This window comes from Culex pipiens, chromosome 3, assembly GCF_016801865.2.
Source record: "Culex pipiens pallens isolate TS chromosome 3, TS_CPP_V2, whole genome shotgun sequence".
Taxonomy (NCBI): Eukaryota; Metazoa; Arthropoda; class Insecta; order Diptera; family Culicidae; genus Culex; species Culex pipiens.
The window spans coordinates 59034951-59179129 of NC_068939.1; the positions used below are offsets into that span (position 1 = coordinate 59034951).

Genomic DNA, 144179 nt, shown 5'->3' on the forward strand with positions numbered 1-144179 from the left:
CACGGTACTTTTTGCCCCCCCTAAAATTTGGCTGGGGGGGCAGCCCATACATTGTGCCCCCCCTGAAATTTTGGAAGAAAAATATTCTTATATCAAATATATAAAAAAGGTAATAATTGAAAATAATATCTAAAACTTAAATGGAACATTGTTTGTACACACGGATAGAATTCTTGTAAGTTTTGAAAGAAATCGTTTACAATTTTCTGGATTTAGATGCTTTTTTCTAAATCGACAACGTTTTATCTATACCAATGTGCTCTCTAGGAAAATCAGTAAGCTTAGAACAAGAGCACAGAGGCATCGGTGAATGATTTGAGAGATGTCGTCAACATAGATTTTACGGATTTGCTCATAAGATTTCTATCTGTGCATGTTGTTCCAAAAACAAAACCAATGTACTTTTCCCATAGCACTTCATCTACAATCAAACTTACGCAAACTCTTGCGAAAACAATCATCAAGTTTTCAAACGCAACATTCTAAAATTCTTAAATTCTAAGGTTCTATAATTCTAAAATTTTAAAATTCTAAAATTCTAAAATTCTAAAATTCTAAAATTCTAAAATTCTAAAATTCTAAAATTCTAAAATTCTAAAATTCTAAAATTCTAAAATTCTAAAATTCTAAAATTCTAAAATTCTAAAATTCTAAAATTCTAAAATTCTAAAATTCTAAAATTCTAAAATTCTAAAATTCTAAAATTCTAAAATTCTAAAATTCTAAAATTCTAAAATTCTAAAATTCTAAAATTCTAAAATTCTAAAATTCTAAAATTCTAAAATTCTAAAATTCTAAAATTCTAAAATTCTAAAATTCTAAAATTCTAAAATTCTAAAATTCTAAAATTCTAAAATTCTAAAATTCTAAAATTCTAAAATTCTAAAATTCTAAAATTCTAAAATTCTAAAATTCTAAAATTCTAAAATTCTAAAATTCTAAAATTCTAAAATTCTAAAATTCTAAAATTCTGAAAGTATTTGCTTTGCACAGCGTAGAGCATGACTCGGACCGGGTAGTCCCAGGGTCGGCAAGCTACTGGGTGATTCAAGGGAGACGGTGAACAAACAGAAAAACACTACGATTTTCGTCTTCAACAACAGCACTTTATTGCGGGATGGTGTGAATGTGGGTGTGGGGGTGTTTGGTGTGGGTAGTTCAGGGGCAACCTTACCATGCAGCTCAGCTGGATCTCGCCAGATGTTCGCCGGCAGAGGAGCTTCGGCGCTACCACTCTGCGGCTTCGTTCCGTCCCACGGTTGGGGGGGGGGGGTCCTGGGCTTGCTGGCTTCGGCGATGGCGGTTGTTCCCCAGCTGCGATCTCCGGTCTTCGTCGCCGGACGCAGCTTCGTACTGTGGCCTTCGGGCCGTTTTCGGCTTCGGCTTCCGTGCCGGATGTGGATGGACGACCAGCAGGCGTTGCTGGCTTCGTAACGGGCAGGTGTCTTCTCTCCTTGTCGAATCGGCAAGCCCCGGAGTCCACCGATTTGGGCTCGCCGAGAGAGGCCCTCCTTAGCGTTTAAGGCCAGCGGCCTGAGGGTAGTCGTCCTTGGCGTTGATGGCGCGGGGAGGCGCCAGACGACGGGGGTGGTCCTATTACGGTTAGACGTGGGCAAATGCCATACTGGACTTACGATGCCCAGGCCGACCAAACCGAGATGGACGCGCGCTCGCGGAACCTCCGGGTCCCGCCTTGTGTGCGGCAATTGACGACCAACACACTGAGGAGCACGTCTTGTCCACTCGGACACCTGATTGGAAGAGGCCGATTTTTCCCCAAAATCGGCTCCTTGTTGGTTTTCCCGAGTCCATTTTCCCACCAATTTCCTTATGTCATCTGGACGTTTACATAATCCCCACCCTGGGAAATTGGTGGGCTTCAGCCTCGCTAACACTAGTAAAATTAGCCCCCTCACTACTGTAAAGTGTAGTGAAATGTGAAGGGACTACTGAAGTTGAAGAGGTAATTCGTCAAGGGTTGTGACCAACGGTTACAATTCTAAAATTCTAAAATTCTAAAATTCTAAAATTCTAAAATTCTAAAATTCTAAAATTCTAAAATTCTAAAATTCTAAAATTCTAAAATTCTAAAATTCTAAAATTCTAAAATTCTTAAATTCTTAAATTCTTAAATTCTTAAATTCTTAAATTCTTAAATTCTTAAATTCTTAAATTCTTAAATTCTTAAATTCTTAAATTCTTAAATTCTTAAATTCTTAAATTCTTAAATTCTTAAATTCTTAAATTCTTAAATTCTTAAATTCTTAAATTCTTAAATTCTTAAATTCTTAAATTCTTAAATTCTTAAATTCTTAAATTCTTAAATTCTTAAATTCTTAAATTCTTAAATTCTTAAATTCTTAAATTCTTAAATTCTTAAATTCTTAAATTCTTAAATTCTTAAATTCTTAAATTCTTAAATTCTTAAATTCTTAAATTCTTAAATTCTTAAATTCTTAAATTCTTAAATTCTTAAATTCTTAAATTCTTAAATTCTTAAATTCTTAAATTCTTAAATTCTTAAATTCTTAAATTCTTAAATTCTTAAATTCTTAAATTCTTAAATTCTTAAATTCTTAAATTCTTAAATTCTTAAATTCTTAAATTCTTAAATTCTTAAATTCTTAAATTCTTAAATTCTTAAATTCTTAAATTCTTAAATTCTTAAATTCTTAAATTCTTAAATTCTTAAATTCTTAAATTCTTAAATTCTTAAATTCTTAAATTCTTAAATTCTTAAATTCTTAAATTCTTAAATTCTTAAATTCTTAAATTCTTAAATTCTTAAATTCTTAAATTCTTAAATTCTTAAATTCTTAAATTCTTAAATTCTTAAATTCTTAAATTCTTAAATTCTTAAATTCTTAAATTCTTAAATTCTTAAATTCTTAAATTCTTAAATTCTTAAATTCTTAAATTCTTAAATTCTTAAATTCTTAAATTCTTAAATTCTTAAATTCTTAAATTCTTAAATTCTTAAATTCTTAAATTCTTAAATTCTTAAATTCTTAAATTCTTAAATTCTTAAATTCTTAAATTCTTAAATTCTTAAATTCTTAAATTCTTAAATTCTTAAATTCTTAAATTCTTAAATTCTTAAATTCTTAAATTCTTAAATTCTTAAATTCTTAAATTCTTAAATTCTTAAATTCTTAAATTCTTAAATTCTTAAATTCTTAAATTCTTAAATTCTTAAATTCTTAAATTCATAAATTCTTAAATTCTTAAATTCTTAAATTCTTAAATTATTAAAAAAATATTTGTTGTCAAAAGCATTATTTTTAAATTTTCGATTTATTTAAACATTGAATTTTATTGTTATTTCTAAATTACTGATTGTTTGAATTTCTGATTTCCTGCTTTTGATTTCCTAACATTTTCAAGCCATGAGCTTATTTAACCCTACATTTTTTATACTATTATTTTTTTATGTTGGAATATTGAATTTTGTGTGTTTTTTTTTTTTTCTAAATTGCAGATTTGAAAAATGGATGTTTTTTTAAATGTGTATTTTTTTTTTATTTCTGAAGATCTAAATTTTGGCTTTTTACTTTTATTTTTATTTTTAGAGTATTTGTATTGTTGAATTTCTAAATATATGATTATTTTTTTTATTGACTGTTACTTCTAGAAAATAAGTGACAATATGCCTATGAGAAGGAATTCGCCTTTCACACATATAAAAAAATCCCCCTAATTAACATTCTCAATCACGTTTTAATAAATTATTATTTTCAAAAAAAACAAAAAAATTCCGGCTGAAAAAAAATCGTATCACATCGTAATAAAATTATCAAAATTCGTGATATACAAGAAACATTAACATCTAAACGCCACTCTTACCTATCGATTTCGGAAAACAACCGTGCCCCCCCAACATTTTGGACTAGTCGGCGCCCCTGGTCGTTAAGATTTATGAAAGAAAATTTTGAAAATTGTTCTTCTTTTACATTTTACATAGGGTCTTAAAGCCCCATGTAAATTTTTATGTAAAACGGTAAGAAATTGACAAGACAACATTTTTTCGATGGACCAACTATGGTCCCTTAAGAACAGGCTGTCAAGTAGGACCTTTTCTGTCAAGAAGGGCCGCGAAGTTATTTAAAAAAAAAATGATTTAATAATCCATTTTTAATCCTTTGCGGTCGTACAAAGGGTCATTGTACTCAGACAAAATAAGCTTTATCATTGTGAACAATAATATCACCAATTCTGGCCTAATTTTAGGACCCAATTGCACCATTTTTTTTACCGCATTAAATGAAAAACACCATTTTGTTAGTGTCTTGTTTTGAGTTGCCGATCTCAAATTTGGCTTCAAAATGCTTCAAATTACAAATATTTTGATATTTGTAATCTAAAATGGCGGTGGTGGAATATTGACTTATTAAGGCACGCTGAGCTCAAGTTGAACGCCCAAGAATAAGATTTTTATTAATGATTTCAATATACGAAGTTCTATGATGACCTTTCAGATAACCGAATTTTGGATATTTAAAAACACAAATTGGCACCTTTAAAAAAAATTCTAGAAATTTTACGGTACACTCATCCGTGTTCAGATCATCTTCAGGTTAATGTCTCAAGTAACGCTATACACCTGAGAGCAAGTTGTTCCTGTGTAGCAGCACAATATCCCACAATATTTCCTGCCCTGATAATCTCAACCAGCACGTCTGCCGGAAAGGGGGCGAAATGTGTTACTTCATTTCCGACTCCATTCTCCGAGCCCAACCTGCAGCAGCCAACGAGATTGAAAGTTGCAGATTGGCCGATTTTCGTGGCTTGGCTGCGGAAACTGGAACGCTCGCGTCGTTTTCTTGGGTGGTGCGTTCGTTTGAGGAGCATGACCTTTATTGGGTTGACTGAAACATAAGTTTAAAGTTCTTAAATTTGAATGGAATTTAGAAACTGATTCAAATTAATAATTACACTTAATTCGGAACTAGTCTTCAAACGAATGCACCAAGAGTGTGTAAACTCCATTGTTGTTGCCTTCTTTCCCAGGGATAAGCTCCCGCCAACCGAAAATGGAAGGAAAATGAAGCGAAAAAGTTGCACAAAAAAATCGCGCGAAAGGAGAGAACTGAATAATGCATTACCCTTAGCTACTTGCTCCTTGTGACGTCGTCGTCGTCGTCGTGGCAGCGGGAAAGGGTGTGTTTGTGATAAGGGAGGTCAGGCCAACCGTCGCGAGTCCGGGATGTTATGCTGGCAGCAGACTTGGTAGGAGTGAGCGTGGTGTTGCACGTGTAACACCTGCGCTGAATTGGCAAAAGTTTCGTTATTCTGGAGCTTTCCTCGGCGAACCCGCGCGCTAACAGGTAAACCCTTAGTGTTACCAGGTTAACTCTACTGCTTAAATTAATTTGATTTTTATTTTCATTTGGAGAAAATTTAGTTTTACGATGAACTTGACAAAAACTTATCATATCTTTTTTTCTTTTCTCCTTCATTTATTGTAAGAACTTCTAAATGAGTTTTTTTTAATTTTTATTCTCGGTTGAACTCAACATCTGGTCACCTGTTTTATAGTTAATGCATCCCATATCTTGTTCGCAACATTTTTTGCCTTCATCTTTACTCACTGATAGCAAACCGCGATTACCCAATCTAAAGTGGGGTGGGGAGGATGGTTTCTCTCTTTCGAAAAGCGTGATAAAGTCATTGCGGGGACGTGAATAATGCACGTCCGTTCACGGGACCCGCAGACAGTAACACGACCTGCTAGAGCTGGGCCATCAACCAACGCGTCTCACCCTGACCCGGAGCAACACCCTTGTCGTCGTTCCGTTCCGTGAACTCTGTCCATATTGCCTTAAAGACGGTCGACGCGGGTTGGTGGTTGCAAGATCTTAGATATTGTTTCAACGCTTTCTGGTGAGCTGAACAGCACATCGGGATGCATAAAATAGCCACCCCTCTCCGACTAGACCTTCTGCCCCTCCTTTAAATAGCCCCGTGTGTTTACAGTTGCAGGAATAATTATGCCAGGTGAAATTGGTGTGGTCCAACGGCCATTGGTTTATGGTAAAACACAATCTTCAACCTGCCCCCCTTTGTATGTATGGCGGGAAATGTAAAAAGGTAAAGTGTAAAGTTGTGGCTGATTTTAATCGCACCTCTCCACGTTACCGTGAAGCCTGACCGTGTTTTTTTTTCGCGAAGCGATATCAATATATCACATTGGTATCTTTTATGCATTTAATTAAATTTCTAAGTTGCTTTTGTGTGGTATATTACTTTAAAAAACAACAACGAATAAATCTAATATTTTTACCTGATTTTCAAACATCTCATATCGCATACAAACATAAATGGAAGAAGTAATTTTTATACTTAAGTTAATTTTTGTCGTATATACACTATTTTTTCAATTCGACTTTGTTTAAACAATTCTCGATTTGCGCAACATTTTTTAAGTCATGATTTAAAATGAGAATAGCCATGACTAAAGTTGAGAGTGTGACTTAAATTATGAATCTGGCTGATTTTCCGGTGACACAAGATAGTGCTGCAAATGTCGCTTCAGTTCTTTGAACCTCTAGAGAGGAACGACTCAAATTGGTAGAGCAGGATCATCAAGGAACTTCCAATAACATTTTATTTTATTATATATTATATTTGTATTATGTATAAATATATAACAGCGGACATTACACAACCTACACAACACAATCATAAATCGGAGCGTTTGGTACGGTATGTCCACGCATCCTTCCTCCCTTGTAGATTCTGTGAAATGTGATCCGTTCACACAATCTTCTCTGTGGTAAACGCAACGCAGTGGGCTGGCCGCTTTAATTTTTGTAATACAGTTTTGGGTGTTTTCGGATGAATGGAACATATTAATAATGACAAGAAAAGTGCTTGGGACGTAATTCAATCACAACACTTTCCAGCATGCTTTCATCGGACTGGCTGCATTTGTGTTAGGTTGGATTAGATTAGAATTTGACGTAAATTATGAATCCATAGTTTCTAATGTTTTTTTGAAAGATTTAAAAATGTATCAATTGTTTTTGTGTAGTAATGTTAGCATGGTTGTGGAACATAAGGGATTTTCAAGGTCATACGAAACTTCCGAGAAATTTGAATAAAAGGCTTACAAACATGTTGAAATTTATTTTTTTTTACAACGGATCCTTTCCAGTCGGCTTTAGTAAGTATGAAAGGTGCATGTACAGTGCATGGTTACAACAACTTTTTGGGATGCTTTGGGTCTTCGAAGAACCTTGGTTTTTGACTTCGGATCATATTCGCATAGTTACAGTGGGTATGGAAATCTACTTTGATCTTATGTTGGGATGTTCTGGAACTCAAAGGACTCCCTAGAGTTAATATCAGTATAATGTGTGATTATTAGAGCGCCTGTATAAAGATGCAAAATGTTACTCTGTAATCCAGTTAATAAAACAGATCTTCAACTTTCGTTTTCTTATAAAAAAAAGAAATTTTAGTTGTAAACAATCTAGTGACCTTCACGGCCTATACAATGTTCATAAAAGTTCAATTTTATGTTTTTTAATCTAACAAAAAAAAGAGATAGAAAGACGGTAGACGCGGGCGTCTTTCTTAGATAGTTTTCTCCCTTATAATAAACATTTTTGATATTCATGCCCACATAAAATTGAAATAATTTTTCATTTTCAAAATTTTCCAAAGTTACAGTTGTATAAAATTTAAAATTTCAAATGACGAAATAACAACAAATACAATCAAAATAGTTACGATTAACTTCATCGGATGCTTGCAGAAAATGAATTAGAAAGGATAATTTAGCATTTTAAAAATTAAGTATATTAAAAACAATACATGAATAAAATAATGGTAACATTTTTACCTGAGTTTTTTTTAATGCATGAGCAGTTTTTTAAAGAAAGTATTTGAATTCTTAAACAAAATTTTGTTTAGTTTCTGCATGAACATGAACATGAATCTGAATCTTTATGTTCATCAAAATGTCAAATTTGCAATTACAAATATTATCGTTCTGAGTGTTTTCACGAAAACATTTGTTAATTCAGATTTTCACAGGATTTCAAAGGCCTTAGGATCATTTATTGAATAAATACACAGTAAAAAAATTCTGTGTAAAATCGCATGCAAAAGCATGCACATCACCTTTGTGAGCAAAAGCATGTAATATTGTATGAGAATACGTGTACACAAAAAGCATGTATGAAAAAGAAAAAAAAAATGCGCGCCTCAATAATAACAACAATCTGCTGAGAGTCACAACGAGATTACCAAGTCCACGACCCAACCCTCTCGGCTATCTCGCAGTGAGCAGTTCTCTAGGATTTCGGTCATTCGATTTTTTCTGTATTTTTTAATCCGACTGAAACTTTTTTGGTGCCTTCGGTATGCCCAAAGAAGCCATTTTGCATCATTAGTTTGTCCATATAATTTTCCATACAAATTTGGCAGCTGTCCATACAAAAATGATGTATGAAAATTCAAAAATCTGTATCTTTCGAAGAAATTTTTTGATCGATTTGGTGTCTTCGGCAAAGTTGTAGGTATGGATACGGACTACACTGGAAAAAATTATACATGGTAAAAAAAATTGGTGATTTTTTTTTTAACTTTTTATCACTTAAACTCAATTTGCGAAAAAAACACTATTTTTATTTTTTTTTATTTTTTGATATGTTTTAGAGGACATAAAATGCCAAATTTTCAGAAATTTCCAGGTTGTGCAAAAAATCATTGACCGAGTTATGAATTTTTTAATCAAAACTGATTTTTTTCAAAAAATCGAAATATTGGTCGCAAAAAAATTTCAACTTCATTTTTAGATGTAAAATCAAATTTGCAATCAAAAAGTACTTTAGTGAAATTTTGATAAAGTGCACCGTTTTCAAGTTAAATCTATATTTAGGTGACTTTTTTGAAAATAGTCGAAGTTTTTCATTTTTTAAATTAGTGCACATGTTTGCCCACTTTGAAAAAAATATTTTTGAAAGGCTGAGAAAATTCTCTATATTTTGCTTCTTCGGAATTTGTTAATACGCCCTTAAGTTGCTGAGATATTTCAATGCAAAGGTTTAAAAACAGGAAAATTGATGTTTTCTAAGTCTCACCCAAACAGCCCACCATTTTTCAATGTCGATATCTCAGCAACTCATGGTCCGATTTTCAATGTTAAAATATGAAACATTTGTGAAATTTTCCGATCTTTTCGAAAACAATATTTTCAACCAAGACTAACATTTTAAAAGGGCGTTATATTGAATGTTTGGCCCTTTTGAAATGTTAGTCTTGCTTTGAAAATTTTGAAAATATTGTTTTCGAAAAGATTGGAAAATTTCACAAATGTTTCATATTTTAACATTGTAAATCGGACCATTAGTTGCTGAGATATCGACATTGAAAAATGGTGGGCTGTTTGGGTGAGACTTAGAAAACATCAATTCTTGACTTTTTTTTGATAAGGTCCTATAAACAAATGTAAACATTGAGTGTATCCCTTTCACACCTTATGTCAAAGTCCATCGGAGTAAGCGGGATACACTCAATGTTTACATTTGTTTATAGGACCTTATCAAAAAAAAGTCAAGAATTTTCCTGTTTTTAAATCTTTGCATTGCAATATCTCAGCAACTAAAGGTCGTATCAGCAAAATCCGGAGAAGCAAAATATAGAGAATTTTCTCAGCTTTTCAAAAATATTTTTTTCAAAGGTGGGCAAACATGTGCACTAATTTAAAAAAATGAAAAACTGCGACTATTTTCAAAAAAGTCACCTAAATATGGATTTAACTTAAAAACGGTGCACTTTATCAAAATTTCACTAAAGTACTTTTTGATTGCAAATTTGATTTTACATCGAAAAATAAAGTTGAAAATTTTTTGCGACCAAAATTTCGATTTTTTGAAAAAATCAGTATTGATTAAAAAATTTATAACTCGGTCAAAGATTTTTTGCACAACCTGGAAATTTCTGAAAAGTTGGCATTTTATGTCTTCTAAAACATATCAAAAAATAAAAAAAATTAAAAATAGTGTTTTTTTGCATATCAAGTTTTAGTGATAAAAAGTTAAATAAAAAATCACCAAATTTTGTTTAACAAAATGTGTATGTTTTGTAAGGAATTTGAACACAGACAAACCCGGAAATCTATCCAAATTATTCTTTCAAAATCAAATTGACAGTTTAATACAAATATCTACAGATTTGGAAAAAATCAAAAAGGAATAAAATAAATATTTTTTTTTATCACTTAAACCCGTACAAATCGTCAAGAAGGTCGAAAATCCGTAGGGTATGGAAACAGTCCGTACAGTTGGTAACCTTAACTAATTTTGTTTTAATGTTATGAAACAATTTTTGAATTATTTTCAGCAATTGACCGAATTACATCCTTTTTAAAGCCAGAATAATGTATTTTTTTCATTGCTTAGGCTGGCAAAAAATTAAATTAAAGTTTTTGTCTCCCCCCACCCTCCCCCTCCCGAAACATCAAGGGGCAAAAAAAATATTTTTTTTTCAAAACACTTCAAAATTTCAATGGAAATTTAAGTGCAATCAGCTGAAATCAATTTAAAATTCATTCCCCTGCGTTTAGAATCATTTTTAAGAATGTTTGGGTTGATTTAAAAATCTTTTGAATTTTTGAAAATTGTCGATGTTTATTATCGCAAAAATTTTTTTCGCTATTTTTTTTTGTTTGCGTCACATCTATCATTTTTTTTAAACTAATGATTGCACGAATGACACAACTGAACTAGAGTAAAATGCATTTTAAAACACTTTTTCCATGTAACTGGTAAAACTATGGCTTGTTATTTCAATATAATTATTTTTTTTATTTTTTTCCAAGGCCTTCGGATAATCGAGTCTGGACTATACTGCAAAATGGAAACGAGATCTTCGTTGATCAATAAGTATTAATCCGTGTCCAGGTAATAACGTTCAGGATACCACGCTGCGCCGAACATGTGTAGATCTCAACACATCGCACCGGCAACATATCAATCGTGCATCCATCACAGCAGTAAGCACGCAGCATAAAACCAAAACAACATGACTCATTCAGAATCTCTCTCGCGCTCTCTCGCTCTCCCAATCTCAGATGTTATTCTCATTCTCAATTTAATACCTGCAAGAGAACGAGAGCGCCGGCACCATGTGCCCTTTACAGTAAAATCATCGCACACCACAACGTTTCCCTATGCTATGTTTCGCTTTTCCTCTTTACGACAATTTTCCTCTCATCAAACTTCGAGCAACATAGAGAGAGAGCGCGCTTTTCCGCGAGAGCGCGCGAGCAAAACATCGCACCCGTATAAAAAGCTATCGGCAAGGACTCGCCAACGGTTAGTTCAGATTGGGACGTCGTGGAGCAAGGATCGGCAAGCTAGTAGTTGGGTTGTCCCACCACCGTGAGGAGTTTTATTTTGGACCAAACTTTTCCAGTGAGTGCGTGCGTGAAACGACGCGAAACGCGGACGGAAAGGTGGCAGTGCGTGAAATTCACGGATTTAACGGAAGGGGGTGGCGTTTAGACACGGTCAAGCAATTGGGACACGAACTGTCCAACGGGAGTGATGTGTTGTCGTCCCGCTGTAGGTGGTGCCGACGTGTATTTTTTGTAGAGTGGTGCGCTATTGATTTTTCGTTGAGCAGTGGGAGCCAAAGCAGCAGCAGCACCAGAGTGTGAATTAAATATTTATGAATGGAGTAACGTTATCTAACGGCACACCGCTAGAGTGAATTGAGGCCGTTGAAAAAAAAGGACTCTTTGAAGAGGAGCAAAGTGAATGAGTGTGTGCGGGATTCCGCGAAAGCACAAATAAAGTTTCGGTTTGGTGTGAGTTTTGTGTGTGGGAGTGCACGGTGGAAAGGATTCGAATAATCAACTTGTGGATTTGTGCAGCACGTGTGATTCTGGGGAATGAATAGTGCACTCGCTGGCCATTTGCGCTAATCACTTATTCAAAGCGTGCCGGGAACATCCCGACTCTATCCACCCAACAGGAATATTGGATTAGAGAGCTGGTGTGATTCGACCCTTTTTTGCGACAATTACGAAAGCAAATTTATTGGATTGCTTGTCAGTTCGGAAAACGCACATTTTCCGGCATTCCACGTGTGTGTGTATCCTCCTTGTTGGGTTCCCACTCCCCCGGGGGGAGATTCGGAATTCCGGTGCGGTAGAATCGATTATTTACTTATTTATCCCGGTCGGAAGCCACGGCAGAGCAGCAGCAGCACCGGATGCGGATATTTATTGGAATAATTGCGGCAACTTGACGTGAATTGTTATTGGTGAAAACGAAACACAGAGAGGAGGAGGAGGAAAAAAATCGCGCGCGCAAAAATAACACAGAGCTTAAGGGGGAAAACGTGACACGCCAAGGGTACGCGTGTGTTGAAAGCACAAATCAGCGTAGGACCGGGCAGTATTTATGAACCAGAGGCGAATTTTTGGTTATAATTGAAAATTTATTGGGCTCCAGGACCCCCCTCAAACCATAAGTTACCGTTCTGCGGCCGACACGAAATCCGGAAGAGTTACGCGCGAGTTTGCTGGTTTCCCAACCAGAAAATTTCGGTTTTTCAAGAAAACAGCAAATCGATAAATCACCCAAAATGGTGTACTTATTGCCGGGGGTCGCGATTATCCTCGGATTAACATCGCTGGTGAGCTGTAGCGCCCTCGGGGTGCCACCTTCCACGGTGAACCAGCCAGTCAACGGTGAGCTGGAGGAAGCCCCGACCCCGGTCCTTTCGCTCGAGGATCAGGTGCGGCTGTTGACGAAGCAGTTGAACGCCCTCACCAACCAGCGCCGCGAGGATTACAAGAGCCTCGAGAACAACCTGAAAAAGTACGTGCGCAAGAACTCGGCCCAGCTGACGGGCGCGGAGATACGCGAGGAGCTGGACGCGCTGAGGTGAGTTTTGGGTTTGGTGGAGTGGAATGGGGTAGAGAGATTAACATTTGGACTAGGGGGACTAATCTGGGCCTAATTTGATTGAATCGGATCAACGGATTCGTGAAATTTGTTGGTACTGATATCATACACTAATCATTTACAACCTAACCCCGCCTTTAGACGGGCTTCGATCTAAAAATTTTTAATCAATTTTCCAACCGATTTTTGATCTTTAAAAAGCATTAGAAAGAAGAACTCATAAAACTTTAGAAAATTTCAGGGTTGGAAGTTTAACTTGTTTTATGTGACTTTGCCAATGATTTTAAAAATGTAATTTTTAGGGGTCAACTTTGGCTGTGTTTTTTTACTAATATTTCCTATATTTTCAGTAAAAAGAAGTATGCAGTAATTTTTGTAGTGTCCCAGACTATGCCTCTACGCATTTTTTTGCAATTCAAATGATGATGGTGCCATTCTATAGCAGAAAATGTAAAAACCATGCAAAAAATTTAAAAAGTGACTGTAAAAACGTGAAAAAAATAGATAGGCAAAATGTAATAATATTAGGTGGTAGAATTGGCCAAATACTACCAAAAACAAACAAAAACTAAACAAGATAAATGCAAATTAAAATACTAAAAATAAAACAAGAAAACATAAAGCAAGAGAAGTAATGTTTTTCGTAGAACAAAAGTTGCTCAAAACGACCTCCTGAACAAGGGAAAAATAAATATTTTCGAAAAAAAAATTTGAGCAGTATAGGGTTTAAATACGTGAATACAACATCTATGTTCGATATTTTCTGATTTTAACATGTACCGTAAACTGGGGTGACATTGATAGCCGGGATGACATTGATGGATAAGATTAAGGATTATTTTTTTGCAAATCGATAAATTGAACAGTATTGGTATTGAAACATACTGAGCTTGGTTGAGAAGTGATGAAATAAGCTATCAATATTTTTTTTAATTTGATTTATAATAAAGGAAATATTTATATTTTAGTCGTAGTTTAGTTTAGTTTAGTCGAGTCGTAAAATGGATTGAATTATTATATGTTTTGGACAATTTTACATGAAAAACAGACTGAATTAGTTCCAAAGCTTCAAGTTCCAAATGTTTTTTAAACGATAGTTTCGTAATCTCCAAATTTATACACATTTTCTTTAAAACAAGTTTCTGAGTAAATGTGGATTTTTATTTTGTTTGCTTCAACATTGCTATCAATTAAAAAAAATATATATATTTATTTATTCATCTTTTTAAATGAGTTTTGAGCAAATTTATTTTTCTTTATTGTTAGTTTCAAAATTCTATACATTTCATTTAAACGTTAAAACTTAGTTGTGTAAACATTTTATTTTAGATGCTTGCTAATGGTCCATTTGACATAACCAATTCAATTAACAACCTTTTAAGCTGAAATTTGTTAGACACTTTAAATTTGAAAACGCCAATTTTTAACGAAAATATATTTTTTTTAAGGCCATTGCAAATATATTTCAAAGTTTATAAGTTTATGTCCCCCCCCCCTTCAAAAATATGAATTTTGCAGAATAACTTGCAATCCTATCAAGTTCACCAGGATTGAGTTACTTTTGAATCATTTAAAAATGTTTAAAGCTGAAGCAAATTATTTGAAAATATTATCGTTAATTACCGATGTTTCATATTTCATATCTGCTGAAAAAAAAAATCGTGAGGAATTAACTCATCCAACAGCGTAAACTTGACTTTTCAATATTTATAAAACTGTTTTTAACTAAATTTCGTAAAGTTTATTTTTTTCCTTGTCAAAATTTTTTGAAGCATTTTTGAACAAGTTTATAATTCCACATTATTGGTCAATTTTAGAATCAATTATTAATAGTTTTTTTTAGCAAAACTATGAAAAATTAACCGTTTTCCGACAGATATTTTCCCAATCTGTATTTTGTTTAAAAAAAAAACAGTATTTTGTCTTGTTTTGAATAGTTTTTAACGTTTCAATGTCTTTGCCCTTTTTTAATAGTTCAGGAAAAACCAACGCTAATTTGAGCCGAGCATAATGCTTGCAAGTATGTATTAGGTTGGCAGATGTAGTGAAGTTAAGTTCAGTTTTCTTATTATCACAACTAAATGTTTAAAAAAGTTTGAAAAATGATTTGAACTAGTTCACAGCTGTGCAACTGAATAATAGTGGCAATTAATATTTTGTTATTATTTACCATTACCGTACAAGCTAACGGATAGGATTAAAAAATAATGGAAAAGGTAAAAAAAAAGAATTTTCGGTTTAAACATAATTTGCTTCAAATAATAGCCAAATTCTTGTTGCTTTTTTTGTAAAAAAATACTATTACCGTTATCTGGGGCGAATCGGACACATGGGGTTAATTGGGACACCTGTTTTAACCTTGTTGCTGCCCAATATTTGGATATTTTTGATTGGATTCGAATAGATAAACAAAAGTAGTGCATCGATTTCCAAATTTCAAGTTTTTAAGTGCTCTAAAACCTGCTGTCCCCTGTTTGCAAATAAAATATGAAACTGACATTTATAACATTGATTGAAATTAAAATTCTGTGAAACTTATTTTAAATTAAATTTGGTTTGATCGTAAGAAATTTTTATGTAAATAAGCAATTTTGGTACACAAATTGGAGACTTTTACTAAAATTTTGGGCTACATTGATTTTTTTTTCCTTAAGGTAAAACGAGACACCGGTTTTGGTCAACTTCTGTTCAACATTAAATAATTTCTGAACTTGACAGATTGCCTGCTATTGCCTTATTAAGTGACTGCAAAAAACGGAACATCGTAAGTTATGGCATTCGCCTTAAAGGTGCTTTAAAAAACTCGTGTCGTGGTGTCAATATGACACTGTCTTCCCGTTTCACATTAAAAAAAAAGAATGATTGTTTTGCTAGCAAAAAAACCCGATTTAATCCCACCTGGGGTGAGAAAGAGCCTTTCTTACTAAAGAAAATAACAATGGTAGAACTTCTTTCAATTAATAACATCGACTTTGTTTATTTATAACGTCAGCACAAAAGAAAGTCTTATGATGAAAGCAATGAATTATGATGATATTATGAGTATTATGAATGATATGATTTCCAAAAGAAATAAAAAACGCAATTTTCACCAAAAGAATATTTTTAATCGAACAATATGTTTGTACGTTTCTAATCAAACAAGCGTTTATGACAAACGCGATCATAGCAAGCTTCCAAACAACGCACACCGCGTTTTTCTAGTTTCGGTACGAGCCCTTTTGTGTGACTGTGTTGGTGTTTTGGTTCATCGTACCAGCGCACCAAGCCAAGCAAAACCGAGGTACAAGTGAACCGCGTGTTCCGCACGGTGCAAGGAAGCTAGCCATTCAGCTTCTACGAAAGTGACAGAGTCAGATATAGTTATTTTTAACAACCGCACCACTACACACTCAATCGCGAGAACCTTAGGAAGAAAGCCATTGGAGTCGCCAGCATTGAACACTTTGAAAACGATATAAACGATGAAAAGCTTAGAAAGCTCCTATTATCCTATCCAATAAACCCTGTTAAATAAACTTACGAAATCACGAAAAAATGAAGTCTACATTTAGGCGATTTTAGGAGCGCACGGGAAACAAAATGATTGTAGCCGGATGAATGTCCTATGTCACAAAGGTTTTTGCATAAACATTGGACAGTTATGCAAAAACGGACAGGGCAAAAGAAACCGAAAAGCTACGATATCTTACATATTGAAAGAAACATCGGTAGACAAGCTACTACAAAATGAGTATAAGTCGAGCCACAAAATATATGCGCCAGCATTCTCGCGCCAGTATTCGAAGCTCAACTTGACAACTTGATGCAGTGTGATTTTTTGACGATTTTTCCGATGAAAATTCATGCTGAATCGACATATTTACGAAGATGGAAATGACGTCCTGCCTTAAAGTAAAACCTATACCTTTCTTTAGTAAGAAAGGCAAAAAGTAAATCGTTCTAAAAATTGATCGGGATGGCCAATCGATGTCGAATTTGTTCCAGATGCTCACTCATGGTCTGTACTATGAATGTAGCAAGAAATTTCGAATAAAATCGGAAATGAAAAATGTTGGCGAAGGTCACCAGGTGGGCTTTTATTTTTTTTATGGATTTTTTTTCTTATGGTAGGTCAATCAAACGGCTCTAACTCCAGAACCATATTATGAATCTGGATGAAAATTTGGGAGGTTGTAGGGCTCAAAAAATGCAATTTTTGAGATAAATAAAAGATATGAAAATGAAAAAATTTGACCATATTTTCATTTGAAAACTGTGTATTTTATTGAAAAGTCTGGCCGCATCCGAAAACAGATGGATATTTCGAAATTTGCGCGGCAACTCGCCCAGGTTCAGCACACTAGCTTTCGTCTGCATTTGGAAGAATCGAAATCGGATATATGGGAGCTGAGAAAGGCGCGACACAAAATTTTGCAAAATTTTACCACATACGAACATCACTCGAACTCCACGGAATTTATTTTCTCAAAATTCGAGGGTTGGAGATAGACGAGTTCTGTCAAGGTGAATCGATAGAGCGTCAAAAATCGATGCAGTGTGATTTTTTGACGATTTTTCCGATGAAAATTCATGCTGAATCGACATATTTACGAAGATGGAAATGACGTCCTGCCTTAAATTAAAACCTTTTCCTTTCTTTAGTAAGAAAGGCAAAAACAGTAACGATTTTTTCAAATACCGTCATCAGGGGTGACATTGGGTCTGGGGGTTGAGATTGGGTCATACAAAAATGCTGAAATTTGTATGACTCAATCTCACCCCCCCCCCCCCCCCAAGAAATGACCTGAAAAAATAAGATATTTAACCGTTTTCTGTATTTGGACATCCTTTCATTCGCAACTGAGCAAATTTTACCCTCTCTTATGTGTTACGTTGAGCCAATTTTCTTTAGATTCAACTTTTATGTAGATAATTAAAAAAACAAATCTTTAATCATTTCCTCGTTCAACTCTAAAAATAGCTTCGTTGTTCATATTTCAATACTAATTTCCACTTGAGCTTCTTATCAAATCACTTTCCGAAACTGCGAGCAAAGTTGTCACAGTCATCAGCGAAAAAAAAATCCTCAAAAGCACTCCACTGACGTGGAATCAATTAGTGGGTTCTGCTGTCACCCTGGCCAAACAAACCCCACCACACAGGGCTGTCCACTTTCTGGTGAGGCAAAAGTCGAGCAATTTGTTCATTTGCCAAAAACAACCCTCGAAACTGTGTATGTTGGCCTAGGGGCACTATTATTGGCCAACCCACCACCCCACTTTCGCAGAGTTTCACCCCCCTAAAAAACACAATTCAAAAGCACGCTCAATTTGCAATTGTCACACACACACATATACGGTGGAGCTTTTCCATTAATTGGCGAACAGAGAGGATCCCTGGCCTTCCTCAACCTCTTCCGGAACATGGACCCACTTTTTTCTGAACTTTGCTTTGGTGGCGTCCTTTGTGTCCCCTCCGACTCCGACTCAATGTTCCGATCGATAATCACCGAGACCGCAGAAAAGCGATCCCAAAATGAGCAGCAGAAGCAGCAGTTTATTTTGTTTCGGATTGTGTCCGAGCTTTTTTCCTGTACCCCAACGTTTGCTTCATTTGTTTGCCAAGGACCACCGCCGACCGCGCTGGGCTCGTTGTTGGCATTGTGTCCCTTTTTTCGGGAAGCTGTTTTTGTTCCTAGTGGGGGAGGGGTGGTGCGGGAAATTGGTAAAAATTAACAATGAAATGGCCCAGTATCGAAAAACGAACAAAAACCGATTTTTAAACTGTTTTTCCGTCGAACAATGAGCGGACACAAACGTACAAACACCAACCGCACCGCAACACAAATACACAAACACAACCGGGGTACGACAACTGTTGATTTAATTTTTTGGTTCACAAGAATCGAAAGGCTGGGTGATGTGCTGATGAAAAGCGGATTTGCGGAGGCGGGCCGGAAATGGGGGGAAAACATTTGTCCGGAACATGCACTACATCCTGCTCCGACAGCAGCTGTTGACGCAGTCATTTATTTTTATCGCCCGACCGGGAATAGTGCATGCACTCCTGGAGCTGATCAGTGGATTTAATTTAATAAATCGAAGCATTCCGCATTCTGTGTCTGTATATCACTGGGGCGCGCGAAAGCTTAATTGAACTCAATAAATTCATAATTTAATTTCGCTATTTGGCAGATGATTATTGTTGCATGGCAGTTGCGAAATTAATGTGTACAGTTGCTAGAGAAAAAATAAATAAATTCAAATGTTGAACATTCAAAGTCATCAAAAAATCTCGAGGTAGATTCTGTTATGCCCTATCAGTCCTATCAGAACCTCCTTTAATTATTTCTGTTAACCGAAGTGAAATAGATACACAGCAAAAAAAGGAGTTATACAACAGCGTGTAAATGCCAGACATTAAATGTTATATCTAAAGTGATATTTGAAATGTGCGGTACGACATTGCTCTAAAGGCTGTCTGTCGTTGAAATTTTATGTGATATTACACGCCGAATCGAGTCAGTGTGGGAAACCAACTTGACAGAAATGCTAAGCTCATTGGTTTTAACTTGGGTGAAGATGGATGGTTAGTATGAAATCATACTGCGATTGGTAGAGAAATGTTGAAAGTATCTTAAGAAGTATTCTTAAAACAAAAATGAAAAGTTTTAATAATTTGTTAACTTTAAAAACGAAAAAAAAAAATATGTAGCCAACTCAAGAAAATGCATGTTTTGATCTTTTCCATATTTTTGATTACACTGACCAACAAAATTTCAGCGCAGGCGCAACTCGAGGGGAAGCATGAAGTTTGGAGTCCCCAGAAACTCGTGCTTTAAGAATTTTTCAAAAATATTTAGACAGGGCCAAATGGTATTTCTCCAAAGTTTGTATAGAGAATGATGGCACCTATTTTTATTAAAATTTTAAAGTTTTGCCTAAAAAATGTGATCGTACAAAATATTAGTTTATGTAACAAATAGCAAAAAATAAAGATTTTTCCAACATGAGTCGACGAGTGCTGACAATATCAAGCAAGCTTCCCATGCGCCAGTGCCAAGGCACACCACGGGTTTGGTTTTCTAGCTTCGGTACGTGCCTGAACCCATTTGTGTATTGGTATCTTGGTACATCGTACCAGCGCACCACGACACTCTCGGCTCGCCCCATCGGTTTTGTGTCTGGCACTCACCCATGGCATGAACCTAGCGTGCCGTGGTACGCGCCGTAAAATTGAACCCGTTTTGTACCGCCAGCGCGCACGTACCTCGGCTCGTACCGAGTGAAGCACCTTGGCTCATACGCTGGGTTCATGCCATGGGTGAGTGCCAGACACATAACCGACGCGGCGACCCGAGAGTGTCGTGGTGCGCTGGTACGATGAACCAAAATACCCTCGGTTCGTGTGAGTCGGGTACGGTTGTAAACCGAACAAAAAGGCGCAAAGCAAACCCGAGGTACAAGTGAACCGCGTGTACCGCACGGTGCAGGGAAGCTTGCTATCAAGTATTGCAACGAGTTGGCTGCAATTTTTTTGCAATTCTAAAAAAATGCTTTTGAATTTATTTTTATAAAAAATCTATTTATTCATTGAATTCACCGTTCAAAACAAAGAAATTGGAAATGTTTAAGCACCCTTTTCAGTGATGAAAAAAAGAACTTTCCTGTCGCTCGAGAATGACAGGAAAAGCATTTTGTTTCACGACGGAGCACCAAAAAATATTTTTGCAATTACGTTTTGAAAATACTAACTATTGTGTTTTTTAATACCCCTGACTCAAGGCGGTTTCAAAAACACCCAAAAAGCAAAAAACTGGAAATTTGGTTTATTGGACCTTTTCAAAAAAAATTCCAGAAATGTTCAACATGTAAGCTCTTTTCTCGAAAAATAATACTTTTCTACACTATTTTGGTTTTTGAGTTGGTCAAATTAACGGCCGCCGAACAAATTTGGAAAAAATTACGTTTTACTGGAATTCCTATTCGGAATTACAAAAAAAATGATTCCAGTGGCAAAGCTCGTCAGCACTATTTGTACATGTATCCATCGAGGTTTAGCGAAACTGATAAATACGACGAGTTGAAAACTGATGGCAAGCAAACATTCAAATAATCAACTACTTTCACATTAGCGTTGTTCACTGATATATGAAAATGACAAAAGTGTTCAATTTCGTTTGCATCATTAGGTTTCGTTGCTCCAGTTTTGATCTGAAGTTAGAATGTAATTTCAATCTATTTAATTGATTTATTTTTCCCTTTCTAACTCTTCTTCTAGAAAGTTTTCCTCAACCCGATAAAATTTTATCATCCAGGAGATTTCTAATAGGTTTTGATCCGACCATAATTTAAAAATTATGATTAGGGGAAATATACTTATTCTAATCAAACACCTATCTTTGTCATATGGAGAGTTTGATGCTCGATTAAAACTCCAAAAATACTATTCAGGCTATAAACTTACCAGCAACAGCACCTCCTCAAGTAAGCACGCAAATTTATGCCATTTACTGGCCAAAAAGATCAAATTTAATGCACTTTTGATCATAATTTCCATTTTGCGAGACCATTTCTCATCATTTTGGTGGCACACACATCCACACGCAAGATCAGAGGTTAACTGCTTAACGAAAGTCGCCATCAATATCTTTTCACTTGCGCTAACGATTGCAAAGCGCTTAAGATATAAAATTGTTTCCAACTACCGGCAACATGTTCTTTTGCACATTAGTTAGTCACTCACTTGAAAAATAATCCCGAAAATGTAAATAATTAGCAAGCTCCATCAAAAAAACAAACGCGCCAAGTCTTTTGACGTTTCAATTTTGACTACCCATTCCAATCGAAGGCTGAAGAAAACCGAGCGAGGAGCGAAGGCAAATAAAGAACAAAGGGTGGCCACCAACACCACCAACATGCTGGTGCAGCGCCAGTTGGAGTGAGCAAGTGCTGCCAAGAAACTTTCGCTATAAATGCTTATTTTCGTGAGTGTTCGCTTAAAATTTCATCAATTTTGGCAGCACTAAGCAGACCCAAAAGAGCGCTGGAAGAAAAAAAAGGAATTAAGCTGAAAATAGAAAAAAAAAGGAAAAGGAATAGTATAACTTTTAATAAAAGTGAAAATAAACAGAAATGTTCACAAAAAGTTGCTCTACACGTTGGTGTACTTGGTTTTAGTGAATTTCAAGGAATTATCCAGATTATCCAGCATCATTCAAACACGACCGCTTATTAGGCTTAAAATGGGCATATTTCCCCTATGTGACAATTTTGAGCCAAATCGGTTAAGGTTTAAGGGCCGCAATAGAAAGTTTAAGCTGGTGATAAATCTTTTCATACAAAAACGTATTTTTAAATCGCTAATAACTCGTCAGGGTTAACTCGTATCGTTTTGTAGTCTTGGACAAAGTTGTTTATCATAAAATTTTACATAAGAATCGCACATTTGACAATGATCCGACACATTGAACGTCACCTTTTGGTGGAATTTTTAAATTTTTGCTTTCTCCATACATTTTTTCGATTTTTCTCATACAGAGTTCTTCTTCATCGTTTACTGATTTGGCTCAAAATTGACACAGTTAATTATTTTTACCTAAAGAATCGAGCCGGGGGGTATTTCTTAAGAGCGAGTCCATAAACAGGGCATACCCTTTTGTATGGGACGTCGTTTAGACCTCACCAATCTGCCTGAAATTTTTAGGGATTGTTTGTCCATACACAGTAAAAAATAATGTAAATTTGGAAGCTATAATTTTGGAAGGTTGAATATTACCTCTTTTATTGTGTAATTTTACCTCAATTTAGACTGAAAAAGTGAAGTTACACCAGAAAAGTGGTAAAGTTACACATTTCCAGAGGTAAAATTTCACCTTTTTTCTGACATAGAAGATGTACCCCTTCCCAGATGTAATATTACCATGATTTTTTTTTTCTGTGTATAAAACTAGCGTCTGGCCAAAATATGAGCACTCTAGGTTAACGGGAAATTATATGGTTCGAAAACGTAAAAATCTTAAAAATGCTGTAACTTGGGCAAACCTCGTTTGGATTTCAATTTTCAAAATGCATCTGAAAGGGCTTAAAAAATCCAACAAAATGCGGGGTAAAGCATCCCAATTGGCAAAATCATATGATGTTATCGGCATTTTAGTGAAAAAATAGCACAATTTTCAAACTCAAATAAAAAACTCGTTTCGACCTGGAGCTTGTAGGGGCTATCTGGGTAAGGCAGTTTAACACAGACAATAGACACTGGGTGCGTGCTTCGTCGCACGCACTTTTCAATTTTACATAAAAATACCTTTGACACCAAATTTATATCTCTTCACCGTTTCAGGCTGCAAATTATTGAAAAGCACCTCTTTTTTCGCATGTTTAAAAATGAAAGGGGTCGCATCGCCCCTCCGTCACGAGATATCAAAAAATGGACCTCGGACAAAAGATACCCCTTAGGACAAAGTTTCACGCAAATCGAAGAGGGGTCGGGGCAACTGATGTGTGAGTTGTTGCGTGTTTTTGAACAACTTCAATTTTTTTTTGGAGATCGATTTCAATGAGAGTTTTATCTCGTTAATTATTGTATTGGATAGTATAGATTCAGACATAATTTTTTCCGAAAACCCGATAAACTTTGTTCGATGGGAAATGTTTGAGTTATTGCGACAAACAATTCTCATCCAGCAAAGTGTATCGGTATGATGAATTGATATGAATATATATAATGTGACAATTCAGACATATATTTCTCTCAACGTTCGGTTCGAAAATTTTCCGCAATCAATCACAACCAGAACAGAAGATGGCTCCGATTCCCACGCCACCACGATAACCGGAATGTCTATGCAAATAAATCAATCCGAAGAACCATGCCGGTGGAGCCCTCCCTTTGTAAACAAACACACAGTAAATCTCATCAATTGCAAATGATTCAATTGGGCTCGGGTTCGGTTGATTTCGAATGTTCGTTTTCCCAAGCCTCGCCCGGAGGTGGAAGGAAAATTGAATCTGCTGTACAATTCCATTTGGCGCATGTTTCATTTATTGAATTTATTCTCCAAACAAACACACACACACACACACACACCGACATTGTGCCCAGCGAGCGCCATTGGACAATTATTCGACCACCCCTCGACTCGCAAAAGTTCACCATTAGAAGCTGGATTAAGATCCTAAAATAACACGTTCCGATACGCGGTCACAACCTACCAGACCGAAAATGTTTCGCAAAAGTTCAGCTCAAGGCGGTCGGTGGCTTTAAATTCCCGGCACGTACCACCCCGAGAGAACGAAACAAGTCTGTGGCCTTTACTTCCAGTGAAACCCAATATCACCGGTTCTGCTTCTGCTGGGTTGAACTCGATACCCAGCCCCGACGGTAATGTTTCGCCGAGAAGGCGGAATTAAAAATTTCGCCAACTTTTGTCGACAAACTCCTCCGCAGTCAGCCCAGCAGGGGCACCTTGGGGCCCCCGGCCGGTGCCAAATTTGCCGCACCGGGCGGGAACACTTAGCTAATACACCTCGGACCGAAAACGGTTCATTTAACATCGATTTCCCGGGACGTTCACGGCGGGGGTCATTGTGGGCGGACCGAAACATGAATGGGATTCGAAAAAAAAAATGCTGCATAGCATAGCATAGCATAGCATAACGGGTCTGCACCACGCTGTAGGGGGTGCCACAATGGTCAATTCAATATTCTTAGACAATTTGATTGCTGCCCGGTACATCCAAAAATATCTAAGAACGTAAATTTCCACACTGTGCTCCAAGGCTACGCCCATACAGTCCCGTGGGGATTTGGGAGGGGATGTTTTTGTTGTTCACTAGTGGCAAAAGTGCAGGGAACCCATGCGACTTTTAAAAGTGAACGGAATATTTTTGGGAGGTTTGGAATGGGGGTTAGGGGCATTTCATCGGGCCGATGAAAATGGTTGAATGCGTAGCATAGCATAGCATAGCATAGCATAACGGGTCTGCACCACGCTGTAGGGGGTGCCACAATGGTCAATTCAATATTCTTAGACAATTTGATTGCTGCCCGGTACATCCAAAAATATCTAAGAACGTAAATTTCCACACTGTGCTCCAAGGCTACGCCCATACAGTCCCGTGGGGATTTGGGAGGGGATGTTTGTGTTGTTCACTAGTGGCAAAAGTGCAGGGAACCCATGCGACTTTTAAAAGTGAACGGAATATTTTTGGGAGGTTTGGAATGGGGGTTAGGGGAATTTCATCGGGCCGATGAAAATGGTTGAATGCGTAATGTATTAAATGATTTGGAAGTTTGTACGTGTAAATGTGAGTCTTTAGTGTATTATATAATAAACATGTAGTTTTGTAAAAATAATAAATGAAACAAATATAATACATATAATAAATATAATAAAATAAATAAAATCAAAATGATTCCAGGAAGCTATAAAAAATTGCAATAATTTAAAATATAAATACTCCAGATGGTTTCCATGCTGTTCTAGAAAGTTTCATTAATTTAAACAATTTGATCATACATGGTATGAGGAGATGGTATGTTACAGGAAAGGAAAAGGATGAGGAATAATACAAACAATTATATTAATCATATAGTGAGTTGATAAATTAACACGCAGGCAGTAAAATTACTATAATCCCTCACCCCATACGAACAGCGACACAAAACCACACACAAAAAAAAAAATAACCTGAATAATCACGACTTCGACAGACACTGAACAATATTCATTAGCACAATGACCCCCCCATTATTTAATTATAATAACCACGCACCCAAGCACACAAACAGCAACACAAAAGAAATGAAAATGAACATGCAAAAACAATACAGCGCGTCCCCGTGGTCAGCGCACTAATCGATGAAAATGGTTGAATGCGTAGTGTATTAAATGATTTGGAAGTTTGTACGTGTAAATGTGAGTCTTTAGTGTATTATATAATAAGCATGTAGTTTTGTAAAAATAATAAACGAAACAAATATAATACAAATAATAAATATAATAAATAAAATCAAGATGATTCCAGGAAGCTGTAAAAAAAATGCAGTAATTTAAAATATAAATGCTCCAGATGGTTCCCATGCTGTTCTAGAAAGTTTCGTTAATATAAACAATTTGATCATATATGGTATGAGGAGATGGTATGTTACAGGAAAGGAAAAGGATGAGGAAAAATATAAACAAGTATATAAATCATATAGTGAGTTGATAAATTTGCATGCAGACAGTAAAATTACCACAATCCCTCACCCCATACGAACAGCGACACAAAAGCACACACAAACAAAATTAACCTGAATAATCACGACTTCGACTGACGCGCAACAATATTCATTAGCACAATGACCCCCCCATTATTTAATTATAATAACCACTCACCCAAGCACACAAACAGCGACACAAAAGAAATAAAAATGAGCATGCAAAAACAAGACAACGCGTCCCCGTGGTCAGCGCACTAATGATGCCATTATTTAATTATAATAACCACGCACCCAAGCACACAAACAGTTACACAAAAGAAATAAAAATGAGCATGCAAAAATAAGACAACGCGTCCCCGTGGTCAGCACACTTATGATGCCATTATTTAATTATAATAACCACGCACCCAAGCACACAAACAGTTACACAAAAGAAATAAAAATGAGCATGCAAAAACAAGACAACGCGTCCCCGTGGTCAGCGCACTTATGATGCCATTATTTAATTATAATAACCACGCACCCAAGCACACAAACAGCGACACAAAAGAAATAAAAATGAGCATGCAAAAACAAGACAACGCGTCCCCGTGGTCAGCGCACTTATGATGCCATTATTTAATTATAATAACCACGCACCCAAGCACACAAACAGCTACACAAAAGAAATAAAAATGAGCATGCAAAAACAAGACAACGCGTCCCCGTGGTCAGCGCACTTATGATGCCATTATTTAATTATAATGACCACGCACCCAAGCACACAAACAGCGACACAAAAGAAATAAAAATGAGCATGCAAAAACAAGACAACGCGTCCCCGTGGTCAGCGCACTTATGATGCCATTATTTAATTATAATAACCACGCACCCAAGCACACAAACAGCTACACAAAAGAAATAAAAATGAGCATGCAAAAACAAGACAACGCGTCCCCGTGGTCAGCGCACTAATGATGCCATTATTTAATTATAATGACCACGCACCCAAGCACACAAACAGCGACACAAAAGAAATAAAAATGAGCATGCAAAAACAAGACAACGCGTCCCCGTGGTCAGCGCACTTATGATGCCATTATTTAATTATAATAACCACGCACCCAAGCACACAAACAGCTACACAAAAGAAATAAAAATGAGCATGCAAAAACAAGACAACGCGTCCCCGTGGTCAGCGCACTTATGATGCCATTATTTAATTATAATAACCACGCACCCAAGCACACAAACAGCGACACAAAAGAAATAAAAATGAGCATGCAAATTCGAAAAAAAAAATGCTGCACTGTTGAAAAATTGCTCGATTTGGTTTTCACTTTTTCGACAGGATCCTGAAACAGTGAAAACTTCTCCCAAAGCAACACAGAAAAAAAAAGTATAATTTTGGAATGTTGAAAATTTGGTAGGTTGAATATTACCTCTTTTGCCTTTCTTACTAAAGAAAGGTATAGGTTTTACTTTAAGCCAGGACGTCATTTCCATCTTCGTAAATATGTCGATTCAGCATGAATTTTAAGCGGAAAAATCGTCAAAAAATCACACTGCATCGATTTTTGACGCTCTATCGATTCACCTTGACAGAACTCGTCTATCTCGAATCCTCGAATTTTAAGAAAATAAATTCCGTGGAGGTCGAGTGATGTTCGTATGTGGTAAAATTTTGCAAAATTTTGTGTCGCGCCGTTCTCAGCTCCCATAAATCCGATTTCGATTCTTCTGAATGCAGATGAAAGCTAGTGTGCTGAACCTGGGCGAGTTGCCGCGCAAATTTCGAAATATCCATCTGTTTTCGGATGCGGCCAGACTTTTCAACAAAATACACAGTTTTCAAATGAAAATATGGTCAAATTTTTTCATTTTCATATCTTTTATTTATCTCAAAAATTGCATTTTTCGAGCCCTACAACCTCCCAAATTTTCATCCAGATTCATAATATGGTTCTGGAGTTAGAGCCGTTTGATTGAACTACCATAAGAAAAAAAATCCCTAAAAAAAGGTAAAAGTCCACCTGGTGACCTTCGCCAACATTTTTCATTTCTGATTTTATTCAAAATTTCTTGCTACATTCATAGTACAGACCATGAGTGAGCATCTGAAACAAATTCGACATCGATCGGCAATCCCGATCAATTTTTAGAACGATTTACTTTTTGCCTTTCTTACTAAAGAAAGGTATAGGTTTTACTTTAAGCCAGGACGTCATTTCCATCTTCGTAAATATGTCGATTCAGCATGAATTTTAAGCGGAAAAATCGTCAAAAAATCACACTGCATCGATTTTTGACGCTCTATCGATTCACCTTGACAGAACTCGTCTATCTCGAATCCTCGAATTTTAAGAAAATAAATTCCGTGGAGGTCGAGTGATGTTCGTATGTGGTAAAATTTTGCAAAATTTTGTGTCGCGCCGTTCTCAGCTCCCATAAATCCGATTTCGATTCTTCTGAATGCAGATGAAAGCTAGTGTGCTGAACCTGGGCGAGTTGCCGCGCAAATTTCGAAATATCCATCTGTTTTCGGATGCGGCCAGACTTTTCAACAAAATACACAGTTTTCAAATGAAAATATGGTCAAATTTTTTCATTTTCATATCTTTTATTTATCTCAAAAATTGCATTTTTCGAGCCCTACAACCTCCCAAATTTTCATCCAGATTCATAATATGGTTCTGGAGTTAGAGCCGTTTGATTGAACTACCATAAGAAAAAAAATCCCTAAAAAAAGGTAAAAGCCCACCTGGTGACCTTCGCCAACATTTTTCATTTCTGATTTTATTCAAAATTTCTTGCTACATTCATAGTACAGACCATGAGTGAGCATCTGAAACAAATTCGACATCGATCGGCAATCCCGATCAATTTTTAGAACGATTTACTTTTTGCCTTTCTTACTAAAGAAAGGTATAGGTTTTACTTTAAGCCAGGACGTCATTTCCATCTTCGTAAATATGTCGATTCAGCATGAATTTTAAGCGGAAAAATCGTCAAAAAATCACACTGCATCGATTTTTGACGCTCTATCGATTCACCTTGACAGAACTCGTCTATCTCGAATCCTCGAATTTTAAGAAAATAAATTCCGTGGAGGTCGAGTGATGTTCGTATGTGGTAAAATTTTGCAAAATTTTGTGTCGCGCCGTTCTCAGCTCCCATAAATCCGATTTCGATTCTTCTGAATGCAGATGAAAGCTAGTGTGCTGAACCTGGGCGAGTTGCCGCGCAAATTTCGAAATATCCATCTGTTTTCGGATGCGGCCAGACTTTTCAACAAAATACACAGTTTTCAAATGAAAATATGGTCAAATTTTTTCATTTTCATATCTTTTATTTATCTCAAAAATTGCATTTTTCGAGCCCTACAACCTCCCAAATTTTCATCCAGATTCATAATATGGTTCTGGAGTTAGAGCCGTTTGATTGAACTACCATAAGAAAAAAAATCCCTAAAAAAAGGTAAAAGCCCACCTGGTGACCTTCGCCAACATTTTTCATTTCTGATTTTATTCAAAATTTCTTGCTACATTCATAGTACAGACCATGAGTGAGCATCTGAAACAAATTCGACATCGATCGGCAATCCCGATCAATTTTTAGAACGATTTACTTTTTGCCTTTCTTACTAAAGAAAGGTATAGGTTTTACTTTAAGCCAGGACGTCATTTCCATCTTCGTAAATATGTCGATTCAGCATGAATTTTAAGCGGAAAAATCGTCAAAAAATCACACTGCATCGATTTTTGACGCTCTATCGATTCACCTTGACAGAACTCGTCTATCTCGAATCCTCGAATTTTAAGAAAATAAATTCCGTGGAGGTCGAGTGATGTTCGTATGTGGTAAAATTTTGCAAAATTTTGTGTCGCGCCGTTCTCAGCTCCCATAAATCCGATTTCGATTCTTCTGAATGCAGATGAAAGCTAGTGTGCTGAACCTGGGCGAGTTGCCGCGCAAATTTCGAAATATCCATCTGTTTTCGGATGCGGCCAGACTTTTCAACAAAATACACAGTTTTCAAATGAAAATATGGTCAAATTTTTTCATTTTCATATCTTTTATTTATCTCAAAAATTGCATTTTTCGAGCCCTACAACCTCCCAAATTTTCATCCAGATTCATAATATGGTTCTGGAGTTAGAGCCGTTTGATTGAACTACCATAAGAAAAAAAATCCCTAAAAAAAGGTAAAAGCCCACCTGGTGACCTTCGCCAACATTTTTCATTTCTGATTTTATTCAAAATTTCTTGCTACATTCATAGTACAGACCATGAGTGAGCATCTGAAACAAATTCGACATCGATCGGCAATCCCGATCAATTTTTAGAACGATTTACTTTTTGCCTTTCTTACTAAAGAAAGGTATAGGTTTTACTTTAAGCCAGGACGTCATTTCCATCTTCGTAAATATGTCGATTCAGCATGAATTTTAAGCGGAAAAATCGTCAAAAAATCACACTGCATCGATTTTTGACGCTCTATCGATTCACCTTGACAGAACTCGTCTATCTCGAATCCTCGAATTTTAAGAAAATAAATTCCGTGGAGGTCGAGTGATGTTCGTATGTGGTAAAATTTTGCAAAATTTTGTGTCGCGCCGTTCTCAGCTCCCATAAATCCGATTTCGATTCTTCTGAATGCAGATGAAAGCTAGTGTGCTGAACCTGGGCGAGTTGCCGCGCAAATTTCGAAATATCCATCTGTTTTCGGATGCGGCCAGACTTTTCAACAAAATACACAGTTTTCAAATGAAAATATGGTCAAATTTTTTCATTTTCATATCTTTTATTTATCTCAAAAATTGCATTTTTCGAGCCCTACAACCTCCCAAATTTTCATCCAGATTCATAATATGGTTCTGGAGTTAGAGCCGTTTGATTGAACTACCATAAGAAAAAAAATCCCTAAAAAAAGGTAAAAGCCCACCTGGTGACCTTCGCCAACATTTTTCATTTCTGATTTTATTCAAAATTTCTTGCTACATTCATAGTACAGACCATGAGTGAGCATCTGAAACAAATTCGACATCGATCGGCAATCCCGATCAATTTTTAGAACGATTTACTTTTTGCCTTTCTTACTAAAGAAAGGTATAGGTTTTACTTTAAGCCAGGACGTCATTTCCATCTTCGTAAATATGTCGATTCAGCATGAATTTTAAGCGGAAAAATCGTCAAAAAATCACACTGCATCGATTTTTGACGCTTCGTCGCCAAGTCGACAAGTTGTCAAGTTGAGCTTCGAATACTGGCGCGAGAATGCTGGCGCATATATTTGCTGGCTCGACTTATACTCGTTTGTAGTAGCTTGTCTACCGATGTTTTCTACAACATGTAAGATATCGTAGCTTTTCGGTTTCTTTTGCCCTGTCTGTCTTTACATATCTGTCCAATGTTTATTGAAAAACTTTTGTGACATAGGACATTCATTTCATTTCATTTCATTTCATTTTATTAGGTTGCTTTAACAATTACATAGGTTCAGTTGTTATCCTGAGCTGAGATATGGACTACCTTTCAACAGCTGATTTGTTCAAAATGGGGAAAGAGTTTACTGGTACTAAGGAGAACGAATTAGACAGAGAAGGAAAAAAATTGCAAAAATAACCTTCTTAATAGGACATTCATCCGGCTACAATCAATTTGTTTCCCGTGCGCTCCTAAAAACGCCTAAATGTAGACTTCATTTGTCGTAAGTTTATCTAACAGGGTTCATTGGATTCCAATAGGAGCTTTCCAAGCTTTCATCGTTTATATCGTTTTCAATGTTTTCAATGCTGGCGACGCCAATGGCTTTCTACCTAAGGTTCTCGCGATTGAGTGTGTAGTGGTGCGGTTGTTGAAAATAGCTATCTCTGACTCTGTCACTTTCTTAGAAGCTTCTTAGGCTAGCTTCCCTGCACCGTGCGGCACACGCGGTTCACCGAAGCTAAAAATCCAAAACCGCGGTGTGCATTGTCACTGGCGCATGGGAAGCTTGCTATGATCGCGTTTGGCATAAACGCTTGTTTGATTACAAACGTACAAGCATATTGTACGATTGAATATTTTCTTTTGGTGAAAATTGCGTTTTTTATTTCTTTTGGAAATCATATCATTTATAATACTTTGCTTTCATCATAAGACTTTCTTTTGTGCTGACGTTATAAATAAACAAAGTCGATGTTATGAATTGAAAAAAAGTTCTACCATTGTTATATTCTTTAGTAAGAAAGGCTCTATCTCACCCCAGGTGGGATTAAATCGGGTTTTTTTGAGTAATATTACATAAAAAATGTGTAAAAATGTAAACCTGATAAATATTCATCAAATACTAATGAAAAATCATCATTTTCTGTGGTAAAATTAATCATTTTTTTCCACAAAATCTGTCACCATTTCCTGATGAATATTACCATCATTTTTTTTCTGTGAACGCAGCACCCTTCCGAGAGTCTCAAAAGTTGATTCTCAAAAAAAAAAAATCAATAAAACAGTGTCAAGGTCAGATTTCGATCCCGATACCTTTGTCTTATCGAATCAGTGCCTTTATCGTATCGCCTACCAAGATGTTAACAGTATAAGATTGTTACTTGCCAAAATAAGCCCCAGTGGGATGTACTGTTTCAATGATCAAACAAATACCTCGACGTTGTCGTGCTATCTTGTCGCACGTCGCTTTTTGACGTTCCGAGAAAAACTCGTTTTGTTAGGTTGACCATTCTGTGCACTGTCCCGAAGTTTGATTGAATTTGATTGCCGGAGTCCCGAGTTATAATTGCAAATGTAATCGGGCATGTACGTGTGTCAAACGCGTTCTGACGTGACATCTCTTTGGCCAGTTGTCGCACTTACAGCGATTTTCAGGGTGTGTCAGGATAGCATGACAAAAATGAAACTCCTTGCATATGAAGAGTGATTTTTATTCGGTCTTTATTGAATATCTCAGGATTGAACTTGAATTTTGGGGATCTGTAAAGGTCAAGGCATTGGAAGCTGTTATTAAGGGGTTACATACATGTAGAAAATCACAAAATTTCATATTACAGTAAATTTATTAAATCAACTTAAAAGATGATTTTCAATCACTCCTGAAAGTTTCATAAATATATTTTATGATTAAAGTAAGTTACAGACGATTTAGAATGAAAATTTTGCCATACGCAAAGCGAACTGTCAAACTTTGCGAGCGTTTTTCTCTGAACACCGAGTTGTTTACGGGTGCCACGATATCTCGAGATGACTTTCGATTTTTTATATGAAAAACATAAAAATATTTTTATCTTTTTTAAGATAAACTTTTTGAAAATCGGCGTTCGTCATGCACACATGACCGGTTTAACGAGTCTTCACCAAAATTTTGAGCCGATTTGGTCAAGGCAGTGTTAAGATATCGTGGCACCCGTTTGTTGAAAAAGCTAACTTCATATAACTGTATCTCGGCAATGATACAACCAAAAGTCTTCTAATTTATTTTGGTAATAGTTCAAAATGTATATTTTAATGTCCTGAAAACAGATTTAAAAAAAGTTTGAGTTAGTGCTCAAACCAACCTCTGACATTTTTGCCGATTTGTATGTAACCCCTTAACATAATTTGTCCCAAAATTGATGTGCGACAACGACAACTTGAGAGAATTATTCTCTTAAAATAAGTATTATTCATTTCTGGGTGACGGTTGATCAGTTCTTATTGAAGCGAAGTGAATCAGGACCCTTGCTTTATTTTTTTTTTGTTATTTGATGTGGAGAAAATCATTTAAAATCTCCGAATTCTTCGAACGGTGTGCCACGCGCCACGAAGAAACAAGCACAGCTCAGGGGTTAACTTGGCAAGAGACTTAAAAACCATGGGGGTGGCGGCAAAGACAACTCTCCTTAATGGTGACGAGAACGGTCGGGACGACAACGACGAGACACGTGAACTTTGCCGTTGTTAGAAAGCACATGGCCCCGGTGGTTCCAGGTTGTGAGTGTGTGTGGTTTTGAATGTGTGAATGTATGTGCGTAGAAAAACGATACCTTTTTCCCCTGTTGGAGAGAACAAAGTCTTCGCAACAAAAAGGGACTCTGGATTAAATTTGATTGAACAGAACCTTCAAAATTAGGAGTACGATGAAAATTGTGAATTATACTATATCCATTAAAAAATGTTAGATTTAGAGATACCAAAGATCAAAAATTGGATATTTTTCATATAATTAAAAACAGTGATTTTCTCTTAACATATCAAACAATGCACAACATTTCTCTTGAAAAGTTGCGGTTTTCAACTGATATTTTTTCTTATTCCACTTAGAACTTCAACTTCCGCAGTGACTCGTTCCCATTATTCCGCAACTTTGTCCCACTATCCATCACCCGCTTTTCCACGCTTTTCCACGTATGTCAAACACGACGACACAATGCTCTCTGCCATTCTGTCTGAAGAAACGGCCGTTGTCTTGGCAGCAAAGCGCCTTAATGTATTTATCGCGTCGAAAAAGTTAGTAACAGTCGAGCAGCAACAGGAACTGAACTAGGGGGGAGGGAGTGCCACACAGGAAAAGATAAATGGAAAACTTATGACTCGTCACCTTTGCTCGTATCTGGCCCCAATAATGTTCTTTTGCCACCACCACACCACCAGCTTGACTGACTAAGTGACTGACTAGCTGACGACAGGGGGCAGGGGTGTGAAAAACTTAAGTTTGGAAATTCTGGCAACCTTGTTTTATGTTGTGACCTTTTAAGTGATATTTATTCACTTTTTTGAGGAAGGATCTCACTTTTCTGCATAGATCCACCATCCAACATATCGTTGAGTAGGTAAGCACAACAACTTCCAAACGAGTGTAAAGTTTGAAAATCTGGCAACCCTGTCTCAAGTTATGACCACTTGAGTGATATTGATATACTTTTTGAGATCAGATCATAGTTAGACTAGCTAAGGTGGTTCCATACCAAAGCTCGAGAATTCTGTGCACTTTTTTCGTAGATGAAATTCAAATGATAATTATTTACTGATCTTTAGTGTTCAGCGATGGAATAATCATCATCAAAAGAAAATCTTTGGATGTTCATCAAGAGAAAAAATCCGAAGGGAGCATGGCTCTCCTCTCTCGCGCACGAAAGATCGGTAAAAAGAATCTAAAAAAATCATCATCTTGATTATTCGGCGGAACATCTTTTTCACTACTACACTTGCAAGTGTAACGTCACACGTCGAAAAATGACCTGTCACATTTTGTAGATGGGCAATGTGTGTAAACAAAGTGAAATAAATATTTTTGAGTGGTGCTGACAAGGAAATTCACAAAAAATCATCAGCAGATTGATTTTCTTGGAGAATTTCGGAAGCGATTTTCTTTTGCGTGATTTGCCTCCTCTGTCTTTCGAGGGGGAAGAAAGTGCGCAAGCGAAATTGATTTTTTCGCGATTATTCCATTCCTGTTAGTGTTATTTAATTTTTGTATGTGACTCGTAACTTTATCGTTGAAAAAAAGTAAAAATAAAGAAAATTATTCATACAATAAAATTGAATTCAAGATTTCATGAAAAAATTTTCCCCAAATCTTCCCATCTCTGCTGACAGGTACGTGGTGGACTATATGTGTGTAAAACCCGGTGTCGGCAGTGGTTGTGCAATGTTGAAACAAGAACGAAAATGAGTTAGACACGGCACGTGAGCCTGGAACTCCGCATGGGCCGCCGATCCCATTTTCGGTAACTAAACCTGATGTCAGCCAAGGACACACACCCACCACATGAAGCGAACCTTATCGGTTCGGTGAATTTATCAAACACACACACACGCACTTTAACAGAGTTTTTCCTTTGTTTTTTCCTCCCTGCGTTTCTATTACGTATAACTTTTCCCGAGGCCTTAGCTTTTCGGATGTATGCTAAACCCCTCGACTAAAAGCTTTCCATTGCGTGCCTGGGAGCTCGGGAAGGTGAAAATTCATATCGATGCCACCCACCAACCCCCGTCAGCCCAACGTCCTCCCACTTTTTTGCGTAATCTATCATCTTACGGCGCTAAATACGCCCCTGTCAGAGAGTGGCACACATTTCTTTTATTTTATTTTTTCGCAATTTTTGCACCTTCCCCGAAGATTGCGTGTGTTTCCGCCCAACACCCCACCGGGAAATGAGGAAAAGTTTGCTGTTTGTTTAGTTCAAATTGCTCAAATTCATGGCTTAAACGTGGCGAGGAAATGTTTTTTTCGCCTTCCTGGTACCGGGAGCGAGCGATTATCACGTTTTTGGGAGTTTTGAGGATGGAAAAATTTTATCGCACTTTTGGGGGACGCACTTTGTGCGTTTTATTTCAATTTGAAACGTGGGACATAAACGCAGTGAAAGTGTATAGTTGGTAGTATTTTTATTTAAAGTAAGCATCAAATATTTTTCAAGTTAATTAATTTCATCAAATCATTAATCTGCTCAAACTCTTTCTATGGAAAACTATGTTTTTTCTTCAAAAGCTGTGAACACATTTAAAGATGTATAGCTTGAATTAAAAATGAAATCGATAGTATCCGTAGTTTTATAGATATTAAAAAAAAAATTAACATAAAATCAAAAACAAAATGGTGCAGTTTTGATGCTTTCGTGTCTTCAGAAGAGATTTTTTTCTCTTCTAGAAAGCTGCTTGACATGTCAATCCTAGCAACTTTGTCCAAGACACTTTAATTTTATCTCGTCAATAGCATCGAGGCAAACTTTAAAAAAAACATTTTTGATCATATGTTTAATGTTGGACTTAAGGGTGCACAGCAACAAAGGAAGTTGTTGTCTTCTTATTCCATAATTGTCAAACTTACGAACCCAATCCTGCAACAAAGCGATTGCCAAATTAGTCAAACTTTGTTGTAAATTACTTTGTGGACAGTACTTTAGGGGATGAATAAAAAAATATGTCGTAAGTATCCGTTATTTTGAAGATACAAAAATGTCTGTTACAAATATCTGGATGTAAAAGCACCGTTAAAGATCAAGAGTTACAGCAATTTTAAGGAAAAACTTACTTAATCCACCTATGTGGTTGGCGGCTTCCTTACTCTTTACCAAAAATGGATGATATCATGGGTTTGGTTTGAATTATTTTAGATCCGGAATAAAAAGTACACAGACATTACTTACGAAGTCATTACCTTAGACAGGGTTGCCAGATCTTCAAATTTTTAGACTCGTTGGAAAGGTCTTTCAAACGGATGATGGACACACTTCAAATACATTTAAGTGGGATCCGGCCTCTAAAAAGAACATAAATATCACTTAAGTGGTCATAAATTGAAACAGGGTTGCCAGACTTTCAATGTTTTAGACTCGTTGGAAAGGTCTTTCAATTACCTATCCAACGATATATAACCTAGAGACATTTGGTACGATTACGTCAGTGAGGAAGCCAAAAAAAAAAATGAATTTTTAAAACGCACAATATTTGGATAGTTTTCTGTAGTTTCGGATAGAACAGACACAGAACAACCAAATAGTGCATCGTTTTCAAAATATCATGCTTTAAAGTGCTATTCCTATTCATATTGCAGTCCCGATTCACCTCACTTAACTCAACGTTCCTAAAACTGATTTTTGAGAGTTTCCTCTGATGATATTGAAAAAATTAGTCGTAGAAGGCATAGATTGCGAAATGAAAGTTAGGTGTCTTGGATAAAGTTGCTTGGATTGACAAACCAAACAACATTGTACACAGCAAAAAATCCGATGGTAAAATCGCATGCAAAACCATGCACATCACCTTCGTCAAAAAAGACACTTAATATTACACGTTGCATGTACAACTTTTGTAAACACAGAAAAAAAATTGCAACCGACGGGATTCAAACCCAGGACCAACAGTAAGGACTGGCGCCTTAGACCGCTCGGTCATCAGACCGATGAAAAGCTGTAGGAGGGGAAAGTGGGGCAAGTGTAACAAGCTAAAGAAATGCTCGTTATAATTCATTAATAACATTACAAAATCTGTCGGATTTTTTTATAACCACCTTATTCCAGGTCTTGACTAAGACTTTGATAGAACAAGTTTTCAAAAAATCCTGTTTTTAATGTAAATAATTGATTTTAAATTTCTTGTTTTTTTGTACGCATTACATAGAAAATTTGAAAAAATGAAAAGAAACAAAATCTTTCTGGTGCAACAAGAATCGAAATTAGTAAAACAACTAACTAATTGTAATTTTTAACAAGGAACAATAAAAGTAACCTTACTCAACTTGGCTGAAATTATCAAGAATATAATTTATTAACCTTTAACCACTAACCTCAACCTGGTCAAGGTCAATTTTAAAATATGGGTAGCATGGCTAGAATATATCACCTCAACTGATGAAATAATCACATCACAATGAATATATTTTGAAGAAGTCAGCTAAATTTTGCTTAGAATAGCAAAACCGAACTGAGGTTATCTTTCAAATCTTAATTAGACAATTTTTAAACTGAACAGCAAGAAGTTTTGGTGGTTTCGTTAATTCCACAAAGAAATTTTGATTTTGAATTTTGAATGTAATGTTTGAAATCATCATGCAACACGTTAAAAATGCGTTTTACATATTTTAAAGGTATCAACTAGGAGAATCTATTGTTAAAAAATATTAATTTATACAATTTCTAGTCATTTTGACTTATTACACTTTTTTCAAACACACTAGTAAAAGGATGAGCCTTAACAATTCTTCCCAAAAATCCAATCAATTCGAATATTAGTAACTAGTTGTGCCAAAAGTGCTATTAGCCAGAATCAGCAACACTCTCGTAGCAAATCGTCCAGCACAGAAGCATATTTCCATCGCGCAGCTCTTCGCCAAATCTCGAATTGATTATCCCGGCCCCAATCACGATTCAGATTAGATCATTTCCAATTTGGCCACCCACTCTCTGCTTGACGTCCAACTATGCACACTTGCCTTGATGGCCGGCCAGAACTTCATTGCCGAGATGTCTATTAGCCATCCCATGTATTACGTGTCCGATGAGTGTTCCTCGTGTATCCGGCCGGCGCGCGTTGACGAGGACGAGAAAATCGTTTTCATACTTTTCTCCACCCACGCACACACACATCGTTCCTTTCAACACGATGATATGGCTACATTAGCCGACGACGACGACCCTGAAAGTCGGAATGAGGCTCGAAGATCAACGTGGCAGCACGTACGACTTTTTTCCGGGACCTGCTCGGAAAAAGCCTCACCGGAAAAGCCTTCTCAGTCTCTCAGTTATTCAGTCGGGTGGTGGTGCCTTGCTACTTTTGCTAAATGAAGTTGTCTGTTTGGCCAGCAAAGGAAAACAGAATGAGTATGTGTGTAAACACACGTACACGTGTGCGCGCACACACACAGATACACGCACTTACGAGGGATGGATGGGTTTGACAGGAAGAACGCTAATTACGCACCTGGACCCGGTCTTGGGACCTGACATTTACGTAGGTTAGGATCAGGCTAGGGAGCTGCATGTTCACACAAGATTATGGTTTGTATAAGGATGCTTGTATGGTAGTTAAAACCGGCTGGTGTGGTGATGTAAAAAGGTTCAGGATGGAAACAGGTTTTCCAAGAATACTTCCGGATGTTTTTAAGTAGAAAGATGCTTACATGTTACATCAATTTTGCGTAAATTAGACAACGCATTCAACGTGGGTTATTCTCTGTTGCCTCACATGAAATCTGTAGAAGTTGTCCCAAATCCTCGCCGATTTTGGTGAAACTCTGTCTGAAACGGTATTTTTTCTGAACATTATCTTAGACATTTTTATCATTATGTAGCTTTAAACATGGATGGCGTTTTCAAAATTCAGTAAAAAAGATGTGTTTGTTTTAAAAAAAAGTTATCTGCAGAACACGATTCTTTTAAATTCATCGTAGGAGAGATGGGGGTTAGACGGCCACCCTAAGGTAAAAACTAACTTAATCCACCTATGTGGTTGATGCCTTCCTCATTTTGAATATAAGTGGTTTGCTAGCTATTTTTTTTAGATCCAGAAAAATAAGTACACAGATATAACTTAAGTGGTCATAACTCGAGACATGGTTACCAGATCATCAATGTTGTGGACTCGTTGGGGACCATCCACAAACCACGTGGACACTTTTTTGGAAATCTCAAACCTCCCCCCCCCCCTATCGTGGACAATTTCCATACAAATAAAATCTTTTTGGAGCGTGGACAATCGCCACCCCCCCCCCCCCTAAGGTTTCCACGTGGTTTATGGATGGCCCCTTGGAAAAGTCTCTCGATTACCCAACCAACGATGGGTCGGATGATGGATCCGGACAACGTTTACATACATTTAAGTGAGATCCGGCTTCAAAAAAGTACATAAATATCACTTAAGTGGTCATAACTCGAGACATGGTTGCCAGATCATCAATGTTGTGGACTCGTTGGAAAAGTCTCTCGATTACCTAACCAACGATGGGTCGGATGATGGATCCGGACAACGTTTACATACATTTAAGTGAGATCCGGCTTCAAAAAAGTACATAAATATCACTTAAGTGGTCATAACTCGAGACAGGGTTGCCAGATCTTCAATGTTGTGGACTCGTTGGAAAGGTCTCTCGATTACCTAACCAACGATGGGTCGGATGATGGATCCGGACATCGTTTACATACATTTAAGTGAGATCCGGCTTCAAAAAAGTACATAAATATCACTTAAGTGGTCATAACTCGAGACAGGGTTGCCAGATCTTCAATGTTGTGGACTCGTTGGAAAGGTCTCTCGATTACCTAACCAACGATGGGTCGGATGATGGATCCGGACAACGTTTACATACATTTAAGTGAGATCCGGCTTCAAAAAAGTACATAAATATCACTTAAGTGGTCATAACTCGAGACAGGGTTGCCAGATCTTCAATGTTGTGGACTCGTTGGAAAAGTCTCTCGATTACCTAACCAACGATGGGTCGGATGATGGATCCGGACAACGTTTACATACATTTAAGTGAGATCCGGCTTCAAAAAAGTACATAAATATCACTTAAGTGGTCATAACTCGAGACAGGGTTGCCAGATCTTCAATGTTGTGGACTCGTTGGAAAGGTCTCTCGATTACCTAACCAACGATGGGTCGGATGATGGATCCGGACATCGTTTACATGCATATAAATGAGATCCGGATATATGTGAAAACACATTTTTATACATAACTTTTGAACTAGTTATCGAAACTTCAAACAATTCAATAGCGATGTATGGGACCATGAACCAAGTCGAATGCAACCAGTTTGATCAAAATCGGTTCAGCCAGTGCTGAGAAAACTCAGTGAGAATTTTGGTCACATACATACATACACACACACATACACACACACATACACACACACACATACACACACACAGACATTTGTTCAGTTTTCGATTGTGAGTCGATATGTATGCATGAAGGTGGGTCTTTGAGCTTTTAATAAAAAGTTCATTTTTAGAGCAGGATTATAGCCTTACCTCAGTGAGGAAGGCAAAACTGATTTAAAATCAAAATAAACCATTATTTTCAACTCCAACTTAGTACAGATCCTAGTTGGAAGTCTCCTTTATAGAAATTACCCAACTTGGTATCTTCAAAATAAACTTTTCTTTACTTATTATTGATTTAAAAAAAAAATGTTTTTTCGATCCTTCCTCCTTTTGCGGGGGTAAGGCGGCCACTGTATTTTGCAACTTAGATAACTAAGATATATTTACATAAAAATCTAATATTTTTATACAATACTGTTAAGGACATTATCACCATGACTGTGAAATGAAAAGCTTTTAGTAATATGCTCCAAAATGTTTTTTAAACGGTTTATAATCAAAGAACTTTTTTCAAATGATAAATATTAAGACACACTGGTTCTATTAAGTTCTATTAACAAACCACTTTTTAGTTTTGCAAAAAGTGGCTCAAAGTAACTTATTTAGCCTAAGGTACAATATCATTAGATATTTGGGTAACTTTTATCATGTTAAGTAGTAAACCAAGCGCATGGCCGTCTTACCCCGCCTGGCCGTCTTACCCCCACCTCCCCTACACACAAAATCCACAATAACTATGTTAAGAACAGAGGATATCTATCAGAAAAAAATATAAATTATAAACTTCGCGTAAACCGATAGACTCAGAAACGAATTCTGGGAAAATTTCTGTGTGCTGTCACTCAATTACCCAACTCGACATTTTTGAAGTTGATGTTGATAAAAACGCCTCAGTATCATTCCAATCGTCAGAATTGAAACTTTTGAGGAGAATTACCCAAATTTAATAACTTATTTAAAATACCTTTTTATTGTTTTACGAGCAATTCCAGCTCAAATCAGGAATTTTTCTGGTACTTTTGTACCCGACCCTCTCCGATTTCAATGAAACTTTTTAGACATGTTTTCCTAGGCCTTTATAAGCCATTTTTGTGTATATGGAGCCAGTTGCACTCGATAATGACATTTGAGAAGGGTGTAAGTGTTTTAAATATTGTTGTTTTTCGTAATTTAAATATTGCTATATCTCGAAGCCGTTGCATCGTATCGAAAAGTGGTCAAAGACAAACTTGTAGGAAATTAGACGAGCTTTTAAAAAAAATTCACTGGAAGAAAAACACAAGCCAATTCTATGAGATTTTTAAATTTTAAGGCGATGTCACGGTTTTTTTTCGCTCAAATTTTTTGTGAAAATAGCCTAAAATGTGACAAAAAGACTATCGAAAAATGCATGATGGTATGTATCTCCTAAAAAATACAAAAATCATTTACTAAAACTGTTTTTTTGAAAAGTGGTCTAAACGTCAAAATTTTCAAAAACCGATAGTGGGAATCGATTCTCCAGACAATTTTACATAAAAGTCTCCATATTGACCATTGTCCTATGTCTAATCCTTGTGAAGATACAGCGGTTTTAAAAATAAAAATGTTGAAAAAATAGGGTTTTTAGTGGTTTTTGGCAATTTCTATATGACAGACTTGATTTTTCAGTCTCGTGAATATTTTTACCGGAAAGCTCGTCCAATTTCCCAGAAGTTTGTCTTTGACAGCTTTTTAATTTGACTCGTTTAAATATTTACGTAAGCTTATTTACTATCCAGGTTTCTACCACACTGAAAAAAATATTCTATTTTCAGTTATGAGCAATGTAATTATGCTTATATCTGTAAGCCCATAAATTCCAAATATATTCATATATTCAAAACTTTTCCACAAATTGCAGCAAACTTTTATCGAAATAGAATCTCAAAATAACTAATTGCATAGCAAGTGTTCACCTAACACTCTGGTTTAATTTCCTCTAATATGAAATAGTTACCTTGTTTCAAAAAAAAGTCATTTGCTAGCCACAACTCTCAGCACCAACGAGCAATATGTTCTGACGACAAAGCAACGGGGAAGAGTCAAATTCTTCATTCAATCAGGCCCCACTTCATCTTCTCCGAAATACCACCAAAAAAAAGCTTGTCAGACTGCCGAGTTTGGTCTGGTTAGACTCACCGCAAAAAGCCTACACACTCGCTTTTTTCCGGTTGCCAAAAGAGGAAGAAAAGCCCACAAAAGTAGGAGGATTTTACGTATTCATCTGTCGTTTTTCACGCGCCAAACCACGGGAATGCTCGATTTGACGCCTTATCGTTGTGGAATTTGGAGGATTTCTCACCGGCAGCGGCTTGAAAATTGGATGTTTATTTCAAGGCTTTCAGCATTCAATTACCTGGATCAATAACTTTGTGAGGTGTTCCTTTAAGAATTAAATGACTTTTGTTGCATCTTTACCGTTATTTGATAGCACAAATTTCATATTTGGATGCACAAATTTCAACTGAACTTTAATAATTGAGTTTGTTGACTTGTGTCAGATTTGATGTATTTCAAACCGAAATTCCGTGGTAAATCAACAATTACTACTATAAATTTTCACGTCACACTGAGATTCTGCAAACACCAACCCATATCATACATTTTCATGCATTCCGCGAAGTGTCGGAGGGTTGAAACGTGTCGAAGACTACATTATTTCACCTGACAGAATCTGCTCTGTGGTGGGATTTTCCGCGATGTGATAAATTTCAAGGACGATTACCGGTGATGCCTCATTTGAGGACCGTGCGCAGAACACCACCGGTGTGAGATTTCCGAGGGAAGGAATGTTTCGGGTTTGGTCATGGAATAGTTTATCCTCGAATCTGTGATGTATTTCCAGCAAAGGCTAAATTTGGACTTCTTGGTAAGAAAGACGAATGTCGAAATTACCTCGAACTTAAATGTTACAAGTGGAAGCAAAAAATCGATAAATCTTTTTTAACACCACCCCAAAAAGAGTACTGACGGATGAAAGTTCCAACGAGCTCCAACGTTTCCATCCCAAAGTTCCTTTTTTCCCACACAAACCCTCTTACAACCGTGGCACCCAAACACACGCGTCCGCTGTCCATAAAAGTCTTCCGAAGTAACGCCCTCACGACCCTTAAAATTACGCCGAAGTTTTATCTTCTTTTGCTTTCACTTTATCCATTTTCCACCCACTCGGAAACCGAACCTCTTTGGTGGGTGGTAAGAGTCGGGTGAAATTGTGCGCCTCAATGTTTCAATATTGAATTTACCGCGAGATAACGATGAGGTTTCTTCCCTGGTGGTTGTGGTGTTTCTTCTTATTATTTAGCTTCCCTTTTTTCTTAACCCGGGCATGGTCTTCGGGTCTATAGGACCCAGTAGCACTATAAAAGTGATTGTAACTTTTGACCAAAAACACCTAGAGATCTGAAATTTTCTGACTTTGTGTAACTTACTAAGACACACATTCTGGCCAAAAATGAACTTCCGGTGGACACCGGAAGTGCCCACCAAAAAAAAACTGACACCAATGGTATTCCGGGTCTATAGGACCCAGAAATGTTTTCGGCTGCCAAAATTCGAGATTGTAACCGATTTTGAATGTCTTGACCGCGAATGAAAGGCTAGAATGTCTACTTTCTGAATCCGACCGGCAGAACTGGTTTTGGACACCGTGGCCACCGGGAACCTGCTATAACCGAAAAAAGTCCTTTTTGAGGCCCCTACTTTGAGGACCTGTATCTCCGAAACGATTACACTTAGAAGGTTGCTTCAGGTTGCATTCGACAGATAATAACCTGAATTTTAAGCCCCAGAAAAAATAATTGGTCCATAGTGGCCACCGGTTCCGGTAACCCGGAACTTCCGGAAAACTTTATTTTTGCAGTTTTTGACATAAAACCGTCACACGGACCAGTCTCTTGAAACGGATTACTTTGCAAATCATTGCAGAAGGATACTACATACTACCCCTGACTGTTTGGTATCGGTTCTGGCCAACTGTGGCCAATCCGGAACCGGTTCCAGGGTACCACTAAAACGGTTCCAATAATTGTCACGCTAGAAACCCGTCATGTTGCATATCAAACTTCATGAAATTACATGTTATGACCATCTGAAGTAATGCCGATGTCCTCTGACCCATCCTGGTCACTCCGGAACCGGTTACCGGTGGCCACTTGGGGACACTATCGGAATATGCAATGAACCCTATCATCCGACGTATCAAACTTCATGAAATTGCAAGTTATGACCATCTGAGGTCATGCTACTGTCCCCTGACCCAACCTGGACACTCCGGAACCAGTTACCGGTGGCCACTGAGGGACACTATCGGAATGTGCAATGAACCCTATCATCCGACGTATCAAACTTCATCAAATTGAAAGTTATGACCATCTGAGGTCATGCCGATGTCCCCTGACCAAACCTTGTCACTCCGGAACCGGTTACCGGTGGCCACTGAGGGACACTATCGGAATGTGCAATGAACCCTATCATCCGACGTATCAAACTTTATGAAATTGAAAGTTATGACCATCTGAAGTCATACCGATGTCTCCTGACCCATCCTGGTCACTCCGGAACCGTTTAACCGGTGGCCACTGAGGGACACTATCGGAATGTGCAATGAACCCTGTCATCCGACGTATCAAACTTCATGAAATTGCAAGTTATGACCATCTGAGGTCATGCCGATGTCCCCTGACCAAACCTTGTCACTCCGGAACCGGTTACCGGTGGCCACTGAGGGACACTATCGGAATGTGCAATGAACCCTATCATCCGACGTATCAAACTTCATGAAATTGAAAGTTATGACCATCTGAGGTCATGCCGATGTCCCCTGACCAAACCTTGTCACTCCGGAACCGGTTACCGGTGGCCACTGAGGGACACTATCGGAATGTGCAATGAACCCTATCATCCTACGTATCAAACTTCATGAAATTGAAAGTTATGACCATCTGAGGTCATGCCGATGTCCTCTGACCAAACCTTGTCACTCCGGAACCGGTTACCGGTGGCCACTGAGGGACACTATCGGAATGTGCAATGAACCCTATCATCCGACGTATCAAACTTCATGAAATTGAAAGTTATGACCATCTGAGGTCATGTCGATGTCCCCTGACCAAACCTTGTCACTCCGGAACCGGTTACCGGTGGCCACTGAGGGACACTATCGGAATGTGCAATGAACCCTATCATCCGACGTATCAAACTTCATGAAATTGAAAGTTATGACCATCTGAGGTCATGTCGATGTCCCCTGACCAAACCTTGTCACTCCGGAACCGGTTACCGGTGGCCACTGAGGGACACTATCGGAATGTGCAATGAACCCTATCATCCGACGTATCAAACTTCATGAAATTGAAAGTTATGACCATCTGAGGTCATGCCGATGTCCTCTGACCAAACCTTGTCACTCCGGAACCGGTTACCGGTGGCCACTGAGGGACACTATCGGAATGTGCAATGAACCCTATCATCCGACGTATCAAACTTCATGAAATTGAAAGTTATGACCATCTGAGGTCATGCCGATGTCCCCTGACCAAACCTTGTCACTCCGGAACCGGTTACCGGTGGCCACTGAGGGACACTATCGGAATGTGCAATGAACCCTGTCATCCGACGTATCAAACTTCATGAAATTGCAAGTTATGACCATCTGAGGTCATGCCGATGTCCCCTGACCAAACCTTGTCACTCCGGAACCGGTTACCGGTGGCCACTGAGGGACACTATCGGAATGTGCAATGAACCCTATCATCCGACGTATCAAACTTCATGAAATTGAAAGTTATGACCATCTGAGGTCATGTCGATGTCCCCTGACCAAACCTTGTCACTCCGGAACCGGTTACCGGTGGCCACTGAGGGACACTATCGGAATGTGCAATGAACCCTATCATCCGACGTATCAAACTTTATGAAATTGAAAGTTATGACCATCTGAAGTCATACCGATGTCTCCTGACCCATCCTGGTCACTCCGGAACCGTTTACCGGTGGCCACTGAGGGACACTATCGGAATGTGCAATGAACCCTGTCATCCGACGTATCAAACTTCATGAAATTGCAAGTTATGACCATCTGAGGTCATGCCGATGTCCCCTGACCAAACCTTGTCACTCCGGAACCGGTTACCGGTGGCCACTGAGGGACACTATCGGAATGTGCAATGAACCCTATCATCCGACGTATCAAACTTCATGAAATTGAAAGTTATGACCATCTGAGGTCATGCCGATGTCCCCTGACCAAACCTTGTCACTCCGGAACCGGTTACCGGTGGCCACTGAGGGACACTATCGGAATGTGCAATGAACCCTATCATCCTACGTATCAAACTTCATGAAATTGAAAGTTATGACCATCTGAGGTCATGCCGATGTCCCCTGACCCAACTTGGTCACTCCGGAACCGGTTACCGGTGGCCGCTTGGGGACACTATCGGAATATGCAATGAACCCTATCATCCGACGTATCAAAATTCATGAAATTGAAAGTTATGACCATCTGAGATCATGCCGATGTCATCTGACCCAATCAGGATGCAATAGAAATTCTTTGTTTTGAACGTTTTTGCTAATAACCAAAACAAATCTAGGGCACTTTTAACAAAGTTTAATGTTTAAAATTATTTTTAAATTGCCTGTGAAATATGTGTATTTCCTTGCCATTTTTTCGGTTTTATTTTTGAAAAAGTCAAAAATATATCGGGCAAATATTTTTTTGAAGAAATAAATTTCTCTGAATTTTTATTTTGTTTGAAACATGAAGAGTTCTGGAATATTTTTGTCCTAATTTTCAAAAAATTAGCTGTACTAATTGTCAGGAGACATTGGCATGACCTCAGATGGTCATAACTTTCAATTTCATGAAGTTTGATACGTCGGATGATAGGGTTCATTGCACATTCCGATAGTGTCCCTCAGTGGCCACCGGTAACCGGTTCCGGAGTGACAAGGTTTGGTCAGGGGACATCGGCATGACCTCAGATGGTCATAACTTTCAATTTCATGAAGTTTGATACGTCGGATGATAGGGTTCATTGCACATTCCGATAGTGTCCATCAGTGGCCACCGGTAACCGGTTCCGGAGTGACCAGGATGGGTCAGAGGACATCGGCATGACCTCAGATGGTCATAACTTTCAATTTCATGAAGTTTGATACGTCGGATGATAGGGTTCATTGCATATTCCGATAGTGTCCCTCAGTGGCCACTGGTAACCGGTTCCGGAGTGACCAGGTTGGGTCAAAGGACATCGGCATGATCTCAGATGGTCATAACATTCAATTTCATGAAGTTTGATACGTCGGATGATAGGGTTCATTGCATATTCCGATAGTGTCCCCAAGCGGCCACCGGTAACCGGTTCCGGAGTGACAAGGTTTGGTCAGGGGACATCGGCATGACCTCAGATGGTCATAACTTTCAATTTCATGAAGTTTGATACGTCGGATGATAGGGTTCATTGCACATTCCGATAGTGTCCCTCAGTGGCCACCGGTAACCGGTTCCGGAGTGACAAGGTTTGGTCAGGGGACATCGGCATGACCTCAGATGGTCATAACTTTCAATTTCATGAAGTTTGATACGTCGGATGATAGGGTTCATTGCACATTCCGATAGTGTCCCTCAGTGGCCACCGGTAACCGGTTCCGGAGTGATCAGGTTAGGTCAGGGGACATCGGCATGACCTCAGATGGTCATAACTTTCAATTTCATGAAGTTTGATACGTCGGATGATAGGGTTCATTGCATATTTCGATAGTGTCCCCAAGTGGCCACCGGTAACCGGTTCCGGAGTGACCAGGATGGGTCAGAGGACATCGGCATTACCTCAGATGGTCATAACATGTAATTTCATGAAGTTTGATATGCAACATGACGGGTTTCTAGCGTGACAATTATTGGAACCGTTTTAGTGGTACCCTGGAACCGGTTCCGGATTGGCCACAGTTGGCCAGAACCGATACCAAACAGTCAGGGGTAGTATGTAGTATCCTTCTGCAATGATTTGCAAAGTAATCCGTTTCAAGAGACTGGTCCGTGTGACGGTTTTATGTCAAAAACTGCAAAAATAAAGTTTTCCGGAAGTTCCGGGTTACCGGAACCGGTGGCCACTATGGACCAATTATTTTTTCTGGGGCTTAAAATTCAGGTTATTATCTGTCGAATGCAACCTGAAGCAACCTTCTAAGTGTAATCGTTTCGGAGATACAGGTCCTCAAAGTAGGGGCCTCAAAAAGGTTTTTTTTCGGTTATAGCAGGTTCCCGGTGGCCACGGTGTCCAAAACCGGTTCTGCCGGTCGGATTCAGAAAGTAGACATTCTAGCCTTTCATTTGCGGTCAATACATTCAAAATCGGTTACAATCTCGAATTTTGGCAGCCGAAAACATTTCTGGGTCCTATAGACCCGGAATACCATTCGTGTATGTAGAAAACGAAGACCATGGCCAGGTTAACCATGTTGTGTCCCTCGGAACTGTGGAAATAATTTTCCAGACGGTATGACTTAATATTTCTCGGAAATTTTTTCTCATTAAATGTTGCTAATTGTGAGAAAATGTAAACAAAGTCTTGTACTTGTTGATACAATGTGTTGCCTTCATCACTGAGGTATGGAAATAATTCTGGTATAATAATGAACTTTTCACAGAAAGCTCGTAAGCCCACCTTCATTTCGACTCAGAATTTAAATGTCTGTCCGTCTGTGTGAAAAGGTGTGTATGTATGTGGCCAAAATTGTCATTCAGTTTTGTCAGTACTTGCTGAACCGATTTTGTTCAAGTAGCATTCGACTCGCTTTAGGGTCCCATACTATTGAATTGTTAGTACTTTCGATAATTAGTTCAAAAGCTTAGTATAAACATTTGTTTTTGCATATATCCGGATGTTAGAGATATGGCCGTTAATCGTATCAAATATTATTTTGTTATACATCGTTTGATACATAATTGAAACACTGTCTCACGTTATGACCACTTAAGTGATAAACTGTCCGGATCAATCATGACGCTCATCGTTGGATGCGTAATCAAAAAACTCTCCAATGATTGATGATTGATGGAAATGATGCCCGGATAAAACATGCGACCAAAATTAAAAGACCTTTCCAACGCATCCAAAAATTGAAGATCTGACAACCCTTTCTTAAGTTATGATCACTTAAGTGTTACACTTATTTGATGCTGAACCTCAGATATTTTGATAAAAATGAAAAGGGTTAATGAATATTCACGATTTCGCGGACAACGTGAAATTCGTGAAATTCTACGATTTCCGCCAAATCCCGTGAAATTATAGGGTTTTTTGAGATCAATGCATAACAATAACAAATTTAACAAAAATGTCATCGACAAAGGTTTAAAGTGTAAATTTGGATCGCTTGCAATTGAAAAACGTAATATTTACTTTTAAAGCTCTAGAATTGAACTTTAACATTCGAAAATTGTAACATCATTTAAAAATAAATAAATGCTAATATGTATTTAACTGTGGTACAAAAATGATTCAAATATTGAAACATAGTAAGATTACAGGATTGCAGTTAAACAAATGCTAAATAATTTTACGAAATGTTTTTTTTTCTCCCCCGCGTCATAATTGCAAAGAAAAACATTATTTTTATTGAACTTTATTACATTGTACATTTAACACATTAAAGCATTCTCCTAATTTTGTGTTTTGGAACAACAGATTTGAACTACCCGCAGAACTCCGGAATTTGCTTTCTGAAGGCTTTATTGATAATTTGATTTTTTTCAAAGGAGAGTAATCTCTACGAAATCGGGTTTTTTTTATTTTAATTTTTGTATTTTTTAATTCAGCTTAAACCTTTTCGGTGCCTTCGGCATGCTCAAAGAAGCCATTTTGTATAATTAGTGTTTCCTTATAATTTTCCATTCAATAATACGCCCTTTTGAAATGTAAATCTTGATTTTTTTTGAATAAAAAATATTGTTTTCGAAAAGATCGGAAAATTTCACGAATGTTTCATATTTTAACATTGTAAATCGGACCATTCGTTGCTGAGATATCGGCACTAGAAGATGGTGAGTTGTTTGGGTGAGACTTAGAAAACATCAATGTTCCTGTTTTTAAATCTTTGCATGGGAATATCTCATCAACTAAGGGTCGTATCAACAAAGTTCAAAAAAGCATAACATAGAGAATTTTCTCAGCTCCTTATTTTTTTTTTGCGAAAGTGGGCAAACATGGGCACTAATTTTAAAAACCCGATTTAATCCCACCTGGGGTGAGAAAGAGCCTTTCTTACTAAAGAATATAACAATGGTAGAACTTCTTTCAATTAATAACATCGACTTTGTTTATTTATAACGTCAGCACAAAAGAAAGTCTTATGATGAAAGCAATGTATTATGATGATATTATGAGTATTATGAATGATATGATTTCCAAAAGAAATAAAAAACGCAATTTTCACCAAAAGAATATGTTAAATCGTACAATATGTTTGTACGTTTCTAATCAAACAAGCGTTTATGACAAACGCGATCATAGCAAGCTTCCCAACAACGCACACCGCGGTTTTGGTTTTCTAGTTTCGGTACGAGCCCTTTTGTGTGACTGTGTTGGTGTTTTGGTTCATCGTACCAGCGCACCAAGACAAGCAAAACCGAGGTACAAGTGAACCGCGTGTGCCGCACGGTGCAGGGAAGCTAGCCATTCAGCTTCTACGAGAGTGACAGAGTCAGATATAGCTATTTTTAACAACCGCACCACTACACACTCAATCGCGAGAACCTTAGGAAGAAAGCCATTGGAGTCGCCAGCATTGAACACTTTGAAAACGATATAAACGATGAAAAGCTTAGAAAGCTCCTATTATCCTATCCAATGAACCCTGTTAAATAAACTTACGAAATCACGAAAAAATGAAGTCTACATTTAGGCGATTTTAGGAGCGCACGGGAAACAAAATGATTGTAGCCGGATGAATGTCCTATGTCACAAAGGTTTTTGCATAAACATTGGACAGTTATGCAAAAACGGACAGGGCAAAAGAAACCGAAAAGCTACGATATCTTACATATTGAAGGAAACATCGGTAGACAAGCTACTACAAAATGAGTATAAGTCGAGCCAGCAAATATATGCGCTAGCATTCTCGCGCCAGTATTCGAAGCTCAACTTGACAACTTGTCGACTTGGCGACGAAGCATCAAAAATCGATGCAGTGTGATTTTTTGTCGATTTTTCCGATTAAAATTCATGCTGAATCGACACATTTACGATGATGGAAATGACGTCCTGCCTTAAAGTAAAACCTATACCTTTCTTTAGTAAGCAAGGCAAAAAGTAAATCGTTGTAAAAATTGATAGGGATTGCCGATCGATGTCGAATTTGTTTCAGATGCTCACTCATGGTCTGTACTATGAATGTAGCAAGAAATTTCGAATAAAATCAGAAATGAAAAATGTTGGCGAAGGTCACCAGGTGGGCTTTTAACTTTTTTTAGGTATTTTTTTTCTTATGGTTGGTCAATCAAACGGCTCTAACTCCAGAACCATATTATGAATCTGGATAAAAATTTGGGAGGTTGTAGGGCTCGAAAAATGGAATTTTTGAGATAAATAAAAGATATGAAAATGAAAAAATTTGACCATTTCTTCATTTGAAAACTGTGTATTTTGTTGAAAAGTCTGGCCGCATCCGAAAACAGATGGATATTTCGAAATTTGCGCGGCAACTCGCCCAGGTTCAGCACACTAGCTTTCATCTGCATTTAGAAGAATCGAAATCGGATATATGGGAGCTGAGAACGGCGCGACACAAAATTTTGCAATTTTTTACCACATACGAACATCACTCGACCTCCACGGAATTTATTTTCTCAAAATTCGAGGGTTGGAGATAGACGAGCTCTGTCAAGATGAATCGATAGAGCGTCAAAAATCGATGCAGTGTGATTTTTTGTCGATTTTTCCGATTAAAATTCATGCTGAATCGACATATTTACGAAGATGGAAATGACGTCCTGCCTTAAAGTAAAACCTATACCTTTCTTTAGTAAGAAAGGCAAAAATGAATAGCTGCAGCTATTTTCAAAAAAGTTATCTAAAAATGGCTATAACTTGAAATTGAAAATTAGAGTTTACATCGAAAAATGAACTTTTGCGACCAATATTTCGATTTTTAGGAAAAATCAGTATTGATTCAAAAATTCATAACTCGGTTGAAGATTTTCTGCCCGATATGGAAATTTCAGTGTAGTCCTTATCCATACCTACAACTTTGCCAAAGACACCAAATCGATCAAAAAATCCCTTCAAAAGATACATATTTTTGAATTTTCATGCATCATTTTTGTATGGACAGCTGCCAAATTTATATGGAAAATTATATGGACAAACTAATGATGCAAAATGGCTTCTTTGGGCATACCGAAGGCACCAAAAAAGTTTCAGTTGGATTAAAAAATACAAACATTAAAATTCAAAAAAGACCGATTTCGTAGAGATTTGCTCAAATGCTATTCTATGAAGTGTTTTTTTCTCCCCCACTTCAAAATTGCCAAGAAAAATATTATTTCTTTGAAAAAAATGTGCATTGTAAATTTGGAACTTTGAAACATTCCCCAAATGTAGTGTTTTAGAACCACAGATTTGAACTACCCGCAGCACTCCGGAATTTGCTTCTGAAGGCTTTATTGATATTCTGAATTTTTATTTCACAGTAGCCAACTCAGCTGATAAAATGTTTAAAACTTCAATGAATACTTTTTAGCTTCAAATAAAAAAAGATTTGAGATGTTTTGTGAAAAAATAAGAGCATTCAATTGAAAATAATTGCATTTTCCTGCAAATATTATCACTTTTAGCTCGTTTTAACTACCGTCAACTGGGGTGAATTGGGACACATGGGGCGAATTGGGACAGCAGCTTTAACCATATTAGAGTACAATATTTTGATTTTTCTGGCAGGTTTCAGATAGAACAGACTCATACCAACAAAATGTGTACATCCATTTCCAAATTTAAAACCTTTAAGTGCTCTAAACACTGATGTCCCTATTCAGACTGTAGTCCCAATTCGCCCCAGATGACGGTATATGAAATAGTTTTTTTTTGTCATTTGAATGTACTAAGAAAATTCCATGTATTAATTTTCAATTTCAATTAGTTTTTATTAGTAAATAATCAATTCACAATTTCGTAATTTTTATAACCTAATAGAGTTTTGGAGTACCTTTCAACTATGATTTGTACTATAGTTCATTCCATGTATTAAAAATTTAAAATTTATTTAAAATTAATAGAATTAAGCGTACAGAAATCCTTTCGGTTGATTTACATGAGATTTTGTAGGTATTTTAGCATTTTTTAAGCTCTGTGATTTTTTGTTTGTTTGTTTTCGGATAGGTCGGTCCCCGTGAAAATTATACTTTTTTTAGCGTCAAAAATCACTAAGTCTAAAATTGAGGTTCGGATCAATCATACTACACATCGTTAGATGCGTATTCAAAAGACCTTTCAAACGCGTCCAAAAGATTGAAGATCTAGGTCGGACATTGTTATTTTAGAAAAACATAAATATACATCCACCTTAAGGTGGATTGAGTAACGTTTTAACTGTTACTCTTACCTTTCCCTTACAAAAATATTTAATCAAATCATTATTATCATTCATTCCCAACAGTCATCATAAAAATAAGGACATCTACCGAATAGCTCTGACTGTGTAGCTTCCGACGGTTTCTCATTATTTTTCCCAGCCTTTCACAATAAGTTTTAATTAAAAAATCATCCTGTTGACTATAGAAATGGAATGGAATTGATTATGGAAAAAAGTTGTTCGTTCGCAATGAAATTGTCGACGATAGCAGGGAGCGAGGGTAGAAAAAATGTTCTGTCTTGTCCAATGGAAAAATAATATGCTTTTCCTCTGTCTGTCTATTTTCCTCCCCCCTCAGAGCCGATATCAAAGTGCTGCGCGAGGGCAGCTCGCCGAACAAGGACCGGCTGACGGTGCAGTGGCTGTCGCAGTCGATATCGGAAATCCGGTCCGAGCTGGCCGAGCTGCAGGAGTCGTCCAGCAACGTGTCCAAGGACGCCCAGCTGCGGAACCAACTGACGGAGGACATCACCGGGCTGCGGGCGGACTTTGCCACGCTCCGGCTGGAGCTGGAGTCGCTGCGCTCGCGGCAGGACAAAACCGAGGTGCTGGTGCGGGAACTGCGCGAGGAGGCCGTCCAGAGCGCCCAGGACATCCGCCGCAGCTGGAACCGGCTGCACGAGAAGGTAGGTGGGACGTGGGGGGATTGCTTTTTTAATGAGCGAACTTTGCTACACTCCTTTGGTGGGCGATACCATCGTCGGTGGAGCCCAGCAACGCTTTTCACCGAGTTCAACTCGCGGGAAATGATATCAGTTTGTCAAGATCACACCAGTGGGGGCCTTCCTGGGAAAATGTTTGTTGAATTGGAATTTAATTGAAATTGTCACTGCTGTGTCGCCGCGATGGGATGCAGGTGGTAACCCTTGGAGCGTTTTATATCGCTGTTCTCGACTTTTAAATTAAGTAAGAACCAGAAACTACCTCAATTGAAAGCAAATTGTTAATTATTGGGGAATCATAAACTAGCAAACTCGAATGATTTTGATACTTTTAAGATTGTCACTTTGAAGATTGTTTGTTACGAGCTTTGAATGCTCTATGACTCATTTTTTTTTAAATCTGATGTTCTAAACAATACTGTGACAAAAATTTAAAAGGTTGTAGGTAGGTGATTAAAAAATGTAACTCCAAATTAAAATCACGAGTGGTTTTCATCTCAAACTAAGCACGATTTCTTTTTCTACTGAAACATCCAGAATTAAATTACTTCACCCTGTAGAACATCCACCGGAGCAAACCTCTAGCATTTTTTTTTCTCACTGTCCCATTGCAATTTCAATTGACAGAACGTTTGCATCCTCTTGAAAACTTCCTCCGGGCACAAACAGACCTCCGTCGTCCTCGTCTCTCCACGACGGCAATTTTTTCAGAGGAAGAGAGTCACCAAGAGTGTGTCCCTTCGGGGCCACCAGGAAGCTTGAAGAGCAAAGAAAAAAAAATCTCCCTGAAAATTGAAGGAAATAAACAACTTGGGTTGGTCGGTTGGGAGAAAAAAGCGAGTTTTTTTTTCTTTTCTCTCTGGTCTGTTTTTGCCTGCTCTAATTGACTTCGGGAAAGATTTTTGAACGCTTCCTGTGTCACCCGCTTGGCTGTGTGGCCAAAGGCCTGCGGGCTCAACTTCTTCAAACTGTCTGCTCGGCGAAGAGTTTTGCCAAGATCTAGGGATGTGCGGCAGCAACTCATCACTGTCAGTTACATCTTGACGAGCTCTGGCTCAACTCCATGCCAGCAAGCTTGTGTGCACCATGACCTTAATCCTTGCGCCAGGTATTTGCCCAGCTAGGGCAACAATGAACTGCAAATTTTACACAGTAAAGCATTCAAAGTGCATCCCTAGGCACTGTTTGGATGAGTTCTTTTGATCTTCGCTTCCAGCACCTGAGGGCATCTCACAAAGATGTCGGATCCTTGGGATCCCCTCTGTCCCCGTTTTTGCACGTGCTCGTGTTTCTTTCGTCATCATCGTCACAGTCTGCAGCACGAACGCCTTCAGCAGTGTGTCTTCTGTCAAATGTTCTGACGACGACGGTGACGGTGTTCTGAGGCTACCAACGGAACGGACGGAATTGTTCAATTTGCTGCTAGGCGGCCGGGAGGAGAGCGGACGTGGCAATTTGTGACGACGACGACGTCGTCGGTGGCTGCTGCAGAACGGAAACGCACAACGGAAAAAGGCCCACAGCGATGATCGTCATCGAACCGGGACAGGACGTCACAACTGCGCAAAACTGGTCGGAGTTAGGAACCGTTAGGTTGAGATGATTTGGAATTAAACTTTTATCGTTCAAACAAAATTCTTGGAAGCTCTTCCAGCAAAATTTGTGTTTAAAAAAGTCATAATTGAAATCTAACATTACAAATTAAATTAACTTATATAAGTTATAAAAAAACGTAAACGGGGTAAGATGATATTATGTGAGCAGCAACTCTTTGTTTGTAAACTTACATCGGCCCTTTTACATTGCTTTGTTAGAAATTCTCTTATTTTAATGTCCAAACAGTTAACAGTATAAGATTTCCCAAGGAGATTTTGGTGTCTATCGATTCCTTACACCATAACGCACCTCTGAGCAAAAAAATAAAAAAATCGCTGATGTAGTTTTCGAGCCCTTTAACAGCCCTTTTATAGCCCTTTTAAGATGTTACATCCTATTTTTAATAAGAACTTTGCTTTATATGACTGTCAAGTATCTCTGAGCCAAGTTTCAGAAGGTTGGCTGATGTAGTTCTCGAGATACAGCCATTTTAAAATGTTTTTTTCGACTTTTTCTAATAAAATCTATAAAATCAATACAATTTCAACACATTAAAGAATATGCATTTCAAGATAATGATAAATTTTGCTTCATATGACTTTTGAGTATCTCTGAACCAAATTTCGCAAAGTTTGCTGATGTAGTTCTCGAGATACAGTCATTTTAAAATATTTTTTCGACTTTTTCTTAGAAAATCTATATGATCGGTGTGAAACACAAACGACAAATTGTTCAAGAAATTTCAAAATTTCAATGCAAAAACAAATGCATTAAACCCTCTAATACCCCCCTTCTTTATTTTTTTTTTGTGTTTAGGAGGTCTTTTTGAGCATTTTTTTTTCTACGAAAATACTCCTCTAGTTTTTTGGGTAATTCTCCGCCAACTCACACAGCAGTTGCCCCGACCCCTCTTCGATTTGCGTGAAACTTTGTCCTAAGGGGTAACTTTTGTCCCTGATCACGAATCCGAGGTCCGTTTTTTGATATCTCGTGACGGAGGGGCGGTACGACCCCTTCCATTTTTGAACATGCGAAAAAAGAGGTGTTTTCAATAATTTGCAGCCTGAAACGGTGATGAGATGGTGTCAAAGGGACTTTTATGTAAAATTAGATGCCCGGTTTGATGGCGTACTCAGAATTCTGAAAAAACGTATTTTTCATCGAAAAAAAAACACTAAACAAGTTTTAAAAATTCTACCATTTTCCGTTACTCGGCTGTACAATTTTTTGGAACACGTCATTTTAAGAGAAACTTAATGTTCTTTTCTAATCTACATTAACCCAAAAGAGTATTTTTTTCATTTAGAACAAAAATTTTCATTTTAAAATTTTGTGTTTTTTGTAACTTTGCAGGGTTATTTTTTAGAGTGTAACAATGTTCTACAAAGTTGTAGAGCAGACAATTACAAAAAAATGATATATAAACATAAGGGGTTTGCTTGGAAACATCACGGGTTATCGCGATTTTACGATTTTTTTTTGAAAAAGTTTCATATTGCGTTTTACTTTGTTTCGTCGTCCGTGTCTGCGCGGGTGATGATGAACGGCCATGATCGACGACGACCAACTTTTTCAAAACTAATTACTTTTGCCTTTCAAGTTTATTCATGTTTTTTTTTAGTCTGGTACAATACCAAAGATTGGAAATTCAAATTTCAGTGAAAAATACTTTTGTTAAAGAATGGGTTATTTGTCAGGGTAAATTCTTTCCTGAGTCCAGATTTGCATTTTGTTTTTACAAATACACAATTTTTGTATGGACAGATGACAAAATTGTATTGAAATTTATATGGATTAACTATTGCCGTAAAATGTACTTTTTGCTTGTGACCTCTTTTTATTTTTAGGCCTTTCTGACTCATTTTGGATTTATGGTTTATAGTAAAGAGAAAAATAACTGTTTTATATGATCGTTGCAGATCGTTTCCTCTAAAAATGTGTAAATTCACCACTTTTTCAGTGGCTTGCCCCTTTTCAGTCTTTATTGAGGTAAAATTACATCATAAAGAGGTCTCATTACAACTTATTATTTTACCACTCTGCAATTTAATACTTTTTTTTTACTAAGAACGTTGACGTTACTCCTTAACAGAAGTTTAATATGTCAGGGCAACATTTTCATTTGTGTGTTGCCAATGATCAAATTGTTATCAAAAATGTAAAATCTATTTTATAATTTCTTTAAAATGTTAAAATTTATGCAATTCTATTTAGGCCGTTGCAAATTTTTCCCATGATTTTTCAGACCAATTTTGAAGGGGAGAGGGGGGGGGGGGTCAACATAAAACTTGAAAAATATTTGCAATGGCTTTAAAATGAATTAATTTGTTAACTGACATTTTCCATCAGCCGCTTGAGATGAAAAACTAAACTTTTTCAATAATACAAAATAGTTCAGAGCCACAATCATCCCATATATTTGGAACACACACAAACTGTAAACATTCTTGAGGCAATTTGTCAATAGTTCCCTGAAAAGTGTTCACGTGGTTTATGGATCGTCCCTTTTATTTGGTTCTTTGTAGCTAATTATAATACCAAAATATTTCATACATTTTCCACAGTAATTTCGAACAAATTAACTCTGGATTCATGATTATACAGTTCAACAAATTCTGAAAATCTTTAAGATGCACATCATTAAAGAATCATAATTTTAGAGCATTCTTCTTTGATTAACAAGTCGTCAGCTGTGTGCTATCTTGTGACAACGACCATTTAGTACTATTCGAGAAAATCGATTTTTAAAGTTTGATAATAAATATTTTCAAAACTATGAATGATAGAGCCAAACCTTTTGAAGTAATCGGTTCGTATACTATCGCTGAACAAACGCTCCAAGTTTCAACTAATTTGGTTACTCCAGTTAAGAGATACAGTAAATTATGTAATCAAAAATCTGAAAAGCACGTGTCACAAGTGTGTTTCGAAAGTAAAATTGTACTACGTGTCACAAGTGTGCACAGAATTCCCATACAAACTAAAATAGGCTTAAATCAATAGTTTAACCGACTTAATCAGTATATTTTCAAAAACAAAAGATTGCATTGCCTTTAGAAAGTGTGTATCAACATAAATTTGTGAAAAACAAGAAAAATTTTCCACATTTTCCAACAACATGTATGACGTGTCACAAGTGTGCACGATCATTTTGATGATAAATTGGTCTATGTCACAAGTGTGTATTGCAATATCCGGGAAACGGAAGCGAGTTTCCAAAATCGGGTTAAAGCATCTTGTAGTGTTTGGTAAGTATAGCAAAACGTCATCATTAACTCATTTTCGACCAAAATGGTCTATGTCACAAGATAGCACACAGCTGACGAAGTGTTTTAGAATAATATGGGTTTTCATCATTTAAAAAAAAAATAACAATTTTAATTTTATATTGATTGTTGAGCTTTTTATCTAGCATTAAAAATGATTAATTTAACATTATTTAAAGTCACACCATCCAACAGTACAATTCAATGTTCGCTTTTGGTGGTGACTCGCCATCATTGACGGTGACAGCCACGAACAAAAAAAAAATAGCTGCCGAAAAAAAGCACACCCGGCAGAGATGCGAAGGCGAAAATTTGAAAGGAAAAACCGCCGGATGCCGCATAGAAAAGGGCACTTTTCTCTGCTTTTGGCAGTTTGGTGATGGCTATTTTTCTCTCACGCTCTTTCGATCTAAACAAGTACGTAAGGACTCGCTTGGTGGCGGAGCACGTCTCGTCCCGGTGATGTCTCTTTTGGGACTCATATTGCTCTGGATGCTGGATGGTGATGCCATCACGCAAGATGTTCTTTTGACCGGCAGCAGTTGGCCGTGGCAGCCAAGTGACTAGTCGCTCTTACCAAATTCAATGGATGGCAAGGGATTCTTACGCACGTATGGATTCAGGAATGTTGTCGATGGTTTTTTTTAATTGAATTGGCTAGTCGGAATAAATCCAGTTATACATTACTGCTTGTGATCTTTTTATTGTTTTTCATTCAGTGATACTAAAAAAACATAGCACAAAAGATCATGTGTTGAAACAATTTGTAAAATGATGCAATATTTTGAAACCGTTTCACTAAATATTTGTAAGCTGATTAATTTTAATCAGATTCCACGGATGCAAATGTATTATAAAAGAGACATTATTGAAAAAATGAGAAAAAGCTTCAGACTACACGTTTTTTTGTCGCAGCATAATTTCCACTTCTCGCCTGTTGTAACTCATTTTTTGCTCCATCTCGTTTAATCAAAAAGCCGTGAATAATATGTGGAAAATGCTCTCGTTTCCGGAATTAAACCGACAAAAAAAAATCATTTTAATAATTTTAGTCACCCGTTATGGCACCACTGCCCCCACCGCTCCCAGTGCTCCAAGCCAGCCAGTCTCCCGTAAGCCACAAAATCGGTTCATTTTCGCTCGAAAAGCTCCCGAAAGTGCTTCGCTTTTTATCGCATTCAAGTATGATAAAAATTTAATGTCCACACGACGACGGCGGCAACCCCATTATAGGCTCTCCTAAAAATTAACGATTTCACAGGACTAGTCCGAGTTTAATTAGTCATCGCTGGCCTGGCCTGCCTCTTTGTGTGCAGAGTGTGTCCGTCATTATATTATGACCTGGCCCGTTTTGCGTCTTTCGATGACCTGCCCACCCCGGCAAAGAAGCCATTATTGTCCCCGGGGAAAAGCCGTCCCGGCGAGGGTCACTGGGGGTCGCAGAGAGAAAAAAAAGTTCGTTTCATCCTAGAAGAAAAAGTACAAAAAATGAAAAAAAAAAGTTCCGAATAACGACCGGCGGAAGTTCTGCATGACGTGCCACGAACTGCCTTGCCCTCACCCAGCAACTCCATACGGGTACTTCCTCGCGGCAGTGCCAGCGGGAACGTTTGGTCGAACATTAAAAAAAATACATTCATCAGCCAGCAACGGTCACTCTCGTTTCTGTATTTTTGATGCAAAAACTTGCGCACCCTTTTTTTAACATTTTTAAAAATTCAGCTGAACAGGTGTTCACAGCTGCGTAGGCTTGCCCTCACAGAAAAAAATTGTGTAAATTTGGAAGCTTTAATTTTGGAAGGTTGAATATTACTCCTTTTATGATGTAATTTTACCTCAATTAAGACTGAAAAAGTGACATTACACCAGAAAAGTGGTAAAAATACACATTTTCAGAGGTAAAATTACACATTTTTTCTGACATAAAAGATGTACCCCTTCCCAGATGTAATATTACCATGATTTTTTTTTCTGTGCTGTTTGGCAGTGCTGCACACGTGGGATTGCCACTCTTCCCGAGCGTCGTGCACCGAGCTGGAACTGCAAGTACCTGACTGGCATTTGCATTATTGGCAAAAGTCGTTACAGGAATGTGGCGAATAATTGGTGGTGTATCGCGTAATGATTTAATGTCGTGTTTCGGTGGGGCAACCTAATTGTTAAATGGGCAACACCAGTAATTAAAAGCTGTGTATGTTGTAATCTGGGAAAATTGATCAAATGAGTGAATTTCAGGAATTTAAACGAAACTTGATTTGCCCCGAAATGCAAAGTTGTCCCATGTGAAATTTTGTCATCGAAATTTTAAAAGTGTAGTTTGTATCAGACTTGGATTATGCTGATACAAGTACATATCTCAGTCCGGGGTATTGGGTAGTGACAGCACAAAGGCTGCTCCCAATACACAGTGGTCCAGATCGCAAAATTAAGTGGAAAATGGATTTTCCGAAAAATGTGATGTTTTGGAGTTTTGGTGCATATAAGAAGGGGCATCTTTTGGTTTGGTTGAAGATAAGGGTGGTTCACGAGTAGGGTGATTTTGAAAATCTAACTTTTCAGAAATATTTTTGGGATTTTTTTCGACTTCTAGAAAGTTGTTGAGCTTGTCAATCCAAGCAACTTTGTCGAAGACAAAAAAATTTTATTTCTTAATATACGCCCTTTACGACCAAATTTGTAGAAAGCATCTGAGCAGACCTTCAAAAATCAGATTTTTTAACGTAGCAATTAAGGGTTAAGTTTTACAGAAAAGTGATGTTCGTGACACTTTTAGAGCTCTATACATTTTTTTATTTTTTGTCAACTCAATTTGGACTTAGCAGTCAAAAGTTAAGCCATTTTAAAATAAAAAAAAGATGCAAATTTTAAACATAAATATCTCGAAAAAGGCCAATTTTTAGGCGCCAGGTTGCATTCGAAATAGGAAATCTAGAACTATAAACAATGAATAAATCCCAGCGTTTTTTTTCTTGAAACTCGAGATATCTTCCTTTGAAAATGTCTAATTTTCGAGGGAAAACCACCCTAACGTAATTCGAAAATTGTCCAGCTATATGTTTTTCCATGTAGTTTTCCTCGCTGAATCTGAATCTGCCCTCAGAATTGAGCCAAAGCGTCAAAAAATTGAATTTTGGTCATATTTTGGAATTCTATGTAAAATTATCATAAATCCGATTTTTTTCTGTGAGTTTATCCATCCTTTCAGTAATGAACATTTCTTCAAAAAAAAAAAAAACAGAATAACTTCCGAAACATTTTTTGAGGACTTTTCCATTTCCTTAAAAAATATAAGTTTTTGTAATAACAGTTTGTAATAATATTGTGAGTGATTCCGTTCCTTCAAAAAAAGGTCGACTTCTGAAATATGTTGGAAGTTTATTTTTAAACAACATTTTTGTTTTTGTAAGTTTTCCATTCTTTCAAACATGAACAGTTTGTAAAAAAAGGTCATCTTCTGAAATACTTTTTAAGGTTTTTTTTAAACAAACTGTTCTTGCCAGTCGTAATGTTTTTGTAAAATTTTCAATCCTTTGAATTATGAGTAATTCTTTCAAATAAAGTTCGACTTCTGAAATATTTTGGAAGTTTATTTTTAAACAACCTTTTCTTGTCAGTCGTAATGTTTATGTGAATTTTTCCATGCTTTAAAATATTTTTTTAAGTTTTTATTTTATTTTTAAAAGCAACCTTTTCTTGTTTGTGGTTATATTTGTGTGAGTTTTTCCAATCTTTCAAATACTGCCAATGAGCAATTTTTAAGAAGAAAAAGTTCAACTTCTTAAATGTTTTAGAAGTTTATTTTTAAAAACTTATTCTGGACTGTTGTGTGATTTTTTTTTTCAAATATGAGTGGTTCTTTTTTTAAATACTTCTTCTAAAATATTTTGCATATTTTGATTTTATTTATACAAAAAAAAATGGTTGGAATATTTTTTTCCATTCTTTCAAATATAAACAGTTCCGACAAGAGAAAAAGTATTGCTTCTTTTATATTGTTGCATGTTTTCTATCCTTTTTCAACATTAGATCCTTAGAAAAATTTTACTTCTAAAATATATCTGTATATTTAAAACTTTCCGATTATATTTATAACATATTTTTAAAGATAACCAAACTTCAGGACAATGACCAACCAAATAAATCGTGTTTGTTATTGTTTACATTGCGTGCTCTCGTTTTTGTTTATTCAAGGTCAAACATTAAAACGCGTTTTTCTCGGAACGTGCGACAAGTTAGCACCACAGCGTCGATTTGGATGATCTGAAAAAACTTCTTTGCAAACTCAAAGGAAAGTCCCAAGAAGTCTCACGAAACGAAATTTTTGTACTTTGTTTGACTTTAAACTAGCCAAATTTTGAAACTAATATACCTAACATAGATCATGTTCTGATCATAGTCCTTAATCCAAATTTCCGTCTTGTTTCATCTTTATCCAGTAGCCAACTGTTTCCTCTCTTAAAAGAGACCAATTCCAACCTGGTTGAAGATCTGGACAATAGTTCCGTTCCCGGCAGGTACAAAGCAAAAACTGGTACATGCCCAAAACGGGACCGTCGAACAGCTGCCACCACATTCGGCGTTAGACAGAGAACTTTCGGACAAAAGCCTTCTCCGAAGCAGCATCCAAAAAAAGAAAGGGATATTGGTAAGAAACGGTTGGCTGTTGGCTGAGTCTGAGGTATTCCGTTGAACCGGCCTCCTTTTTTTGCTTTCGGGAAGGCAGGTGATCCTTGAATAATAGAAAGCCTCGAGCCTTAATTTACTCAAAGCCGTCTGTCGGAGTGTCCCTTCGTGGGTGAGGCAAATTTCGAAATGGGACAGCAAATGAAGGCAGCGCCGAAAAAGGAAAAAACGAACCTTATTTTTCATCTTTCTGGTTGGGGTCCCTGCCTACAACCTGGCACACGAACTCGAACGAACCGCCTGGCAGGTGAGGTGCGGCACATGACAGCAGCTGCCGGATAGAAAAATGATGATTTTTATTAGATACAAAACACAACATTGTGACGGGACTGGGGGCCCGGCAGATGGCAGCAGCAGGTAGCGACGCTCTGATCAACCTTGAGCGACTTGTATGGATGGGTGGGCCCGGTGAACGGACGGTGCGCGACGTTTTATGTTGTGCTCATGTTAATTTCTCCTGGGTGACCTGCCTCCCTTTTTTTCTGTTAGATATTTGGAGCAAAAACGCGAGCGGATGTTTTGACATTGGACACCGGCAGATGCTTCGTTTTCATCGTTGGTTTTCGCTGGGTGACTAATTGATGCTGGAGCGAATTATGAATTTGACGAATTTGTTTAAAATTTGTTTTTCAAAATTAAAATATGTTTGCTTCCATAGTACAGACGCTCTTTTGATTCTAAAACAATTGTGTTTGAAATTTCATTTAAAATATTGGTCGAGATATAAAAAAATTACATAGCCTGGAGATATTTAGGAAACAGATATATTTAACTTTAACATGTCAAACGAATCTGTTTAATATTTAATAATAATTTGTTAAAACAATATATAATTGGGATTTTTTTTATAAATAAGAGTGTCACCCAAAAATTTTACATCGAAATTCTCTATAAAAAAAAAACAACAACTTTTTTTTATTCTTACAGAAGATAATTTCGGAGACTTATAACATCATGCATCCACTTGACTCGTTATGAAATGCAAGCTTGGGTTACACGGTGTTATCTTAAATTATACTCGTTCAAAACAAACTTGTATCAAATCATTTAAATAATCCATTTATTTGGTTATGTTGATTAGTGAAGCAAAAGGAAACACCATGATAACTACCCAAAAAATGTGATTTTTAAATTCAGACCTAACATTTGAAAACGTCCAAAAATGCTTTTACAGCGGAATTGAGGGTCACTGTGCTGTGATTTGAGTTATTAACCCTGTACAACCAACCCCGCCTCTAGATGGGCTTTGATATAAAAATAACCAAAAATCAATTGTCCACTAATTTTTGACTCTGAAAAGCATTGGAAAATTTTTTTTTAGAAAATTATGGGGTTGACTTGTTTTATGTGACTTTGATAATGTTTTTAAAAATGTTTTTTTTGGGTCAACTTTGGCTGTGTTTTCACTAACATTTCTTATATTTAAGTAAATAGAAGTATGCAGTAATTTTGTAGTGTTTTGTAGAGCAGAAAATGTGAAAATCAATAAAAATTTGAAAAACTACTGTAGAAAAATGAAAAAATAGAAATGCAAAATGTAATGAAAGGAAGTGGTAAAATAGGACAAATACTACCAAAAATAAAAATAAACTAAACAAGATAAATGAAAATTGAATACTAAAAATAAAACAAGAAAAACATAAAACAAGAAAAATAAAGTTTTTCGTAGAACAAAAGTTGCTCAAAATGACCTTCAAAACACGGAAAAAACAAAACATTCCGATGATAAAATTTGGGCAGTAAAGGGTTAACTGGCAGACTACCATGTAATAAAATAAATTCTGGAAACCTTTGCATAAGTATTTGTAAGTAACAGTGTTGCCAGTCACTCATACAAGGCTCTATACATTTTTGACAACTGTCGATACAAAAATTGTATGTTAAAATTCGAATAGTTTTAGACGTTGATGAGGACTTTTTTGAAAAAAAAATGGTGCATAGAAAAAAAATTGCCGGTTTTTACAATTTTACAAAATCCATATTCTAGAATCATGAAAAAAGGTGTTAGGGGACACAACCCCTATTTTTTGAGCTCAGGAAAAAGTATAGGTTCTGTTTCTATTGGCACCTTAAATTGTAACTTCAAAATTATCTATTTTTAGTGTAAAATTGCTGAATAGTTCTGAAAATACAGTTCGTTTAATGATTTGAACTATTTTTTTTAGATAATCATGACCTTTAGAGAGTCTTACAATGTTCCTATTTTTCAGTGTTTTCATGGTCAAAATAAAATAATTATTAAAATCTCTCGAACCACATTAAAAAATAGTTTTGAACAATTCTCTACCAGGAACACTCGGCTGAAGAGGCGACGTTTTGAAACATTTTGTAATACACTGGGAACCCAAATGCTTAGTTTTCTTGTATTGATTTTAAACATGGCTGGCGAGTAGGAGTAGGAAAACGTGGAGTCAGTGGCGGTTTTTTTTACCGATTTCCTTTATTTTTTGTTTTTCTATCAGAAAAACTTAAACATTGACGAGCAATTCCAGCCCAAAACAGGATTTTTTTAGGTACTTTTTTCTCGACCCTCTCCGATTTCAATGAAACTTTGTAGACATGTTATCCTAGGCCTATAAAAGCTATTTTTGTGTATATGGAGCTAGTACACTCGATAATGACATTTGAGAAGGGCGTAAATGTTTTAAATATTTTTGTATTTCGTAATTTAAATATTGCTGTATCTCGAAGCCGTTGCATCGTATCAAAAAGTGGTCAAAGACAAACTTGTAGGAAATTTGACGGGCTTTCCGAAAAAAATACACTGAAAGAAAACAACACGCCACTTTTATGAGATTTTTTGATTTTTAAGTTTAAAAGTCAAATTTGAAGGTGAGCCCACGATTTTTTTTCGTTCAAAATTTTTGTGAAAATAGCCTAAGATGTTACAAAAAGACTCACGAAAAATGCAGGATGGAGCAACTCACCTAAAAAAATACAAAAATCATTTACTGAAACTGTTTTTTTCAAAAGTGCTCTAAACGTCAAAATTTTCAAAAACCGAATTCGAGAGTCGATTCTCCAGACAATTTTACATAAAAGTCTCCATATTGACCATTGTCCTAAGTCGAATCCTTGTGAAGTTACAGCGGCTTTAAAAATAAAAATGTTGAAAAAATAGGTTTTTTGATGGTTTTTGGCAATTTCTATATGACAGACTTAATTTTTCAAATTTCCCATAAGTTTGTCTTTGACCACATTTCAATTGGATGTATGGGCTTACAGATATAAGCTAATTACATTGCTCATAACTGAAAACATAATATTTTTTCAGTGTAGTGTAGTAACCTGGATAGTAAATTAGCTTATATCTGCAAGCCCATGCATCCAATTGAAATGTGGTCAAAGACAAACTTATAGGAAATTGGACGAGCTTTCCGGTAAAAATATTTTCGAGACTGAAAAATCAAGTCTGTCATATAGAAATTGCCAAAAACCATCAAAAACCCATTTTTTCAACATTTTTATTTTTAAAACCGCTGTAACTTCACAAGGATTCGACTTAGGACAATGGTCAATATGGAGACTTTTATGTAAAATTGTCTGGAGAATCGACTCTCGAATTCGGTTTTTGAAAATTTTGACGTTTAGAGCACTTTTGGAAAAACAGTTTCAGTAAATGATTTTTGTATTTTTTTAGGTGAGTTGCTCCATCCTGCATTTTTCGTGAGTCTTTTTGTAACATCTTAGGCTATTTTCACAAAAAATTTGAACGAAAAAAAATCGTGGGCTCACCTTCAAATTTGACTTTTAAACTTAAAAATCAAAAAATCTCATAAAAGTGGCGTGTTTTTTTCTTTCAGTGTATTTTTTTCGGAAAGCCCGTCAAATTTCCTACAAGTTTGTCTTTGACCACTTTTTGATACAATGCAACGGCTTCGAGATACAGCAATATTTAAATTACGAAATACAAAAATATTTAAAACACTTACGCCCTTCTCAAATGTCATTATCGAGTGTAACTGGCCCCATATACACAAAAATGGCTTTTATAGGCCTAGGATAACATGTCTACAAAGTTTCATTGAAATCGGAGAGGGTCGGGTACAACCGATTCCCTATTTGACATGGAATTGCTCTGACATAGTCCTATTTTTTATAGAATTATAAACCCTTCTAAATCTTTTTTTAGAATTATAAACCCTTCTAAATGTAGTTTAATACTACACCATGGCTTTGTGGTGTTAAAAATTATTACTCGAAAAAGAAACAAATCTGAAAGAAACACCAACTAAGTTCACAAACTCCATTGTGGTCACCTTTCCGCAATAAGAACGTAATTAAAATTTTCCCGTCTTCTGCACCATAAGGAGTACGTTTGCTCGCCGTGCGTGGTTTTCTCGCTCTCAGGTTGGAACAAACTTAATCCAATTTGGAACCTCCAAGGACCGAGCGTCGACGAGAGTTCTGCGCCCGGCCCGGCTATGCAGCGCAAAAGAGGTCCTGTGAGGATTTGTTCCTTTCTGAAAAAAGGGATTCTATTTACCAGGTGGATTCCGGCGCGCACACATACGATGTTGGCAAAGTATACACATGTGTGTGTAGCTTTTTCGGCACAGAAAAGCTCTCTTTCATTGAGGCACCTGGCGTGCTTTCAAAAGGTGAATGTGCGGAATGTTGGCAAACGGTTGGTAGAATTATATTTGGATGATGAAAAAGTGTGTGTGTGTTTTTTTGTTGCTTCTTTCAGTCTTACTTTCATACAATTGCCGGAATGTTTCTTTTTCGACAATTGTTTGATTTACTGAAAGGAATGAAAGCCAACCAAACTGAATTTGTAAATTGGAATGTGGATTCTGTACTTTGTGGAATTTTTCTTGAGCTCATAACTGCTGTAGAGAATAACATGTTCTTCAACAGAATTAAGTGGTTTATTTTGCGGAACTCGTTATTAAACAACGAATGTGATTTTAAGCCATTTGAATTTTTAATTTGGTTTAATACAGTTTTATTTGTAACTTTGAAAAAACATATTATTCTACCTGGATAGTATTTCCAGCTTTCCAGCAAGTTGGTCACTTTCTGGAACCACCAGAAAATCACCTGCATAATATTAACATGCATTAATAACGATCCACTTTCTGGGGACCCATAACAGATTTCACGTATGCGTTTCGGGGGTCCTTTTCTTACTTCGTTTTACCTGCTCTGGATGTTTCTCTGGGAGCAATTGGCCAGCTGCTGCTCCTTTTTCAACTCAATTTAATCCAGCTTGAGGCGAACCAGGGGAATGAAAATACTGCGAGGACCGTCCAATTTGGGAATACTGTTCAAACATTTCAGAAGGACTAATTGACTCAAAAAATGTCATTGTTTACAAAAATGCATTTTTTTTAAACTTTTTCAGACTCGCAGAAAATATTTCACTTAGACCTTTTTCAAACCTTTCTCGAGCACTTGTTTATCATTGTTTTCGTTGCGCTTTTCTTGCGCTCACTTTACGACCATCGTTTATCTTGGGTCCACAGAAATCGGCCAAAAAGAGGTGCAGGAAAAAAATATTCATTTAAACAGTCGCCGGGCTCTCGAGGGATTTGCGGTTTACACCTGCCGTACCTGTTTATTTTTTCGGGTTCTCTTTTGGGGCGCTCTCCACTTAGAGAGCCGATTGCTTCAATCCATTTCAACCAAGGGCTGTGTGTGTGTGATTGTGTGTATTTGGCCATTTCTGAATAATGACGAACGACCACCAGGAATCGGGATGTCCACCGAGAGAAAAAAAAACCGAGAGAAGTTTTTAGTACATCTTAACAAATCTGTAGAAAAAGTAAAAATTGTTTGCTTAATAATTTTTGAATGTGTTGATAAACACGATGGAGAAAATAACTCTGGAACTCTCAAAGGATCATCAAAGAGTAAACGATAATTTCATTTTACACTGTTTTCAAGCGCTGGTCGTCGCACAATCTGGTGCTTTTACCGTTTTATCTAAGAATGCAAGTTTTTGAAATTTTCCCATGAAAATCTTGATTTTTTTTATTAGTTGAGCTCTCAGTACTTTGTAAAACTCTTTCGAAGAGTATTTTTCAATCGATGGTGAATTTGATTCAGCTATGATTCCAAATTTACGAACTTAGTAGAACTTATTTTTGACATTTTCTGTAATCTGTTTCTCATTTGGGTGTGCAATTTCGGTTAAATCCAGCTTACACCAACTTCTCAACAGAACACCTGGAAACCCCAAGTCCGAGATACGAAGCCACATGCGTATTGTGTATCACTTCTCTGATTACCAGGTAGGCACACACGTTGATTACAACAACGGCATTTCTGCTGGGTGCTGCCTGAGCCTGATAATAACTGTCTGGAGACGGCCGGTCCTTTCCTTGAAGCAGGACCAGCTGTTTGTGTATCGACCACACTTCTCCGGACTGTACGGCATCATCATCATCATCATCCTCAGCCGATGGAGATAGGGACGGAGTTTGCCGACAGTCAACACGACACCGGCTCAGCTCTTCGGTCAACAACGGTTAAAAGATACTTTTGCACAGAAAGGGACTGTGCTGTTTTGTTGTTTGAAATTGAAACCGTTTCTGATGAGGTGTGTGTGGAAGGATCCTGGCTACTGATTTGGGCGGACATTAGACATGGGGGACTCAATCAAGGTTGATTATACCCTGAACTGTTAGACTAATGAATACCAAACACTTTGAGTTATATGTTAACTAATGGACTACTTTATTTTCAATTAACCCGTAAACATTTTAGCATTACGCATCTCCTACATTCACCCAACCACTATCGTCACTTTCCATGTACGATACCTGTGACTGAGTTTCCGACAAGTTGCTCTCCGAGGAAAAACCATTAACCCGTCCGATCTGGTTAACCTTCCGCTGAAGACACGGAAATCCCCGAACTTGTTCTACCCCACCTGCTTCACCGTAACTCCCATCGAACGAACCGGACATGTCCGCACTGTACTGTAGTAGCTCCGACAGTTCCGCGTAGGAGCAGGTCATCACCGGAACCACCACGTCTTCCCCCATCCGGAGACGATCCACCAAATCTGCCAACTGCTCCGATGTCGCCGTCGTGCAGCACTTTAACCCGTTGCACTTGTACTGCCCGCAGGGACCACACCACTGGACGCTTTGTTCCAGCGCCTGGAGCAGGTCTTCGGTATCGCTGGTGTTCCGCTGCAGTAGGTCCTGCTCCCAGGCGTGGTACTCCAGCTCCTCTTCCTGATCAAGGGGCACGGTATCGTCCAGATAGTACGAACCGACCTCGGTGTAGTCGTTATCGAGGGCGTTTTCGTCCAGCGAGAGGAACGCCACGTCCGGAAAGTCCCGCGAGCGGTCCAAAAACATGGACACGGGAAGGTTGATCCGACGGACGCGGTACCACAGGCTGCGGAACCAGGGAGTTTGGCTGGGGTCCACGTTGAGTGAGCTGGCGTTGAGTGAAGAGTTCATCGTTGTGGATTTCGTTGTTGACTAGATTTGAATGTTGACTGGATTGTGAGTATTCTGCGGTGGAAGTACCTTTTATATCTCGAAAAGGTAGAGCAATTGAAGTATTCAATACCTACAAGCTTAATATATGTGTTACGATAAAGGTAAAGGTAAAAATAATAAGCAACAGATAGGTTTTTTTTCCAATTAGAAAGAATAATAGTTCTAATTGAAAATGTACAGATGTGTTCCAAGTGCTTTACCACGCCTTCATGATACATTTTGATACCTTTGAACCTAGACTTCTGAGCAACAAGCATTCATTCCACCGGAACTATGAACTATGATCACAATTTCAAAGATGACCCTGTTCAATCGAGCTGGAAACGAAACATTGTGATAGCTGCACTTACAAGCATTTCCCACACGTAAAAAAGCCCTAACTTGTTGCAGTGCTCCACCCAGGTGCACTCACAATGCAAGGAATCCGGAAAATTCCGGACCATATGGTTCGGTGCATTTTCAATACAATACTCGTTCCTGCTCACTGGGCACATTATGCACATCCTGCAGGAACCACACCACACATCAGACCAGACATTTGGTATTGCAATTGCACTCTCCTCCGGATCATACATCACATTGCACTCTCTATCTCCCCGTAGTAAGTATGTACTTGGAAAAAGGGGGTTCGCCCCCGCAAGTTTGGTCCTGGCTGTGGTGGCGGGGCGCAGTAGCTTTGTCAGAAAAGCATCAGGATAACTTTCAATAGATGATGGGGATATCCCCGGTTATTTCATGTTCATGACCGTCATGAACAAGAGCACACTACACACTCTCCGTGTATAATCCAACATTGCAGCATAATTTACGTTCACTGGCTGGGTTATGTATGGCCGTATGTGTGCATGCATATCAACCCCCCGAAAGCAAGTTGTAAAGTGCTCGCTTGATGGATATCTAAATTTGTTCCAGGGAACACGCGCCGGGCAGAGGTTTCGTTGATTTTCTAAACAAGTTTGATGTTTTATCTCAAATTATGCAAACTCTCTACAACAACTCTGCTCATGTTTTGAAAATTTTCAACCTTCCGGGAATAAACCTCTAACGTTAGCCTAAATGTGTTAGTCATATTTTCCCTTTTATGTTAGATTACATAAAAAATGGAAAATTATGGAAAACACAAAACAGACAAATCATTTGAACAAGACAGGAATCCTTTCTCATTTATTTCACAGTTCAACAGAAAATTTAAGACCGATTCTTAGCGAAGCTACACCAAAATGTCACTTTTTTCAATTTTCAATGTGATTTTTAAAATGAAAGATTTCATTTTTATTATGATCCAATAATTGCAATGTGCTTTAAATGCGTTTTCTTACCTCAAAAGCCAAAAATATTGACCAAATATGGTCTGCAAGCCATTGAATGGGAGAGGAGTTTTTTCATAAATCTGCTCCTTTCGTTGTCCCGTCACGAAAAGAAATGGCTGGCAAAAACTCAAATTTCAACCAATTCATTCAGTTCAAGGAGCAAAAGATTCGTTTTTTAATTTGTGATAATGTGTAGAAGAGCAAAAGTTTTTAAAAATCGAACTGGCAAAACTGTAGCGATTTTGGCAGTGTGCCTTTTAAAAGTCCAGTTTTATGATGTTGTCCCGTCACGCTACATTTTTATTTCAGGGGAAGCACAGGTTCATTCTGCATGATATTTCTTTGTAGGAAAATCTATTATCTTTCCAAATATGTAATAACATAGTGGGGTTTCTTCTTTTATTTTGCCACTACAGCCAAAACGCTGAAAAAAAACTGGGATTTTTTTTGAAAAGGAGCCGAAGAATCGGTCTAATACATTACACGCATTGATTTTTTTTGGTAACGATGTTATTATGTATTCCTTATGAAATAATGTAAATCATCAGTAATTAATGATTGTCAACCAGGCCAATGATTGCATCACAAATTCATAAAAAAAATGAGAGTCACACAAAAATAGGTTTATTCGGTTGAAATTAAAAATTAAAAAGCGTTACTTACAATTGAGTATAAACCCAACCAATTACACTTTACTGTAGTAATTAAAATACTCAATTCGCCCAGAAACATGTTTCAAAAGAGAATTTATCAAAACAATCATTTCAATATCAAAAGTATTGTTGTTTTTACGAAAGAGGATGCGCAATTTTAACAGAAAATTTCTCAAATTTCCAATAAATCCTTTATAACTTTTTTCCCTTATTTCTAATCACCTTGCGGGCTTGAGGAAAAATGTTCCCTGCATCATTTCCTATAAGAAATAATAAGATCTGAACCATAATTCATGTCCACGCAGAAATTTTGTCTCATGGGAAATATATTTGAAAGTGCTTTCTTCCTTCTTTATTTAATATGTTGATATAAAGTGAAATAATTTTTACAACTCCAGAAAAAATAATAAATAGAATAATTAAAAAAAAATTATACAGTTATGCCTCGGTTTAGCACTGCATATGGGGTTTAATTTAATACCAATAAATGAACGGGTTGTTTTTTTCATACATTTCGAATGTAATACCATTTTGCTATTGAAAATACATAAAATTTTCACAAAACTACATATTTTCGAAAAAATACTCCAAATTTCAGGGTTCAACGATATTTTTATCAAATGATCGGGATTTTTTTATACATTTCGAATGTAATAACAACATTTTTTGAAAATACTCAAAATTTAACTTTAAGTATTTTTTTCGAAAAAACATAGTTTTGTGAAAATTTGTAGTATTTTCAAAAAGTTGTTAGACCGTTGCAAATATTTTTTTAAGTTTATGTCGCCCCCCCTTCAAAATTGGTCCGAAAAATCAGGGGGCAAAAAAAATTTCTAAAAAATATCAAAATTTCAATGGAAATAGAAGTTTTATCAACTGAGAACAATCTAAATGCCTTTTTCTGCATTGATAATCATATTTAACATATTTGGACTCGTTTAAAAATATTTTAAACTTTTATGAAATTGCTTGAGACCGGCCCGTGGTTTAATGGCTACGACTCCCGCCTCATAAGCGGAAGGTTCCGGGTTCGATTCCCGACCGGTCTCCTTGAAATTATTCGACTATAATTGAACTTTGAATATGAACAAAAAACGCATGGAATCAGGTGGGATTCGAACTCACACCTTTGGGTTGGTAGTCAGATGCTCTAGCCACTCGGCCACCGAGGGGTTGACACCCCTTGAGTGAATTAATCCGTAGTGGTGAAATAATGTCACAAGGTCATTTACTATATAATACAACAATACCTTTCCCAACGATTCCCCTACACACACTACACACCATATTCTATAAATAACTCGAAGTGGTTGGTACGGTATGTCCTCACTTCTTCTTCTTCCCCTGATGATTCAATGAAATGTGGGTTCCGTTCATAGAATCTGTCTCTTGCGGTTAATGCAACGCAGTAGGCCGGGCCGCTTTAGTGAGTGTAATACATTTCGGGGGTTCTCGAAAGTACTGTAATCATTAATAATGACAAGAAAGAACTTGAGGCGTAATCTAACCATAAGTTCTTCCCGGATGCTTTCTTCGGACTGGCTGCGCTTGTGTTCGATTAGATTAGATTCGATTTAAACTTTTATGAAATTGCAATGTACAGCACCGCAAAAACTTTTTTTTCCCGCAAAAATAAATTTTTGGTCAGTACTTAGAAATTTAGGAAATCAATGATTGCAAAACAACTGGACAGGTGTATGATGCATTTTAAAACACTTTTTTCATTCAAATGTTGACACCGTGGCCTGTAATTTCAATTTTTAACTTTTTTTATTTTTTTGCCCCCCCCCCCCCCCTTGACTATGATCAGAGTCGAGGGACATAAACTTCAAAAAATATTTGCAACGGCCTTATCACATTTGAAAATTATGAAAAAATTCCGATCGTTTGATACCCATATTATAAAAAAATGAAATTTCGAGTATATTTTCGAAAATACGTAGTTTTTTTTTAAATTTTGAGTGTTTTCAATATAATTTATTGTCATTGGGTATCAAATGAATCGGTTTTTTTTCCCATACATTTCGAATGTAATACCATTTCGTTATTGAAAAAACTTATTAAATTTTCACAAAACTACATATTTTCGAAAAAAATACTCAAAATTTAAGTGTTTTACAATATGTATATCAAATGATCGGGATTTTTTCATAAATTTTGAATGTAATAAAAACATTTTTTGAAAATACTCAAAATTTTCACAAAACTACGTATAATAGAAAAAAATCCTCAAAACTCAATTTTTCACGGGTATTAAATGATCAGAATTTTTTCATACATTTTGAATGTATAACAACATTTTTTAAAATACAAAAAAAAATGACAAAACTACGTTATTGCGAAAAAATACTCAAAATTTCAGTTTTTCACGATATGGATAGCAATAACTGAACATTTTGAGACTTTTTTTCAAAAATACGTAGTTTTGTGAAAATTTTGAGTATTCAACAAAAATTGTTATTCGTTCCAAATGTATGAAAAAAATCTAGATCGTTTGATACCCATATTGTAAAAAACTGAAATTTAAGTATTTTTTCGAAAATACGTAGTACAAAATGTGTCTAGAATGTTATTAAAGAAAAACTGTTCGAAAAATTTGCAATCGAGTTAAGTACCCCATTCGAGCCCCAGGAAGTTTGTGCATCAAAAATATATAGTTTTCATATGTTAAGTATTTGATTTTAAAAGAAAATTAACAAAAAGTATGAAAAGCGAGACATTTAGTATGGTAGCTGTCAAAACTCTCACCATCAAAAAGCAGCGTTGAGCTTTCGCTGGATTTGTCTATGGTGTGATGCAACAAACACAGATCATACAAACGAGCTGGGAATTCGACAAGATAGCAAATTGTTTTATTTATGTTGGTTTTTCGAATTATATGAAATGATTTCAAGATATTGGTCAGGGCTCAATGCGTCGTGAAAGGAAGTCATTTTGAAAATTAAAGAAATGAACGAATTCAACTTATCGTTTAAACTTTCAAGTAAATAAAAATGTAATTTCCAAGCTGGAACCCCTGACCTCATTCACTTCCCAGCTCCCGCGATGGTTACACACAAGCTCCAGTGTGTGTTGTGTCTCCCGGGTGGATCCGCACGGGGGTGGTGGGTTGAGAACATGACGAACGATGATGACGACGACGGTTGTAAGCTTCCAGCCAGCCAGCAAGTACCCAACTAAGGGTAATGACGGTGGAAATAGCAGCGGGTAGCATCCCAGAACGGACGTATTTTACGCAAAACAGCAGCATATGGTCCGTGGAGGAGCCTCCCTTGCTCCTCCTCCCCCTCTTATATTATGCTAATTCGCAACATTTGTATGCTCCGTACCTTGGTTTATAGCGTATAAATGTGCGATGCAGCAGATACATCCGCGCGGAATCACCGAGCATTCTTCAACCGCTGAACCTTGAAGTTCCGCATCCCTCTTAACTCCGGCAAAGTGGTGGTTGTAGAACTACGTGGAGAGGTACAATTCCGTGAGAAAATTGAGCAGTACTGTTAAGGAGCAAAACCCGTGAAACTTGGAGGGCATACAACGCAAATGTGAAGCAAAAGGACGAAGAATCTGAGAAGTTACGTCTGGCAATTCTGCTTCCTGAATGATTTCATCGGGATAAATGGTTCATGCTGCTTGCTGACCCCTCGGTTGTAGCGTTGTCGATTTTATTGTTTTGATCAACACTTAACCGCACGAATGGTCATCCCATCCAATCGGGTGGGAAATGGATTTCCATTTGTGCTGGATCACTAAGAGAAGGGGGGCTGGAATTCGATTCTGAACGGTGTGCTGAAGGCGAGGAAATCCTGCTTGAAAATAGAATTTGAATCCAACATTTCTTGAACGTGAGAATTAGGATGCGAGTTTTTTTTTAATCCCATACATTTTCTCGAACTAAAAACAGTCTACTCATCAAATTTCTTTTTTGATTGTTTCTAACTAAAAAAATAAAAAAAAATATCATCAAAATTCTTTAATCGTTCACCGTGAACTCCCTATTCATCCCTTTTCCACTTCTTCCTTCAACCTCCCAAAATCGACGCCCGGCGCATCCTAAATTTATTCGCGGTCCAGTTTCCCCAGACTGCAACCCGTCCTCCGCGGTCGTTTCGCCAAACTTTTGCATTGCACCCTCTCATCACCACAGGCTGCATTGCTGTCCCGCAGGACCCCCGGCCGAGGACCACCCTACCACCGCCCTATCGAAACGTTCGATTCTTCCCCGCGCGAAGGAGCAGCAGTCTTTCCGTGCTCGTTATCCTCGTTGTTTATGGGCTTTTCATTTTTCTCACTCCTCACGTCTCACCTGCTGCAGCAGACTGCAGACTGTTCGTCCGGTCCGGTCCGGTTGGTTCTATTTATTTTCCAATCAACCGGTAAGAGGGGTTCCCACTTCTGTGTTTTTTTTTCCTTGAAAGAGGGATTTAGAGGAAGGAGCGGGGAGATTGTCTTGTTGATGGTGTTTTTGTTTGTGTGGCAAGCCACCCACCGCCACCACTACACCAAATTGAAAGCTTCTGCTTTGTTGCTTTGTCCGGTTGAAGGAAAGGACCTTTTTGCTCGGTAAAGATATATCTTTATTAAATTTGCAATATTTATTCGAGATGCTGCTTCCGGTCGGTTGGAGAGCTCGGACTCTGATTTGAGTCTAAAAAAGGGAAGAATGGCTAGGTCCTTTGTACAGGAAAGTGTTTGGATTAGGGTAGTCAAAATGCTGTAATCTTAGTCGATTTTGTATCCAACATGTTTGAAAAGGATGATTTTAGCTAAATCCATCGTTATAATTTTATTGTACCTGGAAGGAATTCCTAAACTTTTGTAGGTTAAGAAAAACACAAATGTAGATTGATTCTGCATCAACAATTGATCACCTAACCTAACCTAACCTAACCTAACCTAACCTAACCTAACCTAACCTAACCTAACCTAACCTAACCTAACCTAACCTAACCTAACCTAACCTAACCTAACCTAACCTAACCTAACCTAACCTAACCTAACCTAACCTAACCTAACCTAACCTAACCTAACCTAACCTAACCTAACCTAACCTAACCTAACCTAACCTAACCTAACCTAACCTAACCTAACCTAACCTAACCTAACCTAACCTAACCTAACCTAACCTAACCTAACCTAACCTAACCTAACCTAACCTAACCTAACCTAACCTTTCGTCATTTTTCGCAAAAACCACTTTTTTTTCAAAAAATCATATCTCCGCGCCATTTCATCCGATTTTAGCTGTCTTAGACGCAAAAGAAAGGTGATTAGTTTGGCTATTTAGGAAAAATAGTAAGAAGTTTCAAAAATCTAGCTTAACATTTGAAAAGGTCGTATGAAAACTTAAAATGCTGTTTTGAAGGTCTCGGGACCAAAGAGCCTATGTCTGAAAATATTTTTATCGGATTCCTCGGAAAATTTCACTCAACATATTGAATAATGGTGAAGTTATGTTTTCTATACTCTGAGATACCATTTTTTGAAAATAAAAACTGGGTTTTTCGACGCGCCTCTCGCAAAACTGGAAAAATGACGAAAACGGAAAAATCGACTTTTTTCACTAAAACTGCTATAACTTAAAATTTCAGCGATGACCTTTACATGTTATGGTACCAAGAGTTGCGTATTTCAATTACGAAATTTTTTGAGGAATCCGATGAAAATATTTTCAGACATAGGCTCTTTGGTCCCGAGACCTTCAAAACAGCATTTTAAGTTTTCATACGACCTTTTCAAATGTTAGATTAGATTTTTGAAACTTCTTGCTATTCTTCGTAAATAGCCAAGCTAATCACCTTTCTTTTGCGTCTAAGACAGCTAAAATCGGATGAAATGGCACGGAGATATGATTTTTTGAAAAAACTGGTTTTTGCGAACTAAGCAAGATAAATGCAGATTAAAATACTAAAAATGAAACAACAAAAACATTAAACAAGAGAAGTAAAGTTTTTCGTAGAACAAAAGTTGCTCAAAATGACCTCCTGAACACGAGAAAAATAAAAAATTTCGAAAAAAAAAATTTGGGCAGTAGAGGGTTAAATTCAAAACACCAAAAATTAAAAATATTTTCTACTTTAACCCTCTACAACCCAACCCCGCCTTTTAAACCTATTTTTGATCTTTAAAATGCATTGGAAAGAAGAAATAATAATAATCTTAGAATTTCAGAAAATGTATGGGTTGGATGTTTGGCTTGTTTTTTAAAAAATGTCATTGTTTTAGGGGTCAACTTTTGCTGTGTTTTTTACTTACATTTCCTATATTTTAAATAAAAAGAAGTATCCAGTAATTTTTCTAGTGTCCCAGACGATGCCTCTACGCATTTTTTAACAATTTAAATGATAATGGTGCCATTGTATAGCAGAAAATGTGAAATGCAAGCAAAAAACTGATAAAGTGACTGTAAAAACGTGAAAAAATTAGATAGGCAAAATGTAATGATAGTAGGTGGTAGAATTTGCCAAATACTACCAAAAACAAACATAAACTAAATAAGATAATTGCAAATTAAAAAATGTAACTTAATCCATCCTAAGGTGGTTGGTGCCTTCCTCACATTCACACATTGTATTTACAAATTAATTTAAGAGTTTTTTTTCTGTTTTTAATTTTTTTTTTCATTTAATTTTTTTATAATTATTGTTCTTACCATAATTGTAATTGAATTCAAAAATGGTGATATGCCAACATTAGGTGCACGATGGAATTGCATGCTGTCCCCCTAGTCTTAGTAAACAATGTCTTGTGAGTTGTATATTTCAGTAAAAAGTTTGTGAAAATCTTTATCTTAAATTTCGTCAATTTGGCAATCATATTTTTAAATCGTTTTTGATTGTTTAAAAAAAGAGACATTTTCTTGTAAAAAAAAAGTCAGAGTATGTAAAAATATAAAAACTAAACAAACCAATACCCTGCTGGCCACCCCGTCCAAAGTGCAACATCTGCTTCCATGCAAATCGTCCGGGTGTGTGATTCTTGGGAAGGATAAAATAGCCGGCCTTCGACCAGCCAGATTCTTCCATGCAACTGTCCAGGACAACCATCAAAGTTGCATGCACAGCTGGGAAGGCGAAAGACGGCGGGGAAAAATGTCCAATAAAATTGCTCGATCTGTTGCTCTGATTGGAATCACTTGAATATCTGCCCCATTACTGGAAGCATCAAAGCAAATGCACTGGAGTGTGTGTGTTTGGGTTCAAGGAACATAGAACCTTCTTCCTTTTGGTTGGGAAGGGTTCTGTGCACTAGCTGTAATCATCTTTTATGATGCATGTACGTATAGAAAAACCATGCCTCACTGGGTCGAATGCAATCAAAGGTCGAACGGTATGATAACTTTGTATGATTGCTGATTAGGGTGACAAGAAAAATTGGAAACTTTGTAAAATCTCAAGAGATACCCCCGGCTCGATTATTTAGGCAATAATAAATAACTGTGCCAATTTTGAGCCAAATCGGTTAAAGTCCAAGGACGTTTTTTACCTGTGTGAGAAAATGCGTTACGTAATTTTCGAATGATCCCACTTTGTTTACATACAAAGTAGGAGGCTGTTCAAGCACAAGCATGACTTTTTTCTTACTGGTAAATGAGCTGGTTTAAGATCAGGAAAAAAATATTTTGTTTGTTTTTAAATGTTTCGATCGGTTAGATGAGCTTTTTCTTTTTTACGGGTGATGAAGAACTGCGGCGATAGTGTCATTGTGCAATTTTGCAGATAAATTCCTTGGCTGAATTTGGAATCCGGTAGCATATCTTGGTTCAGCGAAAAAAAAACAAACAATAAAGACAGCTTCTGGATAGATACAACCACATCGACTCCATAAACAATTTCTACATATTCATAATTATAAAAAAAAAAACAAGCCTTACCCGACAAACTTCGTTCTGCGTTTTTTCGTTTGTTGACATTTTAAACTTTTTTGCTTATTCAGCCTCCTGTTTTTGATTTTACGTAACTTTTCCCATATAATCTGCAGATTTTCCGGAATCGGTTTCATAGTGGCCAAAGTTGTAACTTTTTGGCGTAAGAACCTTTTTTGGGCTTGTACGAACCCAATGCAACAAAGAGCACCTCGATCCGACGCTCCGTATTGAATTGATTATATAGAAGATATATAGATAACGATCTCGTCTTCAATTTTTCAAAGATTTCTTGACTTCAACTCCAGGTCCGCAAAAGCCACTAATCTTTCATTCTTGAAAAAATAAGAACAATTTTTAATGATCGAAAACAATACTCTCTACTTTTGGCGAACAGTAAATTGGTTGCAATTTGACAGTTCCCAGTTTTTTACCGTTGAAGTTTATATGGGGAAAATCGCGATAATTTATGGGGAAAAACATCGCTTCAGAATTTTGGCAGCAGGTGGCGCATGTCTCGTCCAATTTTGTTCAAGTGTGAGTTTTCGTAAGAAATTCCATTTCCAACAACTTTTTCGAAGGGTGCAAGAAGATCCGAGTTGATCCTGGTGGGTTATTAGCAATGCGATGAAAATAAATCGGCTTATATACTTGAAAGTATATAAGGGGTATTTAGGATGTATATAAGAAAATACTTTTTTCTAAGAAAAATCACCAAAAATCAAGATCAACTCGGATCATTTAGCACCCTTCGACAAAGTTGTAGGGAATTGAATTTCCTACAAGAATTTAACACTTGGACAATTTTGGGTGAGATCAGCGCCACCTGGCAGAAAAATACTGAAACGATGTTTTTTCCCATACATATTCGCGATTTTTCCCATATAAACTTCAACGATAAAAAGCGACCACTTAACTTTAACCGATTTGGCTCAAAATTGGCACAGTTACTGATTTTTGCCTAAAAGATCGAGCCAGAGGGTATCCATGATGTCGATTTTTTATTGTCACCCTATTGCTGATGTGTCTTGGCTCTCGGTGATAGATCTTTAAAGTGGATCATGTTTCATTCATTAACTTAAGATTCCAGAGGTTTCTAAAAAAAAAGACAACGTTTTTCACAAAATATCAGCTGTGAGAACTTATGTCTTAAGATTAGCGATAAATAATGAGTCAATTTTGTCGATTTGTTTTTGCTTTAAAATTTCCGTAATTTAATCGTTTTTTAAGCGTTTAACCTTTTCCAAGAAAACACAACCCAACCACGCAGAAAATTGCCCAAAACTCATGCACAGCTTCCACGACCACCTGCTCAACTCCCAGCCTAAAAGCTCGCTCACTCAAACAGTGAGGGTGGCTTCTGTCAGGCGCAAACAAAAAAAACATCATTTTGCTCCAAGTTTATGAAACGGTTACACATTTACATTTTTAATTAAGTTTTCATCCTCTTTTAAATACCAGCGCTACCCACACCACGTGGAGGATAAACTGCGAGAAAAAAAACGCCGTGGTCAGGCCATGTATGGCCTCGGAACCGTTGATTGAATTTTTTCGTTGCTCCGCCAACTCTCCCGAGTCCTCCTCCCAGGCAGAACCTGTGGAATTTATACAAATATTTTGCCCAAGCAAATATGATTAAGTCAGGCTGAATTGAATTAAATTCGCTTGAAATCATATCTCGCTCGACTGAATTCCAATGGGCGGAAATGATCGAATTTGATTCAAAGTGGCCATTTTCCTAGGATCGGCCAGAGGTTCTCCCAAAGGCCACACAGCTCAACAGGTACAGCAATGCAAAGATTAGTGAACTTTGAGAGTAGATTCAGACCTCCAGTTACCACTAATTAAAACTAACGAGCCCCAAAGGGTGCGGTGAGCCCTTTTGTCTTCCTCCCATAAGAGGAAAGGTCCAGCAATCAATAATCCTCAATTTGAATAACCACTAATTGGAAACAGTTCCGGCATTAACGTAAAATTTAATTACCACCGATGAGCATGCCCCCGCTTTACGGACCGGTGACTTTGGAATCTCTCACTCTTTCGAACCAAGGGAGGAAAATGTGCTCGAGTGAGTGTGACTTTTCCACAGCCTCCTAGAAGAGAGATGAAATGAGAAAGGATATCTCGTCCCACCTCACCCACCAGCCCCCCAACTAGGGATCCTATTGCCCCCACCATTAGAGCAAAATCTCGATGAATAATTTCGGAAGCGTTTTTTTTTGTCTGTGTGAGTGTGCGGTTTTTCTGCTTTTCATTTTGTGGTAGCGCTCATTATCCAAATTAAATCACAGCCTCCGGGTGAGTTTTCCGCCTACAGCTTTCGATCGTTATTTGTGTAGAGCGGAGCCCGACTAGATATTATGGGTTTTTAATGTGAACATTTGGTTAACCCCGTTTGGCAAACTGGAAATGTTTATCTTGTAAAAATAATAATCTTTTTTTCCCATCGGATATTTGGTTTGAAATGCGAACATTTGCACAGTGATTGTGAATAAAATGAAAATAATTGAAAGCAGCTTTCATACCCGAATGCAGTTAGAATTATTAAAAAAAAAACTACATAAGAAGAATTGAAAAAAGAAAGAATAAAAGCCCCGTATTCGATTCTTACTATGATAATTTTCACAAAAAAGTGGCAATAAAATATTAAAAACGAAGCCTCCAAAACTTTTTCATTCAATGATTTCGTCAACTCTTAAACCAGTCCGCATTTTTCAAGCAGTGGCTCCAATTTCAAATTCCAGCCAAACTTTTCTCCAACTTGCTCGTCCCTCATTTTTTCACCACAAGCAAACACACAACAACAGCATCCCCGGGTCCTTTTCCATGCTTCACCTGCGACCGACCATGGAGCCAGACAGGTGTGCCACCTTTCGGTTACGGTTCACTCAATCTGACTGGGGCGGACGGCTGATTTCATTATTCCAAGCGACGACGATGGATGAAAAGTTTTAACGTTTAAATCCTGTTTATAGCCCCGAAGGATTCATTCCATCAGAGAAGGGGGGCTTGAAACGCTAATGAAACCGCAGCAAGTTGGTCGGGCTTTGAAGGCTCTGTGACGCCATTAAGCAGACTACTCACTCTCCGGGCGTTGAGTGCCAGAGTGTCTGTTGTTACGGAAGACCAGTAGTAGTGCCGAGAAGGACCTCCGAGATGATTTATTATTTATGGACAAGATAAGTGGTTGGTGTGGTTCGTGCTGAGGTTGGGTTTTGGCCTGAAAGCACTTCTCCAATGAAGATTCACTGTGCTGATTTAGCTCACAATGCTAATCCTATCAGGATTGTGGACGAACTTAATGCACTTTGAGGGATGGGGTTTATCCGTCGCTGATGCAACGTTAAAGCAACATCCTTCCACAGTTAATTAACCTAGTTCTTCTCTCGTTTTCCCATTCCCATTCCAGAACGCCAACGACCAGGTGCCCCAGACTATAGACTTTGTGGAACCGGAAGCGGATCACCGGATGCGTCACCATCGCTTTTTCCGCGAGCAGCTGCACGAACTGGAGGTCAAACAGTCCGCGATGAAGCGCCAGTTGAGTGAGATCTTCAACCACCGGATGGCGGACCGTCTGCGCAGTCTCGAAATCGAACAGCGCCGTCTAGCGAACGCCAACTTCAACATTAGCCGCCAGGTTGCGAACCTGGACAAACTGCACGGCTCGATGCTCGAGCTGCTCGAGGACGTCGAGGGCATCCAGGGCAAGTTCGAGAAGACCCTGCCCGACATCAAGCGCGAAATCTCCAAGGTGGAGTTCAACGCGGCCCAGCTGTCCTCCGAGCAGGCCCTGCTCCGCGAGGAGGGACACAACGTGGCCAAGAGCATCCAGGCGATGGCCGTTAGCGTGAGTACGCTGCAGGAGGAGCGCGAATCGGCCCGCAAGCTGGAGGAGCAGATTGCGGTGATGCGCAGCGATCTGGACAAGATCAAGTCGGCGGCCCTGCTGCACAAGGAGATGGCGCACCACAGGCTCGAAAAGGTTGGTATTTTTTTGCAATTATATTAGGTTTATTAGGTCCATAATTGTTTAAGGAAAATTGTATTTAATTAATTTTCACGATCCTGTGTTCCTAAATGAATCAGAATGTGATATCCTTCTTGAAGGATCTGAAATATGTTTTGAATCAAAGTTTGTGGATATTCAAATATTCATCAGAATTTGCTCCAAATTGCAACAGCGTTTTATTGAAATACTGATATTTGCATTATTGAGTTTTTTTTCCTAGAAGATTTTCTTAAATAAACTATCACAGCTAAAAAAGTAGTAATCCAGCTGCGTGTAAAAGGCCTGGGTGTAAAATAAATTTTGCATTATTCTATGCAATTTTATGTGATTTTACACCCTGAAATATGTACCCCATCAGTATAGGGTTTATCCTAACAGTTTTTCATCAGTCTGATGGCCGAGTGGGCCAAGGCGCCAGTCCTTACTGTTGGTGTTGGGTTTGAATCCCGTCGGTTGCAATTTTTTTTGTGTTTGCAAAAAATGTACATGCATTGTGTAATATAAAGTGTTTATTTTGACGAAGGTAATGTGCATGCTTTTGCATGCGATTTTACCATCGGATTTTTTGCTGTGAGTTGTGGGAAATTTTCTCCCTTTCCTAGATATGTGTTTTTGTGTTAAGTTTAGTTGAATTTTAGTGGACAGAAGATTGGTTCAAATCAAATATTCTCCAAAATTCCAATCAACAATTCTCAATTAATCATCGAATTCTCATTATATTTCGAATATCTCTCTCAGTTAGTGAATAATTTACCCCAAACAATTTTAAGCCTATGTGCCAACTTCATCAAAGGCTGAAAAAAATCTCGATGTTGAAATTGATATGTAAACAAAATCTTCATTTAGACAATTTTATTGCAAATTTTCTGAACTTTTAAAAAAAATCAAAACGTAATTTCAGCAATGGACAATCATGGACACTATTTCAAAAAATCAAAAAACTGGAATTTGTCGGGCAAAATTTTACTTTGAATGGCTATATTTTAAAAACGGTTCACTTAATCAAAAAAAAATGTAAAGTACTTTTCGATTGTAAATTCAATTTTAAATTAAAAAATTAGGTTAAAAAATTAAGTTCAAGATTAATTTTTACAAAAATTACTATTTAAAAAAAATCAAAACTCGTCGGTAAAATGTTGGTCCATACTTCTGAATGGCTGAAAAGATGCGGAGTTTTGTCCCCTACAAAATATAAAAAAATAAAAATTTCGGATTTTGTGAATTTTTTTTCCGTGTGCCTATTTTTTCTAAATAGTCCTCATCAATACTTACAACTTTGCCGAAGACACAAAATCAATAAAAAAAATCGTTGAGAAGTTACATATTTCCAAATATTTAAGTACCATTTTTGTATGAAGAACTGCCAAAATTGTATGGAGGTTTGTATGGGTGAACCAATGACACAAAATGGCTGCCTTGGTGATAGGGAAGGCCCTCACAAAATTTGAGCCAAATAAAAAAATACAAACATAAAAATGGTCGAAATCGGTTGATTTCCTAGGGAATTGCTTAAATGAATGTTATGCAAACTAAAATTCCATTTCCAACTTACTTTACCTTCCAATCCGTCATGCAACATTGGGGCCATCAATTTACGGTCATTTTATATTATTAAAAAAAATATTTTACACAATGTACACTAATTATGAAAAAAAAACTTTTTTTAAATCACAGTTTTTTTTTTAAATTTGTTATTTTATAATAATTTAAAGCTTGTAAAGTATGTAAAATTTTGCTGGAACTTTAAATTTAATAATAGAGGAAAATCCTTTAAAAAAAATTATTGAAAAAAATAGAGAAACATTTTCGTTTTCTGAAAGAATATGTATTTCTTATTATTTAGACCCTAATTATAATTTCTAATCGTTCTAAACTAATCAGAGTTGAGACCTGAAAAAATATTTGACCAACTATTACAATTGTACAATTTTCAAACAACGAATTTGTTTGGGTTTACCAGCTCTTTTGCCGAACAAGCAGAAACTAATTAAATAATTTCCGCTCAAAACCCAACAAAAGACTGATGTCAAGGTCAGCGCGCACCCATAATGAGCCATAACTTCCGCTCATCGGGTGACAGAATATTGCTTCCGGTGTGCAACGGTCCGGTCCGCTGGCCATGCATCCAACGCTGCATCTCCCACTCTGTGGCTGTCTCCGACTCCGCGTTGCATTGTTATAATGATTTAATTATGGGAACCCCGTCCGATGCCTCGAAAAGCGTCCAGAATTGCACTTTAGGCCGACGACTGGAATTGCTGATTCCACGCGGTTGATACCCGCCACTATTTTTGCCCCGGTCTCGGTGGCTTAAAATTATTCCTGCCTGACCGATGCCGGTGGCGACCGTGGGGCTGGCCGTTGCTGCGGTTGGTTTGTGTCAATTATGCTAATTGACAGAGAGTCATGCAGAGAGATTTCCAGATGTCAAATGTCCGCTAAGAGCGGAACGCTATGACGGGAAATCGATACACGGAGATTTTATTTGTTCGACCTGGTTGCAACTATGACAGCAATATTTCCAAACCACAGGATTGGACGGAACAGTGAAATTCGTGGTGCAAATCCTAGTCGTAAATATACTTCAGTTTATGAGCGGATTTGGACTCCCGTCAATTTTCGTCGAACGGAATCGTGATTGCAATATCGTGATATTGCTATCATAAATCACTCACATGTCCGTGAGAGGAAATTATTCATTGCGTTGACAGTTGGCCAACATTGGACAAGGTTAGATTATCCGTTGTTGGCCTCCGAAATTCATGATCAGTCTGTGTTCCAATCAACATTCGTTCAACGATTAAATTATCTACCCAATACATTTATTTTGCAAGCTTGTCTGGATTCAAAAAAATTGATATTGTATGCCAGTTGGTTGATTTTTGGATCAATCAAACAATTATTATCACGCAGGGGAAATAAACCCATTAGGATGTAACAAAACAAATCAATATGGCGGGCATTTCAGAGCATAATCCTCTCGGTGTACTGAGCCGAATCACAAATATGAGCTTGATTGGTAGCGACAGGACCAGATGCTTTGACATTGATTTTTTTGAAATTTTAAAATACCACATATAAAGCCCATTTCCGGTGAAATGTATCCAACAAATGGCGTACGGTATTTCCCATAACTGCAATTGTGGCCAGTTGTATTGCCTGATGTTAACAAGAATGCCGCACAAATTTCAAACGAATCGAACCACCAAAACCATGTTTGAAATGCTGTCAACTGGATCGTGTGGGGACATTGATTGTTTATTCGGAGAAAGGTTTTTTTTTTTGGCAATGGAACTTGTTTAATCCTTGATGGCGTTCCAATGATATCAACATGAATTACACAAACATTGTCTGCATTATTTCACCTTCTGATTTCCTATTCAGAAACTCAGTTCAAAAGTAACGTTTCAGAAAACGTTTCTTTGTAATTTGAAGAGTTATTCTTTTATAAAATTAAGAAAATACATTAAATCTAGATTTTCTTTTTTTATGTTTTTCAAACATGTCCTATTCGCAATGGGTTTCCTATGCTGATAGGACCTTTTGAGAAAGTAATCTTGAAATATTGTCCCTCACGTTGGATGTATTATTGCGAAATTTCGACAACACGCTACGCCCCGTTTTATTTTTGAGCGCACATTCCCCAAATGCGTTGGACCACCATCTATTTTGAGGTTGCTGCTTTTGAAGGCCGGTCTCGGCCGCGTTGACAATGCGTGGCTTTCATACTCCCCGGTATTTCTAATGAATTTGGTTGACCACGCCGGCGACCGCCTGGCCAGTTTGTGCACGGTCATCGGAAAATGGGAACAATGTTGTGTGCTTGAGGGAAAATTGTCAATGTGTCAATTTTTTTTATGGTGGGGATCAAATTATTGGCTGGGATATTTCCTGGATTATATTTTTTTTTGAAATTTAAGGTCAACTTTTGAAACTCGTAATATTTTTAGTAATTCATTCTTTTGATAGCTTCGAAAAGTACCATCAAAGTGGAAACATTGCAAACAAGTTTCAATCTTCAAACGTTCAACACAACCTTATCGCAATCGCAACGAAAGCAACCTTCAGCGATAGCACTGGCCCCCTTTTCAAATCCCCATCAGCATTGAGCTCTCCACGAGTCCCAGGGGGGTGTTGGCCCGGTGACACCATATTCTGTCAAATTCCTGGTCACAAGGTCCTTAGGAGCGGGAGGAAATGTCACATCAGGCAGGGGTGTTGTAAATCTCTGTAAATGTGATTCTGCTGTTGCCCTGGCAAAATCGCGTTTTCTCTGGCCTGACACCATCCGCCCAGGCAGGAAATATGCTATGACAGCTTGGGTGTCGTCCTTTGGGAGCCGGTTTCCCGGCTGGTGAACCCCAAACCGAGGGTCAAGTGCGGCGAGAACCACAAACGATAAGCGATGGGTGAATCAGATGGACGGTGGGCTCAGTTGTCACGATTCATTTGTTTTTGAAAAGTATTGTGGTCGAGTCAAATAAGTACATGCATATTTTGTATTTTAGTTAAAGTAAATAACGTTTAACCTTTTTAATGTTTAACGTTCCTGCAAATTTTCAGTGACTTCATAAAAAAAAATTCTTTGGCAAAGTTTTTGAAAATAAATTTTTTGAAAAAAAATCCTCCATTTTATCGTTTTTCTAACAAGTTTACAAATTGTTTTTGGCAAATAACTTTTACAGCAAGATTACAACCTATCCTCTGAGGAGGAAACCAAATCAGCTACATGAAATAAATTAATATCAAAAATAGACTTGTGGATTATTAAACTTGTTTCTTGAATAAACTCAAGAAAAACTTTGTCATTAGGCCAATCTTGATTTGTAAACAAAAGTATATCCTGCTTATTTATATTGTATACAAAACATTCACTAACGTGGAAGAGATGCAATTTTTGTTTATAAGTTAACATTGTCCCAATTTCATTGTTTTGCTTGAATTTTTGAGCTTAGATTTTAACGATTATTTTTCTTTAATAATAATAAGTCATATGAGACACTTTCAAGTTAATTTCTTAAAAAAAAAAAAACGTTACATAGGGGTTGGCGCTTTCCGCTCATTCCCGATTAAAAAAAGACAGGATTTTTGTCAAGAAAATATACGCATTTGAAGAAAATGGCAACCCTGTTCATGGCTCTTTCGTGTCAAAACCCGGCTATTTGAGGTTATTCTTAAAATCACCCTTTTTGGCAGTCGTTTAAACAGTGTTTTTATCATAACTTTTGAACAACTTAATGAAATTTTACAATTTTCTATACCAAGCTGTGAGACCCGAAAATGGACCTAGTAGGCCACATCTGTGCAAAACTCTATCAGCCAAAGCCGAGAAAATCAAGTGCATACACAGAATTGATTTTGATCAGAATTTGATTCTCGATAAGTATACATGAAGGTGGGCCTAGGAGGTCAAATTAAAAAGTTAATTTTCCGAGCGATTTTAAAGCCAATCCAGACGTGACGTGACGTGAATTCTTAGATATTTTGTAATTTTTTGACAGAAGCATAAATGTGATAATACAATTTGTAATAGTTTTTTTGCAAAACTCTTTGCCAGGGCCGAGGGACCAAAACTGTGAATCTACTTTGTTATGGCCTTTTTGTTAAAAAAAATAGCTGATAGAATTGATAAATAAATACGAAAAGCTGCTAAAATTATCTATATTTTCCATTTTTTTTATTTGACCGATCAGCTGAATGTTGAAGTCTGATAAGAAATTTTACTCATTGCCAACAGATTTTTTTTTTTTTTATTTGGCTAATACTTTGTTGGAGGTTCACGAAAAATCAAATTCTCCCGATTTTCAAATAAGTATTTTCAACAATAACTATATTCCTCAAAATCTTACAGTTTGATTCAAAAAAATTGCAGTTTTTCGTTATTTTAATAGTGCCCGGGGACTACTGGTTGCTGAGATACAGCAGATAAACAAAAGACACGGGAAAGTTGATGTTTTCTTAGTCTCACAGAAAAAGCCTCCCTCCCACTGCCAATATCTCATCAACTAATGGTCCAATTTTAAATATTAAAAATCAAACATTAGTTAAATTTTGTGATCTTTTCGAAAAAAAGAATATTTAAGAATCAAGGCTAACATTTCCATAGGACCATATATTGAATATTACGCAGAAATTTTAGGAAATCCGAACTATTCGATTTTTGGGCTCTATTCAAAAAATCGAAAAACTGCAAATTTCAAGGTAAAATCAAACTTACTTAAACTGTGAAGTTCTTTTCGATAGCAAATTCAAGTTTACTGTAGTAAAAAATATGTGAGATAATTTTCCAAAAAAAATGTCTGCAAAGAATTATAACTTAGTGGTAAATTTTTTGGCCGTTCTTCTCAAAAGACTCAAAAATTGCAGACCTTTGTCCTCTAATACCAAATTGATCAGCAAATTGCTTGAATAGATACAGATTTCAGAATAATTAAATTCAATTATTCAAAAAATATCTACAATGCCAGCAGGTTGAACCATGCCGGAAAAAAAGTTTTTGGTTTTTTAAGCAATTTGTCCCTCTTTTCATCATTTTTGATAATTTGCACAATATACAAAGATTCAGAGGAGTAGTGCGTGGCCAAATGGTTACGCTGTCCGCTTTGTAAGCGGATGATTCTGGGTTCGATTCCCATCTGCTTCAACCTTCCATCGGATGAGGAAGTAAAATGTCGGTCCCGGCCTTGGTTGTTAGGCCGTTAAGTCATTCCAGGTGTAGGAGTCGTCTCCATGCCATAAGTACGAACAACACACCAAACCAAGCCAACTCCGGTGGAATCGCTGGCGGCGGTTGGACTCGCAATCCAAAGGTCGTCAGTTCAAACACCCGGGGTGGAAGGTTCCTTGGAGTAGATAGAGGTTTGGGTGCCCTCCCCATTCAAGCCTTCGGAATCCTAGGTTCGAGCAGAAACTTGCAAAAGAGACCACAAAATACCTGGGGGTCGTTAATGTGGATGGTTTGATTTTTTGACAAAGATTCAAGTAATTTTGCAGAATTTTTAATCGAAACCAGTTCGCATTTATAGATGAAAAAGCAATAATTGAGCTTCGAATTAAACTTTACAGTGGTACTGAGTCAACATTAGATGCTCGATGAAAATACATACTTGCTCTCTTTGAGTCTAAAAAAAGATTAGTAAAACTGTCGCAAAGATTATTATTTGTTTTATTTTTATTTTGAATTGAAACCAAAGACCAAAACACTTTATTTTGTTTTGAAACAAACTCACTATCCATATAATAGTCAGCCCGGACCATCAGTTTCTCGGAGCTACCCCTGAACCCAATCCCGATAGAGAACGTCGAGGTGGTGGCCTCAGTCGAATTTGCCAACCCTGAGAGAGCCCTACTCCCTTTCTCTCCGCCCGTAGGGACACATACAAGTGCAGATCCCCCTGGACGGTCCAGGTTTTGTCCAGGTCGCTGAATCGTGTGGGGAATCGGCTTTTCAGACTTTTTTCACATGGTCGTGCACCTTCGATGTGATGGGTCCACCGGTGGTGTGGTCACCAAGAACGACGAATGAAAAATGATGGCCAGGTTGGAAAATGCCAACTGGGGAGGATAGAAAAAAAAGTTGAGTGGACACCCCATGATGGTCAGGTTCGTGTGGCCCTGGTCGGGGTCCTTTCTGGGTTGTCCGAGCAGGGGCTCAACCCGTGAGTGTGTGCGGCTCTTCAAGAAGATACTTCATTTCGGATTCAAATCAGATGCTCGTTGCTTGAAAGGGATGAGGATTTATTTCAAACGACTCTTTGTTTCCTTTGGTAGAATGTCGTGTTTTTTTGCTTGCTTTTTTGGGTTTGACTAAGCCCAGGATTTAGCAGAAAATTGGATGGATGAGTTGAGTAGTGGGCATGAATCAGTTCCAATTATTTTCCCATGTCATTCTTGCTTTGGTCCTGGGGCGATAGGTTATCATCGATAGGATTCCAGTCGAACGGGTCGAATCGTTCGGTGTTCATCCATCCAACGTTGGGGCAAGCTCGTTCGACTTTTACTGGAAGTTAATCATATCTAGGAAAGAAACAAGTCACGTTCAAAGGAAATACTGAAGCATTTTAGATGAAATTGGTCCATGTGTTGATTTTAGTTTTTCTGTGCTTGCAAAGATGTTGCCACAGCGAAATAAAATATCACGCTGCAGGTCACATTACATACTGTTTGCTCAACCAATTAGCACGTCACAAGATCAACTTCAAAGCACCCCTTCATTCGGTGTGTTTGAGAGCAATGCTACAAAATGTTAGCTCCCAAGGGGGTGAAAAATACCTCATTTGCTCAAACATTTCAAACCAATCGTAGCTCAAAAAAAGGAAAGCGCAACTCACAGATGAAAACCAGCAAACACTCACTCCGTTTCCACACTTTTCCAATTTCCCTGGAAAATGGTTTTCCTCGTGTACACTCGAGTGAACACACGGCGTGGAACGTGTGAAGTCGACCTCGTCTGAAAAACCCGCTAACCCCTCTCCATGATGGGGAAAGGGGGGAGGTGCGATGCCACAAAGTGGCATGTCGTGCCAAAGTGAATTTTCCTGCTTCAAGTCCTCCTCTTGATGCCCCCCCCCCTCCTCACCCAAAAGCCACCGTTTTGTTTGGTGGAAAAGCGTATGATTTGGTGGCAAGCTGCCGCCCGAATGTGGAAAATGTCGTCCTTTTGGCGCGATCGTTCCGAGTTTGTGCCTCGAAAATTCACCCATCACAAAGGTATGTCAAAGACATGTACACACGGATGGGAACCGGTTTGAGGTTTTTCCAAATTTCCACTTTTCCGGTTCCGCTAACGTGTGCAATTGCGAAGGTTGGGGTTGAAGAATACCGTAGAAAAGTTTAAAGGCACTACCATTTCATCTGCAGTTCGACGTTGTCGTGCTATCTTGTCGCACCCGCCATTTCGACGTTCCGAGAAAAACGCGTTTTAATGTTTGACTTTGAATAAACAAAAACGAGAACACGCAATGTAAACAATAACAAACACGTTTTATTTAGCTGACCATTCTGTGCATTGTCCCGAAGTTTGGTTGAAGTTGGTTGCTGGAGTCCCGAGTTATAATAACAAATGTTTACGGTAGTCTAACTTGTATTAATACGTGCGTCAAACGCGTTCTGATCTGAAATCCCTTTGGCCAGTTGTCGCACTTACATCAATTTTCAGGGAGTGACAAGATACCACGACAAGATCGAAACTTCTTTCATATGAAAAGTGACAAAAGTGCACGGAGGTTTTTCGGTTTTTATTGAATATCTCAGGATTGAAATCGAATTTTGGGGATCTGTGAAGGTTGAAAGTTGAGGTATTGTTAGCTGCACAAAATGGCGTTCTTAACTCAATTTGGCCCAAAATGCACGTGTGACAAGTTAGCAAGACGGCGACGAGTTGTGATGTAGGAGGGTGTTGCTTCAAGTTCATGTTTTCATGCCTTTTTTTGAAATGCAAAAATGTCTTTCGAATAACTTTCTACTGAGGTGCAAACGGACCTAGATACCCAAGTAACATTTTAGGTTTTAAGTAGGCCATAAAAGCTTATTTAGGCCGTATGAGGGTTTTCAGAACCATGATAAAACCTGTAAGTTTAAAAATGTTACTAGGGTAGACTTTCACGTATACATATTAGGTTGTTTCATCCAAACAAAAAAGTTCTCAGAATCAGGCAAACCGAGGTTCCCCTAGTAGAGCATACCCATAGGGACTCTCATGCCAAATATCAGCCCTTTTGGTTGAGAATTGGCCTGTCCCCAGCGGTTCAAAGTTTACATGTAAATTACTATGGGATTTTTATGCTTTTCGTTCAATCGTTCCTACAGGTCTGGGGACAACATGGATTCACTCGGAATAAAGACAGGTGTGTAGGGGATGGTCCAATGAACAAATTCCAGAAGGAATTAGGGTTGTCCATTCTGTCCCCAAGGTGCGCATTGGATCGACGTCCGGTGTCTCCAGAATCAACGATTCACCCTTCAAATGTACGCATTGTCCTTAGTATGCTATGACGGCTAGCTGAAAATTACGACGCTCCATGTCAGACGGTGAACACGTGGAGAAGCATCAATTGCATTATTATTACAAAATCATCATGTTACGTTATTTGGAATAGTTCAAATTGTTACAGGAACATCAAAAATTATAATTTTATTACTTTAAAGTATGTTTCTGAGCCAAAACTTGAGTGAATGCTCTGCCACGTGTTCACCGTCTGACATGGAGCGTCGTAATTTTCAGCTAGCCGTCATAGCATACTAAGGACAATGCGTACATTTGAAGGGTGAATCGTTGATTCTGGAGACACCGGACGTCGATCCAATGCGCACCTTGGGGACAGAATGGACAACCCTAATTCCTTCTGGAATTTGTTCATTGGACCATCCCCTACACACCTGTCTTTATTCCGAGTGAATCCATGTTGTCCCCAGACCTGTAGGAACGATTGAACGAAAAGCATAAAAATCCCATAGTAATTTACATGTAAACTTTGAACCGCTGGGGACAGGCCAATTCTCAACCAAAAGGGCTGATATTTGGCATGAGAGTCCCTATGGGTATGCTCTACTAGGGGAACCTCGGTTTGCCTGATTCTGAGAACTTTTTTGTTTGGATGAAACACCCTAATACATATAGACTCATAATCATTTTCTGAGCAAATGTCTGTGAGGATGTGTGTAGACATGATTTTTTTCCACGCGATTATCTCAGAACTGGCTGAATCGATTTTGGCCGGGTTAGTCTTATTCGGTCCGTTTTGCAGTCCCATATGACCCTATTAATAATAATGTAGTTTAGTGAAGTATTTAAAAACTTATGCTATGACAAAGATTTTTACAGACACAAAAAAGGTGAAAATTGCAAAAGTTCCGGCTGATGACGTAGGCTGGATCTTTCACCGCAGAGCTTTTTTGAGATGATTCTTCAAATTTCCAATAGGTGGCAGCAAAAAGCTCGTTAGCCTAAGCTTGTATGGCAGCACCGTAAGTATTGTATATATTGTATTCCATGTATTCATGGAAGGCACCAATCACTGAGGTGGTTAAGGTATAATTTTATTTATTTTTTTTTTTTGAAAGATTATTGAAAGAAATTTACGTCATACATTTTAAAATCCCACGATACAAAGAAAAATTATCTTATGTTTGGCATATCAAGGGCTCTGCCCTATTTCCATTAATTCAATTCAGTTTCATTATTTAAACAAATTTTTCAAACGAAAACATAAACTTTCTTGCTTACTTCCTACACAGACACACTCATTGTTGATTTTCGAATTCGGCCGAATTCTGCCGAAACAGAATAATTTTTTTTTCCGCAGAAAAATGCCAAACTTTGGCAAATTGGCTGTTGTTCTTGTCGAGAACTCGGCAAAATCACTCCATAAATCTCCGAAGCTCGCCATTTTTTTTTCTGCAGAACGATAAGTTGTTCTGTTTTCGGCAGAATTCTGCCGAAATTCGGCATAAAAATCTGAGTGTGTACTGGGCTATTTATCAATCGATTTCAGTTGTTTTCAGAAGCTGTAATTGAACTAAATAAAGTCAACATAAAATCAAATTTCAAGTAATTTTTTTGAAAATTCGGGACATCTGTTATAAAATGACCACAAATTGATTATATTTTTTTTATATTCGAATGAAACTTTAGTTATGCATTTTAAAAATCGAGATTAGCCATTTTTAATTCACCAGTTCTTCCGTACAAAAGGCTCCATACAATTTGGCAAGCAGGTCATACAGAAGAGACATGTGAGCAATTCTCTACCAAAACCGGAAATGGATTTTATTTGTATTTTTTTATTTGGCTCAAACTTTGTGGGGGCCTTCCCTATGACCAAATAAGCTATTTTGCGTCATTGGTTCACCCATACAAGTCTCCATACAATTTTGGCTGCTGTCCATACAAAAATTGTATGTAAATATTCAAACAACTGTAACTTATGAGTGAATTTTTTGATCAATTTGGTGTCTTCGGCAAAGTTGTAGGTATTGTTGAGGACTTTTGAGAAAAAATAGGTACACGGAAAAAAAAATTGCAGATTTTTAAATCAACTTTTTTTTTACTAAAACTCAATTTCCCAAAATACGTATTCGAGATTTTTTGATATGTTTTAGGGGACAAAAATCCGCAACTTTTGAGCCATAGAGAAACATGGTCAAAAAATCTGCCGCCAAGTTATAAATTTTTGAAAAAATATTGATTTTTGGAAAAAATCGAAGTTTTATGCAAAAACAAATTTGACATTATTTTTTAATGCAAAATTGAATTTGCAATCAAAAAGTACATTACAGATTTTTTGATAAAGGGCTCCATTTTCAAGATATAGCCACCGAAAGTTTGATTTTAGCGAAATATTTGAAGTTTTTCGATTTTTAAAAATGGTCACTATTTTTAAAAATCGAAAAACTAATAATATTCAATTTTTGGCCCTTTTAAAATGTTAGTCTTGATTTAAAAAAATTCAAAATATTTTTTTCAAAAAATACGAAAATTTTACGAATGTTTTATGTATTAACATTGAAAATCGGACCATTAGATGCTGAGATATCGTCATTAGAAAATGGTGGGTTGTTTTGGTGAGATTTAGAAAACTTCAATTTTCGTGTTTCTTTTTCTTAAAGCGGCTCTATCTCAGCAACCCGAGGTCCAATCTTCAATGTCTCTTAGACAATTTTATAGCAAATTTTCTGAACTATTCAAAAAAAATATTTTTAAAAATGGTCACTCATGGTCACTATTTTTAAAAATCGAAAAACTGCAAATATTTCGCTAAAATCGAACTTTCGGTGGCTATATCTTGAAAACGGAGCCCTTTATCAAAAAATCTGTAAAGTACTTTTTGATTGCAAATTCAATTTTGCATTAAAAAATAATGTCAAATTTGTTTTTGCATGAAATTTCAATTTTTTTCCAAAAATCACTATTTTTTCAAAAATGTATAACTCGGCGGCAGATTTTTTGACCATGTTTCTCTATAGCTCAAAAGTGCAAATTTTTGTCCCCTAAAACATATAAAAAAATCTCGAAAATCAAAAAATACGTATTTTGGGAAATTGAGGTTTTGTGAAAAAAAAGTTGATTAAAAAATCTGCAATTTTTTTTCCGTGTACCTATTTTTTTCTCAATAGTCCTCAACAATACCTACAACTTTGCCGAAGACACCAAATTGATCAGAAAATTCACTCAAAAGTTACAGCTGATTTAATATTAACATACCATTTTTGTATGGACAGCAGCCAAAATTGTATGGAGACTTGTATGGGTGAACCAATGACGCAAAATAGCTTATTTGGTCATAGGGAAGGCCCCCACAAAGTTTGAGCCAAATCAAAAAATACAAAAAATAAAAATGGTCGAAATCGGCCGATTTCGTAGAGAGTTGCACATATGTGAAAATTCGCAAATAAGTATTTTGATAAGGAACTTTCTGCTCGATTTGGTGTGTTGTGCTAAGTTATAAAAATACCGGCTTTAATTGGACTATTTGTCCACAAAAAACGAATTGAAGGGACTAAAATGCATATTTTGCGCTTAAGATAAATTATAAGAATTAAAAAAAAAATATTGGAAAAAATCATATGTTCAAAATAAATGCAAACTCCAATTTGCAATCGAAAATGACTTTACAATTTTTTTTATAAGGTACCCCGGTTTCAAGTCAAAGGCATTAAAAGATTATTTATTTGCCATTTTAAATTTACTTAATGACGGATAAGCGAAAATTAAAAAGTGTGCAAAAAATAGTTTTTCTTAATGTCATCTAATTATGATTACAATCAGTCCTCATTTGTCATTTCGCAATACTTCAGAAAATATCGGTTCAATTTTCAATGTGAAAATGAAGAAAACAAAACTTCAATGATATTTTCTGCTTTTTTATTTAAAAAATAATGCCGGTTTTTTGCATTTTGAAAGGTATTAAAAAACAAAACAAACAAATACAAAAAGTTCTCATTATTGGCCTCTTATGTCAAATATCAAGTTTACATGGAAAATGAATTTGGTTCTTGAATTGAAACAAAATTTGCGTAATCACATTACAAATTTTGAAATGAATACTTTGATATTGGTGAAAGTGGTATCCCACCAGTGCTATCGTGGAATTCCACCAATTCACATGAAATTAACACAAATCAAAGGTTATCGCCCAGAAACAGCAAATCAAATCAATCATGCCCATTATTCGATAGAGATCACCGCTAATAACTCTAGGTTACGCGATGGCCAAGCGTTAATTACCCTCGCCGCCAAAGCGATCCAATTGAGCGATGTGCGTTAATTAATTCCCATTTTCCCCATTTCCAGCTGGAGGCGGAATCTCGCACCGATTTCAACGCCTCGTCCCGGCTGTCGGAGCTGCAGCGCACCTCCCGGCTGGTGCAACAGTTGGAGCACGTCGAGGCCGAGTACGAGACCATCATTAGCAAGCTGCCCCGCGACTGCACCCAGGTCGAGCAGATGAAGGTTCACGGCGGTGAGGGTGAGGTCGAGGGGACGGGTCAGAGTGGCGAGAGTAACCTGTACCTGATTGCCCCCGTTGGTCAGCACCATCCGCTGATGACCCAGTGCGAAAACGAGTGGACCACGATCCAGCGGCGCCAGGACGGGTCGGTTGACTTTAATCGGTCCTGGGAGGATTACGCGAACGGGTTTGGGACGCCGGCCGGGGAGTTTTGGATCGGCAATGAGGCGTTGCACCATCTTACCAACGACAACTGCTCGACGCTTCGGATTGTGATGCAGGACATCTACGACAATACCTGGTTTGCGGATTACGAGGCGTTCCGGATTGGGACTCGGGAGGATGGCTTCCGGCTCGAGCTGGCCGGTTACAAGGGGAACGCGTCCGATGCCTTCGAGTACCAGAACCACATGCAGTTCTCCGCCATCGACGTTGACCGGGACATCTCGAACACCCACTGTGCCGGTAACTACGAGGGAGGCTGGTGGTTCTCCCACTGCCAGCATGCCAACCTGAACGGACGGTACAATCTGGGGCTTACGTGGTTCGATGCCTCCCGGAACGAGTGGATAGCGGTCAAGTCCAGCCACATGATGATTGCCCGACGAAGGTCGGACTGCCTGGCCGGGGAACACTTTGGTGCTGCCAGCAGTCAGTCGGCGGACAGTCCGGTGGGTGCGGAACCATTTTCCTCTGCCCCAACGGCGACGATATCCAAGTATGAGACCACCCTGTTGACCACATTATCGTCCGGTTCGGCCTCTCCTGCATCCTCCGAGTCGGGCTACGCCGGCGTCTAGGACTTTGATGGCTAAACGTTGGAATGTAAAATAGCCATAGAAGAGTATGTGCTTTGATTCTTCCCTTCGGTTTGTACATTCTTACCGTGTAGAGACGAGAAAGAACTAATGATTTTATCCGCAGGAACCACACGTGAATGTATGTTTGAGAGTGTGTGTAAGTGCATGTACAGAAGTAGGGATAGCATCATATCAGAGTAACGTTAGCCATGTCTAGCCCGAACAGCGGGAGAACCCTTCCGCTTGAGGTCAGCTTACCTCGTAGGTCAGCAATTAGCAGGAACACCCCCCCTCTCCAACCCCACAATTTGCCGGGACCAAACCGTTGGTTCTAATTGATTCCTGTTCCCTCGGCAGACTATGTTTGCAAAAACTAATCTCCTCTAAACGACACACACTCATGGATTAGTCGTCGGAAACAAACTTATGCGCAACATTAGGGGGTTGGTTGTCACCGTTCGTTTCATCCTCTAATGACGCATTACAACTGGATTGGCACACAACGTATACATATTTTAAACTGCCATCAAAACAGATTATAATGCCCCCCTCCCCGCTGACAGAAAAGGACGTAATCTCTTCTCTTTCATCCGTCAAAGCTGACAGAATTTGAGCTCGTTAGCTGATATGGCCACTACTGCCAGGGGGGCTTTTGTGTATTATTGGAATCTTAATAGTTTTTTTTTATTGAAAAGATAAAATTAAGCTAATTTTCTATTTATTTTTATCCAACATATATATTATCCAGTCAATCTATTTCCCACAATTCAACTATTGAAATGTTTAAATAATTTTGCAAATATGTCTCTGAGCAAAATTGATTGAGAAAAACAACAAAGTCATTTTTCTGAATGATGGACAAATTTTTACCATTTTTTGATTGATTTTAATAAACCAAAGTTGTTTTTATTATGTATAAAATGTGTCTTATTCAATTTCATGCTCTTGAACTCATCATTCCTTCCAATAAAACAAATCTAAAAAAACAACCTTGACTTTTCCAAGTGTTTGTCAAATTACAAAAGGTTCTATTTTGCCCCCAAACACCCAACAGCATCAGAAAAGGCAGCAAAAAATAAAGCCCAAGGAGGGGCAGGGGGATTTATTTGGGTTGATTACCTTTTTATGGCTATTTTATCCTTGTTTCCAAAATTTACCGAGGAAATTTCGGCCACCCAACAAGGAGAAGGACGTTGACGATCCGACGGGCTCCGCTGTTGTTGTGCGTAGGTGCTTTTAATGGTACGACCGTCTGTTTCCTACCCCCCGGAATTCAGGAGTGAGCGTTGATGAAGTTGTAATTTGTGCTACTCAGCCAAGACAAACGAGGGAGGCACGCACACATATGAGGGAGAAAAACAGTGTTTGTACAATGTAATGACTCGGAAAAAATAATTTTATTTCTCAATTAAGCTTATTTTATATTTATGTTCTCGAGCTAGTCTTATTACAAAAATATCTTGAAATTCAAAATTATTTTGACAATATCAAGCCCGTTGATAACTCTAATAAACAACTAATAAAACAGTCAATAAGTCTCAATTGCTGCGCAAAGGTGAGTTTTCCAAAACTCCACACACAGGAAATATAATGTTTTAAAATATCACAACCAATACCAAAGAACGTTACATCAGCATCAACAGGTCAAACCAGATTTTTTTCCAAAAAAAGAAACTTCGTTTACTGCTTGTGCATGTTGTGTAAAAAATTGGATATAACACATATAAGAAAATACAACTGAAGGACTGAATTATATCTTTATGTAAACCACAGGAAAAAAATATCTGTCTGAATGGTAGTACGTGCATCCACATATCAAAAGACGTTGCATTCCAAGCTGTAAATACGAATCAATAATATAAAAACATTCTTTCAATGCAAATGATGCGATGAAACTGGTTTAAGTATACTTGACAAACTATAAGTTGGTGAAATAACAAATCAAAATGCACTAAGGATTTCGTTGAAATTGGTCATATTTAATTTAGTTTAAAAAATCTCCGGAAGAGGTTATCATTTTGAGCGTAATTTCAGTAATCTAATTTAAGAAACGCGCCGTAGAAACTATAAAACGAAAATACATATAAAAAGCTATAAACTACCCGTAGATAGTCCGGAAGACTCTCAACTCTCAGTCATGATTTTGTAAATAGTTTTAAGTATTCCTCAGCCTGTACGTTTAGAGATATCGTCAGTTGTGTGCTATCTTGTGACAACGACCATTTAGTACTTTTCGAGAAAATCGATTTTTAAAGTTTGTTGGTAAATAATTTCAAAATTATGAATGATAGTGCCAAAATTTTTGAAGCAATCGGTTCGTATACTATCGCTTAACAAACGCTCCAAGTTTCAACTAATTTGGTTACACCAGTTAAGAGATACAGTAAATAATGTAAACAAAAATCTGAAAAGCACGTGTCACAAGTGTGTTTCGAAAGTAAAATTGTACTACGTGTCACAAGTGTGCACAGAATTCCCATACAAACTAAAATAGGCTTAAATCAATAGTTTAACCGACTTAATCAGTATATTTTCAAAAACAAAAGGTTGCATTGCCTTTAGAAAGTATGTGTGTACATAAATTTGTGAAAAACAAGAAAAATTTTCCACATTTTCCAACAACATGTATGACGTGTCACAAGTGTGCACGATCATTTTGATGATAAACTGGTCTATGTCACAAGTGTGTATTGCGATATCCGGGAAACGGAAGCGAGTTTCCAAAATCGGGTTAAAGCATCTTGTAGTGTTTGTTAAGTATAGCAAAACGTCATCATTAACTCATTTTCGACCAAAATGGTCTATGTCACAAGATAGCACACAGCTGACGATATAGCAAAATCGCGAGTCAATCTGTACGAAAGGAGGAATTTAGTTGGTAACTTGAAGTGAAACAAATGAAGCGAGAATTTATCCACACAGAGATTTAGAGATTGGTTCCACAAACCGTGTTTGACGATTGAATAAGTTTTAATGAAATGATAAAATGCTGTAACAATAAATTATATTTAAATTTTATAAAAAAATAAGCGTGTTTCGTTTTAATTGAAAGAAATTCCCTGATGTTCACATGCTTATCTCTCTTATATTTTGATATCCTTTATTTGAATGAGATCCTGGTGCTAAAACGCAAAGAGCTAAGATGTGTGTTGAACGGCTTTACCAAACTACTTTAATTGCGTTATGCCTCCTTATTAGTTTTTTTTTTATAATTTTTACTAAGAATTATATGTCAGCGATTCAAAATTTAAGAAAAAGGACTTATTTACTTAAAAATATCAAATCGATTAATACAAATCATTCAACCTTGTCTGTGGAAATGTTGATCACAACATTGATTTTCTCAGCATTGGCTGAACGATTTTTTTTCCGGATGTAGTCTCCTCAGTTCAGTTTTGGGGCCCACAGCTTAGTATTGAAAAAGTTTCATTTAGTTGTGAAGTCATGGTTAAAAAAACTAATTAAACGACTACAAAAAGGGTTATTTTTTTCCAGAAGACAAAAAATGACGTCTTTTGAGTTATGAAAAAGTTGGTCAAAATAAATTTGGCAGTGTTGCCATCAATTTGTAGTTGCAGATCGATATCGAAATTTTGGTAAAGTCCTTTTCAATTTCAAGTTTGATTGTACAATTTGTTCGACTTAATTCGTTTGAGCACAATGACTTTTTTCTAAACTGGCAGCACTGCAAAATAAATGTTTGTGTTCCATACTCAAAAAGATACACTTTTTATGTGAGAGGGTATTTTTAGTATTTTAAGTCTTTAGGACGATGCTAAAAATTTTCAAAGTTGTTGTCCCTCAAACATGTCAAAAATGGTTACAAACTCTGGGAAATTCATTCAAAATAATTTTCAGCTGTTTTTAATTAAATTTCATTAAAATTTAGATTTTTCTTGAAAAAAGAAGTGTGTCCCCTGATTTTTCAGGGTGAAGGTGGGGAGGCAATGACTTTTGAAAAATATTTTAAAAACAGCCTTATAGGCTTAAAGCCTTATTCATTATTATCACTTCAGAGTTGATGATGCAGTTGGTTTAAAATCATATGCACCATAAGAAAAAAAAACTTAAAATTTCCAAAACCGGAGGAAATCCAGTCATCCATGTTGCATACTATTGATAGGACGATAGCCAGCAATCCGTAGAGGTCAGCAATGGATTTGAGTTTAATAGGAGTTTTTTTTTTTCTTTTCAAAATACTTGCTATTTTTAAATATGGGACACTTGTTCGAATATGGGCCTTACGTTCATTCTAGCATTCAAGGAAAATTGGCAGTCCAGAGAACCGTTTCTTATCACTATTTTTAATGATAAAAATTTAATCGACGAGTCGACGTTATGTCGCGGATCAACTATGGTTCTTTCGTCACACAAGATGCTTTCTGTCAAGAAAGGCAGAGATTTGATTTTTTTTAAACAAATTTAAACATCAATTTGAAACTTTTTGTTCATGTACAGTGTCATTAAGCATTTATGTAAACTTATAGTGAAATAATGTAATCTTAATTTAATTTTAGAAACCAATTGTTGAGATAATACCTTGCAAAAAAAAACTAAATATATAAAAACTGAGCAAGCAAGCCCTCATATTTAAGTCGCCGATGTTATGGAAACCCTTCATCACTCTGAAAAAAAAAATCTGGTTTAAAAATCTTGGCCAACGTTTCTAAAGGGTGAAGAGATTTTTTTGGCATTTTAGCAAGGAAGGGCTAACAGTACATTGTGCTTTTATTTCAATTGAAATCGATAAAGTATTTTTAATTAACAATTAACAAAAAATATCTGCTACTTCCTAATAATTTCAATAAAAAATACAATGAATACTTTCTGATCATCCAAAAAAAAATCCGCAAATATCGTTAGCGCCGATAAAACAACTAAACCACCATGATTCCGAGCTGTAAATCTCCCAGATAATTCCCGCATGATAAAATGCCATTACCCGTCGACTCCGACATTCCATCCAGGGAGATGCTCTTGCCAAAGTGATTGCCCTTTATTGAATTACGCGTCAATCCGTCCCAAAATCGAATGTACCATCAGATTGTCGGTACGTACAACAGCTATTGGAAAATCCACCAATGTGCATTTTCCCACTTTCGTACGACGAAGCCAAGACAGCCCTCTTGTTCTTCAATGAAGTGCTATGGATGGTGCGGCAGGGTTGCCGATGGATTCCTCCCACGTAAGAAAACCCCGGCCAAACTAAACTAGGTTACGGTTGGGGCAAATAAAACCGAACCAAAATGTAATAATAAATGCCAATTTATTTCGCCACAAAAATTGCGTTATGGAGACCCCACTTCAGTGGCGTCCTTTTTTTCTTTTTTAGCTTTCCCAGTAGCAGAGGATTACTCTGGCGGCCAGACAAATTATGGGCTAAATTTGGCGGATTAACCCGCAGCCACAGCGGAAGAAGGTGCCTCCCACGGGGTTGCCGTTTTCTGGAGCTGACGGGCGATGTATCATCTCGAGTGGCCTTGGAGGGTAAACAGCCATGGCATGTGGTGGGCCAAGGATCGGTCACTTCAAGTTATTTTCGGCATTTTTGTTTTAAAGTGGCCTCAAGAGGCCTGACCTTAAGTTTTCGGTAGGCTGCGAGTGTTCTCATTTTTTTTGAAACCCCTCTAAAAAGTAAGCATCCATCAAATGAATATGGTCCCTTCCACAGCGTTGACTTTTCTCTTTATATGGTCAATTTCGAACTGAATTTTTAGGGTAAGCTAATTCGTTCCAAAAAGAAAGCCGGATTCATGAAAATAGATGAACAAAATACCTGGACTTACTAAGGCTATAATTCTGCTCTAAAAATGAACCTTTCACAGAATCCTTGTGAACCAACCTTCATGTATCGACTCAGAATCGAAAACTGAACAAATGTCTGTCTGTGTGTATGGATGATGTCACTGTTACATACAATCCAAAAATTGCATACAAAATGTGAGAGTAGCAAACAGCACTAATTCTCTAAACAAACTTTAGAGAAAAACCATTCGGCTCAGTCTAACAATTTTTGAAAAATTCAAAGTGCACGTGTTTTTTGGATGCCCCAAATTTTATGCTTCCCCTCGAGTTGAGCCTGCGCAGAAACTGTTTTTTTTGGTGTAATCAAAAGACATTTTAAAAGAGTTCAAAAGTTTGATGATCTGGCAACACTGTATCTGCTTATAACCACTTAAGTCAGGAGTGCTCAAAGTTTTTGGAGGCCGGGCCAAATTTGAAGCTCAAATGAGCTTGCGGGCCAAATTTACAAAATAAGGTTATTAAAAAAATCAAATTACTTTATTTTAATTTAAAAGATTTAATTTCTGTTATTTAAAAAAAATCAATTCAAAATAATAGAAACCACAGAATACAGGTTATCTATCGGTATTGTTGATTCTATTGTTTCAGGTATTTGAAAAAAAGTTTTTAGCTGAATGTACTTGTGTTTCAAAAAAAAAAAAAATTTTGATTCTATATTTCGAAAATGGTGACATTACGTGTTGGACATTTTTTCTAAAGGCGTAATTTTATCCATAAGTTAAGTGTGGCTAATAGGGTACGTACGGATTTTGAAAAGTTCTCAGATCAAGTTCTGGTGTGGTTTCCCTTGTAGGGCATACCCGTAGGAACTCTCACGCCAAATTTCAGCTCATTTGGTTGAAAACTGGCTTTTCTCAAGCAGGTTCAAGTTTACATGGAAATTACTATGGGAAATTTTGAATTTTCGTTCATTCGCTCCTACAGGTCTGGGGAAAACATGTAGAAACTTCTAGGATGGCCAGGAATGAGCGGAATCGCCTGGAGAACACCTTTCCTTAAGAGACTAGGTCGATTCGTTCAACCCCCATCGAGCTCAACGGCAATACATCCGGGGTTTTCGGAACCAACGGGTTTCCCCAGAAAAGCATCAAATTTTCCTTAGCATGCTATGAATGCTTGATGAACACCGCGACGCCACATGTCAAACAGCTACCACGTGGACTAGCATCGCCTATAAAAAATTACTTTTTATTACTTTTTGAACTATACAACTATTATTTATGTTGATCCTGATACTATTTAGCTGTATTCTACACCTCCAAATAAGAAAAAAAAACTGTTGTGGTGCAAATAGAGCGTCCAAATTCCCGTCCCGGGAAAAAATTCCTGGGATTTCCCGAAAAATAATATTTCCCGTTTCCCGGGAAATTTGTAAATTTCCCGGGAATTCCCGAAATTCAAGCGGAAGTATACATTTTCCCTACTTTTTGGTCCCAATTTTTTGAAAATTTATTTAAAAAAAATGAAAGAACCTAACTTAATTTTATTCATTTTAATCTACTGTGCATATTGAACTAATAAGAAAAAATCAGGTTCATTTCAGGCGTATTTCGGGAACCATTGAGTTGAAGTTACCGTTCCAACTTTTCTGGAGCCTTGAGCGTTGGAATGTTAATAACGGGGGAGGGTGGGTTGATCGACGAAAGCTTTGTAAAATATTTTCAACAAACTTGTTCCTCCACCCAGAACTGGGCATCGGCATACGAGAGGATAAAGAGCACGGTTCGATAGTAAAATGGTACTGTTTGTGGACGGAGAGGATAAATCCCGAAATTACCGAGAGTACTTTACTCATGGTTCATTATCCAAAAAAGTTCATCTATCCAAAAAAAAAAAGTATCGGTACCGAGACTCGAACCCAAGACCTTTAGCTTATTGAACCGTGCCTTTGCCGTATGGGCCACCATGGTTCGATGACTAAGTGGCGGTAATTTGTCCATATAAGCCACTCAATAGGATGAACTCTTTTAATGAACGAATGAACACGCGAGAGGTCTTTACTCAAGCAAAATAGTATTTTCCTCACGTTTCTTTTCGGGAGGACTATCCCCTCGGTCTTTAACTTTGGGTGTCCGATTTCCACATTTTGTCTGCCTGAATCAGTTGGTAGTCAATCAGATTCGTTATCTAACTGTAATGAGTTCGAATCCCGAAGGAAGTGCAATGTAAGTTTGAGGGTCAGTTCATAAAAGGGTCATTATGACTTGCAAATTAATAAAGAAAACTTATATTTTTGCAACTATTACAGAATTCTACCTAAGTCAAACTTGAACGTTTTTTCAATATTTCTAAAAATGTTTAATGAAAGTTTTGACAATATTTACTAGTTTCACTCACATTGAAACATGTGAAATTGTTTTAATTTAAATTTTTTTTTTACAAATTATTTTTATTCTGAAGTGGGGATCAAAATATTGATAAATCATAAGTTTTTTTTCATTAACAAAAAATAAAAAATAAACATTAGCATATAAAAGTTCAAAGTAAACCTTAATTTTGAAAAAGTATAAAATCACTTTACAAGTGGTCAACGGGCCATTTTACATGATCTTTCAAAATGGGTCCGCGGGCCACAAAATATCACCTCGTGGGCCACGTATGCCCGCGGGCCATACTTTGGTCACCCCTGACTTAAGTGATATTTATGTACTTTTTTGAAGGATCTCACTTATTTCTATGAAAACTATGTCCGGATCTCACTTATCTGTGGGATCGTTAGATAGCTTATCTAAAAATCTTCCAAACAATTTTAACATTTTGAAGATCTGGCAACCCTGTCTCATGTTTAACTACTTAAGTAATATTCATAATTTTTTTTTGGCCGAATCTTTTTGGTTTAGTTGGTTCCGTTTGATGTTAGATGTCATTTATTTCCTGACCTTTTATGTGACCCATGTTTAGTTAGGAATGAGGAAGGCAACAAGCACAAAGGTTTAAGTTAGTTTTTCTTCCATCTTTGAAAAACTATCATTGCTTTTTGGGATATTATTACTAAAGTTAAATTCATCAAGCTTTTAAAGGCATGTTGTTGTTAAATATTCTTACATCCAGAATAATCTTCCAATACACCCCTGGAAAGGTATTTGACCAGTTTTGAAAACGGCAACATCCCACCTGATTTCACCAAGTTTGCGTAGCTAACATCTTTTCGAGCCATTTTTCAAATACAACCAACTTCCCGAATCGTTGTGGGTGTAAAAAGCTTTGGCAAAAAATGAATCCATGTTTATTTTGCAAACCAACGAGGTGCTGATGGAAGCCAGAGCAAGTGGCTCGAGATGGAGCTTGAAATAATTTGATACAATTTTGTGAAGTGGGTAAAAGTTTGCGCTATCTTTACGATATTGAAAACGTCGTCTTCAGGAGCCTGATCCAGCGTTAATCCTCGATGACGAAGGAAAGTCGGGGAATTTCTCCTCCTGAAGGACAGCGTCACGTCAGCGCACGATTGCCTCGAAAATTGTTTATGACAAAAACAGTTGAAAGGTTGGCTCACCGAGTTCAACGTGATTGACACCCGCTCAGAATCTTATCGTAGTTTTGGGAATGAGGCTGTCGAGAGGACTGCTTGGGGTCAAACCCTTTTTTGAGGCAAAATTTTAAAATGATGATACATGTTCACTGTCCGTCAATGTCTGGTAAAGTTGGTGGATGACTGAAGGTTGGAAACTCCGAAAATATTTCATTTCAGGAATAATCATTCAGGTTTGCATTGACAAAAAATTGGTCACAATTTCATCTTAAATCATCTTGAAAACATAAAAATATCATTGAAAACTGATTACAAAAATTGAGATTTGGATAAATCGGCAAACAAAATTATAGAGAAAAAAGATAATAGCAGAAAACACAGCAATTCTAACTTACTAAATATTAAAAATAAAACATTCAGAAACGGAACAGAAGAATCTTATCAATCTAATCTCCCCGATTTCTTATGATATTCTACACAGCAAAAAAAAAATATTTCTGGAATGTTGAAAATTTGATAGGTTGAATATTAAAGTAATATTACCTTAAAAATGGGTTAAAAATATGAAACTTATGAATATTCTCCAGAAACTGATGATAATTCATCATTTTCTGATGTAAGATTACACATTTTTTTTTTTTGCCACAAAATCTGTCTCCATTTCCTGATAAATATTACCATCATTTTTTTCTGTTTATACGTTAAACAACTCCAAGGCACTTCTCAATATATTCACACCACATTTACTGCCGTCCAAATAACCAAATTCAATTCCAAATAACCATACCATTTACCATCCCATCACAGGAAAAAGAATCCTAACTCCCACCAAACAAAACAAAATCTTGGCAGCCCCGAATACCTTCGGCCAAAGATTGTGTTTGATTATTCATGAAATCTTATCAACAGAAACGGGCCTGGCCGGAAATGAAATCGTGAAGCGATAAATTTCGAAAGGTCGATTTTCCCCCAGAATTGGCCGCCGCTTTCGGCACATTTTGGCGGAGTTTGAAGCAGCTGGTCAAGTCGGAAAACCAAACGAACCTAAAAAAGTAGTATTACGAGCGAGTAAGTTACATTGTCCTGCTGAATATTTAAAGTGGGATTTACGATTTCTACCGGCTTTTCATCTGCGAAGGGGTCGAATCTAGCAAGCTCTTTTGTTCGCCATCCAATATTGAAGAAATGGAGATGCAAATGAAGCCGTTGATAGCTCGGGTCGTTTGATTGAATTTAGTCCTTTAGTGGGGCTGAGATTGTGCATATTGCAAAGGTGTAGAGGTCTTTATGTTCAATTCTCTGCTTTCTTTTTTCTAGGCGACAACAACACCTAATTGAAAGCATCTCAGCTTTTTCGAAAAGTATTCCTATTTTTGTGGATCCACAACTTATGAAATTCTCGATGTAAAACCACCCTATAAAGCTAAACTCTCTCCAGCAGAACGTCCCCGAAATTCTTCCGACCCCTAATAAATTGATCATTCCACTGCTGCTGGCCCTCCCCAGTGGACGTCACAAACCGGGCAGGACATGACCGAACCGCCGCAGTGACTTTTCACACCCCAAATGGCAAACGCAAACGGAACTAGGGAGGGAACCCAACTGGTTAGTGGTTCTTCACACCCTGGAGCGGAAAATTGTTATCGAAACGAACATATCGCACACGGCGGTGGTCTGCAGCACCATCTGGCAGGTCAATCGAAAGGTCCTCCAGGCCATGGCCGCAGAAGGATCCAAACGGTTCGTGTTTTTTTGCACTCTGCCACATTTTTTCCTCCAGGTTTTTTTTATTCCTGTGTGGATACACTGATTCAAATTTGTTCTGCAAAAGACGCCACAGGAGAGGATGTGTACCGCATCGAGCGTTGGACCTTCTGCTGCTATGTGGACTTGGCTATAGCCAAATTCTGGGGGGACCATCCTTTGGCACAAGTATCGAAGATGGCTATATCACACACCACGGATATCCCTAAACTAGTTGAGCCGAGCCGAATATCAGCACTGCTGGTTGGTTGGAGCATATTCTGGTTCTGGATCGCCAAGGTTATGGATGGTTCCATAGCATGTGGTGACCGGAAGCTGGAAAAGAGTACAGTCTTCCGTTTTGTTGAATATGCATCGAAAATGGAATTATCAACCGAGCGAAAATGATTGCGGACATCGAATATGGCGGTAAATTATTGGTTTGCAAAGACACCATAGGTTTGGGTGAGTACCTTGGTTGGCGAAACGACTTTATAATTCTTTTAAAAATATAACTATGTAAACACACATAACATTTTGGTAATCAATATAGATATTCAACAAAAACCGAAAAAAACACAGTGCATTACTGGCACTATTCACAGCAAAAAAGTAGTAATCCAACTGCGGGCTGGGTGTAAAATAAATTTTGCATTATTTTATGAAATTTTATGCAATATTAAACTCTGAAATATGTAGCCCATCAGTATGGGAAATTTAATTGACCGAAATGTCAAGCTCATATATGCGTTTATCCTGCGGGCTAAGGCGCCAGTGTAACTCTTGCGAATCTGACAAATTGCTGTAAGTGTGACATCTGGCCAAAGGGATGTCAAGTCAGAGCGCGTTTGACACACGTACATCCAAAGTAGCAAGTAAAACATCGCTTTTTATTTTTTTGTTGAACAATTGCTCCATCGCATCTAGCTTTATACGATAATTATTGAACAATTGACCAAATTTTATTACACTTGGCTGACATTTTGATCAAAAACCATTGTTCAACATGGTTGTGTAACACAAATGCCAAATCTGGCAACATGATGTTTCATTTCAGTTTGCTAAACATTGTAACATTGTAGATTTGACCTTTGGCTTCGGCTGGGATTTCTCATAAACAATTTTTTTTGTAGTTCGTGTTCGTGTTTCAAAACCGAGCAAGAACTTGTAGACGAAACAAGCACAGATAGTTCTAAAAATAAAAACAGCTAATGTTCAAAGAAGTTTTGGCAAACTGAGCTCTATGCAGGAATTACATGCACTTGCAAAATTAACTTAAACCACGCACACTTTTTTACGGTTTTCATCTCACTTTTCAAAAACTATATTAAAAATCTAAATTAGAACAAATAAAAATGTTTTAAATTTCCTCGGGAACTATCCATTCAATATAGAATATCGTGAAAATTAAACAGGACTCTGAAAATTCTGTAATTTTCTCCTACTGTGATTTTAAAAATCAATAATACTATTCATTTAAGCTTGAATAAACCAAGCTTGATTCCTAAAATTTCTTTGAAATTATGCCTTTAAAATAAAAAAACTAACTTAATCCACCTATGTGGTTGATGCCTTCCTCACTCCTTACTTAAAAGAAAAAATCTTAAAGGTCTTTAGAATGTTAGACTCGTGGGGAAGGTCTTTCGATTACCTACCCAACGATGGGTCAAAAGACGGATCCGGACATAGTAAACATACATTTAAGTGAGATCCAGCTTCAAAAAAGTACATAAATATCACTTAAGTGGTCATAACTTGAAAAAGGGTTGCCAGAACATCAATGTTTTGGACTAGTTGGAAAGTTCTTTCAATTACCTATCCAACGATATGTAACATGGTGATATTTGGTACGGTTCAAGGTCATTCATCTTGCATCCGGATTTATTCGAAAACACATTTGTATGCATAACTTTTAAACTACTTATCGAAACTTACATTTTTTTGAAACTCGATCTATGGGACCCTAAACTTAGTCAAATGTGACCGGTTTGGTCTAAATCGGTTCAGCCAGTGCTGAGAAAACTGAGTGACAATTTTGGTAACACACAGACACACATACACACAGGCACACAGACACACAGATATACAGGTATACAGGTTTACGAGCTTTATGTTTAATTTATAGAGTAGGATTGTAGCCTAACTTTAGTGAGGAAGACAAAAAAGTTTTTACCGCGAATAGAAATATTACTAAATTTATATAGTTTCCTAAGAAAAACTGTTATTGATTTATATATTGACTCAGGGAAGTACTTTTCTACTGAATGTTACTTCTAAATGATTTCTAAAAATAAATCAATTAAATTTAAAAAAAATCTGTGCAGTCCTTAAAAAAATATCACAGTTTACTTGCTAAGTCAACTTAAACAAGTTTTGGTTGAAAAAGCCAAAATTTATTAAAATCAAAAAGAAATTGGTAAGAGGATAACTGCAATCAAATGATTAATAATATTTATCATGCTTGTGGTAAGTTGATGATTCCGAAAATATGTTTTTACTGATTTTTGTTAAAATCACATAAGTATTCAGCAGCATTCACTTCTCAGTAAATCAGGTAATAACTTTTTGTTAATGTATGCTTCTTCAACAATTCTTCAAATGTTTCATATCACGGTTTTCAATTTAATACTAATAAATTTTATTTAATAAGCCTTTATGGATGAAATATTTATTATGTTGTTATTTCAAAGAAATAATTTGAAAAAAAAGGATAAAATTTCAAAAAAAATCATAAAATGAATTGTCCGCGAAATCGTGAAATTCACGATTCCTATAGATAAGACTAGAAATGATTTCCTTTCGTATTTTGTCTCAAAACTTAATTGCAACTGATTGAGGAGCGGCCGTGGCTGACTGGTTACGGTGTTCGCTTTGTAAGTGAATGGTCCTGGGTTCGATTCCCATCTGCTCCAAACGAGAAAGTATAGGAATTATAAATCTTGAAACTCTGAACATGAACGAAAAATCAAACTCGCTCGAGTCGGGGTTCGATCCCCCGTCCTTTGGATTGGTAAGCAAAAATGCTAACCACTAGGCCAACACGGCTTGGTGAGCTATGACTGGAATTAGGAATGCTGTTACTATCAACTATATACGCGCTGGGTCCTTGTCCATTTGACAAGGGTTCGGAAGTTCTAAATAACGTTTGAACCCGAGTGGTGCAAACGTTCTTCAGGGCGGGGCTTGTCGATAAAGCTGAAGTACCTCGCGCTCGGCTAGCCAGCGTAGAAATGGGTCACCGAAGCTTGGCAGAGCTAACACCTTCCAAATGCCTATGCGAGTTATTTGCATGTATAGAATGTAGATCATAAAATACATGGAAACAACTCAATTTGTAAGAAGTGACCACGTGGTCCCGTTTGGTTGGTTGCACACACACACACACACACACACACACACACACACACAACTTAATTGCAACTGATTACAACCAATAAATTTTGCAGATTCATAAATGGTTCGCTCTGCCATATTTCAAGAGCTAAGAATGCTCCTTCCTTTTCACAAAGTACAGCAACTTATAAATCAAATCTTGTTTTGATCTCTCTCATTTGACGCTTCCGAAAGTAAACCTTTTCACCCCTTTTTACGGAAAAATAAGATTGCTATCATTTCACGCGGGGAAAACTTTTCTTTGTTCGCTCCAAATAATGAATGTGTTTGCACTCGAAAGAGTAGCCTTTTCCAACCCCCTCCAATTCTAACTGCTAGTATTTTATCGCTCGAATTTTTTTGTCTGCGTCCCCTGCGGTAATTAGTTTTAAGCTACCAGCAGCTCTCACCTTGTTACAAACGTTACCTTTGCTGGCTGCCGTCGTTGACCATTTGGCCACTTTCGCTGGCGCTCGTTGTCGAAATGATTAAAGTATTTCCGCTGCCATTCTTTCGACGAAAAACGGCACACAAAAGCAACTTTTTTTCTCTTCTTCTGCTACATTTTTTGTGCGCTTTTCATTCTGTGAAAAACAAACTTCAGTAATAACATGGCGCAAAATTCATGACACAGGAAAATTTTCTCGTTAGTGGAAATGGTGTTATTTTTTCTTTTTTGGGTTTACTTTTCACTCTCACAGCATCCGGGATGGGGGAGTGGGTGGTGCAAAAAGATCTCAACCTCCGCCCCCTCAAGAGGCAGACTGAGCTGGGAAATGAAGACGTCGCCCGCTGTAATCCGAGACCAGGCCGAGCGACAAAATTGACTCCATTTAACATATGGCTCGTTCTCGCTGGAAATTCCTCGGGAAAATTTATGCTCTCTTACGTAAGCGGGGGAAAAGTTTTTCTTTGAAGACTTCTGTTTTCTAAATTCTTAAGGTACCACACCGTATGTGACGAGAGCCGTTGTTTTCCGACTTGGCAAACAAAAAGTTTCCAGGCCTAAGTTGCAAAAAAAACAACTTGCTAAACTAAACATCGTTGTTATTTGTTTGCTTTTCTCATTTTCATCGAAGACATCGAAAAGTACTTTGGATCTTTCATTGAGCTATCCCATCTAATTGAGTCAATTGACTGCGACACGCAAAACTAGTCAAAACTGACACAGAACGTAAAATTTAGATCCAAACGTACGATGGGATGTCACCGATGTCACGGATCAGGTCTCTGGTGTCATGACGAATTAATGCGATGGAATTTTGCCGTGTTTCCAGTACATTTCGCTGAAAAGTGGAAGTCCGGAATGGTCGACGACGATGACGCTGTCAACTCCACTTAGAGCTTCAGCTGATGACGGGTGCTGTAACAGCATGTCATATTTCCCGACATTTTTGAACAGACAGCACGGTTGTAATGTGTATTTTTATTTTTCACTGGAACATTAGTATTGCTCTTTCAAGAACTAATTTCAGACCAGTTTTGACGAGTAAAACGAATACTTGTTTGAATCCTAGTTTCACTTTCAGAGTAAAGTGAACATGATAATCTCTTACTCGTAAAGGAGAACAATGTAGATATTTCCCTGGAATTTCATTTCCCGCAGCTCTATCAATCATTTTATTTGAGAGAAAATTTTCCTGGAACTCAGAGAAGAACTTTGCTGCAAAGAAGTGATCTCCACAGCAGTTTTATTGGAAAAAGTTGTCAAGTTCTAATAAATCCAAAAGTAAGAGAATGTCAATTCTGGAAATAGCACAACCTTATAACTTGTACCAAAAGTTGCGAGTTTCAATTACGAAATGATTACCGATTTCTTTTAAAAAGTAGATTTTTCTCTCGTTTTCGTATTTTTTTTTATGATTTTGCGCACGGTGCGTCGATAAACCCAGTTTTAATTTAAAAAAAATCGTACCTCAAAATTCTTTTGAAGAAACTCCACCATTTTAAAATGGAATATTGTAAAACAAGGTGACACTGATAGCCCGGGTGACTTTGAGAGGTTTAAGATTTTCACGCAAAATGAAGAGTACAAGTTAAAAATGAACGGGATGGTATGGAATCATGCTGTCCGTGGTAGAGAAGTGCTAAAAAATAAGTACTTAGAACTTTGCAGGTTTAAAAAGAAAGTCAACTTTAATTAAGAAAATATAATGATGGAAACTATAATTTTAATATTCTCAAAGTGCATTTTTCGATTTTTTGTACAAGTTTCCACCAGGAAAAGATAATTAAGTATCAATATCTAAAAATTCAGTATGTAAACAAAAAAAATTATGAGTTTTTGAAACACAATTCGAAAAAATCATCAAATTTATAGCACAAATTTTATGTAAACTGTAAAAACCTTTGATTCATGCTTCGAATTCAGTATAAAGTGCAATATGCATTGATATTTGTATAAACAAAACTACAGTCCAGAATCGATTATCCGAAGGCCTCGGTAAAATTTTACTTCGAATAATCGAATCACGAAGTTAGTATGTTTTTCGTTGTCTGTGTATTTTTTTGATTGTCCAACTTTTTTATGACCTCAAAACTACTCTAAAGTGAATATGAATTTTTAAATCCAAGCAGGCAGCAAAAAAAGCTGAATATATTGAAAAAAAATGAATTTGATGGTAAAAGTAAGAAAATATGGATACGGATACGAAAACTTAACGGAAAAAAAAAAATCGGATAATCGAGGCTTCGGTTAATCGAGTCTGGACTGTAGTTACAACAAATTTTAGTCTAAATATTGACATTTCAACAATTTCACCTAAAATTTATATATATTTTGCTAAAATGCTTATAAACTTAGTGAACCAAATAATGACAATGATTTTTTTTTATTTCATAAAAACTGTAGCACCTTAGTGATGATCATTTGGCGTTAAAGTAAAATGTCAACACTTAAAATCCGATTTTAACAAGAAAAAGTGTGACTATCAAAGTCACCCCGAAAATCAAAATAAGAATTTTAAACGCAGCTTTATTTAAACAATGTTGAAAAACTGTTTTTCTAAAAATAGTATATGAACCTTGCGACAAACCATTCCAGTTATCATATATTCAAATAAAAACTTTTTAACTCTTCAATATGAGGCAAGATTTTCGAAATATCCATTTTTTTTTCTATAAAATTTCAGCTAATCACATTTTATTTGCATTCAAGAGAGCCAAAATCGGATGAAGTGAGCCGAAATTATATATTTTTTTTAAAATGTGGTGACAATTTTTTGAGCCCACCTAACACGGTTTAGGTCACTCTATCGGCCAAATAAAAAATACGTCCATTATTTTTGAATCTTACATGTTTTTTTTTTCAATGTTTTTTTTTCATACTTTATTGATAATGTTTTGATACCACAAAAAATAAGAAAAAAGTAACACTTAATTCGCTAATTCCTTTTTCTGACTGCGCAACCTTTTCATGTATTCAGCCTGCACCTTCGTCACGGACGTTCCTCGTGGAACCTTGATTTGTCCCGGCTCTGAAGAATCAGAACCGCTGGCTTGTTTCTTGTTTTTCTTAGTTCTGTTTCGCTTTTTTGTCGACCTCCATTCAGCATCATTTGTGTATTCTTCTTCTTCCTTGTCTGAAATAACTGGGTATTCGTCCAAGTTTGAGCCAAATGCGATTTCATTGAAAATATCTGTTGGAACTACGGGAACTTCTAAACAATCCGAATTGGTAGGATTGCCACCTTCTAGCGGCTTGGGCGATGGGGTATTCACGGGACCGGGAACTACAGCTGGTTGTGGAGTACCGTTTAACATTCCAACGCCCAAGGCTCCAAAAAAGTTGGAACGGTAACTTCAACTCGCTGGTTCTCGGGCATAACTCAACCAATCAAGATGATTCTTCTTTCCAGTGATTTGTTAGGATGTCTAGATGATTTTAGAACTTTGCAGAACTTAATTTGATCAAATCTGTAATTTTTGTGATCAAAAACATCGTTCCAACTTTTTTTTTCGCGTGTAAAAAAAAATCGCCAAAAATTCCGCGGAGGCAGTTGTTTTAAAAAAGGTGGAACGATGTTTTCGGTCGCAGAAATTACAGATTTGATCAAATCAAGTTCTGCAAAATTTTAGGATCATCTAGACATTCTTACAAATCACTGGAAACAAGAATCGTCCCGATTGGTTGAGTAATGCCCGAGAACCAGCGAGTTGAAGTTACCGTTCCACCTTTTTTGGGAGGCTTGGGCGTCCGTGTAAGTTGGACATGCGTTGGGCGTTCCAGTGTTAATGCATCAGCATACGTTGACTGGGTTGAACCTTCCTGCAGCCGATCACTTACGGATGTCCGCTTTGGGCAGTCCGTCTTCACGTGGTCAGGGGCCTTACACACGAAGCACCGATTGGTCATTCCATCGTAAGCAACACGAACTTGAATTTCTTTTGACAGTTCCATCTGTATCCCGCGCACTCCGTTGAAGATCGGATATCCGGTGTCCGGACCATATCGTTCCCGGGTGAAGCTATGAACCTTTCCGAACTTGGACAAAACACTGACCAACTCCTTGTTCTCGATCTCAATTGGCAGTCCAAATATGCGAACATATTTGAATTCGCCCCGAGCTGTTGCAAATGTAACTTCAACACTTTCGCCGTCCTCATACTGGAATACTGCCGTAGCTGGACACTCAAGGAGTGCAGCCTTCATCGATTCCTCCGACCGGAACTTCACGTACACGCAGTGTTCTCTGGGCGCACGGAACATAGCGTTCAACGTATCCGGTGCCCAGTTTCGCTTACGAAAGAAAGCGAAAATCTCCTTGTCCGATGGCATTTTGGTAGCCGGCCCAAACTGCACTTTGAGGCAGTTTAGATGGACACTCTTAGCATCCATTGTTCACTGTGACCTTGAATCACTCTTTGTACAAAGAAACTCGCACTGCTGGTGAAACACGTCTGGCCTCAGAAACGAACCAAAGCGAACTGGAAATACGTGGCTAATTATTTCGGTCAAGAAACTCCAAGTCCATTATTTTCGAATCTTACATGTTCGTGTGGAATTTCTGTAAAAACAATACCTTTTTAACAATATTTCTGACTGCTGTGAAAATCCTACCCAAAATTTTATTTCACTGAGGTCTAGTACTTCTAACAGGTACCGTGTCCCAACTTCATGCTATGCTCCCTGCTAGTGTTTGTAGCCAATTCTGGCCCATAACCATATTTTGTGACGATAAACGAAACCAAACGTCAACAACAGGGTTGCGATAATAAATATCGTCTATAAATATTTTTCAAACTCCACTCCAGCATTGGTGGTGGCGGCAGGATTTGAACCATTTTCCATTGCACAAAACATGGTTCCACTAGATGTTTTATTCACCGATATTTTTGTTGAGCAAAAAATAACTTCAACTGATGTCGCCACAATATACCGCTATGAAGTTGGAACGTGTCCAAAAACATCCATCAACCCTCGACAAGAGAGTTCCGCTCGGGTTGTTGATTCACAAAAATATTCCCGCGATAACCTCGAATGACTTTAATATTTCATTCTCGGTACTGCCGGCATTCCAGTAGCAAAAAAAAGGTGCGGCCACCGTCGATGAAACATTTCCAGGAGCTGTTCCGACAACGTCAGAAGTGCTTTCATGCCAAAATGCTGGATGCGCTCAGGCGAGAAAATTGAATCCCAACCGGATTTATCTTCCGACATTTATCTATCGCGCACAGATTCTTTCGGTTTTTTGATCCGTATTAATGGGAATCGATTTGGGTGAGCCAGCCAGCCAGCCACGTACCCTCGCAGAGCGACGGGGATAAGAAAACGGGTCCGGAGATTGGCCTGAATTATTCATCACTTTGCGAATGGGTGATTTCTAATGAAGGTGGAATTTTTAAGTTGATTTTCAACCGATTTGCAGCGAGTGGAAAAAAAGTTGCACTATTAACGAGGGAATCACGGGATTTAAATTATATCCTTTCGATAGCATGTGTTCCAATCTTCGTTTTGCTAGAGCAAAGTTTATCCTCATTACAAAGAAATGCCATTTGAAAATGTTCGAAATCCAGTGTTATCAGATTTGATTCAAATCGACGTCGTCGTGCTATCTTGTCGCACCCGCCATTTCGACGTTCCGAGAAAAACGCGTTTTAATAATTGACCTTGAATAAACAAAAACGAAAGCACGCAATGTAAACAATAACAAACACGTTTTGTTTGGCTGACCATTATGTGCATTGCCCCGAAGTTTGGTTGAAGTTGGTTGCTGGAGTCCCGAGTTATAATTACAAATGTTTACGGTAGTCTAACTTGTACGTGCGTCAAACGCATCCTGACCTGAAATCCCTTTGGCCAGTTGTCGCACTTACATCAATTTTCAGGGAGTGACATGTTAGCACGACAAGATTGAAACTACTTTCATATGAAAAGTGACAAAAAATTTCGGAGCTTTTTTGGTTTTCATAGAATATCTCAGGATTGAAATCGAATTTTGGGGATCTGAGATGGTCAAAAGATGAGGCATTGTGAGCTGCACAAAATGGCGTTCTTAACTCAATTTGGCCCAAAATGCACGTACGACAAGTTAGCACGACGGCGACAAAATATGATTGTCTTTTTTTATAAAAGTTTCGGAAATGTGGTTTTCAAAAAAAATTGAATTTTGAAGAATAAAAGCTACTCTAACAATTTTGTAAGAGACACGTTCAACCTCATTTGGGACCAAGTCATAATTTTTTTTTAAATTAGGTTCCAAAAGAGGGGATCTGATCTGTTCCGAGACGACTAGTACACGTAAACGATAAAGTGGATAATTTGAGGATTTGATCGATATTCGATCTATCTACGTAAAATCTTTTCCAAAAATGCATGAATATTCTATCATCTTGCATTACAAATGCTCTGAACTCAAAAAAAATAACAAGCATTATAACTTTATTAGGATTTTTCAATGTCTGTGCAAAAATATTACAAACATTTTTCATATACTTTGCATATCTCTCTGGACAAAAAAATTTCAGCATAAGCTTGAGAAAAAATGTTCAAAGTAAAAAACGATTTAAGGGTGCACAGCAACGAAAGAAGTTCCAGTTGTCTACTTATTCGAAAATTGTCAAACTTACGGACCCAATCCTGCAACTGCGTGAATGTGAAAATAGTCAAACTTTGTTGTAAATTACTTTGTGGACAGTACATTAGGGAGTGAATAAAAAAATATTTCGATAGAACTCTTAGTTTTTAAGAAACTAAAACTAACAAAATTCTGGGTGCAAAAGCTTTGGTTGATGTGCACCTTTAAATCAATTGTTTTTGTCTGTAAGTATTTGAGATATAAATGTAATTTTTAATCTTGACTACATGCATTAAACGGTGTAATCATACATCCTTCCAAGAACATATTTATATGACTGCCAAAAAAACGAATGTGTTCAAAATGGAGATAGATGACCCAAAGTGAACGAAAAGTACCCATAAATATCGCAAAATGGCTTTTATGCACATGCATACTTTATGAATCACCACCATTAAGGGGGCCCATTTCGGCAGCGATGAAGTGTGAAAACTCGACTTTTCCGGGGGGAAATAAATTATGCTTCGCTGGGTGCATTACACAGTAACTGCAGTTTGCTGCCAGCTTGAAAAAGTTTTAAATGCACCGCTTTCAAAACTCTGTAATGCTGTCGAAGTCGAATTTGCGTTGCAACCAATCACAATCAGTTGCAGTTTGAGTGTTTTTTTTTTGAGTTTCCTGCAGCGTCAGCAAAAATTATCAATCAAACCAAAAACAAAACCTGCAGAGACGAAAAACTTTTCCTCCAGGCGCGCGGAGCAAAACTTTATTCTTGCTCACGTAATTGATTTTTTGCCTTCCGTTGATGTTCTGGAAAGCACTTACTATTGAGCAAATCCACACACCTTAGCGAAACAATTTGATTTTACCTTTAACTTTTGACAAATATTAATACGTTGCATAAAAGATTGAAAAAATAACCATTCAAAATGTTGTATTTGTGATACATTAAAGTTAAACCATTAAAAATTCTTCTTTTTCCGTGGAATTACGCCAATTTGATGATTATTATGCAGCAGGCAGAGTCCGAGCGAAGAATTGTACTCTTCCTACCCAATACGAAATGGAACACGAAACAAAGAATGATAAAACTTTTCGCTCGCATTATCCTGATGAGATGAAGATGAGGATGCTGCTTTGCATTTTTGCTGAATTTCAATGCTTTTTGCCTTCGCAAAATTTCGAAAGCGGCAGCATGGTCAAAGCAGGATGGGGACGAGGATTTTTTGTTTTGCTTTCTTTTCTGCACTTTTGGTACTTTTGTCTGCGTTAAAATATTAATGCAAAGTAGTTGGTAGTTTCTTTCTTTGCTGATAATGAATGGAACACAAAGTGAAAACTTTCACCAATTTATGGTGATTACGATGATTTGTTCCACTTGATGATTGAGTTATGGCATGGGACACATTTTTTGTAGAAAAACATTCAATTGTTTGGCATTATTATTTTTGCTGATTTTTACCCCAAATTCTTTAAGATAAACGAATTTGGTACATGTAGGCTACATGATGTAGCTTTCTCAGTACAAATCACTGTACATATGAGTAATCAATAAAAACAAGTTTTTCCTGCACAGCAAACACATTTTAGTTTAAGTACGCTGTTTCTTTTTTGAGGAGCATGTTTTGGGAAAAGTTGTGAGTTTTTTTAGAGCAGCTTTTTGCGACATTTTCAATTCACAATAAAAGTCCAAATGAATGTCCATACAAATTTCAATCGGTTTGCGCAAGATGGGGACAAGACCAATCGTTCTCAAATTGTTGGAAGTTCTTAAGGATCTAAAAGTGAATTGAAAAAAAGCTGTTCTTGTTAAATTATAGTTTAAATTTTCTCAAAGAACAATATTACATCCAATTACTCATATCATTTGTTAGGTTTTAAAAGCAGTTTTAAATTAATAATGTGCAATTTGTTAATATTTATGATAACTGTCTAATGTGAGCAAAAAAGTACTGTATTGACAATTTAACTTCACTACTTTTTGGAAATGAATACACGGCCAGACTTACGAAGTCAAATGAACAATCGTTGGGATATTTTTTGCACTGAAAATTTATGCATTGAATATACTAAATAAGGGCTCATTAAACATAAAAAATGGTACAGTCATCCCACATATTCGGAACAGTTTACAAATCGGCCAATGTTCAACAAATCATAGAAAATCGATAGTTGAACATAATTATTAGCTTTTACTTTCATGTGAAAGCTTTTCTTGCGATCTTTCGATTGATTTATAGACTGGCTGTTCATTTTTACGTTTTATATATTTTTTTTAAAGAAAAACATTGACCCTTGAAATCCACAAATTTGGAACACTTTTTTTTACCGTGTAATCAAACTTTTTTTCCTCTCCAGCAGTACACATTTTTTATAAAATAATGACTCACACTCAGAAAACAATAAAACTCATGTTAAGTAATGTTTAATGAATGGTCTGATAACTTTTTTGCTCAGTATTGGGACTGATTGTTTATTTACCCAAATTGATTTTTGAAAACTTTTTTTGTCAAAACAACAGTTAAATTCAGGTGTTCCACAATTGTGGGAGGCACAATAACATCCCACAATTATGGAACAGGAAATTTGGAGGCAGTGTTTTGCTGCTCTGGATAAAATAGTCTTGAAATGCAGTTTTTTGAGCATGAGCATGGTTGACTGCCAATGAGCTGCTACTCCGTTATTGACAGATCAGAGGAAATTAAACAATGAATCAAAAATGATTTGTGGGAGCCAACCATCCGTTCACTGTTTAACCTCCGAAGATCCCTACTTTATAAGTCAATACCGGCGCCCTCCCAAGAAGCCTGCAGTTCAACGAAAGGGAGGAATGTTAGTCCGAAGTTGACGTTGCAGACTCATCAAGCACATAGTTTTTCGCTGTATACTTGTTGATACCGCTTGAGACCGTTGAATCCACAGCATCTCCTTCAAGCATCACGTGATTAATTTGTTTTTTTTTTGGGTTAGTAGGATAAGGTATTAGCTTTTCGATTCCTCCCGAGCTACGACGCTATGGGGAGGACTTTCATAACAGACCCGTCGGCGAGCCTTCCGAGCAACGATGCTATGGGAAGGTCTTTCTGGTAAACACACAAAATCTCTCACACACAGTTATTTTGCTCCACTATTAACTCGACGATCCAAATTGTCAGTGCGTCTTTCGATCATTATATAGAAATGGCTTTTTCACCGCAAAAAAATTAAAACCTTATTCGAAAAATTTAAACACAATACACCCGACGCCGTGCCTTCCGATCATCGATGTTATAGGAAGGGCTTTGAAAATCACAAAAAATCACTTTTCACTTCGAATATTTTTTTACGACCACGCGCTCCCTTTGCCAATTATGTACTGATGACGCTGCATTTTCAGAGGGTAATCTTCTCCTCGCAGCACACAATTCACGACAAAAATGAAAAACAAAAGGCACACAAAAGAAAAATCACTTTTCACTCCGAATATGTTTTTACGACCACGCGCTCTCTTTGCCAATTGTGTACTCATAGTCTTAAAATGCAGTTTTTTGTTTAAAAAGTACTACTTTTACTAGTGAAATAGCACTAGAATGTCCAGATAAAGGTCCAAACAATAGCAGGGTCGACAGAAAAGTTGCAATTTGCATCCTATTGACAAATTACCACAAAAGTGTCCCGATTTGTGGGTGTTTCGAATATGTGGGATGACTGTAGGCGTTAAAGAAAACTTGTAGAAAACATACACTTGCTGCAAAAGCCTGGAATTCGAAAAAAAGTATCTTATGACTAATTTAGGTAAATATCTAGTCCTGGTCAAAGCAATTCATTTGGAAGAGGTATCAACTTTGCAAATTTAAATTAATTTGTAAAAGAAATCATTGAGTTCAGATGATGCTTTGTCTCTCAGTGATCGTATACCACATTTTGGTAATGTTTTGGTATCACAGTGTTTTATCAAATTCCTTTCTGAAAAGTTGGCATTTGATGACCTCTAAAATGTGAATGGTGAATGTTGACCAATTTTGACAAGGGCATTAATTTTGTGCTAAAATGACTTGAAAACTAAAAATGTCAAAAATGTTTTTATTTTTTATTTTTTGATATACCCACTAAGAAAATTTTGAAATCATTGTCGGGATAAAAAAAAATTGATTAACGAGTCAATCGATAGTATTATTGAATATTTGGTGACTGGAATTCAGATTTATTTAAATAACATTTATTTTCCAATCTTGTTATTTTTCATAAGCTTCAAGAACTTCAAGGATAAGTCGTTCATCAATGACAAATGTAGAACTCGATCTAAATTATGTCTGACAACCAGCGAGTTGAAGTTGCCGTTTCAACTTTTTTGAGGGGTTGAGAGTTGGAATGTTAAGCAGAATAAAATCAATTCAGAGGGAAGTTGACTAGGAAATTGATTACTAAGATCCAAAATTAATTTAATACATTAAATAACATTCATTCAATTGATGTTACCATCTGGCTCCGCATGCCACTTTCGAAAATAATCAAATTCCTTGTGGTAACATACTCCAGCTAATAATTTCCTGCTAATTAGGAATTCCAAAAGAGATACGATCAGAGACACACACTCTAGTGAAAATGACAAAAGGCAGAAATATAACATCCAAAACCACACATACACTCACACTATGGTTGGGCATCGGAAACCAACCGGAAAACCTTACCCTGTTAATCATACCCACACACACACACACAGCCAACTCCAGCTCCTCCCTTCCCTATAGAAGGAAAACTCATATGTTATTGCAAATGTGTCTTAGAGGGATGGGTTAGAGATCACGTGCCTCAACCCCACGTCCCCCCACCACGATGGTCCCAAGAGGATACTCACGATGGTCTTCATGCCTCTTCCTGTGCTCAAGTGTTTGTGGCTGTGTGTCCGACACATGCTTTCTAATTTTCGACCGCAGCGCTAATAGCTATAATTTGTTATATCTGTCTGCGAGCCTTTTGGTATGTTTCAGCGACCACAAATGGTAGCAGCGCAGTTATACCCCAGCCACTTCCGTTACGCCGGGAAATTCCCCCCTTACTCCATGATGGTCTGAGTCGGAAAATTCCAGCGGATGAACTCAATATGGCCCGGGACGGGGCCGGAGCAGCAGCCGACACCGCCACAAAATTGAATTACTTCCGCTACACTATTTTTCACACCCAGCTGACTTAATGGATGAAAATGAATGTGGCCCGTTAAGTGTGGGGGTGTGAGTGCGAATAAGTGGGTGGGACAGGGGGGTAGTCTCTGTTGAGAAAAACAACACTTGCACTGTATTTATATGAGGGTGTGTGCTGGTTGACGTGCTAGCCCGGGCGTCTGGACTCAAGCGGTGATAATTAAATATTAAGCAGCCGAGAATTTACCAACTCATATAAACACATTACATCAAGCGAGGTTGAGCTCAATTGAATTATAATATTTCCAGATGCATTTAAACCGATTCAGTGAGCTGTCTAAGTGGAGTGATCAAATGGAAAGGCAATACTCTCCGGGAAGAAAGACTTTTGTTTTGCTTGAGTGGCCATTACAGTTTAAAAACGTTACTTAATTCACCTTTAGGTGGTTGATGCCTTCCTCACATTCATATAGTGAATACATTCATTCAGAATAGTGAATACATTCAGTCAGTTTAACAAATTATTCTATAATACTTATTTTCTTTCGATAGGGTTTTCAGATCTTTAATAATTCTGGCCTCTCGGCAAAGTCTTTTGATAACCTATCCAACGACAGTTCATAAGATAGATCCGGACGATATTATTATCAAAAAAACTAAGACTCGGTTTCAAAAAAGTCTATAAATAATACTTAAGTGCAAATACTTTTTTACAGGGTTATCAGATCTTTTTTTTTTTTATTCATAACTTATTTTTATTAGGTCCTATTAGGTGCTGCGACCAGGTTGGGACCGAGAATCAGTTTAAAATTTAATATATCGTCAGCTGTGTGCTATCTTGTGACAACGACCATTTAGTACTATTCGAGAAAATCGATTTTTAAAGTTTGATGATAAATATTTTTTCAAAACTATGAATGGTAGAGCCAAACCTTTTGAAGCAATCGGTTCGTATACTATCGCTTAACAAACGCTCCAAGTTTCAACTGATTTGGTTACACCAGTTAAAAGATACAGTAAATTATGTAATCAAAAATCTGAAAAGCACGTGTCACAAGTGTGTTTCGAAAGTAAAATTGTACTACGTGTCACAAGTGTGCACAGAATTCCCATGCAAACTAAAATAAGCTCAAATCAATAGTTTAACCGACTTAATCAGTATATTCTCAAAGACAAAAGATTGCATTACTTTTAGAAAGTGTGTGTCAACATAAATTTGTGAAAAACAAGAAAATTTTTCCACATTTTCCAACAACATGTATGACGTGTCACAAGTATGCACGATCATTTTGATGATAAATTGGTCTATGTCACAAGTGTGTATTGCGATATCCGGGAAACGGAAGCGAGTTTTCAAAATCCGGTTAAAGCATCTTGTAGTGTTTGTTAAGTATAGCAAAACGTCATCATTAACTCATTTTCGACCAAAATGGTCTATGTCACAAGATAGCACACAGCTGACGATTTAATAATAACAAAAATAACTCCTTACATTCCGTACTTCGAGATCATGTAACTGACGAGGGTTACTTGGTCCAAGCGGGTCTTGCAGGTCTTGAACCTGCCGATGTACTCGGAGAAAATGCCCCACAGCTCAGCTGAACTGTAGAGCACCTCCCCGGCTTCCTCCTTCGTGGCTCCACCGTCTCGGGAGCCACTGCTTCCTTGGCTTCTTCCTGCGGCCTGAGATCCGGCCTCTAAAAAGTGAATAAATAACACTTAAGTGCTTATTTTTTTTGATATGGTTGTCAGATCTTCAATGTTTCTGACTCATCAGAAAGGTCTTTTCAATACCATTTTAAAGATGTATAGCATAAAGGATTTTCTTGCAAAAACCACCCTTTTTACAATCTTCCGGACTTTAGCCAAAATCTCTTTTTTTAGCACAATCTTCGAAGTACCGTAAAACGGGGTGACTTTGATAGCCGGGGTGACTTTGATAGGTTTGCGATTTTTCCGCAAAATGAAGAGTACAATTAAAATACGCACGGAATTGTTTAGAATCATACTGACCGTGGTAGAGAAGTAATCAAAGTACCTCAAAAAGAACTTTTCATAAAATTTTGAAATGTTTGAAAAGTTATTTAACTATAGTTAAGAAAATGTTGATGGAAGTCATTATTTTAAACTTCTCAAAGTGTCATGATTTACTCAATGAACATGATTTTGAATCGGAAAACGGAATGCATTTTCGGATTCTTTGGACAATTTTCCACTAGGAGAAGGTTAAATAAGTTTGTAAATAATAAATAATATGTGTTTTTGAAACACAATTATAAAAATTCTCTAAATTTATAAGCAATTTCAGTTGAACAAATTTCATGTAAATTGTGAAAACTTGTGATTCGTGCTTCGAATTCAGTATAAAATGCAATATAAATCGATAATTTTATAAACAAAACTAGTTTTAACAAATTTCAGGCAAAATTCCGACCTTTTAACAATTTTACCTAAAATTTATAAGTATTTTGTTTAAAAGATTATAAATTTAGTTTACTAAATATAAACAATGATTTTTTTTCCTGAAAACTATTTCAGCTACTTTAGTGATGGTACATTTAACGTACAAATAAAGTTTGAACATCTTAAATATGATTTTAACAAGAAAAACTATGACTATCAAAGTCACCCCGGAATTTAAACTAAGAATTTTTAACGCAACTTTTTTTCTAAACCTTATTAAAAAAAAAAATCCAAAATAGTGCATGGACTTTGTGTTGCCTACCCCAGTACATGTTTTAAAAATAATAGTCTTGAGAAAAACCTTACCTGTTTGAAAATATTTCAAAACAAATTGAAATCCTATCAAAGAGCAGTTCTCTAGGATTTCGGTCATTCGATTTTTTTTGTATTTTTTAATCCGACTGAAACTTTTTTGGTGCCTTCGGTATGCCCAAAAAATCCATTTAGCATCATTAGTTTGTCCATATAATTTTCCATACAAATTTGGCAGCTGTCCATACAAAAATGATGTATGAAAATTCAAAAATCTGTATCTTTTGAAGGAATTTTTTGATCGATTTGGTGTCTTCGGCAAAGTTGTAGGTATGGATACGGACTACACTGTAAAAAAATAATACACGGTAAAAAAAATTGGTGATTTTTTTATTTAACTTTTTATCACTAAAACTTGATTTACAAAAAAACACTATTTTTATTTTTTTTTATTTTTTGATATGTTTTAGAGGACATAAAATTCCAACTTTTCAGAAATTTCCAGGTTGTGCAAAAAATCATTGACCGAGTTATGAATTTTTTAATCACTACTGATTTTTTCAAAAATCGAAATATTGGTCGCAAAAATTTTCAACTTCTTTTTTCGATGTAAAATCAAATTTGCAATCAAAAAGTTTTCACCGTTTTCAAGTTATAGCCATATTTAAGTGACTTTTTTGAAAATAGTCGCAGTTTTTCATTTTTTTAAATTAGTGCACATGTTTGCCCAGTTTTGAAAAAAATATTTTTGAAAAGCTGAGAAAATTCTCTATATTTTGCTTCTTCGGACTTTGTTGAAACGACCTTTAGTTGCTGAGAAATTGCAATGCAAAGGTTTAAAAACAGGAAAATTGATGTTTTCTAAGTCTCACCCAAACAACCCACCATTTTCTAATGTCGATATCTCAGCAACTAATGGTCTGATTTACAATGTTAAAATATGAAACATTTGTGAAATTTTCCGATCTTTTCGAAAAAAATATTTAAAATTTTTTTAAATCAAGACAAACTTATCAAAAGGGCGTAATATTGAATGTTTGGTCTTTTTGAAATGTTAGTGTTGGTTTGAAAATTTTGAAAATATTTTTTTCGAAAAGATCGGAAAATTTCACAAATGTTTCATATATTAATATTGAAAATCGGACCATTAGTTGCTGAGATATTGACGATAGAAAATGGTGGGTTGTTTGGGTGAGACTTAGAAAACTTAAATTTTCCTGTTTTTAAACCTTTGCATTGCAATTTCTCAGCAACTAAAGGTCGTATCAACAAAGTCCGAAGAAGCAAAATATAGAGAATTTTCTCAGCTTTTCAAAAATATTTTTTTCAAAACTGGGCAAACATGTGCACTAATTTAAAAAAATGAAAAACTGCGACTATTTTCAAAAAAGTCACTTAAATATGGCTATAACTTGAAAACGGTGCACTTTATCAAAATTTCACTAAAGTAATTTTTGATTGCAAATTTGATTTTACATCAAAAAATGAAGTTGAAAAATTTTTACGACCAAAATTTCGATTTTTTGAAAAAATCAGTATTGATTAAAAAAATCATAACTCGGTCAATGATTTTTTGCACAACCTGGAAATTTCTGAAAAGTTGTCATTTTATTCCTCTAAAACATATAAAAAAATAAAAAAAAATAAAAATAGTGTTTTTTTGCAAATCAAGTTTTAGTGATAAAAAATTAAATAAAAAAATCACCAAATTTTTTTACCGTGTATCACTTTTTTCCAGTGTAGTCCGTATCCATACCTACAACTTTGCCGAAGACACCAAATCGATCAAAAAATTCCTTCAAAAGATACAGATTTTTGAATTTTCATACATCATTTTTGTATGGACATCTGCCAAATTTGTATGGAAAATTATATGGACAAACTAATGATGCAAAATGGCTTCTTTGGGCATACCGAAGGCACCAAAAAAGTTTCAGTCGGATTAAAAAATACAAAAATTAAAATTGAAGAAAAAAGACCGATTTCGTAGAGAGTTGCTCCAAAGTCACCCCGGTTTACGGTACTTTACTAAACTTCATGATTTTCAATAGGGACTTATGGGACCCCAAGACGAATCGAATGAGACCAAAATGGTTAAAATCGGTTTAGACAGTGATGAGATAATCGAGTGCATATTTTTTGGTGCACAGACCAACAAAAGTTCATTTTTCGAGTGATTTTATAGCCTTTTGTGAGGAAGGCAAAAATAAAGTTTTTGCATAACTGAGCCCAAAACCCAAAAAGGCGCTTGATTGAACGTAACAGAAGCTGGCGCCTTTTTTTATTCTAAATAATTTTTATCGCGTGAAAAGTATTTTTTCAAAGTGTCGATTTTTGAGCATTTTGACCACTAACGTGATTATTTTTTAAGTGTTGGCTAGACCCTTGCTCATATTTTAGTCTATGTGAATATAATCACTTTAGTGGAAAAAATACCTCTAAATCTACTTTTTGTAGAAATACATTTAACTCGTTGCATCACATTTAAAAATGCATCACATTTAAAAATAAAAGGCGCAAGCTCCTTTTACGTCTAGTCTAGCTCATATTTGGGGTTTGGGATCAGATTTTTCTCGAATGCCGCAAAAAGTCATATTTGTTACACTCTAGTGGCAATCTATTTGTGCACACTGATTCGCAAAAATAGAAACATCCCTGTTTTTTAAAATAACTATCTTTTGAAAACCATTCTTATTATTAACCTATTTTATCTCCTATCTCACTCTGAGATATATTTATACTGTGAAATAAAAAGCTTTTTTAAATTTTCATAATTGAATTCATTTATTCAAATTGAATTTATCATGTTTATTTTTTTGTGATTCCAGGTCGATTCTACATCAATTTAACATTTTGCTTTTCCATTTATTTTCATGTTTTAGGACTGTTTCACTCTATTCGCTTGCAGTTTATTTTTTTTTCTTACTAATGCAACAAAAAACGTTAAAACATAGTGCCTTCATTTCAAAGTATTAGTTTCAATATTTTAATAAAAAAAAGTTTTATAAAAATGCCTTATACACTAGATCATTTGTTTTACAATTATAAGTATTTTTTTAAACTTTTTTTTTCGACATTTTTTTCGACATTTTTTTCGAAATAAACATTTTTTGCGTAAGAAATTTTACAAGAATTCAAATACATTTTAAATTGTCCGAAATTGTCCTACAAATACACAAAAAATATATAAATAAGAACCCTTACATTAAATGCGGTCGATAATTTGTATTTTTGGGCCTTTTGAAATGATAGGCTTTGATTTGAAAATTCTGAAATTATTGTTATTTCATATCTCAGCAACCAATGGACCAATCTTTAAATGTTTTCAAAAATCACGATTTTGTCGGAAAATTAGCAAAAGTAAAAAAAAAATACCAACTTTTTTCATAGCTCAAAAGATGGTCTTTATTGTGGATTAAAACAAAACCTGGAGTGACCTGAAGACCTTACAACAACCATTGCCGGGACCGACTGGTTTGAACTCCCCGTCCAATGGAATTACTCATATCTCGTGTCAAGATATCAATGCCGCTGTGCTCTCTTATGCTAACTAGATAGAAAAACCAGTAGTACAAGAGAGCACAGAGGCATCGCACCATTTAGCAATCGTTCTGTCGCCGGTGACCATACAATATTTTTGATTCGTTGTATATACCAAAAGGTACCCTTGTCCATAACCTTCAAAACGTAGTAGGGGCAGGGGGGGCAGAATGGACCAGGGGGGCAGAATGGGCCACCCTTGGTTTTGGGCTTTAGAATGGATTTAGACCAATTGTAAGGCAAGGGTCTTATAAAGGACGTCAAATAACATCACCACACCGAAAACGACGTTTGAATTCATTGTATTTTTCGAATTATGAGCGAAAATGTAAATTTATTGAATAACCACGCAAATGTTGTTTATTTCGAGGTTTTTAAATAAGCTTTCTGAAAAGTTGGATTGTTTGAAAAAGTTTGCTCAATGCTTATAACGTTACTAGATGTAACTACCAAGGTATACAAACAACAACGGAACCTTGAAATCATTTAGAGGCTTGGTGGTGGAAGTGTTAAATTAAAATCCACTTGGGGGCAGAATGGACCACCCTTATCCTGCCTTATAAAAACAATCAAAAGTTATGAAATTTGGATTAAATGGATTATTTCACTCCTGGTAGCTTCACAAATCACCTTTAATGCAACAATAGTTGATTTTTCAGTTGTTTTGACGCTTTTTTGTTTAACTAGTGTCTTATTTCAACATATTAACACTATTTTCAAAAATGTTTGTTTTGGTAAGTGACTATTTTTATAAAAAGTGGTCTAACTTCATGGAAACTATGTTAGAAAGGTACCTTAAATCATTTCTTATGTCCCTTCAACGTTGTATTAGACGAAATGGCTCGTTTTCTAAGGTGGCCCATGCTGCCCCGCAGGGTGGCCCATTCTGCCCCGCACCCTGAAAAAGAAGTCGAAAAAACATTTTTTTAAAGTGGCTCAAAAACAGTTTTAAGCTAAAAATTTTCATCAAACAAGTATACAACATTGAAAGGAACATCGCAAAGCATTTTTGGCGCATTTTATTTAGGCGGACCATTCTGCCCCCCCTGCCCCTACTAGGATTAACCTCAAATCGCTTACATCTCGAGAACCAGGCAATTGCTCTAAAAAAATGAAGTGCGCAATTTTTCAGTTAATGTTTTGTAAAAGTTAACTTTTCATCAAGTTTTCAATTTTAGGTTGTTTTTTACCTCAAATGAAGTTAATTTTATGGTATAGTAACTCATTTAAACTTAGTAGTGGTTATATAACAAAAGTTTCATTTTTAGCGTTAAAAACCTTCTTATTTTTACAAAAGCTATATTTTTTGGTCCTATTTTGGCAGAAATACTATATTTTAGTGATTTTGAATCAATCTTATCAGAAAAAAGTTATCCAATGTGTTTGAATTTTTTTCATAAAAAAATGTATTTGCCCCGCAAATTTCTTTTTAGAAAAAATGATGGTAAAAATAAGAAGAAGAGAAATTTCAAAAATCCTATAAGGGTTAGCAAGATAATTGGCTATATAGTTAAATGGTTTTAAAGATTTCGTAAACCTGAAGTTTTGTAAACCTTATTTTGTAAACTTCAAATATTAGATCAAAATGGCCCAAAAGTGACCTTTCCCAATAACTTTCATAAACTTCATAAAAAATACATAAAATTTACCCTAAGACAAGTCAAAACCCCAAATATGAGCTTTTTAGGTTGTAATTAAGTATTTAAAAGGTTGGTGCGCAACTTTGCCCCGTGCGCCACCCTGTACTACTCTACATCCCCGATACTGACTCTGTATTTATGGCTTTCAATTTTGAGAGGTTGTTTTTTTTTTCGGTAGCGAAAAACTAGGGGAACAGCATCTAATTCCAGCGTGCCTCTAATGTTGGCAAGTCAGAACTTTGACATCCAATTAAAAGCGTTTTCAACTGAAATCGAGTGATAAATAGCTCAAAAAGAAGTAAGCAAGCAAGTTTCTATCAAAAGTTTTGCAAAATTAGTTGTTTAAGAAGCGAAAATCAGCAAATTGGATGGAGTTAGGAGCGAGTGCTTAACCTGCCAAACATACGAGAATTTCCCCTACTGTGCTGCATTACGAACTATTCCTAAAAGTTAAAGTTGACCGAGAAACACTGCGTTTTTAATTCAAGATCATGGCTCACACTATTTGGGCAACAATGTAAGCTCGTTTGTCCTAATATTGTGTTCAGTTAGGTGCCATCTACAAATGACGTACACAATAAAAAAAATGTTTGAATTGGGAACAGCCATGCCAGATATACAGATAAATCTGTATTATACAGATTTTTTGATCCCAAAAATCACAAAAATCTGTATATACAGATTTTTTAAAAATGATTTAATTTGAAAATTTCAATAATTTAGTAATTGAATTATGCTTTAATATGATTAAAAAGCTTAAATCTGTTGTGAAAAGTCTAAAAAAATCTTCTATGGCTTCGAATTTGACATGATACAGATAAAATACAGATTTATTTTTAAGAAAATATAGATTTCCCATAAAATAATCTGGCAACATTGATCGGGAAGGTGTTAAATTGGAAGATTTTATATTACCTCTTTTCAAACTAAAATAAACGAATTGTTCGCTCTACAGCATTGCCTTGACGTTCTCGATTGCGAGATTCCTGTACCCATTCCCGAATTTAATATTACCATGATTTTGTTTGCTGTGTAGGAGTTACTTACTTAGTTGTATCGTTCCACAAGAATAAACCTCAATTTCCTGCAATCAACTCACCATTTAGTCTAACAATGCACGCAAGGTATGGTAATTCGTTCATCTGCAGGACTCTCTGCTGGAATTTGTAAGTTGCACATACGTAGCAGTAACTGAATTAGCCACATGAATCTCGTGGAATGTGTATGTGTGAAAGTACTCGTCCATGTATGTGTGTGCGCTGCTCATGTGTGTGTGTGTGTGTGTTCGTCTGGCATCGTCTGGCTAATAAAAATGATTTACTCCAACGGTGCCGTTTGCTTAGCGTTTTGCGATAAATCTCACCTAGCGGTACCATTCTTCACGTGGAATTGGTGCAATAATGCTTCGGTGGCAATCACATAAATCCCCACAAATGTTACCGTGGGTGTGACTGTGTGTGTGTGTTGGTGAAAGTGGGTGCGCGCCCGTGCAGGTGTGTGGGTCAGCGCGATTCATCTTTCAGTTCGAAATGTAACCACTTATTGAGTTGAAGCCAAATGGGTACCCCCGTCACGATAAGTGCTATTGGGAAGCCAACATGTGAGAAGAAATTAACTTTCTGTTAGACATATGAAACCAACCACAAGCTAATGTTCATGTATTTAACGATGTCGTTGTTTTTTTTTTGTTGATTACGTTTAATAATAGACGAAATTAAACATTAGAGGATTATTTGCTGAGTTTTGTTTGATTTATTCCAAAAAACAGTTTGTAAATTTAATCACATTATTGTTTGCCCAAGTGGTTCTCTTAATCGGTGAACTATGGTGATGATTTGTCGCGCCTGCATAATGGCGTTGCTTAATTTGGGCCCAGGCCCTCGGCACGAAGCGACCTTCATCAATCTGCGTTTGTCTTGGACAGGAAACATTATCTTGCTCCATTGCGGAAATCGCCCCCATCTTGGTCGGTCGTCGTCGTCGTAAATTGCCCGGGATCCTTGTTATCTATTTATATCCATCCGGTAGGGATTAATTAGACCAGAAATTTGTGCCCGCCTTTAATTGCCGCCCTTGGCCCAAGTTTTGTCCAGCCCCTGAACCACTCTTAATCGCTCCATCATTACGTCCTGTTTATTGGCTGTTTGATCAAGTTACGAGTGATGGTTGAGAGCTGATGGTGGGCAAATATTTGCGATGATAGTTGTTTGGTTTAGTATAGCAGAAAATTAAATGTTCATGTATTCACTTGCAAATGTTGATATTTGCTCGATTAGCTGTGGTGATAATTTGTTTCCATGAATTTCGCAAGCCACTGCACTACTGGTTAATCAATATTGACAATGTTGTTTGTTTACATTAAGCGTTCTATGCAGGGATGGAAGAATCGCAAAAAAATCATTTTCGCTTGCGAACTTTTTTCACCCGCGAAAGATAGAGGAGGCAAATCACGCAAAAAAAAAACGCTCCCGAACATCTAAAAAACAATCAATCTGCTGATGATATTTTGTGAATTTCACTGTCAGCACCAAATAAAAATATTTATTTCACTTTGTTTACACACATTGCCCATCTACAAAATGTGACAGGTCATTTTTCGACGAGTGACATTACACTTGCAAGTGTAGTAGTGAAAAAGATGTTCCGCCGAATAAGCATGATGATGATTTTTTTAGATTCCTTTTACCGATCATTCGTGCGCGAGAGAGGAGAGCCATGCTCCCTACGGATTTTTTCTCTTGATGAACGTCCAATGATTTTCTTTTGATGATGATTATTCCATCGCTGGTTTTATGTGTTCCATTTTAACAATATTATTAAATAAAAAGAATCGTTCTGATCCTTTTAAAGATTTATGTATTGATTTGCTTAAAGATCTTCAGAAACCTAATTTATGTTTTTTTTTCATTAACACAACTTAAGAGCGAGTCCACGAACAGGGCATATCCTTTTGTATGGGACGTCGTTTGGACCTCACCAATCTGCCTGAAATTTTCAGGGGTTGTTTGTACATATAAAACTAGCATCTGGCCAAAATATGAGCACTCTAATTCAACGGAAAGTGGGGCAAATCAGGACACTAAGTTTGAAGGTTCAAAAACGTCAAAAATCTTAAAAAGGCTTTAACTCAGGCAAAATTCAATTTAATTTCAAAGTTCAAAATGCATCTGAAAGGGCTTGAAAAGAGCAGCAAAATGCAGGAAGAAGCATCCCAATTGGTTAAATCTAAACGAAGCTATTGGCATTTTAGTGAAAAAATAGCATAATTTTCAAACTCAAATAAAAAAGTGTTTCATCCAGATAACAACTCGGTTCGACCTACAGCTTGTAGGGGACATCTGGGACTACCATCTCGTCGCCATCGTGCTAACTTGTCGTACGTGCATTTTGGGCCAAATTGAGTTAAGAACGCCATTTTGTGCAGCTCACAATGCCTCTCCTTTTGACCTTCACAGATCCCCAAATTTCGATTTCAATCCTGAGATATTCAACAAAAACCGAAAAAACTCCGTGCATTTTTGTCACTTTACATATGAAAGTAGTTTCAATCTTGTCGTGCTATCTTGTCACTCCATGAAAATTGATGTAAGTGCGACAAAAGGCCAAAGGGATTTCAGGCCATGAAAGTCAGGATGCGTTTGTCGCACGTACAAGCTAGACTACCGTAAACATTTGTAATTATAACTCGGGACTCCAGCAACCAACTTCAACCAAACTTTGGGACAATGCACAGAATGGTCAGCCAAACAAAACGTGTTTGTTATTGTTTACATTGCGTGCTCTCGTTTTTGTATATTCAAGGTCAAACATTAAAACGCGTTTTTCTCGGAACGTCAAAATGGCGGGTGCGACAAGATAGCACGACGACGTCGATCTGAGACTGAGAACGCTTTGGGTAAGGCAGTTTGACATATTAAATAGACACTTTTACTTTTAGTGAATTTTTTGGTTGTAATTTTTTGCTCGGGGGACCTTTAGATCAAATTTTGCGGTGATAATTTTATCATATTCGTGTTCCTGAGAAAATTTCACAATAGAAACATGCATAAAAATGTTTATTTCCATCCATTTTAACCCTTAAAAAATTAAAGTTCAAAAAAATCTTCGATTCACATTTATTGAAAATCAAGTTCGTTTCCAAGGATACTAGATGACACCAGAAACAATGCAGCTTCCTAATTTTTTATAACTTTCATTGTTTAAGGGGTTAACCCTTAAACAATGAAAGTTATAAAAAATTAGGAAGCTGCATTGAAAGTTATAAAAAATTAGGAAGCTGCATTGTTTCTGGTGTCATCTAGTATCCTTGGAAACGAACTTGATTTTCAATAAATGTGAATCGAAGATTTTTTTGAACTTTAATTTTTTAAGGGTTAAAATGGATGGAAATAAACATTTTTATGCATGTTTCTATTGTGAAATTTTCTCAGGAACACGAATATGATAAAACAAGCCTTACCCGACAAACTTCGTCTTGTTTATGTTCGTTACTTGACGTTTTCAGCTTTTTGCTTATTCAGCCTCCTGTGATCAGATTTGATTTTGCGCAACTTTTCCCATACAATCTGCAAATTCTCCGGAACCTGTTCCAGAGTGGCCAACGTGTCAATTAGTTAGCGTATAAACCTTCCTTGGACTTATACGAACCCAACAAAGAGCAACTTGATCCGACGCTCCGTATTGAACTGATTCGGTTTCGAACAAAACCATCGAAATTTTTTATGTATTACTGCGGGCGTTAATAATTAGAGTTCACGCGCGGTGATACGATCGCAAGATAATGGTCGCATGACAGCCGCATGACAACCGCAGAACAAATTTTTGGCTGTTGTCAAAGGTTGCCTTGAGTTTTCAGCTGACTTTTTGGAAAATATTCAAAACAAACCAAGTTGACAGCCAAATTAACGCAAAATTTCAGTTCAACTTGCTGATTTTTACCCTGCGGTATTTAGGCGGTAATAATCTCCTGTCACTCACAGCGATGGAGAAACGTGATTTTATCTCGCAATAAGCAATATATAGATTATCACCGCAAAATTGGATCTAAAGGTCCCCTGAGCAAAAATGTACAACCAAAAAATTCACAAAAAGTAAAAGTGTCTATTTAATATGTTAAACTGCCTTATCCAAAGCGTTCTCAGTCTCAGATGGTAGTCCCAGATGTCCTCTACAAGCTGCAGGTCGAACCGAGTTGTTATCTGGATGGAACACTTTTTTATTTGAGTTTGAAAATTATGCTATTTTTTCACTAAAATCCCAATAACTCCCTTTAGATTTAACCAATTGGGATGCTTCTTCTTGCATTTTGTTACATTTTTTAAGCCCTTTCAGATGCATTTTGAACATTGAAATTAAATTGAATTTTGCCAGAGTTATAGCCTTTTTCAAGATATTTTAGCCAGATGCTAGTTTTATATGTATAAACAACCCCTGAAAATTTCAGGCAGATTGGTGAGGTCGATGCGAGATGGGTGTGCTTTGCTCGTGGACTCGCTCTTAACTATTTTGAAGTTGATGCCAATAAATGTCAAGTTAAGGTGAATTATGTTTCGTCAAGGTATGATATATTTGGTTTCCCTAAACACACTTCAATCGACAGAACTGATTGTTAGTGAATTCCCTGCTAATAAATAAAATTGTAAATCTTAGGCAATCACGCGCACCAATTTATAAGCGCAAGGCGATTCTTGCCTAAGACTCCATACCATTTATTCACGAAATTAACCATTTCATTGACTGGCAAGAAATCCACTAAAATTCAATGCAATTGATTGGGGCGTGTTCAGGGAGCCCAAATCTATCATACCTTGATGAAACTGAAGCATTTACTGACATCAACTTCAAAAATGTCGAGTTGAGTAGTCCCTTGAAAATTTCACATAAAATCAGCAATAGAAAATGTGCGACTTTTAACAACGAAGTAACTAAAGAAAAAAACCAATCGGAATACTTTTTGATGATCAAATTGTTTTGGTTGATCTTCATGGTTTTTTAGAGTTTCATTGCTTTTTATGGTTTTTACAAATTACATTGGATCCCAGTATAGTCATCATCACAAATTTAAACAACAACTTATATCAAACACGTTAATTCTGCATCAATAGCTTTAATCGGTTTTCAAAATTGTCCATACCTTACCACCAAGACCTCAATGCCTCAATTTTCAACCTATCATCACCCTCGTAAAGTTGAACTTTCCAGTTTCCCCAAATTTATGCCCTGCCTGTGTCGTTAGCATATCCTTCCCGACAGCTGACAAAGCTTGCTCCGGACGACCCATTTCTCTTTGCGACGTACACCTCTGGTGGCTCAAAACTTGTTCTTCCGGCAAACAGCTAGAACAGGATCACACTGCGGCAGACTAAACTCTTCCTCCTTCTGCGTCATCTTTATTCCCTGCTGTCAACAGGCTCATCCACCCCCTCTTTACCCACACCCGTTCAATAGCCGTTCCGGCGGAACAACCCCCTCCCCGTGGGAACCGGGCAAAAAGGTTCGAAAATTTATTGCGGTCAATGAAGCACATTTGTCATAATCCCGGGGCAAAACTGATAATAACCATGCGGAAGGCAGCAGCCTCGGAAAGTTTTACTGCAAAAGTTTATCCTTTCCGCTGGGGCGCGTTCCGGGGAGGGACTGCTTCAACAAGTCCTGCCCCGATCTGTTTGTGCTCAGTTGAGGGTTTTACGCAGCCTCACTTTAGCCGTAGTTTGCAGGAAGTGTTTTTGTTCGATGCCCCAAAAGCAGAGTACGAGTTTCACAGCAGGGCCAGGATAGGATGCTTTCAATTAAGTAGTTCCATTATACGCAACCCGGTTTAGATTGGCGGGGAAACATGAATAAGCTTGTCAGAGCTTTCGGTTCAGTATCGAGCTCGAAGCATTTGTCAACATGTTGAACTTATTTTTTTTTTTTTTTTGTAGTCTCTTGTATTCAACTTGTTGCGTTTATATTGGGTCACACTATGTCAACTCAAAAAGTGCTTCAGATAGAAGGCTTACCTAAATAACGAATAACAAAAAATATCATTGCTTAAAAAGCTACATGATTCAAGAGCAACTGTAGCTGAACGTTAATATTAAATAATAAAAACATCAACTTTTGAATAAATATCGTGATTCCGAAGATACTCGATCTACTGGCATTTCATTGTTGCAACCGGAGTAGACTAAACTGACATTTCCAATAACACTTCACGAAATTGCCAATTTGTCAGTCCATTTCAGCTTTGCAGAGTTCATACTTTCTACGAAGAATCTTATCGTCGTCCTTCCTCTGGCGGGTTGGCGGGTTTGATTAATCTTCCGAATTCGATCCCACGAGGCGAACTCGAGTCCCTTAGGAAATTTACATTTCAAATCGCGATAATAAAGTTAATGCCCATCAGTACAAAAACAGCGATTAATCAACAAAGCCCTGAAATCTCGACGCCCACGAGCGTTGTTTTATCTTGGCGAATTTATCAAAAACACTGTTTAAAAAGTTTTTTTTTCCAAATTGAAATTTGGTTGCGTTCATCCTTAGCCCAAATAAAACTGCATTCTTTGACAAACGAATTTAAACTTACAATTTTTCACAGTGCACCCTCCGTGTCACCGGAATCGTCACCATCAATCAGCAAACACACAGCTCGACGATTCCGACGTCAGCGTCCTTCTCTTAATTTTGAATTTCAAATCCACGACGCCTTGTCGCCTCGCCGCCGGTGGCGGTGGTGATGGATCCTGAGGTGCGCAACTTTCCCCACCCGCGAAAGTGACGACCGGGCAAATTCACAGAAAATTCGGAGCTCGGTTTGGCAGTCACGGCACGGGCCCGATTGTGGTGTCAAACAATAGGCCAGTGTTTAAAGAAATTATGTAAATTTCCACCCAATTGCTGGTAGTTTTGGCGCGAGCGCGCGCGGAAATTGTTCGAATCGCACCAACAATACAACAATTTCACGGGTGGTTGCGGAA

General features: G+C 37.1%; 1 protein-coding gene across 1 annotated transcript; it reads left to right on the forward strand.

The window, feature by feature from the left end:
• Window positions 1-11310: 11310 nt before the first annotated feature.
• Window positions 11311-104827, forward strand: LOC120417620 (protein scabrous). The gene is made up of 4 exons (XM_039579734.2): window positions 11311-12899; window positions 55344-55671; window positions 85949-86524; window positions 100842-104827. The coding sequence occupies exons 1-4, from the start codon at window positions 12598-12600 to the stop codon at window positions 101796-101798; spliced, it is 2163 nt and encodes a 720-aa protein (XP_039435668.1). The 5' UTR covers window positions 11311-12597; the 3' UTR covers window positions 101799-104827.
• Window positions 104828-144179: the final 39352 nt, after the last annotated feature.

Coding starts and splice junctions, on each gene's coding strand:
- LOC120417620 (XM_039579734.2), top strand. CDS start 12,598: ATGGTGTACTTATTGCCGGGGGTCGCGATTATCCTCGGATTAACATCG. Junction 12,900..55,343: donor GAGGAGCTGGACGCGCTGAG/GTGAGTTTTGGG, acceptor CTCCCCCCTCAG/AGCCGATATCAAAGTGCTGC. Junction 55,672..85,948: donor GGAACCGGCTGCACGAGAAG/GTAGGTGGGACG, acceptor TTCCCATTCCAG/AACGCCAACGACCAGGTGCC.